The sequence below is a fragment of the Coffea arabica genome, chromosome 4e (genome assembly GCF_036785885.1).
Source record: "Coffea arabica cultivar ET-39 chromosome 4e, Coffea Arabica ET-39 HiFi, whole genome shotgun sequence".
NCBI lineage: Eukaryota > Viridiplantae > Streptophyta > Magnoliopsida > Gentianales > Rubiaceae > Coffea > Coffea arabica.
Genome location: NC_092317.1, coordinates 29,916,497 through 30,060,675, shown reverse-complemented (window position 1 = coordinate 30,060,675; position 144,179 = coordinate 29,916,497). Strand labels below are relative to the sequence as shown.

General features: G+C 37.4%; 6 protein-coding genes and 1 long non-coding RNA gene across 18 annotated transcripts; 4 read left to right on the top strand and 3 right to left on the bottom strand.

The window, feature by feature from the left end:
• Positions 1-72,899: 72,899 nt before the first annotated feature.
• LOC140004194 (uncharacterized) lies at positions 72,900-85,553 on the top strand. 7 transcript variants are annotated; one of them, XM_072047834.1, is made up of 17 exons: positions 72,901-73,073; positions 73,424-73,877; positions 73,986-74,071; positions 74,653-74,807; positions 75,154-75,218; positions 75,346-75,540; positions 75,722-75,773; positions 77,815-78,030; positions 78,134-78,261; positions 79,134-79,199; positions 79,826-80,015; positions 80,188-80,247; positions 80,329-80,583; positions 82,728-82,986; positions 83,064-83,269; positions 83,445-83,495; positions 84,686-85,553. In XM_072047834.1, exons 2-17 carry the CDS (start codon positions 73,627-73,629, stop codon positions 84,974-84,976), a joined length of 2,526 nt encoding a protein of 841 aa, XP_071903935.1. In that variant the 5' UTR covers positions 72,901-73,073; positions 73,424-73,626; the 3' UTR covers positions 84,977-85,553. The 7 variants fall into 7 exon arrangements, with proteins under 7 accessions (XP_071903937.1, XP_071903935.1, XP_071903934.1 ...); XM_072047833.1 differs by having other exon boundaries at positions 72,901-73,324; XM_072047835.1 differs by having other exon boundaries at positions 72,901-73,433; positions 73,545-73,877.
• Positions 85,554-86,124: 571 nt separating this feature from the next.
• On the top strand, positions 86,125-87,991 carry LOC113742947 (uncharacterized). The gene is made up of 3 exons (XR_003460924.2): positions 86,125-86,341; positions 87,170-87,560; positions 87,722-87,991. It is a non-coding gene; the product is annotated as an uncharacterized lncRNA (long non-coding RNA).
• A 905-nt stretch (positions 87,992-88,896) lies between these two features.
• On the top strand, positions 88,897-93,492 carry LOC113742284 (pentatricopeptide repeat-containing protein At1g74850, chloroplastic). The gene is made up of 4 exons (XM_027270088.2): positions 88,897-90,979; positions 91,836-92,150; positions 92,280-92,387; positions 92,619-93,492. Exons 1-4 carry the CDS (start codon positions 89,160-89,162, stop codon positions 92,956-92,958), a joined length of 2,583 nt encoding a protein of 860 aa, XP_027125889.1. The 5' UTR covers positions 88,897-89,159; the 3' UTR covers positions 92,959-93,492.
• Positions 93,493-105,798: 12,306 nt separating this feature from the next.
• Positions 105,799-107,829, bottom strand: LOC113741140 (uncharacterized). Its single transcript, XM_027268618.2, has one exon. The coding sequence runs from the start codon at positions 107,827-107,829 to the stop codon at positions 105,799-105,801; it is 2,031 nt and encodes a 676-aa protein (XP_027124419.1).
• A 3,016-nt stretch (positions 107,830-110,845) lies between these two features.
• LOC113742229 (transcription factor MYB1R1) lies at positions 110,846-113,109 on the top strand. Its single transcript, XM_027270009.2, has 3 exons — positions 110,846-111,308; positions 111,699-111,907; positions 112,397-113,109. Exons 1-3 carry the CDS (start codon positions 110,945-110,947, stop codon positions 112,826-112,828), a joined length of 1,005 nt encoding a protein of 334 aa, XP_027125810.1. The 5' UTR covers positions 110,846-110,944; the 3' UTR covers positions 112,829-113,109.
• A 764-nt stretch (positions 113,110-113,873) lies between these two features.
• LOC113742228 (serine/threonine-protein kinase AtPK1/AtPK6) lies at positions 113,874-118,882 on the bottom strand. 2 transcript variants are annotated; one of them, XM_027270008.2, is made up of 6 exons: positions 117,511-118,878; positions 116,314-116,396; positions 116,103-116,223; positions 115,806-115,979; positions 114,538-114,645; positions 113,874-114,450 (listed from the first exon to the last, which is right to left on the bottom strand). In XM_027270008.2, the coding sequence occupies exons 1-6, from the start codon at positions 118,216-118,218 to the stop codon at positions 114,166-114,168; spliced, it is 1,479 nt and encodes a 492-aa protein (XP_027125809.1). In that variant the 5' UTR covers positions 118,219-118,878; the 3' UTR covers positions 113,874-114,165. The 2 variants fall into 2 exon arrangements, with proteins under 2 accessions (XP_027125809.1, XP_071903932.1); XM_072047831.1 differs by lacking the exons at positions 116,103-116,223; positions 116,314-116,396 and having other exon boundaries at positions 117,511-118,882.
• A 488-nt stretch (positions 118,883-119,370) lies between these two features.
• On the bottom strand, positions 119,371-139,463 carry LOC140004192 (transportin MOS14-like). 5 transcript variants are annotated; one of them, XM_072047826.1, is made up of 26 exons: positions 138,950-139,462; positions 135,622-135,699; positions 135,222-135,284; positions 134,155-134,202; positions 133,924-134,070; positions 132,612-132,743; positions 132,309-132,349; positions 130,840-130,931; positions 129,341-129,468; positions 128,723-128,798; positions 128,406-128,526; positions 128,231-128,330; positions 127,695-127,776; positions 125,942-126,024; positions 124,807-124,926; positions 124,562-124,613; positions 124,168-124,323; positions 123,348-123,471; positions 123,187-123,268; positions 122,992-123,080; positions 122,837-122,911; positions 122,678-122,732; positions 122,206-122,325; positions 121,895-122,133; positions 120,103-120,280; positions 119,371-120,005 (listed from the first exon to the last, which is right to left on the bottom strand). In XM_072047826.1, the coding sequence occupies exons 1-26, from the start codon at positions 139,070-139,072 to the stop codon at positions 119,727-119,729; spliced, it is 2,883 nt and encodes a 960-aa protein (XP_071903927.1). In that variant the 5' UTR covers positions 139,073-139,462; the 3' UTR covers positions 119,371-119,726. The 5 variants fall into 5 exon arrangements, with proteins under 5 accessions (XP_071903927.1, XP_071903929.1, XP_071903928.1 ...); XM_072047828.1 differs by lacking the exon at positions 138,950-139,462 and adding an exon at positions 135,434-135,466; XM_072047827.1 differs by lacking the exon at positions 122,837-122,911 and having other exon boundaries at positions 138,950-139,463.
• Positions 139,464-144,179: the final 4,716 nt, after the last annotated feature.

Below are 144,179 nucleotides of genomic sequence, written 5' to 3'. Positions count from 1 at the left end.
TTGATTATTTTAGGGTTTCGTGGCTAAAAACTTTTGAAGTATCTAAACTGGAACCGGTGAGTGTACCACTCCCCTCATTTGTTGCTTAACTTGATTTCTGCACTTGCAATATGTGATCTGAATGACTGTACTATCTGTTTATTCTGTTTGAGACGAGGGTGTACTTTATCACACTCGTTCTCTTGTCTGTCTATATGCCTATTTACTGTCTGTCTGTATGCCTATTTACTGTGTATAATCTGTTATCTGTAGTGAGTCTGTTCGGACGTCGTTTGGAGATTGGTATCCAACGACCTTTCTGTGACCTTTGAGCTCAACACCTGTGGCTAGTTACTCGAGTCGGCCGGCAAGGGCCTGGTCGATTAGATAACGAACCACGGTAGTCTGTTCTGGGAATTTTTGGGTATTGAGGCTCTTGATTCCGATATACTCGAGTATTACCATTACTGTTCCTGTTCGGCGCTCAGTCCCGGTAGGGGTATGTTTGGTGGACGGGAAATTGGTGTAAAGTGGGATCTACGGACATGTTGGTTCTATTTACGTTGACGGAGAGTCAACAGGTTCGGATCAAGTACTGCAAATGGAAATCTGGCACCTGAGAGCCACTTGTATCCTTTCTCTTTGAATCACTGTGTCTAACTACTTTCCTTTATATCTGGTATATGTATCTGATTGGTTAAGCGTGAAAGGCCATGATTTTACCCCTATATGTTTGGTACCTCATTGAGCGCAAGCTCACCCCTTTCTGTTACCTTTGTTTTCCTTACAGGGGACAAACTTGAAAATCACGATTTTGGAATAAAAGGGTCAAGCTAGTATATATGTCATGTTGTTAAGCTCTTTTGAAAACGAAGCCCTAATTGTATTTTGTGTAGTATGAATACCTCGGATTGCACTGTATGTTAATTTGTTCAAGACTCCAATGTAAATATATGTAGTTTCCGATTGTTCATTTTCTTTGGATCCTATTGCGCGTAATATGTTGGGTTTGTGTGAATCGACTCCGTAGTCCTGGCGAGAGCTGGGCAGGCGGTCCGCCGAACCCTTTGGTTCGCCTTAGGGTGAGGTGGGGTTGTCACAGATGGTATCAGAGCTGCTTCGCGTGGTCTCTGCGCGGAGTGAGCTTTGGCCAAGTGGTGTTATGGTCCTACCTTGTGAATGTGTGCAAAGGATTATGTGTTTTCTTGGGTATAAGTTATGAACCGTGCATGTTATAAGTGTAAAAATCTCTATCATGGAACTTGAGAAAGATAGATATGTATATCGGGAAGGAATCTTTAATAGGGATGATTTACTCTTGGGACCGGCCGGCTCGAGTTATGAATTATCTTAGATGGGATTCTTGCGCCCGGATACGAAAGAGATGAGAGCCTAGGTTAGAAAGGACTTGGGCGAACTAGAAATGTGATTCTATGGAACTTCGTGTGGTTTGCTTGGGTGTTGTTAAGCGTGATCAACCTTGATTAGGACATAAATGGTGTTGTTCTCGTAGATTATGGATGGAGCCCTAGAGGGGAAAAAGTTTTTCGTTAGTTATTTTTGTACTTGTGACCTAGCCTGTCTATAGTACTTTTGGATGACCCCGCTACTTTCCTGGATCTCTCATATTTATATCTAATTGACTGCTACTATGTGACTGGTTCGGTACAGTTGTGTTATGCATATATGATTTTGATCTGTGTGTACCTCTTGTTACTTGCTTATGCCTATAATTATCTTTAATGTTACATTCACGCTTCGACCCTAGATTGATTAGACCAATGGAGGGTACTCGTAGTGGACGAGGTCATGGGCACGGACGTAAGCAATCCTCGAATGAAAGGGATAATCGGGAACCAATACCTGAACCAACTCTTGAACCTAGGGTCGATCCAAATACTCAAGTAGCCGCTGCTATCCAGCGCATGGCCGATCTACTAGCCTATGTAGTGGAACACCAGGGCCAAAACCCTAATCCTCAACCTGGAAATCCTGGTAACCATATAGAGGGCGAGGATAGAGCCCTTGAAAGATTTCAAAAGTTTTCTCCACCGAAATTCCTTGGAGGACCCGATCCAGATGTGGCTGAAAGGTGGTTGGAGATAATGATAGACATTTTTGCAGCTTTACACTATACCGAGGAGAGACAGGTCACGTTTCCTGTCTTCCAACTGGAGGGAACCGCCCGTTCTTGGTGGAACGTAATTCGAATGAAATGGGAAAGGGAACAAACACCGAGGACGTGGACAAACTTCATGAGGGAATTCTACGCAAAGTTTTTCCCTCCCTTAATCCAAGAAAAGAAGGAAGATGAATTCATTCGGCTTCGTCAGGGAACTCAGACCGTAGCCGAGTATGAGAGTCAATTTACTCGGTTATCAAAGTTTGCGCCCGAACTGATTGTAACTGAACAAAGACGGATAAGGCGTTTTGTCCAGGGCTTAAATGTTGAGATTCAAAAGGACCTGGCTGTAGCCCAACTTAGCGCCTTTAGTGATGCTGTGGAGAAAGCCCAGCGGGTTGAAAATGCGAGATTACAGGTGATAAACTTCCAAGCCAAGAAAATGGGCTTTCCTGGGAGTAGTTCCGAGCAAGAGGGTAAAAGTACACCCCCTAAGATTGGAAAGGGAAACGGGGGAGTGCGACAGTCAAGGGTGTCAAGTGGTGTCTCACCGGGAGGTTCGGTCTCCGCTACTCGTGGTCCCTATGGATATTGCGGAGGGCCAAATCATACGGAAGGGAATTGTTGGAAGAAAGAAGGAAAGTGTCTGCGATATGGAAGTGCTGATCATCGGATTGCTGACTGCCCAGTTCGATTGCGAAAAGGAAAAGGGACCCAACAACAAACTAAAACTAACCCCGGCCAATCGAAAGAGGAAGAGACTGGATCAAATGTACTGGCTCGGGTGTATTCCCTTGAGGAACACCAGGTCCCTGACTCGTCTGAGGATGTAGAAGGTACGATCCGCCGTTTAATTAAGACTTTAAGAGATCCTAGTGGTAAAGAAATTTCGAGGACGAAATTTCTTTAAGGGGGAGAGAGTGTGAGGACCCGTAAATTTCCCTTATTTTTATATTATTTTATTTTATTTTCTCATATGCATTTTCTTCATTATACCTTATTATATTGATTTTTCCAAACATTTTATAAGTGAATAGAGTTTTTAAAATATTTTTCTGATATAAGTTAGTTCATATTAAATTTGGAGTGCATAGTGGACGTGGGACCCGCTAGTGCGTTAAGTGAGAGAAATTCGGCCAATTAGGTTAAATTTTGTGTACAGGGATTAATTTACTAGGTGTTAAGAGATAATTAGAGGTTCCTTAGTTGGATTAATCTTGGAGAGACAAAAGGATATGTTTTAACTCAAAAGGTGCTAGGTGTCACGACGTGGTTGGTTCTTGAATTTTGACCACTATTCACTAACTTTACTAAAACCTAAAATTGGCCAACAATCATCTTCATTCTTTGAGCATCTTGGCCGAGCTTCACAAGAAAAAAAGAAAGAAAGAAAGCCTTCACTTATTCCTTCCATTCCTTGCTTTGATCTTGTAAACCAACCGTTAAAACTTTGATTTGCTCAATAAAAACCTTTCTCTTGATAGGATTAAGGAGAGTGGTGGAGTGGTTTGAGAAGAAAAGGTGTTAAGTTGCAATCTTTCTTGAGTTGTAAGGTGAGTTACTAAGAACTTCTTCCTTTGTCCTTAATAATGTTAAATTAGTGGCTTTAGTGGCTAAATATGTTGCTTTGTGGTATGTTTTATGGTTAAAGGTAGAGTTTTGATGGATTTTTGATTTGTTAGTAATTTTTTTGTTTTAATATAGTAATTATTGTTTAGTCATGGATTGATGGTTTGTTATAGTGTAAAATGGAGTTGTTATATGTTGGATATGATTGGTTGTGGAAAATTTCTGGTTTGGTGTGAAAATTCCAGATTAGGGTTTCAACTAACCCCTGTTCTGCCTGGTTCTGTTATGCTAGGTTAAAGGTCGAATTAGGCTTAGCATAAAACATAAAAGTTGTAGGAAATAATGTTTTGTAGCTTCCTACAAAAGTTCAACTCGATCGGAGCATCGTAGAATGTGAAATGACCGAAATACCCTTGACTGCCCATAAGCCCTATTTTCGCGGACAGTTTTCTATCTTCGTGGGGATTTCAATTTTTGACGCAGAAAATGCATGATTTAGCTTTGGAGGTCTTCGTAGGAAATGTATGTATATGTCTTGGCTTTGAAACACCATAAGATACACCTCAATTGGACTTCGGTAGCCAGAGTTATTGTCGTTTAATCATAGTACGGTTAACTAGTCTGATTGTGAGATGCTGGTTCTGTAATTTGACATTTTAAGCTAGATACACTTTGAACTGGACTATGTGGTCTTCATCAAAGTTGTAGGCCTTTATCTTAGCTTCAAAACGGTAGAAATTGTACCCAAATCCGATAAGCGTAGCTTCGGCTGTGTCTATTCCGCTAAGAGATATCAAACCTGCTATTTAGCTTTGTCCTTAAAATTTGATTTCTAGTTGCATTCCTAGACTTGCTTTGTATTTGGATGAATTTGAACCTAGTTGAGGGGCTATTGTATTGAGATTTCTTATGTGTTGAATTGGACTGACTTGAGGAAAAATAATGAAGCCATAAATGGCTGGAAAATAGTTAAATACAGAGGGCATGCTGCCCAAAATTTTAGGGCTACGCGATTCCTTCAAGTTGAGTTGATCTTGGTAAAAATGAAGGGGTTTTGGGAGTTGTTTGTAACCCTAGGACCAACTATTATTTTTTGCTCAAAAGTCATATTTCTATTCTTCTGTACTAGTACTTAACCTGGAAAGGCGTACGACGTGTAGTCGAGTCTCATTTATGCATTTCATTTACCGGGTTTGTGGATATGCGAACTATAATTGTTTTATCTTGATTATTTTAGGGTTTCGTGGCTAAAAACTTTTGAAGTATCTAAACTGGAACCGGTGAGTGTACCACTCCCCTCATTTGTTGCTTAACTTGATTTCTGTACTTGCAATCTGTGATCTGAATGACTGTACTATCTATTTATTCTGTTTGAGACGAGGGTGTACTTTATCACACTCGTTCTCTTGTCTGTCTGTATGCCTATTTACTGTCTGTCTGTATGCCTATTTACTGTGTATAATATGTTATCTGTATGTGAGTTTGTTCGGACGTCGTTTGGAGGTTGGTATCCAACGACCTTTCTGTGACCTTTGAACTCAACACCTGTGGCTAGTTACTCGAGTTGGGCCGACAAGGGCCTGGTCGATTAGATAACGAACCACAGTAGTCTGTTCTGGGAATTTTTGGGTATTGAGACTCTTAATTCCGGTATACTCGAGTATTACCATTACTGTTCCTGTTTGGCATTCGAGCCTGGTAGGGGTATGTTTGGTGGAGGGGAAATTGGTGTAAAGTGGGGTCTACGGACATGTTGGTTCTATTTCCATTTTCTGCAAATGGAAATCTGGCTCCTGAGAGCTATTTGTATCCTTTCTCTTTGAATCACTGTGTCTAACTGCTTTCCTTTATATCTGGTATATGTATCTGATTGGTTAAACATGAAAGGCCATGATTTTACCCCTATATGTTTGGTACCTCATTGAGCGCAAGCTCATCCCTTTCTGTTACCTTTGTTTTTCTTACAGGGGACAAACTTGGAAATCACGTTTTTGGAAGAAAAGGGTGTGACAACCCCACCTTCCCCTAAGGCGAACCAAAGGGTTCGGCAGACCGCCTGCCCAACTCTCGCAAGGACTACGGAGTCGAATAACACAAACCCTAGAGTACGCACGATTGAAACCCAAGAAAACAAACCATCGGAGACTATTACATTGAAAACATGATTTCTAAACCATAAGGTACAATGATACTTTGATTAAATACTATAACGAAAAGGAAAAAGGAAAACGAAAACAAAAAAATTGAACAGTAACCGCAACGCACAATCCGGCTGGTTTCTGGCTGGATTCTTGGCCGGATTGGAGGCAGTAGCTGATCCAAAATTTTTCAAAAACCCCTGCTAATCCGGCCAGATATCCGGCCAGAAACTGACCGGATACTCGACCGGATTCGATGAACAGTTCCCGCCAGAAAATTTTCTTTCTTCCCTCGTTGAAACGCCGCGCTCGTCCGATCTACCAACGGTTACATAGACGTTCACCAAAGCTATAAAAACATAACATCTCAAATGAATACAATTAAGAAACAAAGTTAAATACTTACTTACATATATTTACATTGGAGTCTTGAACAAATTAACTAAAGTACATGCCAAAGTATTCTTACTATTCAAAATACAATTAGGGTTTCGGTTGCGAAAGAGCTTAACAAAATCTCATATACATTAGCTCGACCCTTTTCTTCCAAAAACCATGAGTTCAAAGTTTGTTCCCTGTAAGGAGAACAAAGATAACGGGAAGGGAGTGAGCTTACGCTCAATGAGGTACCAAAAATAATAACAGTCAAGAACCAAGGAACTTCATGCTCAATTAAACACATAGGTGTACCAAATAAGGAGATGAGCAAACAACTTAGATAGAAAGGATACAATTGGCTCTCAGGAGCCAAATCCCCGTTGCAGTACTTGATCCGACTGCGTTGACCCTCCGTCAACTTTCAAATAAGGAAACTAGTCCAGTAGAACACCATTTTAACGCCAAATCCCGTTCACCAATCATACCCCCTTATCGGGCCCGAACGCCAAACAAGAACGAAAATGATAATACTCGAGTATACCGGAATCAAGAGTCTCAATACCCAAAGATTCCTAGAAATCATCCCCATGGCTTATCAATTTTCCTCGACCAAGCCCTTTGCTGGCTCAATTCAATTGACTACCAAGGAGGTTGAGCTCAGAGTTACCAGAAAGGTTGTTGGATACAACGTCCAAATGACATCAGATTAAGAATAGATAATAGAGTCAAATGTATACAGTGAATAGGCATATAGATAAGAGATCGAGTGTGATAAAGTACACCCTCGTCCCCAACAGAGTAAACAAAGAGTACATTTATTCAAATCACCAATTGCATGTACAGCTACCAAGTTAAGCAACAATAAAGGGAGTGGTACACTCACCAGTTCAAACAAACAACTTCAAACATTTCCTCCCGAAGTACTCGGATCACCGGCACATCCTAAACCACCAAGGTAAAATAATTGAGACTCGATTACGAGTCATATGCCCTACCAAGTAAATTACCAATACAACACAAGGGTATAGCTTTGGAGTGAAAAGGTAGTAGTTGGTCCTAAAAACATGAACGATCCAAAAACCCTTTGCTTCTAACCACAACCATACCTACAATGATGTACTAACTCCAAACTTAAGGTGCAAAATGAAAGTAAGAGTAATTCTAAGAAAACAGGATTTTCCAGTTTTGTACACCTCCATTTGAAAAATCATATCTCAAGATTCTTAAGTCCATAATTGGTAAACTTTATACCGTTAGAAAATAGACACAAAGGGGTACAATTTCTCAGAAGACATATTTGTAAGATCCAGACCACAAGTTAGTCAAATTCGAGCCTCAAGTGGCTGCTTCATCCAGTGAAAGACAGAACAGGGTGCAATTTTCAGTTAAATTTGAAAAATCACCATAAATTGTAAAAATAGAAACAGCGTCTGAAATTTTCACGGTTTTTAGTTCTATGAATGTAGTTTCAAACGCAACAAACGGAACTCAATTCCGACATTTCTACATCAAGATATAGCAGATTTCCCGAGACTGCACAGAAGTTCCTACGAAAATTTTGACAGCACCTCCCTTGTTTTTCTTTACTTTTCCAACCTAACAATAACACCCAATCTCATCTTATTTCAGCCACAACTTCACATACAAATCATAAACCATTAAATACCCTTCATATCTCACCAAGTGAGAGCTCCAAAACCAACCACAAACAAGACCAAAGTAGAAACCCTAAAGCTGGAATTTTTGTACCCAAGCTGGAAATTTCATTAGGTAACTAGAACTAGCATATAAAAGCTCAATAATACACATCACAAAGCTATCAATCCATGGTAAATACTTAGGCATCAAATAAGGGCAGAAATTTCACTAGAAAATCTGAAATTTACCATTACACCACTTCCTTTACCATCCTTTTCCATAAAACTACACAACTTACAACTCTAAACCACTACTTACCAAATAATTGAAGTAAAAAGAAAGTTTTTAGTGAAATACCTTGAAACCTCAAGAAGAGTGATAGGTTAGTGCTTCCCTTACAAAAACAACTCCACCAACCCACTTAATCCTTCCTAGCAAGAAGTTTCTATGGAGAAATTTGAAATTTTAATGGTAGAAACTCAAGATTGAGCAAGAAAATGGAGTTGAGGTTGAAAGTTTCTCTTGTTCTTTTCCTCTAAGAGGTTCGGCCATAGCATGAAGAAAATGAGATGAATTTTGGTCAATTTTTGTGATTTAGTAAAGGTAAAGAAACTTAGTCAAAGTCCATCTTCCAATAGTGTGGTGACACTTGGCTCCTTTTATGTTTTAAGCTTATCTTCTTTCTCCCAATGGTTAATCTATCTAGTTAACCTCTAATTTTCTCCTAGCATCTTGTAAAATAATATCACTTAATACAAAACTCCAACGAGTTGTCAAAAATATATTGCATTTACTGCACTAGCGGGTCCCACGTCCATAATACGCTTCAAACTTAATATGAACTAAATTAACCTAGAAAAATGATTTAAAAACTCTACTCACTTATAAAATCTTTGAAAAAATCAAAATAATAGGGTATAGTAAAGAAAAATACATGCGAGGAAATAAAATAAAATAATATTCACTAAGGGAAATTTACGGGTCCTCACAAAGGGTCAAGCTAGTATATATGTCAGGTTGTTAAGCTCTTTTGAAAACGAAGCCCTAATTGTATTTTGTGTAGTATGAATTTGTTCAAGACTCCAATGTAAATATATGTAGTTTCCGATTGTTCGTTTTCTTTGGATCCTATCGCGTGTACTATGTTGGGTTTGTGTGAATCGACTCCATAGTCCAGGCGAGAGCTGGGCAGGCGGTCCGTCGAACCCTTTGGTTCGCCTTAGGGTGAGGTGGGGTTGTCACAGTTTCCAAAACTAACTTGTTTTCCAAATCACTTTAGGAAACTAAGCAAAACACTTGGATACCCTCTTTGTTTTCACTTGGACACTCTCCTATATTCTCTCCTATATTTTAGAACACTCTCCTACATTCTCTACAAACTAGACACAAACACAAAAGGGATAACACATCAACAGATTTTGGGTTCAGATGAACAGTACGATGAACAGTGTCATTTTTTTTTTAAACAAGGCAGCGGACAAAACACAAAAATCCTACGACACAACTATGAAAAACAAGGATATAACGAAAGATACCTCCACATAAGCTGATACGAACAAGAGGAGCCACTGGAGCCATGATACCAACCCTTGTTCGTGTCATTCATTTCCATCCAGATTTGAGGACAAATCCTGCTCAAGTGGAGGGGACTGATGTGTGCACGGACCTTAGCCCAAGTAATGACCCAGTCCGAGTTCCATTGGGCCCAGTCACACGTGCACGAGCCAAGCTCTTCAAAGAATCCCTCCAAGCCCTTGTTCGAATTGTCCAAAACCAACATGGAATCCATAGAGATATTGAAGGCTTGAAGGATTTTAATTGAGTTATCTACACCATGACCCAAGCCCATGAAGAGTCAAGTGGGCCTCCAAATGAGTTGGCCGAATAGGGCCTTAGGCCTTAGTAGTTATTTAGCAATTGATTAGTGTTTAAGTAAGAGCATGGGCCGGCCCATCTTGTCCCAAGACCATGGGCCGACTTTTCCCTTTCCTAGTCCCTTTAGGGTTTCAGTCACTTTAGCCTATAAATAGGCTTGCTTTGTAAGGTTTTAGGGGAGACGTTTTATCAATAAAGTTTTGCATATTTTCGATTCTTCTTGAGAGAGAGATTCGACCCCTTTACTTGCTTTGGCAAGGGTTTTGAGCAGTCTTGCGTCCTGTCCTAGATTGTTCTACCGACCTATTCCCCTGGAGTATTCACCTTCATCGGAGTGTCGTCTACCGTCTTGAATCAAATCGTGTCGTCCGTTTGGTTCTAGATCCCGCAATTCCAAGCGTTGGACAACCTCGCTAGATCCTTGGGCAACGTGCTACGTGTCTCGAAACGTGTTGATCGAGGAACGTATCAGTTGGCTTCAGAGCTTTGGTAGAGGTATCTTCCGTTATATCCGTAGTTTGTCTTAGAGTTCTTTTATTTCCGCTGCCTTGTTTTTCAAAAAAAAAAAAAAAAAAAAAAACGTCACTGTTCATTGTTACTGTTCATAGTGTTCACCGCTACTGTTCACCCGACACTGTCCCAAGACTATGTTCATACGAACACAAACTCTGTTGGTGTGTTATCTCCTTTGTGTTGTGTCTAGTTTGTTGATAATTTCTGTCCACAACTTGTTTCTTGCGTTTGAGTCGTTTGTTGCATCAAAAAAATTCTGGTTGTTGGTGTTTCAACGTTGCTCCAAAATGTGTCTCGTTAGTTGGTTGTCGCTTGGGCAGCAAGAACAATAACGTGACGGCTGCTAGGGTTTCTTTATCTTGCTAGGGTTTCCTTCTCTTGCTAGGGTTATCCTTGCGGCTAGGGTTTTCTACTTGCGGCTAGGGTTTCTTTGTTTCACTTGAACACTCTCCTACATTCTCTCCTACATTTTAGGAACACTCTCCTAAATTCTCTCCTACATTTTAGGAATACTCTCTACATCCTCTCCTATATTTTAGGAATACTTTCATACATTCTCTCCTAAATTTTAGGAACACTCTCCTACATTTTCTCCTACATTCTCTCATACATTTTAGGTATACTCTCATACATTCTCTCCTGCATTTTAGGAACACTCTCCTACATTCTCTCCTACATTTTAGGAACACTCTCCTACATTCTCTCCTACATTCTAGGAACCCACTCCTACATTTTAGGAAGTTAGGGTTTCTTTCTTTTGTGTTCCCATTGGCGCACTTCCATTTCTGTCCGCCATTATTGGCCTTTCAAAATCGTCCATTTCCACTTCATTTTGCACCCATATTTGTGTCTTACCTTCTTGGTTACTCTTGTGGAAAAAGTTGGTGACAATTATTGGACTTGAGCGGCCTTTCTCAACTACCTAACCCAACAGGTAAAGGTATTTGGTAAGTCCATTAGAGTGACATCCATATACACGAGTGCGAGTGGATACACGTAAGGGAGCGTGAAAGGCAATATCTTCGGTTTCGTTGCTAACTTTTTGCAGGTTCCCTCATACATCATGGCGAGTACAAGACGCATAAAAGCTAGCCCACAACATTGTCTTCCTGATCCTAAGGGAGTCAAAGAAGTGGCATTACGTGGTGTAGATGAGCAATTGGACATCGTCAAATCTCAGTTGCTTGGTTGGTTTTATACTCGTTGTGGTGTCAAAGATAAAATCTGTAGCTTGGCCATTGATGGGAGTTGTGAAGTCAACCTTGCAAGTGCTATCATGGTTGAGAAATTAAATCTTCCAACCATTGATCATCTTCAACCATACAAGTTGACGAGCACTCATGGTAATGTTTGGGTTACTAAGTACACACTTGTACCTATTCAAATTGGCAAATATGTGGATGAGGTGTTGTGTGATGTAGTCCCAATTCAAGTGACACATGTGTTGTTGGGCAAAGCATGGATGTCGAGGCGAGAAATTAAATATGACGGACATACTAATAAGTATTCCTTCTTATTTAATAGTCGTCGTCTTGCACTTGTATCACTTACTTATGACCAACTTTGTATTGATCTAGCATGCATGAAAAGTGAGCTTGAGCGTTATAGAATGGAGAAAAAGCTAGATGAGGGAATTGTGCCTGAAGAGGTAAAACCCGAGGGAGTTGGAAGTAATGAGATGAAAGGGTCAGCTGTTGAACTAGAAAAAGAGATGGAAAAATCTAATGAGATGGGTGGTAAAAAGGAAGAAAGGAGAGAAAGTGGGCTGATCTTGAGCAACCCGGTGAAGGGCTATTATTTTCCTAACGAACTTACCTTCGCTTTGTTTAGTGTTTCTACTTTTATACAGATCAAGCAAAGGCAAGTTGAGTTGATCTTGGTGTGTTCCATTCCAAAATCAATTGTAGACTTTGCAAGCCTCCATGAAGTTGGCACTCCAAGAGTTAAACCCCGTTGGTATCCATTCATGGAACAATATCAACTCAAATCAGTCCACACCAAAGGGGAGTTGATTCGAGCTCGTCTTGAAGGGAACACTCCACATTTTGGGGATCGTTGTGTACCAAGGGTTCATTTAAAGAACAAGTACCTCAATGACCATTATGATTTTCGTCTTGCTCTTAGTCCACATGAAGCTCCAACATCACCAAATCCGCCTTGGTGCCTTGCAAGTGTGTTCGAGCCGGAGTTCGATTTCATGGGATACACTTCATACCACTTTGAGGACCCTTACCTCATGACCACAAACGATCAAGTTGAGCATACATTGAAGATGGTTTGTGAGATTCAAGATTCGACAAGGGTTATGTTCCAACTTAGCCCATGGGCTTTGCATTGGATGCCATCTGTAGCCATCATAACAAGATTGAGTCGAAGGCATGTAACTCGTCTTGTCACCATTCGTGCTTCAATTTGTGGGCAAATTGCTTTCAAGAGGGGGGGAATGATACGAACAAGAGGAGCCACTGGAGCCATGATACCAACCCTTGTTCGTGTCATTCATTTCCATCCAGATTTGAGGACAAATCCTGCTCAAGTGGAGGGGACTGATGTGTGCACGGACCTTAGCCCAAGTAATGACCCAGTCCGAGTTCCATTGGGCCCAGTCACACGTGCACGAGCCAAGCTCTTCAAAGAATCCCTCCAAGCCCTTGTTCGAATTGTCCAAAACCAACATGGAATCCATAGAGATATTGAAGGCTTGAAGGATTTTAATTGAGTTATCTACACCATGACCCAAGCCCATGAAGAGTCAAGTGGGCCTCCAAATGAGTTGGCCGAATAGGGCCTTAGGCCTTAGTAGTTATTTAGCAATTGATTAGTGTTTAAGTAAGAGCATGGGCTGGCCCATCTTGTCCCAAGACCATGGGCCGACTTTTCCCTTTCCTAGTCCCTTTAGGGTTTCAGTCACTTTAGCCTATAAATAGGCTTGCTTTGTAAGGTTTTAGGGGAGACGTTTTATCAATAAAGTTTTGCATATTTTCGATTCTTCTTGAGAGAGAGATTCGACCCCTTTACTTGCTTTGGCAAGGGTTTTGAGCAGTCTTGCGTCCTGTCCTAGATTGTTCTACCGACCTATTCCCCTGGAGTATTCACCTTCATCGGAGTGTCGTCTACCGTCTTGAATCAAATCGTGTCGTCCGTTTGGTTCTAGATCCCGCAATTCCAAGCGTTGGACAACCTCGCTAGATCCTTGGGCAACGTGCTACGTGTCTCGAAACGTGTTGATCGAGGAACGTATCATAAGCTCTAATACCAACTGATACGGTCCTCGATCAACACGTTTCGAGACACGTAGTACGATTGCCCAAGGATCTAGCGAGGTTGTCCAACGCTTGGATTGCGGAACCTAGAACCAACACGGACGACACGAATTGGTAGAAGGCGGTAGAACGACGACTCCAATCGAGGTGACTACTCAAGTAGATAGGTTGGTAGAACAATCAAGGATAACACGAGATTGCTCAAGAACCCTTTCCAAAAGCAAGTAAAGGAACGAAATTCTCACAAGATGAAAATCGAAAGAAAACAATTTTATTAATCAATCGAGTCTACCCTAAAACCTTACAAGGCAAGCCTTTTTATAGGCTAAGGGCTAATAAAACCTAAGGAAAACAGGAAAAGGAATTCGGCCATCTTGGGTCAAGATGGGCCGGCCCATGCTCTACTAAAACAAACTAATCTAACTCTAGATAACCGCACCCTAACACTAAGGCCTAAGGCCCTATTCGGCCAACTCACTTGGAGGCCCGTTTGACTCTTCATGGGCTTGGATCATGGTGTAGATAACTTGATTATCTCCTTCCAAGCCTTCAATATCTCTATGGACTCCATGTTGTTCTTGGACAATTCGAACAAGGGCTTGGAGGGTTTCTTTGAAGAGCTTGGCTCGTGCACGTGTGACTGGGCCCAATTGAACTCGAACTAGGTCATTACTTGGGCTAAGGTCCGTGCACACATCAGTCCCCTCCACTTGAGAAGGATTTGTCCTCAAATTTGGATGGAAATGGATGATACTACAAGAGTTGGTAGTATGAACCCCAAATCTAATGCCACCACATATTGGCCCTCTTAGACTGAATGATACTTGCATACGTCATGATTACTATGATTTGGTGCTCATGTCTCTTGGTTAGTTTAAAATGCTCACAACCAGCCAAGAAAAACTCATGGCTTTACTCCAATGGCTCCTCTTGTTCGTATCATTCCCCTCCTCTTGAAAGCAATTTGCCCGCAAATTGAAGAACGAATGGTGACAAGACGAGTTACATGCCTTCGACTCAATCTTGTTATGATGGCTACAGATGTCATCCAATGCAAAACCCACGTGCTAAGTTGGAAAATAACCCTTGTCGAACCTTGAATCTCACAAATCATCTTCAATGTATGCTCAACTTGATCGTTTGTGGTCATGAGGTAAGGGTCCTCAAAGTGGTGTGAAGTGTATCCCATGAAATCGAACTCCGGCTCGAACACACTTGCAAGGCACCAAGGCGGATTTGGTGATGTTGGAGCTTCATGTGGACTAAGAGCAAGACGAAAATCATAATGGTCATTGAGGTACTTGTTCTTTAAACGAACCCTTGGTACACAACGATTCCCAAAGTGTGGAGTGTTCCCTTCAAGACGAGCTCGAATCAACTCCCCTTTGGTGTGGACTGATTTGAGTTGACATTGTTCCATGAATGGATACCAACGGGGTTTAACTCTTGGAGTGCCAACTCCATGGAGGCTTGCAAAGTCTACAATTGATTTTGGAATGGAACACACCAAGATCAACTCAACTTGCCTTTGCTTGATCTGTATAAAAGTAGAAACACTAAACAAAGCGAAGGTAAGTTCGTTAGGAAAATAATAGGCCTTCACCGGGTTGCTCAAGATCAGCCCACTTTCTCTCTTTTCTTCCTTTTTACCACCCATCTCATTAGATTTTTCCATCTCTTTTTCTAGTTCAACAGCTGACCCTTTCATCTCATTACTTTCAACTCCCTCGGGTTTTACCTCTTCAAGCACAATTCCCTCATCTAGCTTTTTCTCCATTCTATAACGCTCAAGCTCACTTTTCATGCATGCTAGATCAATACAAAGTTGGTCATAAGTAAGTGATACAAGTGCAAGACGACGACTATTAAATAAGAAGGAATACTTATTAGTATGTCCGTCATATTTAATTTCTCGCCTCGACATCCATGCTTTGCCCAACAACACATGTGTCACTTGAATTGGGACTACATCACACAACACCTCATCCACATATTTGCCGATTTGAATAGGTACAAGTGTGTGCTTAGTGACCCAAACATCACCATGAGTGCTCGTCAACTTGTACGGTTGAAGATGATCAATGGTTGGAAGATTTAATTTCTCAACCATGATAGCACTTGCAAGATTGACTTTACAACTCCCATCAATGGCCAAGCTACAAATTTTATCTTTGACACCACAACGAGTATAAAACCAACCAAGCAACTGAGATTTGACGAGGTCCAATTGCTCATCTACACCACGTAATGCCACTTCTTTGACTCCATTAGGATCAGGAAGATAATGTTGTGGGCTAACTTTTATGCATCTTGTACTCGCCATGACGTATGAGGGAACCTGCAAAAAGTTAGCAATGAAACCGAAGATATTGCCTTTCACGCTCCCTTACGTGTATCCACTCGCACTCATGTATATGGATGTCACTCTAATGCTCTCACGACACTTCTCAAGTCACAGATTGTTCCCCTTGAAGAAATGAAATTCCTCAATGAGTTTTCAATCAACTTCTCTCCAAGTACTCCAAGATTGCAACGTTTAAGTGGCTGGAATTTGAAGGGAAGTTTTGGACAGATTTGATGGATGCGCTAGTGTGAATGGAATCTCAATGAAAACTTAGCTTCCTAAAATGTAGGAGTATGTTCCTAAAATGTAGGAGAGAATGTAGGAGAGTGTTCCTAAAATGTAGGAGTGTGTTCCTAAAATGTAGGAGAGAATGTAGGAGAGTATCCAAGTGAGAAAAGAGTTATCCAAGTGCTTTACTTAGTTTCCTAATTGACTTTGGAAAGCAAGTTAGTTTTGGAAAATTTAGTAAACAACTTGGATGAAGCAAGCAATACTTGGAAAGATTTGAAACAAAGAAACCCTGGCGCAAATGAAACCTTAGCCGCAAGTAGAAACCCTAGCCGCCGCCCCACTTGCTCAAGTGATGACTAACGACCAAGACAGATTTGGGAACACAATCTTACGGCAAATTTTGGACAGAAATTATCGACAAACTAGACACAAACACAAAAGGGATAACACACCAACAGATTTTGGGTTCGGATGAACAGTACCGTGAACAGTACGATGAACAGTAACGGTGAACAGTATCATTTTTTTTTTAAACAAGGCAGCGGACAAAACACAAAAACCCTACGACACAACTACGAAAAATAAGGATATAACGAAAGATACCTCCACCTAAGCTCTGAAGCCAACTGATACTGTGAGGACTCGTGAATTTTTCTTATTTTCTAGACTTCATTTTATTTAATTGCATGCATTTTCTATATTTTCATTATTAGGAAAATTTTCTAGATAATTTTTATGAGTAAATATAGTTCTAGAATTATTTTTCTAGTATTAATTAGTTTTTGAGAAATTAAGAGCGTATACCGGTTGTGCGACCCACTAGTGCGGTAAGTGATAAAATTCGGTCAATTAGGTTAAGTTTTGTATACCAGGATTAATTTACTAGGTGATAAGAGGTAATTAGAGGTTACTTAGTTGTATTATTGTTGGATTAGCATTGGAGGGAAAAATGATAAGCTTTAGGGCCAAAAGGTGACAAGTGTCACCAAGCCATTTATTCTTGGACTTTGACTAACTTTCCTACTTGACCATTTAATCAAAATTTGACCAAAAATTCATCACATTTTGCTCCCCTTTGGCCGAACCTCTTGGTCAAGAAAAGAAAAAAAAAATCCTCCAACTTCCTACTTTATAATCTTGCTCCAATCTTCAAATCAAACCGATAAAACTTCAAATCACTCCATAAAATCCCTTTGCTAAGTGGTCTTGAGGTAGTTGGTGAAGTGGTTTGAGAAACAAATGTGCTTAGTTGGCTATTCTCTTGAGTTGCAAGGTGAGTAGCTAAGGAGTTCATTCTTTGGTCTTGCTAATGTTAAATTGGTAGCTTGTGTTAGTCAAAGATGTGATTTGGTGGAAGATTTCATGACTTTTAGTTGAGATTGGTGAATTTTATATTTATGCTTGAATTTTTCTGTTTTTATATGTTTATTATTGTATGGCCATGGATGATGACTTGGGATAGTCTAGAATGAAGCTATTGTAGCTAATTGTAGCTAATTGCGGAAAAATTTCCACTTTATGCGGAAAATTTCGGATTAGGGTTTCATTTTTCCCCAATTCTGCCTGGTACTGTTACACATAGTTATAGGTCGAATTGGCCTTAGCACAAAACATGAAAGTTGTAGATAATGATGTTTTATAGTAGCCTACAAAATTTCAGCTCAATCGGAGTAACGTACCCTATGAAAAGATAGAAATACCCCTTCTGCCCGGTTTCTATCCAAAACTGATAATCAGCTTCTGTAATTGGTTATTTTGACTGGGAATACTACTGATTTGGTTGTTGATGTCTTCTTAAGAATTATAGTATTGTATCTTAACTTTTAAATGGCTTTGGAATCACTTGAATTGGAGTTGTATGTGCTGAGATATGACTGAATGAATCAGGACTGCCACAGTAAACTTCGAACTAGAAAATCTGGAGTTGTTTTGGTAAATTTGACCTAGTTAGGGTGAGAACTGGACTAAGTAGTCTTCATCAAAGTTATAGCCCTCTGTCTTAGTTTCAAAACAGTATAACTTGCACTTCAATCCAATAAGCATAGTTTCAGTTAGGTCCGATACGCTAAGTAGCGGTGAATCTGCCCTTTTGGTTTCATAGCTTGAAGTTTATTTCCGATCATTTTCCTAGTTAAATCTTGTACTTGAATGACTTTGAGCCTATTGAACGGCTGTTATGATGAATTTATATTGTGTATGACTTTGGGATTGATTGAGGAAAATAATGAAGCCATAAATGGCTGGAAAATAGATAAATACAAAGGGCGTGCTGCCCAAATTTACACTCGAGGATTAGGTAACGATTTGAGAGTGAGTACCATATGAACCATCTAGGATATTTGCGTTCTCTTTTCTCGAGGTATATAAGTTCGAATCTGGCGAAAACTTGTACACTTGAAAAAATGAAATTTACGACTAATAGAAATACGTTTTCTTCCTTTCTTCGACTCAAATGGATATTTCAAAGTTTTTCGAGCGAGCATAAGTTTTCCAAATATTTTACTCATGTCCTTCGGTTTAAATGTACTCTTTTCACTTCCAAAATCATATTTATATTTTGTACTAGTGGTAATTGAATTGTCTTCAATTCACCTGACTCTTGTTGGAGGAACTGTAATATTTTCTCTTGATTAACCTTAGGGTTCATCGGTGATTGAGAGTGTTACCCGGAAAGATATTCTGGACGTTATTTTGCCTTAATAGGTGAGTGTGCCACTCCCCTCATTTGTTGCTTAACTTGGTTTCTGCACCTGCAATCTATGATTTAAATGACTGTACTATCTGTTTGTTCTGTTTGAGACGAGGGTGTACTTTATCACACTCGTTCTCTTGTCTGTCCATTTGCCTATTTACTGTGTGTAATCTGTTATCTGTTTCTGAGTCTGTTCGGACGTCGTTTGGAGGCTGGTATCCAACGACCTTTCTGTGACCTCTAAGCTCAACACCTGTGGCAAGTTACTCGAGTCGAGCCGGCAAGGGCTTGGTCGATTAGATAACGACTAACAGTAGTCTGTTTCAGGAATCTTTGGGTATTGAGACCCTTAATTCCGGTATACTCGAATATTACCACTTCTGTTCTGTTCGGCGTTCGGGCCCGGTAGGGGTATGTTCGGTGGACGGAAAATTGGTGTAAAGTGGGGTCTATGGATATGTTGGTTCTATTTACGTTGACGGAGAGTCAACAGGTTCGGATCAAGTACTGCAGATGGAAATCTGGCTCCTGAGAGCCACATGTATCCTTCCCCTTGAATCATTGTGTCTAATCTACTTTCCTTTATATCTGGTATATGTATCTGATTGTTTAAACGTGAAAGGCCATGATTTCACCCCTATATGTTTGGTACCTCATTGAGCGAAAGCTCACCCCTTCCTATTACCTTTGTTTTCCTTACAGGGAACCACTTCTTGGAACTGTGACTCTGAAGCATGAGTTGAGCTAGTTTAGATATTTTGTATTGCTCCTCAATGGTTGGAAACCCTAATTGTATTTTACGTAGTACGAATACCTCGGATTGCACTGTATGTTAAATTGTTCAAGACTCCAATGTACATATATGTATAAGTGTTTAACCTTATCTATTAAATGTATTCCGTTGAGACTGTGATTTTATGGTTTGGTGAGCATGTTCTCACCTTAGTAGTTTCCGATTGTTCATTTTCTTTGGGTCCTATCGCGCGTACTATATTGGGTTTGTGTAAATCGACTCCGTAGTCCTGGCGAGAGCTGGGCAGGCGGTCCGCCGAACCCTTAGGTATGCCTTAGGGGGAGGTGGGGCTGTCACAGATACGGTTCTCGATCAACACGTTTCGAGACACGTAGCACGATTGCCCAAAGATCTAGCGAGGTTGTCCAACACTTGGATTGCGGAACCTAGAACCAACACGGACGACACGAATTGGTAGAAGACGGTAGAACGATGACTCCAATCGAGGTGACTACTCAAGTAGATAGGTCGGTAGAACAATCAAGGACAACACGAGATTGCTCAAGAACCCTTGCCAAAAGCAAGTAAAGGAACGAAATTCTCACAAGAAGAAAATCGAAAGAAAATTTTATTAATCAATCGAGTCTACCCAAAAACCTTACAAGGCAAGCCTTTTTATAGGCTAAGGGCTAATAAAACCTAAGGAAAACAGGAAAAGGAATTCGGCCATCTTGGGTCAAGATGGGCCGGCCCATGCTCTACTAAAACAAACTAATCTAACTCTAGATAACCGCACCTTAACACTAAGGCCTAGGGCCTAGTTGACCAACCCTTCATGGGCTCTCTTCGTGGGCTTGGATCATCATGTAGACAACTTGATTATCACCTTCCAAGCCTTCAATATCCCGATGGACTCCATGTTGGTCTTGGACAATTCGAACAAGGGCTTGGAGGGTTTCTTTGAAGAGCTTGGCTCGTGCACGTGTGACTGGGCCCAATTGAACTCGAACTGGGTCAATACTTGGGCTAAGGTCCGTGCACACATCAGTCCCCTCTACTTGAGAAGGATTTGTCCTCAAATTTGGATGGAAATGGATGATACTACAAGAGTTGGTAGTATGAACCCCAAATCTAATGCCACCACATATTGGCCCTCTTAGACTGAATGATACTTGCATACGTCATGATTACTATGATTCGGTGCTCATGTCTCTTGGTTAGTTTGAAAATGCTCACAACCAGCCAAAAAAAACTCGTGGCTTTACTCCAATGGCTCCTCTTGTTCGTATCATTGGAGCCATTGGAGTAAAGTCATGAGTTTTTCTTGGCTGGTCGTGAGCATTTTCAAACTAACCAAGAGACATGAGCACCGAATCATAGTAATCATAACGTATGCAAGTATTATTCAGTCTAAGAGGGCCAATATGTGGTGGCATTAGATTTGGGGTTCATACTACCAACTCTTGTAGTATCATCCATTTCTATCCAGATTTGAGGACAAATCCTTCTCAAGTGGAGGGGACTGATGTGTGCACAGACCTTAGCCCAAGTAATGATCCAGTTCGAGTTCCATTGGGTCCAGTCACACGAGCACGGGCCAAACACTTCAAGAAGTCACTTCAAGCTCTTGTGCGAAATGTTCAAGACCAACAAGGAGTCCATCGGGATATTGAAGGCTTGGAAGGTGATAATCAAGTTGTCTACATGATGATCCAGGCCCACGAAGAGAGCCCATGAAGGTTTGGTCAACTAGGCCCTAGGCCTTAGTGTTACGTTCAATTGTTTAGAATTCGATTAGATTAGTTTATTTGAGTCATGAGCCGGCCCACCTTGTCCAAGGAGTGGCCGACCTTCCTTATCTAGTTTCTTAGGGTTTCATTAGCCCCTTAGCCTATATAAAGGCTCACTTTGTACGGTTAAGGTAGACGTTTTATGAATAAAATTTGCTTAGATTTTCGACTTTCTTCCTTATGAGAATTTCGACCCTTTACTTGCTCTTGGCAAGAGTGTTTGAGCAATCTCGTGCTTATCCTTGGTTGTTATACTGACCAATCCACTCGAGTAATCACCATCGATTGGAGTCGTCGTTCTACCATCTTCTACCAATTCATGTTGTCCGTTTTGGTTTTAGGTTCCGCAACCCAAGCGTTGGACAACCTCTCTAGATCCTTGGGCAAACGTGCTACGTGTCTCGAAACGAGTTGATCGAGGACCGTATCACCTAAGAAAAATAGGAAAGGAGGTTCGGCCACTCCTTGGACAAGGTGGGCCGACCCATGACTCAATAAAACAATTTAATCTAACTCAAGGCCCAAGGCCTAGTTGGCTATCCCACTTGGAGGCCCACTTGATTCTTCATGGGCTTGGATCATCGTATAGACAACTTGATTATCCCCTTCCAAGCCTTCAATGTCCCTATGGACTCCTTGTTGGTCTTGGACATTTCGCACAAGGGCTTGGAGTGACTCCTTGAAGTGTGTGACCCGTGCACGTGTGACTGGGCCCAATGGAACTCGAACTGGGTCATTACTTGGGCTAAGGTCCATGCACACATCAGTCCCCTCCACTTGAGAAGAATTTGTCCTCAAATCTGGATCATCGTCCTTAAGGAACGGGCTCAAGTCCGCGACATTGAAGGTCGCGCTAACATTGTACTCCCCAGGTAGCTCCAACTTGTAGGCGTTGTCAGTGACTCGTTCGAGCACTTGAAACGGGAAACAGATTGCAGCCACTCTTCATTTGACTCAATAGTTTGGAGGATGATCTTCATCTTTGCATTATTGGATGTGGGCTGATTCGGATATTGATAGGTCCCCTTAATAAAATTTGATTATGTTGTTTGTTTTTCCGAAAGGCCATTTCCTCTGAAAGGCTAATGTACTGTTTTGAAAGGCCATTTGTGTTATGTTGTTTGCTTTTCCGAAAGGCCATTTCCTCTGAAAGGCCAATGTACTGTTTTGAAAGGCCGTTTGTACTCAAAGGCCAAGTTTGTTGTATAAATAGATGAGACCATCTGTGACAGCCCCGCCTCCCCCTAAGGCGAACCAAAGGGTTCGGCGGACCGTCTGCCCAACTCTCGCTAGGACTACGGAGTCGAAACTCACAAACCCTATAGTACGCGCGATAGGACCCAAAGAAAAACGAACAATCGGAGACTGCTAAGGTGAGAACATGCTTACCAAACCATAAGATCTTAATATCTCAAATGAATACGCTTAATAGACAAGATTAAACACTTATACATATATTTACATCGGAGTCTTTAACAAATTAACTAAACTAAGGTACAAACCAAAGTATTCATACAATTAAAAATACAATTCGGGTTTCAGTTACAAAAGAGCTTAACAAAATAATATTTACACTAGCTTGACCCTTTCTTCGAAAATCAGGGATTCAAAGTTTGCCCCTGAAAGGAAAACAAAGATAACGAGAATGGGGTGAGCTTATGCTAATGAGGTACCAAAATAATAGCAGTCAAGAGTCATGGAATTTCATGTCCAATTAGTCACGTGCATATCACATAGAGAAATGAACAGACACCTTAGATAGAAAGGATATAGGTGGCTCTCAGGAGCCAAAATTCCCATTGCCGTACTTGAACCAAACTCGTTGACTCTCCGTCAACGTATAAAGAACAACTATGTCCGTAGACCCCACTTTACACCACATTTCATCCACCGAACATACCCCTTACTGGGCCCGAACACCTCAACAGAAACAGAAGTGGTAATACTCGAGTATACTGGAATCAAGAGTCTCAATACTCAAAGATTCCCAGAAACGGACTATCGTGGTTCGTTATCTAATTGACTAGGCCCTTGCCGGCTCGACTCGAGTAACTAACCACATGTTTTGAGCTCAGAGATCACCGAAGAGTCATTGGATACAAGCCTCCAAATGACATCAGAACAGACTCAGATGCAGATAACAGAGTCAAGTATATACGGTAAGTAAGCATACAGACAACCAAGAGAACGAGTGTGATAAAGTACACTCTCGTCTCAAATAGAATAGCAGATAGTACAGTCATTCAAATCACAGATTTCATGTACAGAAACCAAGTTAAACAACAAATGAGAGGAGTGGTACACTCACCAGTTCCAGTACAGATACTTCAAAAGTTTTTACCCAAAGTGGCTTTAATCGCCAAGAAACCCTAAAATAACCAAGATAAAATAATTATAGTTGGCACATCCACAAACCCTGTAAATGGAATGCATAAATGAGGCTCGACTACAAGTCGTATGCTTTCCCAGATTAAGTACTAGTACAAAAGAATAACATATGAATTTTGAGCAAAAAGATAACAGTTGGTCCTAGGGTTACAAACAACCCCCAAAACCCTTCATTTTTACCAAGATCAATTCAACTTGAAGGAATCGCGTAGCCCTAAAATTTTGGGCAGCATGCCCTCTGTATTTTGCTATATTCCAGCCATTGTGGCTTAATTGTTTTCCTCAATCAGTCCCAAAGCCACACACAAAATAATCTGATTTCAATAGCCGTTCAATAGGCTCAAAGTCGTACAAGTACAAATTCAAGCTAGGAAAATGTCCGGAAATGAAGTTTAAGTCAGAAAACAAAAGACAGATTTGACGTCGCTTAGTGGAACGGACACAACTGAAGCTACGCTTATTGGATTGGGGTACAATTTATACCGTTTCGAAGCTAAGACAGAGGGCTACAACTTTCATAAAAGACCACTCAACCCAGTTCATAGTATATCTAGGTCAAATCACAAAGTACAGAACCAGACTTTCACCATCACGCTGGTTAACAGCACTGGGTTCGAATGACAATAACTCAGGTTACACAAGTCCGATTGAGGCGAATCTTATGGAGTTTCAAAGCCAAGACATATACCTACATTTCTTATGAAAGCCTCCAAAGCTAAATCATGCATTTTCAGAGTCAAAAATTGAAATCTCTACGAAGACAGAAAACTATCCGCGAAACAGGGCTTATGAGCAGTCAAGGGTATTTCGGTCATTTCACATGTTATAGTCCTCCGATTGAGTTGAAATTTTACCGGAAACTATAAAATATCATTTCCTACAACTTTCATGTTTTGTACTAAGCCTTATTCGGCCTCTAACATGGTCAAACAGAACCAGGCAGAACAGGGCAAATTGGAAACCCTAAAACTGAAATTCATGCACTCTAACTGAAATTCTTTGAAGGCAAGCAAAACTAGCATTTTCAAGCTCAAAATTACTCATGATAACTACCAAATCATGGCTAAACATCAATCATCATATGAGGACAGAAAATTTACTATAAAAACTGAAATTCACCTTACCCCTACTTCCAACCATAAACTTGTCCACAAAACTACATATTTAACCTTTCCAATCCACTAATTGACAATTATTAGAAACAAAGAGGGATTTTGCAAGCAAAGTACCTTGAATCCTCAAGAAAGATGGTGGCTTAGAGTTCTTCTTCCCAAATTAGCTCCACAAACACCTTGAAAACTACCTTAACTAGTACTTTTATGGAGTAGTTTGCGATTTAATCGGTTGGAACTCAAGATTTGGACAAGAAATTGAAGTGCAAGATGAAGAACTCTCTTGGTTTCTCGCTCACTAATTTCGGCCAAAGGAGACAAGAAAATGAATGAATTTTGGTCAAAAATCTGATTTTAGTAAAGTTACTAACCTTGGTCAAAAGTCCAACTTCTAATAGCATAGTGACACTTGGCTCCTTTTTAGGGTTTTAATCTTATCCTTTTGTCTACCAATGGTAATTTATCTAACTAACCTCTAATTGTCTCCTAACACCTTGTGCAGTAATTACTTTATACAAAACGTCAATTAATCGGCAAAAATTTATCGCACTTAGCGCACTAGCGAGCCCCACATCCTTAATACGCTTCAAACTTAATATGAACTAACTTAAACTAGAAAAATGATTTAAAAACTCTACTCACTTATAAAATGTCTGGAAAAATCAATATAAGAAGGTATAATGAAGAAAATGCATGCGGGAAAGTACAATAAAATAATATAAAAATAAGAAAAATTTACGGGTCCTCACACTCTCTCCCCTTTAAAGAAATTTCGCCCTCGAAATTTCCTTACCACTATGATCTCTCAAAGTCTTAGTTAAACCACAGATCGTACCTTCTACATCCTCAGACGAGTCAGGGACCTGATGTTGCTCTAGAGAATACACCCGAGCCTGTACTTTCGTTCCAGTCCCTTCCCCCTTTAATTGTCCAGGGTTGGTCTCAGTTGGTTGCTGGATCCCTTTTCCTTTTCGCAATCGAACTGGACAGTCGGAAATCCGATGATTGGCGCTTCCACAGCGCAGACATTTTCCCTCTTTCTTCCAACAATTTGCCTCCGTATGATTTGGCCCTCCGCAATATCCACAGGGACCACGAGTAGCAGAGACCGATCCTCCCTGTGAGACACCTCTTGACCTCCCTGGTAGTCGTACTCCCCCGTTTCCCTTTCCAATCTTAAGAGGTGTACTCTTATCCTCTCGGTCCGAGCTACTCCCAGGAAATCCCCTTTTCTTGGCTTGGAAGTTTCTAACTTGTAACCTCGAATTCTCAACTCGCTGGGCTTTCTCCACAGCATCACTAAAAGCACTAAGTTGGGCTACAGCCAGGTCCTTCTGAATCTCAACATTTAATCCCTGGACAAAACGCCTTATCCTTCTTTGTTCGGTTACAATCAGTTCGGGCACAAACTTAGATAACCGAGTAAATTGACTCTCATGCTCGGCTACGGTCTGAGTTCCTTGGCGAAGCCGAATGAATTCATCTTCCTTCTTTTCTTGGATTAGAGGAGGGAAAAACTTGGTGTTGAATTCCCTCATGAAATTCGCCCATGTTCTCGGGGTTTGTTCTCTTTCCCATTTCAGTCTAATGATATTCCACCAAGATTGAGTTGCTCCCTCCAGTTAGAAGACAGCGAATGTCACTTGTCTCTCCTCGGTATAATGTATCGCAGCAAAAATATCAATCATCTTCTCCAGCCACCTCTCAGCCACGTCAGGGTCTAGTCCTCCAAGGAATTTTGGTGGGGAGAACTTCTGAAATCTTTCAAGGGCTCTATCCTCGCCTTCTATATTGTTACCAGGGTTTCCAGGTTGAGGATTAGGGTTTTGGCCCAGGTGTTCCACTACATGGGCTAGCAGATCGATTATACGCTGGATAGCAGCGGCTACTTGAGCATTCGGGTCAACCCTAGGTTCAGGGTTTGGTTCAGGTATTGGTTCCCAGTTACTTCCTTCATTCAAAGGTTGCCTAACACCACGTCCACGGCCTCTTCCACTACGGGTACCCTCCATTGAATTTACCAATCTAGGGTCGAAGCGTGAATATACCATTAAAGATAATTATATGCATAAGCAAGTAACAAGAGGTACACACAGATCAAAAGCATATATACATAACACAACTTTATCAAACAAATCAAACGATAGCAGTCAGTCAGATACAAGCAAAAGAAAATTCCATGAAAGTATCAGAGCCATCAAAAGTACTATATACTAACCAGGCCGAAGGTACAAAAGCAACTAACGAAAAGCTTTCCCCCTCTAGGGTTCCGTCCATACTTCAGGAGAATACCACAATTTATATCTTAATCAAGATTAGTCATACTTAATAACAACCGAACAAATCACACGAAATTCCATAGAATCACATTTCTAGTTTACCCAAATCATTTCTAACCTAGGTTCTCATTTCTTTCGTATCCGGGTACAAGAATCCCAAAGAACATAATTCACAACTTGAGCCGGCTGGTCCTAAGCGTAAATCATCCATATTAAAGATTCCTACCCGACATACATACCTATCTTCCTCAAGTCCCATGATAAAGATCTTTACACTTATAACATGCACGACTCATAGTTTACGCCCAAGAAGAGCACAGAATCCTTTAAACATATTCACAAAATTAGGACTATAACAACACTTGGCCCAAGCTCACTCCGCGTAGAGACCACGTGAAGTGGCTCTGATACCACCTGTGACAGCCCCGCCTCCCCCTAAAGCGAACCAAAGGGTTCGACGGACCGCCTGCCCAACTCTCGCCAGGACTACGGAGTCGAAACTCACAAACCCTATAGTACGCGCGATAGGACCCAAAGAAAAATGAACAATCGGAGACAACTAAGGTGAGAACATGCTTACCAAACCATAAGATCTTAATATCTCAAATGAATACACTTAATAGACAAGATTAAACACTTATATATATATTTACATCAGAGCCTTTAACAAATTAACTAAACTAAGGTACAAACCAAAGTATTCATACAATTAAAAATACAATTCGAGTTTCGGTTACAAAAGAGCTTAACAAAATAATATTTATACTAGCTCGACCCTTTCTTCCAAAATCAGGGATTCAAAGTTTGCCCCTAAAAGGAAAACAAAGATAACAGGAAAGGGGTGAGCTTACGCTCAATGAGGTACCAAAATAATAGCAGTCAAGAGTCATAGAATTTCATGTTCAATTAGTCACACGTGCATATCACATAGAGAAATAAACAGACACCTTAGATAGAAAGGATACAGGTGGCTCTCAGGAGCCAAAATTCCCATTGCCGTACTTGAACCAAACTCGTTGACTCTCCGTCAACGTATAAAGAACAACTATGTCCGTAGACCCCACTTTACACCACATTTCGTCCACCGAACATACCCCTTACCGGGCCCGAACACCTCAACAGAAACAGAAGTGGTAATACTCGAGTATACCGGAATCAAGAGTCTCAATACTCAAAGATTCCCAGAAACGGACTACCGTGGTTCGTTATCTAATCGACCAGGCCCTTGCCGACTTGACTCGAGTAACTAACCATAGGTTTTGAGCTCAGAGATCACCGAAGGGTTGTTGGATACAAGCCTCCAAACGACATCCGAACAGACTCAGATGCAGATAACAGAGTCAAGTATATATAGTAAGTAAGCATACAGACAACCAAGAGAACGAGTGTGATAAAGTACACTCTCGTCTCAAACAGAATAGCAGATAGTACAGTCATTCAAATCACAGATTTCATGTACAGAAACCAAGTTAAACAACAAATAAGGGGAGTGGTACACTCACCAGTTCCAGTACAGATCCTTCAAAAGTTTTTACCCAAAGTGGCTTTAATCGCCAAGAAACCCTAAAATAACCTAGATAAAATAATTATAGTTGGCACATCCACAAACCCAGTAAATGGAATGCATAAATGGGGCTCGACTACAAGTCGTATGCCTTCCCAGGTTAAGTACTAGTACAAAAGAATAACATATGACTTTTGAGCAAAAAGATAACAGTTGGTTCTAGGGTTACAAACAACCCCCAAAACCCTTCATTTTTACCAAGATCAATTCAACTCCTAAAATTTTGGGCAGCATGCCCTGTGACAGCCCCACCTTCCCCTAAGGCATACCAAAGAGGTTAGCGGACTGCCTGCCCAACTCTCGCCAGGACTACTAAGACGGTTACACACAACTCAAAACGTGCCGGAATACAATAGCGCGCTTAAACAAAGCAAAAATCACGAAATCGAAACGGAAAGTGAATAGTGCCTGCCACGTCACAATCCGACCAGGACCCAATCGAATACAAGTAACTTCATATAATCTTTGAAATGGACATATACAAACCAAACATACCACATGAACATGAGTACACGCTTTTATAAATCACATTCGTATTTTTACAAATCAAAAGGGAACATCTGAATCCAAGTACAATTAGGGTTTCCAACCATTAAGGAGCTATACAAAATATCTAAACTAGCTCAACTCATACTTCAAAATCACAGTTCCAAAAGTGGTTCCCTGTAAGGAAAACAAGGATAATGGAACGGGGTGAGCTAGAAGCTCAATGAGGTACCAAAAGTATAATAGTGGAAATCATGAGAAAACACTTTTAGGGCACATATACACATCAAGTAAGAGAAATAAATGAACACCACATTTTAAAGGATACAGGTGGCCCTCAAGAGCCAAATCCCCGTTGCAATACTTGATCCAGCCTCGTTGACTCTCCGTCAACGTTTAATAACACACTCATGTCCGCAGACCCCTCTTACGCCAAAATCCTGTTCACCAAACATACCCCTTACCGGGCCGAACGCCGAACAGTAACAAAAATGGTAATACTCGAGTATACCAGAATCAAGAGTCTCAATACCCAAAGATTTCCCAGGAACAGGCACCCATGGATTGTCAATTACCTCGACGAAACCCTTGCTGGCTCGACTAAATTAACTCCCCATGAGGTTGAGCTCAAGTTAACAGGAAGATCGTTGGACACACTTCCAAACGATCTCATAACAGGCGCAAGTAACAAGTTCATATTCATAACAAGTACAGGTAAGAGATTCCAGTTCATTCAGTACAGGCAAGAGAACGAGTGTGATAAAGTACACCCTCGTCTCATTCAAAATAACAGAGTTCATAGTTATCCATGTCACACATTTCAAGTATAGATGAACCAATTAAACAACAATTCAGGGGAGTGGTACACTCACCTACTAAGGCGAAATAACGTCCAGAATATCTTTCCGGGTAACACTCTCAATCACCGATGAACCCTAAGGTTAATCAAGAGAAAATATTACAGTTCCTCCAGCAAAAGTTAGGTGAATCGAAGACAATTCAAATACTACTAGTACAAAGTATAAATATGATTTTGGAAATGAAAAGAGTACATTTAAACCAAAGGACATGAGTAAAATATTTGGAAAACTTATGCTTACTCGTAAAACTTTGAAATATCCATTTGAGTCGAAAAAATGATGAAAACGTATTTCTATTAGTTGTAAATTTCATTTTTCCAAGTGTACAAGTTTCGGCCAGATTCGACCTTATATACCTCGATAAAAGAGGACACAAATATCCTAGATGGTTCATATAGTATTCGCTCCCAAATCGTTACCAAATCCTCGAGTGGAAATTTGGGCAGCACGCCCTTTGTATTTAGCTATTTTCCAGCCATTTATGGCTTCATTATTTTTCTCAATCAATCCCAAAGTCATACACAATATAAATTCATCACAATAGCTGTTCAATAGGCTCAAAGTCATTCAAGTACAAGATTTAGCTAGGAAAATGACTGGAAATGAACTTTAAGCTAAGAAACCAAAAAGGCAGATTCACCACTACTTAGCGTATCGGACATAACCGAAACTACGCTTATTGGATTGAAGTGCAAGTTATACCGAAGCTAAGACAGAGGGCTATAACTTTGATGAAGATTACTTAGTCCAGTTCTCACCCTAACTAGGTAAAATTTACCAAAACAACCCCAGATTTTCCAGTTCGAAACTCACTGTAAAATTCAACTAGCAGTCCTGATTCATTCAATCATATCTCAGTATACACAACTCCGATTCAGGTAATTCCAAAGCCATTTGAAAGCTAAGATACAAGGCTATAATTCTTAAGAAGACACTGACAAACCAATTCGGTAATATTCCTGGTCAAACTAACCACCTACAGAGGCTGATTATCATTTTTGACAGAAACAGGGCAGCAGGGGCAATTTTGTCATTTCACAAGATACCCTGCTCCGATTGAGCTGAAATAAATTTTGTAGGCAACTAGTTAACATTATTTGCTACAACTTTCATGTTTTAACCTAAGCCTGATTTGGCCTCTAACATGCTCAAATAAAACCGGACAGAACAGGAAAAATTGGAACCCTAAAGCTGAAATTTATACATCAAAGCTGGAATTTCTTTAGGCAAAGTTAACTAGCACCAAGACACAAGCTTTTCCATATATCAAAGCTAATAAATCATGATCAACCCTTAAGCTTCACAAGTGAGCAGAATTTTTCAATATAAAACTGAAATTTACCATACCTCTACTTAAAACCATGAACTTAGCCACAAAACTACACATTTAACCTCTCCAAACCACTAATTGACAATTATCAAGAGTAGAAGGAAATTTCTAGGGAATTTACCTTGAAACTTGAAGAAAGATGATAGCTTAGGGTTTCTCCTACAAGAATCACTCCACTACAAGCTTTAATCTTTCTTAACAAACAACTTTTATGGAGTAGTTTGTGATTTGGTTGGTTGAATCCCCAAGATTGAGCAAGAAAATGGAGTTAGAGTTGAAGGCTTTCTTCTTGTTTTTCCTCCTCAAGAATTCAGCCAAGATGCTAGGAAAATGAAGATGATTTGGGTCAATTTTTGGTATTTAGTAAAGGTGATGAATAGTAGGTCAAAGTCCATCCTCCAATAGTTACTTGACACTTGTCCATTCCTATGCTTGATCTCATCCTTTTGTCTCTCCTTACAAATTAACCTAGCTAACCTCTAATTATCTCCTACCACATGGTAAATGAATCCCTTAATGCAAAACTTAACCTAATTGGCCGAATTAACCGCACTTAACGCACTAGCGGGTCCCACGTCCAATACACACTTCAAATATCGCATGAACTAACTTATACTAGAAAAATGATTTAAAAACTATTTTTACTTATAAAAATATCTATAAATAAAAATATCTATAAAATTAATATGATAATCAAAATATAGAAAACGTGTGCAAAGAAAGAAAATAATGCCTAGAAATTAAGAAATTTTTCGGGTTCTCACATGCCCTCTGTATTTTGCTATATTCCAGCCATTGTGGCTTCATTGTTTTCCTCAATCAGTCCCAAAGTCACACACAAAATAATCTCATTTCAATAGCCATTCAATAGGCTCAAAGTCGTACAAGTACAAATTCAAGCTAGGAAAATGTCCGGAAATGAAGTTTAAGTCAGAAAATAAAAGACAGATTTGATGTCGCTTAGCGGAACGGACACAACCGAAGCTACGCTTATCGGATTGGGGTACAATTTATACCGTTTCAAAGATAATACAGAGGGTTACAACTTTTATGAAGACCACTCAACCCAGTTCATAGTATATCTAGGTCAAATCACAAAGTACAGAACCAGACTTTCACCATCAGGCTGGTTAACAACACTAGGTTCAAATGACAATAACTCAGGCTACACAAGTCCGATTGAGGCGAATCTTATGGCGTTTCAAAGACAAGACATATACCTACATTTATTATGAAGGCCTAAAAAGTTAAATCATGCATTTTCAGAGTCAAAAATTGAAATCTCTACGAAGACAGAAAACTATCCGCGAAACAGGGCTTATGGGCAGTCAAGGGTATTCTGGTCATTTCACATGTTACAGTCCTCCGATTGAGCTGAAATTTTACATACAACTACAAAACATCATTTCCTACAACTTTCATGTTTTGAGCTAAGCTTAATTCGGCCTCTAAAATGGTCAAACAGAACCAGGCAGAACAGGGCAAATTGGAAACCCTAAAACTGAAATTCATGCACTCTAGCTGAAATTCTTTGAAGGCAAGCAAAACTAGCATTTTCAAGCTCAAAATTACTCATGACAACTACCAAATCATGGCTAAACATCAATCATCATATGAGGATAGAAAATTTACTATAAAAACTGAAATTCACCTTACCCCTACTTCCAACCATAAACTTGTCCACAAAACTACATATTTAACCTCTCCAATCCACTAATTGACAATTATTAGAAACAAAGAGGGATTTTGCAAGCAACGTACCTTGAATCCTCAAGAAAGATGGTGGCTTAGACTTCTTCTTCCCAAATTAGCTCCACAAACACCTTGAAAACTACCTTAACTAGTACTTTTATGGAGTAGTTTGCGATTTAATCGGTTGGAACTCAAGATTTGGACAAGAAATTGAAGTGGAAGATGAAGACCTCTCTTAGTTTCTCTCTCACTAATTTCAGCCAAAGGAGACAAGAAAATGAATGAATTTTGGTCAAAAATCTGATTTTAGTAAAGTTACTAACCTTGGTCAAAAGTCCAACTTCTAATAGCATAGTAACACTTGGCTCCTTTTTAGGGTTTTAATCTTATCCTTTTGTCTACCAATGGTAATTTATCTAACTAACCTCTAATTGTCTCCTAACACCTTGTACAGTAATTCCTTTATACAAAACTTCAATTAATCGGCAAAAATTTATCGCACTTAGCGCACTTGCGGGCCCCACATCCATAATACGCTTCAAACTTAATATGAACTAACTTAAACTAGAAAAATGATTTAAAAACTCTACTCACTTATAAAATGTCTGGAAAAATCAATATAAGAAGGTATAATGAAGAAAATGCATGCGGGAAAGTAAAATAAAATAATATAAAAATTAGGGAAATTTACGGGTCTAAGTGGAAGTAGAAGAGTTACCCAAGAGTTTTATTTAGTTTCCTATTTGATTTTGGCAAGCAAGTCAGTTTTGGAAACCCTTTAGACATCCCTTTCCTCCTTGGAAACAGATTTGGTAACTTCCAAATTCCTTCCCACGCCAATTCGGATCTTTCCTCCTTGAAAATAGCTTTGGTAACTTCCAAATTTCCTTCCCACGCCAATTCAGATCTTTCATCCTTGAAAACAGATTTGGTAACTTCCAAATTCTACTCCAAGAAGGATTAACAAACCAGAAATTTGTTCCTACTCAATTTGGTTCCAAGAAGGATTGTACAAATCTGATTAGTTTAGGAAACCTTTTGGGAAAAACCCTTTCCTTCTTGTAACAACTTTTAGAAGGTTCCAAATTCCACTCCAAGTAGCATTGCGCAAATCAGAATTTTCCTCCCACACAAGTCGGTTGCCCCCTCTTTGTTTTGCCAACCGATTTCTTCTTTTCTTTCTTTTGTTTTGTTTTTTTTTTTTTTTTGTATAACTCAAACGGATAACAAAGAGCACTTGGCCGTAAGAAATAATTTCCAGATTCGGTCAGCCCTCTATATTCCCACAAGCAACATTCAAGACAGGAAGTTCTTGCAAGGACTCTCCAAGAAACTTCAAGGTAGCAACCAAGTAATCCAAAAACCCTAGAATGTTGTAGGTTCGCTTCAAGATCTCACAAACTCCAACTAGTTTAGCCAAAATCAGATTAGAAAATTAAGAAAACAACGTGGGTGACTCAAGGACGAGCTTGGACAGATTTGGAAACAAGAAATCCTAGCGCAAGTGGAAACCCTAGCCGCCCTAATGGAACCCTAGCCACCGCCCCACTTGCTTCTTTGTTGCCCAAGTGATGTCCAACGGCCAAGACAGACTTGGATGCAACCAGAATTTTTGATTACACAAACGCACACCACGCGGACAGATTTGGGAAAAATAATTAGCGACTCAATACCAAAAACAAAATGCGGACAGATTTTGGTGAACATCAAACGACCCACAACAACAACAAGTCGTGGACAGATTTGATGAGCATCAAACCACGCACGTTGGAGACACAAACGTCCAGCACTTGATGTGACAACTACTACGGACAGAATGGATGCAACAAAAGAACTAAGGTACGGACAGATTTTGGAAACAAGGAGAAACCCTAGCCGCCGCCCCTTGAACTTGCTCTTGTTCACGGACAGGTTGGGCTACTATTACACGCACTACTTGGTCAGAATTTTGGTGCAACAAGCGATACAAAATATGGTTAGATTTGTCTAGGCAATAATCAAGCATGCATGGACAGATTTGACACAAAGTGATTCACACGACAAGGAAAGAAAAACGTGGACAGATTTGCTTGTTTGGTTTTTTTTTTTCCTTTTTTTTGACGGAAAAGAATACAAACGACACACGAACTGGTTAGCAACGACGCAACAAATGAATTTCGGACAGATTAGGGGCAAGGCTCAAATGACAAGAACAAACACGACACGGACAAAAATTTTTTTTGTAAGCAAAGGCAGCGGAACAAAGAAAACAAAGACAAAAACTACGGATATAATGGAAGATACCTCTACCAAAGCTCTGAAGCCAACTGATACATTCCTCGATCAACTTGTTTCGAGACACGTAGCACGTTTGCCCAAGGATCTAGCGAGGTTGTCCAACGCTTGGATTGCTGAACCTAGAATCAAACGGACGACACGATTTGATTAAAGGCAGTAGACGACACTCCGATGAAGGTGAATACTCCAGGGGAATAGGTCGGTAGAACAATCAAGGACAAGACGCTAGATTGCTCAACACCCTTGCCAAAGCAAGTAAAAGGCTTGAATTCTCTCTCAAGAAGAAGAATCGAAAATAACAAACTTTATTGATAAAACGTCTACCCTTAATGCTTACAAAGCAAGCCTTTATATAGGCAAACTAACGAAACCCTAATGCTAGTAGAAAGGAAATAAGGGTTCAGCCAGGCCTTGGACTAGGTGGGCCGATTTCAGCGAGGGACCTTGACGCCTCCGCCTTTGGTGCTTCATGGGCTTGGGCCCATGTGTAGCCAACTTGCTTGACCCCTTCAAGCCTTCAATGTCTCTATGAAAGCCTTGAGTCAAGGCCGCCATCCGTGCACACATCATTGATATAATTGCAACTAATAATAAACCTCTAGCCTCCGCTTCAACCATTCCTAACTCACTAAATTTTTTATAAAAAGCAAAATTTTCCTTTCTAGAATGATCACGAAGAAGGCCGCTACCTATTGAGGAATTCCTATCAATACTTGCATCAGTATTGACCTTAAAACACCCAATGGATGGCTTATTCCAGCAAACAACAAGAAAGCTCTTAATTGGATCAGCTTTCAACTGGAAAACTGAGATACAAACCTTGGAAGTGTGCTTCATTCCGCCCATATCAAAGAAACCACAAAACAATGGAAATGCATGCTCCTATGACTAAAATGAAGACATAAGTGAACTTATAAGTTACTTTATAGATAATATCTCAAATCTTTTTGACTTTTATTACTCAGGTAAAGCATTCAAAAATTTTCTAGCTCTTCTAAGGGAATTCTTTTCAAGTATCTCTAAATCTCTAATGATATTGTTGAGTTTACAACACATGCTATCATTATTTACATATGGTTCCATTTTGAAATTTTTCGTACGGAGTCACAAGGAGAGACATATTTTCTTCTCTATGCAACTCGTTCCCTCACAAATATAATATTATATTTGTTCAGTCATATTATTTCTTCAGTCATATCATATTATAATCTTTTGTTCTTCCATATTCTTTGCATTTAACCCATTGTACAAAGCATTTGCCAATTTTTTTAACCTTCTCATTTAAGGAATAATTTTAGAAACCTCTGCTGAGAATCCTACCTTGAAGTTGTAGAAATATCACAAGCCTCCTTTAGTTCATGCATTTTCAAAATGTATCAGTCCAAATCAGAAAAAGTGAGATTGAAATATTAGTTTTAGAAAAGAGAATAGATTTTAATCCCATAAATGTCTTTTAGACTTTTAGTATCATTATTTTTCTTCAAATTTTATTTTTGATTTGATTACAAAATATCCCTTTTCATTAGGGTTTGGTAGAAATCTATTTCATGTACTCAAGAAATATACACGTCTCATGATAGCTAACAGTTAAACATGTTGGTCAACTTTCGTAGGCTGTGAAAAGGCTAATTATGCCCTCAAGTAGATTATTCTTTTCCTACCCTTCTACTACTAAGTACTTGCAATTTCTCTCATATTTCTTCTTTCTTTCTTCTTTGTCCTAATAAAAAATTTCTTTTCATGATATATATTCTTATTTTCCTTTGAAAGGTCTTTAATCATCATCTATTCTCATAAGAAATCAAAACAAATTTAGTAAACATATTTAATGTAATTTTTATTTTTATTGACAACCCACTATTATGCATCAGTTCTTTCTTTTTAATTTTTATTCTCTTTTTTATTCATTTATCTTTTTTAGTCTCATTAATTCCTTTTTTTATGTAAATGCTGATTATGTTATGGAAAAATATGTGATCATTAGAAATTAACAAGTACATATTTTGAAAAAATAACTTGTACAGCTGTTGCCTCATTAGCAATGCCTAATTATTATCACAAATTAGTACATTTAAGAATCAATATTGTGAACAATAAGAAAAAATTACAACATGATTAGTAATTGGAATATCATGTAACTTCCATGTATTCAAAATAGATTACACATCAACCTACTTTTTTAGGGATGTCAAGTGTTTAGTCTAACTATAAAACTTCCATTGTTTTGTTTATCTACAGAACTTTTTTTTAATTGTTTTCTAATTTAGATGATGAAATGTAAAATCTGAATATATAGGTGTTGAAATTTGGATTTCTATCTTATTCAAAATTACCAATGACTATACTTTATTCAAAATTAATATATCACCCAAAATTTATTAATTACATATTAAACAAGAAAACGATAATAGGTGCATTAATTTTTAAAATATAGAAATTTGGTTGCATCAAAGAAGGAAGGAAACAAAAAAAAGATAGAGAGACAGAGAAGAAGAAAAAGAAAAAAGTGAAACTTGAAAAAGTAGATAATGTAGAAGACAAATTTAGCTACAAATTAATAGAGAGCACATTAGTCAATAAGCAGCAATTAGTATATGGATAATAGTTACCAACTCTTAATTACATGGGACTGATATATGATTAAGTCCACATTAGATGTATCAATTTAAGATTAGGTATAAGAGTGATTTTGCCATTGGTGATGTCAATAGGAGGTCCCATTTTGATAAGGGAAAGTATGTGATGTTACTAAAAGTTTTAGAGAGAGCAATGAAATTGTCAAAAATTTCAAGAGAGGTTTCTGGTATTATCCCTTAATTTAATTCATTCCATTTTATCTCTTATTTTATCACTATATTCATCTATAATTTTAGCTACACACGAACATTGAAAATAGTATACATAAAATAACATACCTAAATAACATATGTGACGGCCCCACCTCCTCCTAGGGCGTACCCCAGGTTTCGGCGCGTCGCCTGCCCAGCTCTCGCTAGGACTCACTCACTCAAAACGTAAAAAACTAACGTACATCCATAGAAAATAAACAACACAGCCACTTCAACTTAATATATACATTGATACTCAAAACCAGATACAAGACTTCTACACACCAAAATACTTCAAAGTTTTTACAATTCGAGTACAATCAACCCTAGTCGGGTACTAGCGTGAGTACAATATCAAAAGTCAAAATAACTAGATTACGCTAGCCGGTATACGTCTCACGCCTAGCTCGTACCCCTGTAAGGAAAACAAATGACGTGGAATGAGCTAAAAGCCCAGTGAGGTTCCAAATAGCAAGTTAACCCTTATTTAAAAATGCAAGTATCACGTAGTAAAGTAATGAGCATGAATAGTTCATAAAAGTGAGCAATAATACTTCAAGTAGCAAATCTCAAAGATAGCGAGTGTAAAAGTTTTTCAAAAGAAACAATAATCGAATAAATAATAATCACTCCAAAGTATAAGGATATGGATGGCTCTCAGGAGCCAAATTCCCATTGCAACACCAGAGCTTGATCAAGTAATAGTTGACAATCTGTCAACCTTCAAGTAAGTAACCAATCCAGTAGAGCACCACTTACACTACTCTCCGTCCACCATTCACACCCCCTACTGGGCCCAAAATCCTCAATAAATATTGGTGGTAATACTCGAGTATACCGATTAGTCGAGGAGATATCACTCCACTCGACACAACAAAAAACCCATGGTTCGTTACCTAATCGACCAAGCCCTTGCCGGCTCGACTAGATTAACTAGCCAATGGGGTTTGGGGTCCCCAAAAGTCGATGAGGTAACACTCCAATTGACTGAATTAAAATAAAAGTATGGAGACGGGAATGAGAGGTACCTTCCACTCGGATAGAGTGTGATACATACTGCCGCTCCACACTTACAAATCAAGTACAAGTATATCAAGTTAATTGCAACAATAAACAAGTAGATATCATATTAGGGCAGGTGCGATAAAGTACACCCTTCCCGATCAACAAATCTCGTATCATGTATTTTCATGGATCAAATATTAAAACAAGTGTCCAGTTCAACCAGATATTTGGAAGCACTCACCAAAAGATGCGGTGCCTTTACAAGTTACGTTCGGGTATTACTCCATGTGTGTGGAGTCCAAATATGCGATAAAACATTGTTTAAGAGCTTTTGAAAGTAACTAAGGTTCGAAACTTAAATGTTTCGTTTAACGAGAATCACATAATTGAAACTTATTTGTAGAATATTTGAAAACTCATGCTCGCTCTTAAAACTTTCAAACTTGGAAACAACTATACTTTGAAATACCATTTGGGTCGACGAAATGGCAAAAAAGTATTTCTATTAGTCATAAATTTCATTTTTCCAAGGGTACAAGGTCGGCCAAGTTCTAACTTATATACCTCGATAAAAGAAGGTGCAATATCTTAAATGGTTCAAGTGGTATTCACTCTCAAACCCTTACTCAAGTCGCAAGTATATTTCTCTAGTCCTCGAGCGTAAATTTGGGCAGCACGCCCTTTGTATTTACCTAATTTTCCAGCCATTACGGCTTCATTATTTTCCTCAATCAAACCCAAAGTTACACACAACACAAACTCATTTCAATAGCCATTCAATAGGCTCAAGGTAATACAAGTACAAAAATCAAGCTAACGACATGTGCGGAAATGAAGTTTAACAAAAGATAGATTTGACATATGTTTACGTAACGTACACAACCGAGGCTACGCTTATCGGATTGAGGTGCAACTTATACCGTTTCAAAGCTAAGGCAGAGAGCTACAACTTTGGTGAAGATCACCTAGTCTAATTTCCAGTGTAACCCAGTCAAATTCCCAATTCACAAAACCAAATTCCAACTAACCAGCCAGTTAACCGTACTACCTCCCAATGGCCATATCTCAAGTTACCAAAGTCCTTTTAAGGCGTTCTTAGAGGCGTTGAAAAGCTAAGACAAAGTACTAAAACTTTCATGTTTTGACTAAAAGCTAGTTCAGTACATATCAAGGTGAACAAATGCAACCAACTTAGTGTACTGTCAAAACTGTCCGCTGATTTTACTCCTAGGGCAGTCAGGGTATTTTCGTCTCTTCACAGGCTCCGTTGCTCCGATTGAGCTTAAATTTTGTAGGCAACCATAAAATGTCATTCTCTACAACTTTCATGTTTGTGCTAAGCCTAGTTGTGTGAGGACTTGTAAATTCCTTATATATTTCTTGAAAATTCCCTTTTATTTGAAAATTATTTGGCAATTATTATTCTACACTATCTGATACGAACAAGAGGAGCCACTGGAGCCATGATACCAACCCTTGTTCATGTCATTCATTTCCATCCAGATTTGAGGACAAATCCTGCTCAAGTGGAGGGGACTGATGTGTGCACGGACCTTAGCCCAAGTAATGACCCAGTCCGAGTTCCATTGGGCCCAGTCACACGTGCACGAGCCAAGCTCTTCAAAGAATCCCTCCAAGCCCTTGTTCGAATTGTCCAAAACCAACATGGAGTCCATAGAGATATTGAAGGCTTGAAGGATTTTAATCGAGTTATCTACACCATGGCCCAAGCCCATGAAGACTCAAGTGGGCCTCCAAATGAGTTGGCCGAATAGGGCCTTAGGCCTTAGTAGTTATTTAGCAATTGATTAGTGTTTAAGTAAGAGCATGGGCCGGCCCATCTTGTCCCAAGACCATGGGCCGACTTTTCCCTTTCCTAGTCCCTTTAGGGTTTCAGTCACTTTAGCCTATAAATAGGCTTGCTTTGTAAGGTTTTAGGGTAGGCGTTTTATCATAAAAATTCAGCATTGTTTTCTCTTACATTCGAGAGTTACAATTCCTTTACTTGCTTTGGCAAGGGTTTTGAGCAGTCTTGCGTTCTGTCCTAGATTGTTCTACCGACCTATTCCCCTGGAGTATTCACCTTCATCGGAGTGTCGTCTACCGTCTTGAATCATATCGTGTCGTCCGTTTGGTTCTAGACCCCGCAATTCCAAGCGTTGGACATCCTCGCTAGATCCTTGGGCAAACGTGCTACGTGTCTCGAAACGTGTTGATCGAGGAACGTATCAGTTGGCTTCAGAGCTTTGGTTGAGGTATCTTCCGTTATATCCGTAGTTGTCTTAGCTTTCCTTATTTCCGCTGCACTTGTCTCAAAAAAAAAATTCTGTTCGTGTGATTTCTTGTGTTGCAAATCTGTCCGCTGTTTAGTACGTCATTGTTGCGACCAATTCTTGGTCAAAGTTGTGCCTAATCTGTCCGTAGTTCTTGTTCTTGTTGTGCCTTTGTTAGTCACAAAATTCTGTTTGCGTCGCTTGTCAAAAAAAAAAAAAAAAAGAGATTTCTGTCCGTTAGTTCTTGTCTTTTGGTCGCGTCGATTTCTGGTCAGTTGTGTGTTATTGTTGCTAGTCCCAATCTGCCCAGATTTCATACTCTCGTGGCATCTATTCTGCCCAGCACTTAGCCATAGCCGAATCTGCACAAAAAAGGACACTGTTCACGTACTGTTCATCCGACACTGTTCACGTACTGTTCATCCGACACTGTTCACGTACTGTTCATCCGAACACAAAATCTGTTAGTGTGTTATCTCCTTTGTGTTGTGTCTAGTTTGTTGATAATTTCTGTCCACAACTTGTTTTTTGCGTTTGAGTCGTTTGTGCATAAAAAATTCTGGTTGTTGGTGTTTCAACGTTGCTCCCAAATCTGTCTCGTTAATTGGTTGTCGCTTGGGCAGCATGAACAATAACGTGACGGCTGCTAGGGTTTCCTTATCTTGCTAGGGTTTCCTTCTCTTGCTAGGGTTATCCTTGCGGCTAGGGTTTTCTACTTGCGGCTAGGATGTCTACTTGCGGCTAGGGTTTCTTTGTTTCACTTGGACACTCTCCTATATTCTCTCATATATTTTGGGGCACTCTCCTACATTCTCTCCTATATTTTAGGAATACTCTCCTACATCCTCTCCTATATTTTAGGAATACTTTCATACATTCTCTCCTAAATTTTAGGAACACTCTCCTACATTTTCTCCTACATTCTCTCCTACATTTTAGGTATACTCTCATACACTCTCTCCTACATTTTAGGAACACTCTCCTACATTCTCTCCTACATTTTAGGAACACTCTCCTACATTCTAGGAACCCACTCCTACATTTTAGGAAGCTAGGGTTTCTTTCTTTTGTGTCCCCATTGGCGCACTTCCATTTCTGTCCGCCATTATTGGCCTTTCAAAGTCGTCTATTTCCGCTTCATTTTGCACCCATATTTGTGTCTTACCTTCTTGGTTACTCTTGTGGAAAAAGTTGGCGAAAATTATTGGACTTGAGCGGCCTTTCTCAACTACCTAACCCAACAGGTAAAGGTATTTGGTAAGTCCATTAGAGTGACATCCATATACACGAGTGCGAGTGGATACACGTAAGGGAGCGTGAAAGGCAATATCTTCGGTTTCGTTGCTAACTTTTTGCAGGTTCCCTCATACGTCATGGCGAATACAAGACGCATAAAAGCTAGCCCACAACATTGTCTTCCTGATCCTAAGGGAGTCAAAGAAGTGGCATTACGTGGTGTAGATGAGCAATTGGACCTCGTCAAATCTCAGTTGCTTGGTTGGTTTTATACCCGTTGCGATGTCAAAGATAAAATTTGTAGCTTGGCCATTGATGGGAGTTGTGAAGTCAACCTTGCAAGCGCTATCATGGTTGAGAAATTAAATTTTCCAACCATTGATCATCTTCAACCGTACAAGTTGACGAGCACTCATGGTGATGTTTGGGTTACTAAGCACACACTTGTACCTATTCACATCGGCAAATATGTGGATGAGGTGTTGTGTGATGTAGTCCCAATTCAAGTGACACATGTGTTGTTGGGCAAAGCATGGATGTCGAGGCGAGAAATTAAATATGACGGACATACTAATAAGTATTCCTTCTTATTTAATAGTCGTCGTCTTGCACTTGTATCACTTACTTATGACCAACTTTGTATTGATCTAGCATGCATGAAAAGTGAGCTTGAGCGTTATAGAATGGAGAAAAAGCTAGATGAAGGAATTGTGCCTGAAGAGGTAAAACCCGAGGGAGTTGAAAGTAATGAGATGAAAGGGTCAGCTGTTGAACTAGAAAAAGAGATGGAAAAATCTAATGAGATGGGTGGTAAAAAGGAAGAAAAGAGAGAAAGTGGGCTGATCTTGAGCAACCCGGTGAAGGCCTATTATTTTCCTAACGAACTTACCTTCGCTTTGTTTAGTGTTTCTACTTTTATACAGATCAAGCAAAGGCAAGTTGAGTTGATCTTGGTGTGTTCCATTCCAAAATCAATTGTAGACTTTGCAAGCCTCCATGGAGTTGGCACTCCAAGAGTTAAACCCCGTTGGTATCCATTCATGGAACAATGTCAACTCAAATCAGTCCACACCAAAGGGGAGTTGATTCGAGCTCGTCTTGAAGGGAACACTCCACACTTTGGGAATCGTTGTGTACCAAGGGTTCGTTTAAAGAACAAGTACCTCAATGACCATTATGATTTTCGTCTTGCTCTTAGTCCACATGAAGCTCCAACATCACCAAATCCGCCTTGGTGCCTTGCAAGTGTGTTCGAGCCGGAGTTCGATTTCATGGGATACACTTCATACCACTTTGAGGACCCTTACCTCATGACCACAAACGATCAAGTTGAGCATACATTGAAGATGGTTTGTGAGATTCAAGGTTCGACAAGGGTTATGTTCCAACTTAGCCCATGGGCTTTGCATTGGATGCCATCTGTAGCCATCATAACAAGATTGAGTCGAAGGCATGTAACTCGTCTTGTCACCATTCGTGCTTCAATTTGTGGGCAAATTGCTTTCAAGAGGGGGGGAATGATACGAACAAGAGGAGCCACTGGAGCCATGATACCAACCCTTGTTCATGTCATTCATTTCCATCCAGATTTGAGGACAAATCCTGCTCAAGTGGAGGGGACTGATGTGTGCACGGACCTTAGCCCAAGTAATGACCCAATCCGAGTTCCATTGGGCCCAGTCACACGTGCACGAGCCAAGCCCTTCAAAGAATCCCTCCATGCCCTTGTTCGAATTGTCCAAAACCAACATGGAGTCCATAGAGATATTGAAGGCTTGAAGGATTTTAATCGAGTTATCTACACCATGACCCAAGCCCATGAAGACTCAATTGGGCCTCCAAATGAGTTGGCCGAATAGGGCCTTAGGCCTTAGTAGTTATTTAGCAATTGATTAGTGTTTAAGTAAGAGCATGGGCCGGCCCATCTTGTCCCAAGACCATGGGCCGACTTTTCCCTTTCCTAGTCCCTTTAGGGTTTCAGTCACTTTAGCCTATAAATAGGCTTGCTTTGTAAGGTTTTAGGGTAGGCGTTTTATCATAAAAATTCAGCATTGTTTTCTCTTACATTCGAGAGTTACAATTCCTTTACTGGCTTTGGCAAGGGTTTTGAGCAGTCTTGCGTTCTGTCCTAGATTGTTCTACCGACCTATTCCCCTGGAGTATTCACCTTCATCGGAGTGTCGTCTACCGTCTTGAATCATATCGTGTCGTCCGTTTGGTTCTAGACCCCGCAATTCCAAGCGTTGGACATCCTCGCTAGATCCTTGGGCAAACGTGCTACGTGTCTCGAAACGTGTTGATCGAGGAACGTGTCTATTCACTATGATCCGTACTGATTTAGCCATTTTCCAACACATGAAAGTTTTAGTACTCTGTCTTAGATTTTCAACGCCTCAAAGAACACCTTAAACGGACTTTGGTAGCCTGAGATATGGCAATTTAAATGTAGTACGGTTAACTAGCCGGTTAGTTGGAAGTTGGTTCTGTGAATTGGGAATTTGACTGGGTTACACTGGAAATTTGACTAAGTGATCTTCATGAAAGTTGTACGCCTTTGTCTTAGCTTCGAAAGGTATAATTTTCACACCAATCCGATAAGCGTAGCTTCGGTTGTGTCCGTTACGCAAAACTCTATCAAATCTGTCTCTTGTTAAACTTCATTTCCGCACTCGTTGTTAACTTGATTTTGTCCTTGTATTGTCTTGAGCCTATTGAATGGCTATTGAAATTAGATTGTTGTGTGTGTACCTTTGGGTTTGAATGAGGAAAATAATGAAGCCATAAATGGTTAGAAATAGGAAAATACAAAGGGCATGCTGCCCAAATTTAAGCTCGAGGACTAGAGAATTACACTTGCGACTTGGGTAAAGTTGATAAATGAATATCACTTGAACCATCTAGGACTTTTGCTACTTTGGTTATCGAGGGTTATACGTTAGAACCTAGCCGAACTTGTACCCTTAGGAAAAGTGGTAATAATCACTCTAAATCCGTTTTCCTTGCACTTTCGACTCAAAAGTTATTTCCAAGTATACATCTTACAAAATTGTTCAGTTTGAAAAGCGAGCAACCGTTTCACGACTATTCTCCAAGTGAATTTCAATTTCTTGATTCTTATTGAGTGAAACGTCTAAGTTTTGAACCTTAGTTGATTTTCAAAGTTCTTAAATCAAGTTTTATCGCAGATTTGGACTCCAAACCCGGAGTACCACCCCAACGCGAACACTAGAGGCACTACTTTTGGTGAGTGCTTCCAAATATCTGATTGAACTTGATATTTGTGATTTCTCTTTGACAAATGTGATTACATGATATATCAGTGATTTAACAGGGCAAGGGTGTACTTTATCACACTTGCCCTAATGAGACTTGTACTTGTTCATCGATTTCAATTGACTTGCTTTACATGTGTATGAATTATATCTTGCCTGGAATTCCAGAAACCCTGTGGCTAGTTAATCGAGTCGAGCCGGCAAGGGCCTGGTCGATTAGATAACAAACCCTGGATAACTAGTAATGTCGAGTGAAGTGTTATCTTCTCGGCTAATCGGTATACTCGAGTATTACCACCCGTGTTTCGTGTGGCGTGCGGGCCCGGATAAGGGGGTTGATCGGTGGACGGAGACTTGCGTGAAGTGGGGTTTTCTTTCTGGACTAGTTATTACTTGAAAGTTGACGGAGTGTCAACTACCAATCGATCAAGCTAGGATAGAGCCGAGACATGAGCCACTGTATCCTTACATGTGAATACGATCCATATATTCTTGATTACCTGAAGTATTATCTCTTTGATTGGACTTGTTTGCTCGCTATTTCACTATTACACTGTTATTACTTTGTTTGATGGCCAATTTGATATTTGGAACTTCACTGAGCTTTGGCTCACTCCGTTAGTTTTGTTTTCTTTACAGGGGTACGAGCAAGGCGTGAGACGTGTAAAGACTAGCGTAATCTAGTTGTTTTGACTTTTGACTTGTACTCGCGCTATTACTCGAATAGAATGTTTTGTATCTGGATTGTATACACTTTGAACCAGTTGGGGTATATTGAGGTTTTGTATCTTGATTGTGCATCAATGTAAATTATAAGCTTGAATTGCGATGTTATTTATGGTCCTCGGATGTATGCACGCGATACGAGTGAGTGAGTCCTGGCGAGAGTTGGGCAGGCAGTCCGCCGAACCCTTTGGTACGCCTTAGGAGAAGGTGGGGTCGTCACAAGTTCGGCTTCTAACATACTCAAACAGAAACGGGCAGAACTGAACCATAAGAAATCTTAATTCTGGAATTTTGTTATATGCAAGCTATAATTCATATTTTTACCTTAAAACTACCACTACTTTCTCCTTTACAAGATTATATACCACATATATGCATCATACAACTCCTAACCCACAAGAAACCCTAACTCAAAAGTCATCCATCTAGTCATCAAAATCACTTGAAACAAACATCACAAGCACAATACTACCATTAATACCTAACTTAATCATGATTAATGGAGAAAGAAAGGTTGATCAACCATTATACCTCAAGACAAGAGCTTGCTAGGATGATCCTTCACCTCTCCTTGAAATTTTTGGTTCCCTAGCTTCCCAAGCTTCCAAACCAGTGATTGATCGGTTTAATTTTTCTTGGTTGCACTCAAAAGGTTAGATTCAAGGTAGAAGATTGAAACTCTCTTCACTCTCTTGCTCCTTCTTGCTCTCGGCCAAAATAGAAAAAAAAAATGAGGAAGAATGAGCTCAAATGGAAGATAAGAAGGCAAGACAAGAGGTTGGTCAAGGAACCATAGATGGTTGACACTTGTCACCACCAAAGCCATCCAAGTTTTGCTTTCTTTTTCCTTGCATTTTGGCCACAATTTTCGGTTATATGGCTGAGGATGAGGGGGGATATTTTGCAAAAATATCAAGGGTATGTGGTGGTAAGGAAGTGGTGGGTTCAATCGGTAATGATCGATACCCGTCGGTTCGAGCCGTTTTTTCTTAAATCACGTATACTAGGGTTTTTACCTTCTAATCACTAACTTATTATTATCACTTCAAATCATATAATATTTCCTCATCCAAAAGTCACTCTTACCTACCAAATTTGATCCTCACTCCGTACCGAATAGTCACACTACGAAAAAACGTGAAAACCCTAATTCACGCTAACTTAAAAAATGAAAAGTGAAACCCTACTTTCTAGGTTCATTTGCACTTATTGTGGGGTGATTGAGTAGTAAAGCTATTAGAAAGGAATAAACGCCAAATAAAAGGACATTTAAGAAAAATATGAGGGATTTTACAATTCCCTTCATTCCAGTTAGGGTTTCGGGTAAAATATGAGAGATTTGAGAAAACCGAGTAGTCACAAGTAAAACTAGGGTTTTTTATTAGAATTTAAGGTTTCTAGTCTTTAAAACAAAACAATGTCTTAAAATAAAACTAAACTAAAGGAAGCGTAATTTTTTTTTTTTTTGAGACTAAACAACAATAGTATCCTAAAAGTTGGGGTATCACAATCTCCCCTCCTTAAAAGAATTTCGTCCTCGAAATTCATACATGTATTCGTAAATTCATATATTTATTCATATTTGTAAATAAGTATAAGCAAAATAAAATAGCTATAAGGTTCAATAAAAGCATTTTTAAATCATAAAATGAAAATTAATAAAACACATTGAAAATAACACACTTTCTTTGTATATATCATAGTAATTTTTTTTTTGAGACTAAACAACAATAGTATCCTAAAAGTTGGGGTATCACAATCTCCCCTCCTTAAAAGAATTTCGTCCTCGAAATTCATACATGTATTCGTAAATTCATATATTTATTCGTATTTGTAAATAAGTATAAGCAAAATAAAATAGCTATAAGGTTCAATAAAAGCATTTTTAAATCATAAAACGAAAATTAATAAAACACATTGAAAATAACACACTTTCTTTGTATATATCATAGTAATTCACACATCCTACGGGACAGTAACCCTAAGTATTGTTCAGGCACTATACTTAATCAAAACTTGACGAAGTACAACCAAGTACGTACGCGTGAATAATCAGGGTCCCCAAATCTCACTCATATCTTCAATATATCCCAAGTCAAGACTATTCGAATCCCCCTTGCCTTGGCTTTCACCATCCAAACTTATCCTCATATTACTCGGGATACCAACTTATCATAAAGGTATCACTCTTTGGTACTCGGGTACAGGAATCCGAAAATATGATCATTCCCCACCTGAGTTAGCTACGCTCAAGAGGAAATCAACCACTTTTGAGATTCCTACCCGACATACATATCTAAAGTCCCCAACAATAGACATTTATTTCACATTTAACAAGTCAAACCCCACAGTCCGAGAACCTTCTCCCGGCACGAGCTCGATAGGAGCTCTGATACCATCTGTGACGGCCCCATCTCCTCCTAGGGCGTACCCCAGGTTTCGGCGGGTCACCTGCCCAGCTCTCGCTAGGACTCACTCACTCAAAACGTAAGAAAATAACGTACATCCATAGAAAATAAACAACACAGCCACTTCAACTTAATATATACATTGATACTCAAAACCAGATACAAGACTACTACACACCAAAATACTTCAAAGTTTTTACAATTCGAGTACAATCAACCCTAGTCGGGTACTAGCGTGAGTACAATATCAAAAGTAAAAAATAACTAGATTACGCTAGCCGGTATACGTCTCACGCCTAGCTCGTACCCCTGTAAGGAAAACCAATGACGTGGAATGAGCTAAAAGCCCAGTGAGGTTCCAAATAGCAAGTTAACCCTTATTTAAAAATGCAAGTATCACGTAGCAAAGTAATGAGCATGAATAGTTCATAAAATGGAGCAATAATACTTCAAGTAGCAAATCTCAAAGATAGCGAGTGTAAAAGTTTTTCAAAAGAAACAATAATCCAATAAACAATAATCACTCCAAAGTATAAGGATACGGATGGCTCTCAGGAGCCAAATTCCCATTGCATCACCAGAGCTTGATCAAGTAATAGTTGACACTCCGTCAACCTTCAAGTAAGTAACCAATCCAGTAGAGAACCACTTACACTACTCTCCGTCCACATTCACACCCCCTACTGGGCCCAAAATTCTCAATAAATATTGGTGGTAATACTCGAGTATACTGATTAGTCGAGGAGATATCACTCCACTCGACACAACAAAAGACCCATGGTTCGTTACCTAATCGACTAAGCCCTTGCCGGCTCGACTAGATTAACTAGCCAATGGGGTTTGGGGTCCCCAAAAGTCAATGAGGTAACACTCCAATCGATTGAATTAAAATAAAAGTATGGAGACGGGAATGAGAGGCACCTCCCACTCGGATAGAGTGTGGTACATACTGCCGCTCCACACTTACAAATCAAGTACAAGTATATCAAGTTAATTGCAACAATAAACAAGTAGATATCATATTAGGGCAGGTGCGATAAAGTACACCCTTGCCCGATCAACAAATCTCGTATCATGTATTTTCATGGATCAAGTATTAAAACAAGTGTCCAGTTCAACCAGATATTTGGAAGCACTCACCAAAAGATGCGGTGCCTTTACAAGTTACGTTCGGGTGTTACTCCGTGTGTGTGGAATCTAAATCTGCGATAAAACATTGTTTAAGAGCTTTTGAAAGTAACTAAGGTTCGAAACTTAAACGTTTCGTTTAACGAGAATCACATAATTGAAACTTATTTGTAGAATATTTGTAAACACATGCTCGCTCTTAAAACTTTCAAGCTTGGAAACAACTATACTTTGAAATACCATTTGGGTCGACGAAATGGCAAAAAAGTATTTCTATTAGTCATAAATTTCATTTTTTAAGGGTACAAGGTCGGCCAAGTTCTAACTTATATACCTCGATAAAAGAAGGTGCAATATCCTAGATGGTTCAAGTGGTATTCACTCTCAAACCCTTACTCAAGTCGCAAGTATATTTCTCTAGTCCTCGAGCGTAAATTTGGGCAGCACGCCCTTTGTATTTACCTAATTTTCCAGCCATTACGGCTTCATTATTTTCCTCAATCAAACCCAAAGTTACACACAACACAAACTCATTTCAATAGCCATTCAATAGGCTCAAGGTAATACAAGTACAAAAATCAAGCTAACGACATGTGCGGAAATGAAGTTTAACAAAAGACAGATTTGATGTATTTTTGCGTAACGGACACAACCGAGTCTACGCTTATCGGATTGAGGTACAACTTATACCATTTCGAAGCTAAGGCAGAGAGATACAACTTTAGTGAAGATCACCTAGTCTAATTTCCAGTGTAACCCAGTCAAATTCCCAATTCACAGAACCAAATTCCAACTAATCGGCCAGTTAACCGTACTACCTCCCAATGGCCATATCTCAAGCTACCTAAGTCCGTTTAAGGCGTTCTTGGAGGCGTTGAAAAGCTAAGACAAAGTAATAAAACTTTCATGTTTTGACTAAAAGCTAGTTCAGTACATATCAAGGTGAACAAATGCAACCAACTTAGTGTACTGTCAAAACTGTCCGCTGATTTTACTCTTAGGGCAGTCAGGGTATTTTCGTCTCTTCACAGGCTACGTTGCTCCAATTGAGCTGAAATTTTGTAGGCAACCATAAAATGTCATTCTCTACAACTTTCATGTTTGTGCTAAGCCTAGTTCGGCTTCTAACATACTCAAACAGAAACGGGCAGAACTGAACCATAAGAAATCTTAATTCTGGAATTTTGTCATATGCAAGCTATAATTCATATTTTTACCTTAAAACTACCACTACTTTCTCCTTTACAAGATTATATACCACATATATGCATCATACAACTCCTAACCCACAAGAAACCCTAACTCAAAAGTCATCCATCTAGTCATCAAAATCACTTGAAACAAACATCACAAGCACAATACTACCATTAATACCTAACTTAATCATGATTAATGGAGAAAGAAAGGTTGATCAACCATTATACCTCAAGACAAGAGCTTGCTAGGATGATCCTTCACCTCTCCTTGAAATTTTTGGTTCCCTAGCTTCCCAAGCTTCCAAACCAGTGATTGATCGGTTTAATTTTTCTTGGTTGCACTCAAAAGGTTAGATTCAAGGTAGAAGATTGAAACTCTCTTCACTCTCTTGCTCCTTCTTGCTCTCGGCCAAAACAGAAAAAAAAATGAGGAAGAATGAGCTCAAATGGAAGATAAGAAGGCAAGACAAGAGGTTGGTCAAGGAACCATAGATGGTTGACACTTGTCACCACCAAAGCCATCCAAGTTTTGCTTTCTTTTTCCTTGCATTTTGGCCACAATTTTCGGTTATATGGCTGAGGATGAGGGGGGATATTTTGCAAAAATATCAAGGGTATGTGGTGGTAAGGAAGTGGTGGTCAAGTGGTGGGTTCAATCGGTAATGATCGATACCCGTCGGTTCGAGCCGTTTTTTCTTAAATCACGTATACTAGGGTTTTTACCTTCTAATCACTAACTTATTATTATCACTTCAAATCATATAATATTTCCTCATCCAAAAGTCACTCTTACCTACCAAATTTGATCCTCACTCCGTACCGAATAGTCACACTACGAAAAAACGTGAAAACCCTAATTCACGCTAACTTAAAAAATGAAAAGTGAAACCCTACTTTCTAGGTTCATTTGCACTTATTGTGGGGTGATTGAGTAGTAAAGCTATTAGAAAGGAATAAATGCCAAATAAAAGGACATTTAAGAAAAATATGAGGGATTTTACAATTCCCTTCATTCCAGTTAGGGTTTCGGGTAAAATATGAGAGATTTGAGAAAACCGAGTAGTCACAAGTAAAACTAGGGTTTTTTATTAGAATTTAAGGTTTCTAGTCTTTAAAACAAAACAATGTCTTAAAATAAAACTAAACTAAAGGAAGCGTAATATATTTTTTTTTTTAGACTAAACAACAATAGTATCCTAAAAGTTGGGGTATCACAATCTCCCCTCCTTAAAAGAATTTCGTCCTCGAAATTCATACATGTATTCATGAATTCATATATTTATTCGTATTTGTAAATAAGTATAAGAAAAATAAAATAGCTATAAGGTTCAATAAAAGCATTTTTAAATCATAAAACGAAAATTAATAAAACACATTGAAAATAACACACTTTCTTTGTATATATCATAGTAATTCACACATCCTACGGGACAGTAACCCTAAGTATTGTTCAGGCACTATACTTAATCAAAACTTGACAAAGTACAACCAAGTACGTACGCGTGAATAATCAGGGTCCCCAAGTCTCACTCATATCTTCAATATATCCCAAGTCAAGACTATTCGAATCCCCCTTGCCTCGGCTTTCGCCATCCAAACTTATCCTCATATCCTCAAGTGGTGGGTTCAATCGGTAATGATCGATACCCGTCGGTTCGAGCCGTTTTTTCTTAAATCACGTATACTAGGGTTTTTACCTTCTAATCACTAACTTATTATTATCACTTCAAATCATATAATATTTCCTCATCCAAAAGTCACTCTTACCTACCAAATTTGATCCTCACTCCGTACCGAATAGTCACACTACGAAAAAACGTGAAAACCCTAATTCACGCTAACTTAAAAAACGAAAAGTGAAACCCTACTTTCTAGGTTCATTTGCACTTATTGTGGGGTGATTGAGTAGTAAAGCTATTAGAAAAGAATAAACGCCAAATAAAAGGACACTTAAGAAAAATATGAGGGATTTTACAATTCCCTTCATTCCAGTTAGGGTTTCGGGTAAAATATGAGAGATTTGAGAAAACCGAGTAGTCACAAGTAAAACTAGGGTTTTTTATTAGAATTTAGGGTTTCTAGTCTTTAAAACAAAACAATGTCTTAAAATAAAACTAAACTAAAGGAAGCGTATTATTTTTTTTTTTTGAGACTAAACAACAATAGTATCCTAAAAGTTGGGGTATCACAACATACATTGAAAATAACATCAATAAAATGAAGAAAACTTTCAATATATCTTTCAAAAATTTATATGTTATTCCATTAACAAAGATAGCCTAGTTAGCCATTGACTGTCTAAGAAAGTGTATTGATTGCTCTGATCTTTATTGCCAACAATGTGAAATTTAATTTCAAAGTAGACTAAGATTCAATACCAAATGTTATCCTGAATGAAATCTAATTTGAGTTAGGTTCAAAATAAAAAAAAAATGAAACTTGAACCGGAGATTATAACTAGAAAATAAACTATTTAGTATGATGAAGCAAATAAAAAAAATGTAGTAAATTAGTAGGCGGAAAGAAAAACAAACTCGATTTATAGTGATTCAGCTACTGTCTTAGTGCTTTTGACCAGTGTCCAATCTCCTTGTTCATTAGATTTTCACAAGTATTGCATGTTTGTTTTCTTCCTCTAATGGCTCTTTAGTTGGGTGAGAGAAAGACCCTTGTACAATTGCTAACTCTTGCAATCTTATGAATAACTCTAGTCGAATTGAGTGAAGGCTTTCAATTCCCCTTAAAAACGTTGACACTAATTCGATGAGTTTCATTCTACAAACAACTCTTTAAAAGAGTAAATGAACAAATCAAACTCCCAAATACAATTGTTTTTTGTTTCTTCTCTCTTGTAAATTCTAGAAAACATAGCACATTTTTTTTGCTTAACTAGGTGGCTTTTGGATTTTATATCTTGAGAAGATGATCCTTTACTATTTAATAACTAGTTAGTAGGGTGTTTAGATACCTTGGACCTATGCCAGAAGTATATATTCAGATAGCTTTCCTTATGTTTTCATTTGGGTAAATTGAACCTATAACATGCATCCGAAAGGTAAGGATGAGCATATGAACTTATTTACTTCTTCATTATTTTATTTCTCATTTGTTTCTCTTTACATACAATCACACTTAGTAAACAAAATTTTATTCTTCCAATAAACTCTTTTGACATGAACGGCACCAACCTTGTGATGCAACCCGTATAGACAGGATAGGATCTAGAAGGCGAGAACTCACATTGATGACACACGAACGCAGCGGAGTCACCTAAACCCGTTGATCACGTGGTCAACGAACCTCGGTATTGGTAGGAGACGCCACAATCTAGCGCGGTCCTAGATTGATAAGTCAATTGAATACCTAAGAACGATTCTAAGATATTCAATGGTGCTTCAATGAAGTTTTGAGAGAACTCTCAAAATGTATTGTTGTATTAATCATCAAAAAAAACTGATTATGAAGGTCTCTTGCCTTGACTATATATAGCCATGCAACTTGAAAACCTAGAGTGACTTGAAAACCCTAACTCGGCTAGGCTAGGCCTTTGGCCCGATTCCAAAACTCAAATCCACTATCTAATGGTCAGCTTATAATCGATCCAATAAAGGTTTTAAACTGGCCCAACATAACCCAATAAAAGCTAATTAACCAACTTAAGTAATAGTGAGCCTAGACTCTATAAATCGGATCCAACTCAACATGAGGTCTTGGACCAAATTTATTCCTAGCAAATAAAATAGAAGTCTGGAAAATAAACTACTAACTATTACTAAAAGATCCAATCTCTTGCAGCCCAAAACATGGCCCATAAGCGGCCCATATTTCGTATCATTCCCCTCCTATTGAAAAAGATTTGTCCTCAAATCGTGTTTGGAAATGAATGGTACTACAAGAGTTGGCAGTATGAAACCTCAAATCTCCACATATTGGCTCTCTTAGAATGAATGATATTTGCATACATCATGATTATTGTAATTCGGTGCACATGTCTCTTGGTCAGCTTGAAAATGCTCACAATCCGCCATGGGAAACTCAAGGCTATACTCCAACCACTCCAAAGCTCTCTAATCAGCCTTGTGTCATGAATGGTCGAATTTGGACCAATGGATTTAGGCATAGAACATGCCAAGATCAACTCAATTTTTCCTTGCTTAACCTGCATAAAAGTAGAAACACTAAACAAAGTGGAGTTAAGATCGTTAGAAAAAACATATGATCTCACATCCTGTCTCACAATCAGCTTACTCTTAGAATTTTTAATCTCTTTCTCATGCTCAGTAGCTGACTTTTTCCCCTCATTATTCTCAACCTCTTTCTTCTTTTCAACTCCCTCGAATTTTACATCTTCAGTCACAATTCCCTCATCTAGCTCTTTCTTCATACTATAACGCTCATGCTCACTCTTCGTGTATGCTAGATCAATACAAAGTTGCTTAGAATTAAGCGACACAAGCCTGGTACGACGGCAATTAAATGTGAAGGAATACTTATTAGTATATCCATCATATTTGACTTCTCGATTAAACATCCACCATTGTCCCAACAGCACAAGCGTCACTTGAATGGGAACTACATCACACAACACCTCATCCATGTATTGGCCAATACGAAAAGGAACAAGTGTGTGCTTAGTAATCCAAATATCACCACTATCACTTTGCAACTTGTAAGGTCGAAGATGATCAATGGTTGGAAGATTCAATTTCTCAACCAAGACAGTACTTGCGAGGTTAACTTCACAACCCTTATCAATGGCTAAGCTGCAAACTTTATCCTTGATGTGGCAACGTGTATAAAACCAATCATTTTTTTTATCTTTGATGATTTCCAATTGCTCAGTTATCTCACGCAATGCCACAGTATTTACTCCTTTTGGCACAAGATGGTGAAGCTCAAGTTGAGCATTCGTTTGTCTCATACTTTTATTACCTGCACAACTCAACGAACATTAGTAGAATAGTCCTCACTCACTCCCTTACGTGTTTCGCTCACTCTCTCCCTTACGTGTTTCGCTCACTCTCATGTATCAATCAAGTGTTTAAAACACTCTAATGTTCTCACCACTCACTTCTCAAAAACCTCTTGATAGCTTACCTTGAAGAAATTAGAACTCCTCCCCGGCAAACAATCAACTTTCCAATTTGGATCACGAGAATGTGGCAATCCTCAATTGAATAGGAATGATTGACTCGAGAGACAACAAGATGGACAGACTAAAATTGAAAAGACAGGGATGACTGAGACACGGACAGCAATGAAGACAAAGACTCGACCAAAAAAAAGAGAAAAATACTCTCTCTTTTTTTTTGAGACGCAAGCTGCCTTTGCTTGTTAGTAGATCCGAATGGCCTTCTAAAGGAAGGAATGGGCGGCGGCTATCTAACTAAAATGTAGGAAAGGTGGCCGAAAAGAAAAGGAAAGAAAAGGCTAAGGAAACTCCCAAAATGTAGGAAAAGGTAAGGGCTAAAATGTAGGAAGGAAATCCCTAAAAGGTAGGGCAAGGTGGCGGCAGAAATGTTGCTAAAGTGTAGGAAGGCAATCCCTAAAAAGTAGGAAGAGTGATTCCTAAAACGTAGTGATGTGTCTTGATTGGAAATCAAACAACTTTGGCAACCAAACAAGATTAGGAAATCAATCAAAGGTAGCAATCTTAATCAAGAACTTTGGAAACCAATTGCAATTAGGAAAATACAATCAAGGATCACGGCTGGTTTAGGCTATTTAAACACAATTGGCGTGACACTTAACCCACAAGACAAGTTCAATTTCGGCTTCCTTAGGCGCAAAACACACAAGGCAGATTCGGTGTTGGCTCAAGAACAAGAACTCAGAGATGGACAATCAACAAGGTGGCACCAATAACCCTCCTCAAGCTCCCCCCCAATGGGTTACCCAAGATGTCCCCAAGAAATTCACTCCAAAATCAAGGAAACCCTTCACCACCGCAAGAGAGTACAAGAAATTTTTTACTAGGAGAATGAAACAAGTTCCCAAGACTCAAGAAGTAGTGGACCAAAACTTTTGATTTTGTTTTGTAGTTTCGAACACACTATGTAAGCTTTGACTAGTGGCAATAAAATTTTGGAAATTTCTGACTTGGCCGAATCAATGTTGCTCCCTATTTTTTTTTTTTTTTGAACAACGAAACACAAGGTGTGGCTGCTAGGGTTTTGACCTAGATTGGCTGCAACTGAATTTTTGGTATGGCCGAAAAGGAAAACAAATCAGATTACCTTACTTGCCAAACGTATTCACGATACACTTGGTTGTTTCAAGAATTCAAGATTTGTCAAGTTTCCACTCTAGTGCTTCAAGAAATTCAAGATTGATGCTAGAATCAATCAAGAACTTCAAGATTCACCAAGACTTGTGGTATACTTCCCAAACAACGGCTTACAACTCCAAAACAGTCCACACGGTCGCAAGGTAGCAAGGACAATTTTTTTTCGGACAGCCCACAATTTTCTCCCAAACAAGGATGGCAACCCTAATTCAGACAACAAGAGAATAGGTACGGCAGCCGCTTCTTCTTTTGTTTTTTTTTTTTTGACTCAAGAACCCTAGACAAAACCCTAATTTCTCATGGCTTCCACAGCAAAGTTGCGGCAGCCCAACACACGGCACACAACACGACACAAGATGATGAGACACGAACCACAAATCAGAATTTTCAACTCAAGAACAAGAGTAAACAGGTGCAGACTTACTTGGACAGATTGTAGACAACCACGGATAGAAATTTTGACACAAACAACAAGAAAACAGATTCGAACAAGGCTTGGACAGATTAGCGACACTTGGACAGAAATTTTTTTTTTTACTCCAACAAGAGCAGAAAACGACACCAAAAAAAAAGACAAAACGAAACAAAGGAAAGAAGGGATATACGTGATACCTTCAACTAACTCTGATGCCAGCTGATATGAATGGCACCAACCTTGTGATGCAACCCGTACAGACAGGATAGGATCTAGAAGGCGAGGACTCACGTTGATGACACACGAACGCAGCGGAATCACCTAAACCCGTTGATCACGTGGTCAACGAACCTCGGTATTGGTAGGAGACACCACAATCTAGCGCGATCCTAGATTGATAAGTCAATTGAATACCTAAGAACGATTCTAAGATATTCAATGGTGCTTCAATGAAGCTTTGAGAGAACTCTCATGTCCAAAAAAAACTGATTATGAAGGTCTCTTGCCTTGACTATATATAGCCATACAACTTGAAAACCTAAAGTGACTTGAAAACCCTAACTCGGCTAGGCTAGGCTTTTGGCCCGATTCCAATACTCAAATCCACTATCTAATGGTCAGCTTATAATCGATCCAACGAAGGCTTTAAGCTGGCCCAACATAACTCAATAAAAGCTAATTAACCAACTTAAGTAATAGTGAGCCTAGACTTTATAAATCAGATCCAACTCAACATGAGGTCTTGGACCAAATTTATTCCAAGCAAATAAAATAGAAGTCTGGAAAATAAACTACTAACTATTACTAAAAGATTCAATCTCTTGCAGCCCAAAACATGGCCCATAAGCGGCCCATATTTTGTATCAAAAGCGGCCCATATTTCGTATCATCTTTTTTATTAAACAATGTTCAACTTAACCACTAATCTTTTATCATTGTATGATTTTCATCAATACTTTGATAACAATATTAGTATTAGATTTTTTTTAATAATATATTTAGAATTGTAGATAATAATGAAAAAAGTGATATGAAGAAATTCTAAATAGTTCAAAATAGAAACACTTCAAAAATATGTAGAAATACATATGCCAAATTAAAGGTTGAGAAAATAAATTGATTGAGTATCATCAATCTGGTGATCTACATCAAAGAGAATAGAATAAATCTAGAATCTAGAAATGTATATCTAAACTACAAATGCCATTATTACATGAAAATCATCTTTTTGGATAAATTGCATACTTCAACGATGATAAAAATAAGAAGCGCTAAAAGTAAAAAAAAAAAAAAAACTGGGAGGAGGTAGAAGAATAAATTTGGGAAAGATAGGCTTCATAGATTATGAGTCTTTAATTAATAGAGAAATACACACCTACTAAAAATAACACAAGAGTTACCTTCTTCAAGAAACCTAAAAGAATTATAAAACAAAAAAAAAGGAGTAACTAGAAATTGATATATACTAATCTTCGAAGAAAATTGAAACAAGAGATTCTAAAAACTTTCAAATATGCAGTAACTGCAATCAATCAAATAGCTATTAGCTATTATTCATTTGATAGTATAGTAATTACCTATTTCTATAACATTGTTACTCCATTAAATTTAATGCTTTTGCATTAATAGCTAGACACTATGTTAAATTTTTCTTCCTTAACTATGCTAAAATTAATGTGGTGCTTATGCAACAAGCCAGTATACTTTATTTATTTATCAAACTCGCTTTCTTTTCTTATTATTTTAACAGTTATTTTTTTTGTTAAGTCTACTTTCTTTTTTAACATTTTGATTGCAATATAGCTCATTTATTCTTAATATACAAGATTAGTTCTTTTGACCTCAAATCATTCTTACAAAGGTTATAAGATATTATCACATGGACATCAAGTAACTAAACATTAGATATTTTAAGCCATGTAAAACATGGTTCCCTCTCACCTAGTTTATTAGTAGGTAGCAATTGAGTTACTGATATTTTTTAAATTCAATATTTGACATGATTTTCATAATCCTATTTCTTTTATTCAAAATTTTCATAATAATCTTATTAAATGTTAACTTGTTCACACTATACATATCAATAACCAATTTTTTATGTTGTCTGTGAAGATATGATTTCTGTTGTAGCTATTATTCAATAAACTCAAACTATAAATCAACTTGCAAATTCATTTAGGAAATGCTTGATGTTGTATATGATTTTCTATTACAAGTGTGACTTTTATATAGTTGCAGCCTTATTTAAATTGTTTAAGGATTATGAGGAATTATATGAGTATCCAACTTTCTATATTGTTATAATATTTTGAAAAGAAATCATGATGTATGTTGTTCTCAATTTAACTAAATTAACGATAGCATAGGATTGGATGCATGAGTTTTCAATAAATTTTTAGTTACCAATAGTCTAAGTTGATAGTACTAGACAATAATGCAATCCGCCGAATATTGTATGCAGTATTGTTTTGTGTCTATAAAAATGATAATAACAAACATATTTTTTACCAAAATATTATGATATGCATAAATGATTCCCTTAATTCCACATGGATTTTGTTGTCTAATTAGTTATCAAATCATGGTATTTGTTACCTAAGTTAACTTGTTTCCGTTGATTCCACTTCAAAATTTATATTACAAGTAAATATCTTAATTAATTTATAATTCTAAATCAACTTATTTGTCGCATTGCTTAAGCACCACTGAGAGTCTACATTAGGTATTTTTAGTGATACATTGTGAATAGGTTCTCTTTGAATTGTTGTAACATGATATAATCTTTGAATGAACATAATATTTTGTGCTCTTTCTCTTTTATAAGTATCCAGTTTACATGTTTTATTTCTAAATTTTATTCAAATTTTAAGAGCACTTAGTTCATATTTGAGTATAGTCCAACTCATAGAAAACTATTTATAATTTAATTTTTAAATAATTACAAAGTATTGTCTTATCGACATTATCTTTTTAGATATGAATTTAATTATGTGTTTTTTATATTCCTTATTTGCAAAATACAAAAATAGAATGCAAACTTGTCATTGAATAATGATTGTCAATTTTTCATTAGCCATCATTGCATTAATGCCATTGAATTAGTTTGAATACATGTGACAGCCCCACCTCACCCTAAGGCGAACAAAAGGGTTCGGCGGGCCACCTGCCCAACTCTCGTCGGGACTCAGTCGTTCACTACAGTCCTCAATTAAATTTCAGTTTTGTGCGGAAATTCTAGGTTTAGGGTTTACATTTGCCCTGTTCTGGTCGGATTTATTTGGGCATGTTAGAGGCCGAATCAGGCTTAGATTAAAACATGAAAGTTGTAGCAAATGGTGTTAACTAGTTTCCTACCAAATGTCAGCTCAATCCGAGCACTGTATCATGTGAAATGACCGATATACCCTTGACTGCCCATGAACCCTATTTCGCGCCCAGATTTTTGTTTTCGTGGAAACTTCCTTTTTTGACCCTGAAAATGCATGATTTGGCTTTGGAGGTCTTCATAAGAAATGTAGGGTTATGTCTTGGCTTCGAAACGCCATAAGATTCATTTCAATCCGATAAGTGTAGCTTCAGTTATGGATATTGTGCCGAAAGGTGTATTTGATAGTCTATGATGTGTATGTGGTTGATTTGAGATGAAATGGTGTTGCTTGTAGGATGGAAAAGTAAGGAAATTAAGGGGATATGCTGTCCGATCTTTGAAAGCATTTGATTGCTTTGAGTTTGAGTTGAAGGGTTTGGATCTGGGCAAGGCAATGATATATGATGGATGGTTCCTAAGCCGTGAAGGTGAGTGACCCCAAACTGTTTCCAAAGCTACTTATGAATTGTTTCTTGCATTATTTACTCGATTGCATATCATGTGTGCTTGCATGTGAGTTCATGACATGATTTGGCTTAAACGAGTTCTTGGGAAGTCTTGGGCTTAGAACCAACGTCTCCACCACGGTTTACTGTTTACCGGGAGCAAATGGCTCCATATTCCTGTTTCACTGTTTATTGTTAACTGATCAACTTGAGCGTTGGCCATCTAAGTACCATGATTTCACTGGCTCACGAGAGCAATAAACGTACATTTGATTACTGATTCATGACATCATTGAAATGAACTATTACGAAACTGATTTGATTACTGATTTGATTGGTTACTCGCTGAGCTTCTAGCTCACCCCAAAAATGTTTTATTCCCCTCCACAGGGCTCGAGGCAAAAAAAGTGCTTGTAGTACTTATTCACGTGGCTAGATGGATTATCTCCTGTATAGTTTGAGTTTTAGATTTCTCTTGAGTAATAGTTGGGTTTGTATGAATGTTTGGACTTGAATGGATGTACGTGTACATTCCACGCTTGGGAATTAGTTTTCGCTGCGTTTGTGATATGTAATTTTTGGAGAATTTGATGTAAGTTTGAGATATATCTTTCCTATTCCAAGCATACCCCAAGTCATGAAAATTAGTGCTTGTATTACTTGTCAAGATTTTGATTTAATACTCCAAATGTGAGTTGTGAACTTGGGAAGCTAAGGGAACCAAAAATTTCAAGAGGAGGTGAAGTATTACTCTTGCAAGCCCTTTTGTTGAGGTATAAGGTCTGACCCATGGCTTTGGTTCTTTTATTTTTTTTTAAGTTGTTATATAACTCATGTTTTGGTTAGATTAGTAGCTATACAAGTTGTTGTGATGATTTTGGGGTGATGTATGTAAGCTAGGGTTTGACTGATTTCCTTCTTATACTTGTTGTAGGAGTGGTATATGATTTATATAGGCTTGTATAAGAGGTTGTGGTAGTGATTGAATCAAGAAAATGAAGAGATTGCCCTTGAAATCCCAAAATTTCAGATTTCTGGAATTGTATGCTTCAGTTCTGTCCGGTTTCAGTGCCCTATGATAGAGGGTGAATTAGGCTTGGAACAAAACATGAAAGTTTTAGAGAATGATATTTTATATGTGCCTATAAAATTTCAGCTCAATCGGAGCAATGTAACCTATGAAAAGACCGAAATACCCCTGCTGCCCTGTTTCTGTCCGAAAATGGAAATCAGCCTCTGTAAGTGGTTAGTTTGACCAGGAATATTACCGAATTGGTTGATGATGTCTTCTTAAGAATTATAGCCTTGTATCTTAGCTTTCAAATGGCTTTAGAATTACCTGAATTCGAGTTGTGTGTGCTGAGATATGAGTGAATAAAGCAAGACTGCTAGTTGATTTCTGCAGTGAATTTCGAACTGGAAAATCTGGAGTTGTTTTGGTAAATTTGACCTAGTTAGGGTGAGAACTGGACTGAGTGGTTTTCATGAAAGTTGTATCCCTCTGTCTTAGCTTCGAAACGGTATAAATTACATCCCAATCCGATAAGCGTAACTTTGGATGTGTCCGTTACGTAAAACCCGTCAAATCTGTCTTTTGTTAAACTTCATTTCCGCACATGTTGTTTGCTTGATTTTTGTACTTATATGACTTTGAGCCTATGGAATGGCTATTGAAATGAGATGATATTGTGTGTGACTTTGGGATTGATTGAGGAAAACAATGAAGCCATAAATGGCTGGAAAAATAGGTAAATACAAAGGGCGTGCTGCCCAAATTTTCGCTCAAGGGCTAAATTTCTATTTGAATTTGTATATTTTCGTTTGGCAAATACTATGACCGTTTTCCATCTTAAAACATGATCCTTCTTCAATTGAAAACTCCAAATGTGTACTTACGCTTACCAAATAAAAAGGAGTGGTTTAGGGTTTTCTTGGGTATTTTGTCCTCCCTTTTACATGAATTTCATTAAGACATTTAGTCTATAATATCTACTTGAATATGAGATGATTTTGAACCATATAAACGATCCTGAAAACAATATTTCTTTGTCTATATAGTTGGATTCCGACATGTCTTTGGTTCAAGTGTTTTCCGTTGGAAATTTTATACCCCTTTTTGTTTGGTTTTGCGTTTAGTTTATGAAACCCTAGCTATTTCCGTCCACCGGTCCAAATGCCCTCGTTTCACTTTAAAATCATTTCTATACGTTTTATTCATCAATTGTTGGGTTTCTTCGATTTCACCTAATTGTTTGTGCTAGATAGACTGTAATATTCTTTCTCATTTACTCTTAGGTTTTCTCGATGACTGAGGTAATATCCGGAAGGATATTTGCACGTTGTTTTGAGTAATAGGTGAGTGTTCCTTATTTGCTATATTTTTCTTGACTTCATGATTTGTGTTCTTGTTTGATAATGTGTTAAGTGCTTTCAAGGATTTCCAAAACAAATTTTCTAGGCGAGCGTGTACTTTACCGCGCTCGACCTAAATGAAACGTGAAATTGTCAATGATTTAATGATTGCTACATTAGTTGCGCATGAGTCTTTGGGCTGAACTGGGCCCTGCCCTTCGTTACCGATTGACTCGAGCCAGAAGCGGACTCGGTCGGGCGATATGGTGACCCTGGGTGAATTTGGTATACTCGAGTATTACCTTGTAGTCTGGTGGAGCCTGGCCAATTTCCGGGAGGGGGTGAACGAAACGAAAGAACGAACGAGGGTTTTATTTACCAAAAATGCATTTTATTTAAATGACCGGAGGAATAAGGGGAATGACAGGAGAACGAACGAACGAACGAACGAATATATGGCTCCCTGTGAGCCCGTATCCTTTTAATGAACGTGTTTATCGCTTTATTTTGTATTTGTATCTTGAATTATTGGTTATATGTAATGAATGCATTGAACTTCTTGTTGCCTATGTGTTCGGAACCTCACTATGCTTTTAGCTCATTCCTTTAGTTTTGTTTTCCTTAACAGGGGACGGCGAGCAAGGACGAGAGCTCGGTAGAGTCTAGCCTAGACTGGTTTCTTTGGTTTTGTAATGGTTCTCGACCTAGTGCTCGGCACGGGCTGGATGTATGGTGAATTGAGAACCTTTGTATATTCGATGTTTGTACTCCCTTTTTAGATAGCAATGTATATAAGTTTTGCTTCAAGTTTTGGATCGTTGTTATGTTTAGTCTTGTGGGTTTATTCTGGTTTCGATTGAGGACTGAAGTGAACGACTGAGTCCCTGCGAAAGCTGGGCAGGCGGTCCGCCGAACCCTCTGGTTCGCCTTAGGGGGAAGTGGGGCTGTCACAGTTGTGATACCCCGAAAATTAGGAGGTTGTTTGTAAAGAAAATACTAAAGTGTATTTCTTTGGGTTTGATTTAAAACCTTATTTTGTTTTAAAAGACTAGAAACCCTAAAAATTTTAATCAAAAACCCTAATTTACTTGTGACTAACCAGTTTTCTTAAATCACTCATATTTTAATTGAAACCCTAAATTTAATCACTGGAATTGTAAAATTCCTTACGTTTTTCTTAAAAATGCCTTTCATTTGGAAATTATTCATTTATTATGGCCCTAATACCCAATCATTCCTCAATAGGTGCAAATGAACCTAGGAAGTAGGGTTTCACTTTTCATTTCCAAGTTAAGAGCGACTTAGGGTTTCACGTTTTCCCGTAGTATGATTATTCGGTACGGAGTGAGGATCAAATTTGATAGGTAAAAGTGACTTTTGGATGAGGGAATACTATATGACTAGAAGTGATAATAATAATTTAGTGATTATAAGCTAAAAATCCTAATATACGCGATTTAAGAGAAATCGTGTCAAACCGACGGGTATCGATCACTACCGATTGAACCCACCACTTGACCACCACTTTCTTACCACCACATACCCTTGATATTTTTGCAAAATATCCCCCCTCATACTCATCCATATGGCCAAAATTTGTGGCCAAAAATGCAAGGGAGAAAAAGAGAAATTTGCATGGCTTTGGTGGTGACACTTGTCACCACCCTATGGCTCTTTGAATAATTTGTTTTTCTTGTTCTTTTATCCTTCATTTCAGCTTATTTTCCTTCATTCTTTCTGTCTTTTGGCCGGGCAAGGGAGAGAGAGAGAGAGAGCAAGAGAGAAAAACCTTCAATCCATCTTGAATCCAACCATTTGAGTGCAACCAAGGAAAACTAAACCGATTAACTTGTGAGTTGTGAACTTGGGAAGCTAAGGGAACCAAAACTTTCAAGAGGAGGTGAAGTATTACTCTTGCAAGCCCTTTTGTTGAGGTATAAGGTCTGACCCATGGCTTTGGTTCTTTTATTTTTGTTTAAGTTGTTATATAACTCATGTTTTGGTTAGATTAGTAGCTATACAAGTTGTTGTGATGATTTTGGGGTGATGTATGTAAGCTAGGGTTTGACTGATTTCCTTCTTATACTTGTTGTAGGAGTGGTATATGATGTATATAGGCTTGTATAAGAGGTTGTGGTAGTGATTGAATCAAGAAAATGAAGAGATTGCCCTTGAAATCCCAAAATTTCAGATTTCTGGAATTGTATGCTTCAGTTCTGTCCGGTTTCAGTGCCCTATGTTAGAGGGAAAATTAGGCTTGGAACAAAACATGAAAGTTGTAGATAATAATATTTTATAGGGGCCTACAAAATTTCAGCTCAATCGGAGCAACGTAGCCTGTGAAAAGACCGAAATACCCCTGCTGCCCTGTTTCTGTCCGAAAATGAAAATCAGCCTCGGTAAGTGGTTAGTTTGACCAGGAATATTACCGAATTGGTTGATGATATCTTCTTAAGATTTATAGCCTTGTATCTTATCTTTCAAATGGCTTTGGAATTACCTGAATTGGAATTGTGTGTGCTGAGATATGAGTGAATAAAGCAGGACTGCTAGTTGATTTCTGCAGTGAATTTCGAACTGGAAAATCTGGAGTTGTTTTGGTAAATTTAACCTAGTTAGGGTGAGAACTGGACTGAGTGGTCTTCATGAAAGTTGTATCCCTCTGTCTTAGCTTCGAAATGGTATAAATTACATCCCAATCTGATAAGCATAGCTTCGGATGTGTCCGTTACGCAAAACCCGTCAAATCTGTCTTTTGTTAAACTTCATTTCCGCATATGTTGTTAGCTTGATTTTTGTACTTATATGACTTTAAGCCTATGGAATGGCTATTGAAATAAGATGATATTGTGTGTGACTTTGGGATTGATTGAGGAAAACAATGAAGCCATAAATGGCTGAAAAAATAGGTAAATACAAAGGACGTGCTGCCCAAATTTTCGCTCGAGGGCTAAGTTTCTATTTGAATTTGTATATTTTCGTTTGGCAAATACTATGACCGTTTTCCATCTTAAAACATGATCCTTCTTCAATTGGAAACTCCAAATGTTTACTTACGCTTACCAAATAAAAAGGGAGTGGTTTAGGGTTTTCTTGGGTATTTTGTCCTCCCTAACTGAAATTTTTCGCAAATAACCGCAATTAACGTACAAGAGAGCTATTTAACACCATTTAGAACCATCAATTCAAGGCTAACCATATCCATCATAGGAAAACAGAAAAATCCCAAAGAAAAAATAGAAATTTAACTAACTTCACTTTAATCCAAGAAATCTTCCATAAAATCACCTTTTAAGCCAACACAAGTCACTAATAAACCATTGTTAAGAACAAAGAATGGATTGCTAGACATGATACCTTGAAATCTCAAGAAAGGTGATGGCTTAGAGTTCTTCTTCCCAAATTAGCTCCACAAACACCTTGGAATCTCCTTAGTAAACAACTTTTATGGAGTAATTTGCAATTCTATCGGTTAGAACTCAAGATTGGAGTAAGAAATTGGAGTGAAAGATGAAGATTTTTCTCTCTCTCTTGCTCTCAAAGTTTCTGCCATAAGAAAGAGAAAATGGCTTGATTTTTGGTCAAATTTTGGTTTTAGTAAAGTTGAGGTAAGATGGTCAAAAGTCCAACTTGAATCACAAAGTGACACTTGTCACCTCTTTAATGCATAGCTATCCTTTTGTCTCTCCAACACCCATCCATATGGGTAATCTCTAATTATCTCTTAACACCTAGTATATTAATCCCGGTATACAAAATATAACCTAATTGGTCGAATTTATCGAACTTAACGCCACTAGCGGGTCCCACGTCCAATATACACTCTTTATTTCTCATGAACTAATTTATACTAGAAAAATGATTGGAAAACTATATTCATTTATAAAAGTCTCTGGAAAATTTTGATAATAAAATAAAGTAAGAAAAATGCACGCGGAAAAATAAATCAATAAATAAAGAAAATTTTCCTTTTCTTTTCCTTCGGGTGTCACAATACATATACAAATTCATATATATATTTTTTAACAAAGTTAAACCATCTTGTTATGGTAATAATGTAAATGTATGTGCCTCGAATTTGTCAAGTATGAAAGCACATATGAACTCAATTCTTAACTTGTATCTATTAATTATAAAAAAAAGTTAGAGGAAAGAGAAAGCCATAATGACTTATTGTTAAATTGTAGACATACAAAAAGCCAATTTAGTTTTCAAATATTTCATAGCTCAGTTAGCAAACACGTGTATTAGCATTCTCTAAAAGTAGACCCAAATTTCAATGCAATAACATATGGTAATCATTATTCTTAGCCAAATTCATGAACTGCCAAATCATTGCATTTTAATAATATCTATAATTTGTAAAAATATTTTCTCTTTACCTTCTAATCATCTAAATAGTTAAGTTAATAAAACTCTTAATAATGGTGTATACAAGACCCAAATACATTTTATAATAGGTATTTCTTTCCTAAATCAACTTATTGCTATATAACTTTCCCTCATCTCCACTTCTCATTGTGTTTTTCATCTATGTTCTTTATCTTCTCTTCTTATTAGGCTAGTTCTTACAGGACGTTGAACAACAGAAGTCTACTTATTAAGAGGTATGTTAAAAAATCATGTAAAACCCTTTTTATACCTGTTATTGATTCTTGAAAGCAAACACTAAGTTTTTTCCATCAATAAAACTGAGAATCTCAATTGGTATGTATGTTAGACAAGATAAACAAAACTTCCTGACATTAGATATCTAAAACATTTGGCGCATTTTGCACTTACTTTACTCATGGTTTTAAAATATTCATGGAGATCTCTTGGCATATGTATGGCTGCTTATATACACGAGACAAACACATCCCCACACCCACAAACATATATGTACATCCCTTTGGGCACATGCACCAGCTTATTTATTCAATTATTTTTTCTATTTTGCAATCTTTAACTAGATCTACATTCCGTAATATTTAAAAAAAAATTATATGAATTTAATATTTTGAATTCAATTGATTATCAACAAGTACAAATGTTTATTACTCTTAATATAAACTCTAACAGATATACTTCTCTTGTTGTAGTAATAATGGCAGAAAAGGAACAACAAAAAATGAAAAAATCCATTGTCTCATCAGAAGATGAAGAAGATGCAGAGAAAGATATATCCACATCAGTGACTCAAATACCTACATATGCCTCTAGCTCAAACACAAAAGGAAAGGGACTCATAACAGATGATCCTGCACAAGAAAATCCACTAAAGAGAATTAAAGTTCATAGGGATGATTTTATACTAGAGATGATTATAGAAATGTTGTTGAGAAAGATGCCTATGTTAACTACCACTGGAAGCAAGCCCAATGGCAAAGAGACAAAAGGATTTTTATACAAGTATCATGGAAATGAAGGAGCAGTTATTGTTTGTGTATGCCATGGACACCTTTTCACTCCAAAAGAGTTTGTCAAGCATGCTGGTGGTGGTGAGGTTGAAAATCCAACAAGGTTTATTGAATTTAATATTTATCCACATTAGTTGAATAAGTTAGACTATTAATTCTTGAAGAATTAAATAGAGAAATGATGGTTCTTATCCTTTGAATAGGTAGAACCCAGAAACTAGTCCAATGGCACTAAATATTATTTATTATCAATTTATGGATTTCAATTAATTATTTATTTGTACCATTCATCTAACCATGAACTATCTTTTTTTTTCTTTTTTCTTTGCAAACTTTACACATGCGAGATGGATGCTAGATCTATATTTTATTAAAAACTTTAAAATACAAAGAGAAGAACATTAATCTTACCTCTAAAAGTACACAAGGTAATTGAAAACCTGTGACGCCCCCACTTCTCCCAAGGGCGAGCCCAAAGGTATTGGCGGGACGCCTACCCAACTCTCGCCGGGACTCACTACAATCTATAATCCAAAAGCTCGAAATACTTCAAATATTTTCTCTATATAATTCAAGTACTCCAAAATATTTCATACTTACAATTAGTTAGCTTTCAAGCTTAATACAACCCAAAAGAATATGTACTACAGCCATATGCTATAATACAACTTAAAGTTTCCAAAAGGAAACAACTTAATACTATTCACGGGCACTCTCGGTTTTGAACCCTGTTAAGGAAAACAAAAACGTGGAATGAGCTACATAGTCCAGTGAGGTTCCAAGACACTCTAGCAGTTCTAATAAATCATGTAAGTTAAGCATGATACATATACGGTTCAAGATTTCACATTGGCACATTTACAATAAGACAGTTATCATGATACAGAAATAAACACATATTGAAGGATACGGTGTTCCAGTGGAACCATTTCGGTCAACTTCACCTTACAACTTCAGATCCCCTCGGTTTGTCTGGCCATCACCTTATCCCTCCAGTGGTAATACTCGAGTATACCGAAACGGTATCCCAGGGTTCCAACCTACCCGACAGAGCCCAGTCCTGGCTCAAGTAGATTAGTAACCAAGGGCAGGTCCCAGTTCAGCTTAGAGCTTACAACATGCACAAGTAATCAAGTAAATCGGTAAACGGTAAACAGTAAACGGTAATAGTTCTTGGTTAACGATAAAAATCTGTCATTTTAGTAGGTCGAGTGAGATAAAGTACACACTCGCCTTAAAACGGTGGGCAATTTCATATGAGCAATTATCAATAACACTTAATTAAACACGTAAGCAATATACGGTAATTTCATATGAACATGTAATTTACGATAATCAAGTAAGCAGGTAATCAAGTAAGTCGGTAAACGGTAAGTAATCACGGTTAACGGCAAACGGTAGTAGTTCACGGTTAATCGGTAGACATTTATCATTTTAGTAGGTTGAGTGCGATAAAGTACACACTCGCCTTAAAATGGTGGAAAAGTTCATAGGAGCAATTATCGGTAGCATTTAACAGTTAAACACATAATGACCATGGAGTAAACATGTCATAAAACAATTCAAGTCACGTACTCCTATATAGAACACTCACCAATCAAAATAAGTGAGTAAAGAAAGTCGTCAATGATCCACTTCGGGATTCTCTTCGAGACCTTCTTGATCGCCTAAAGAAAAGTGACCAATAATGACCCTCACAATTTCACAAATACCTTATCAAACAAGAAAGAATGCATACTTGCTTTAGAATTCAAGTCAATGTCTTTATAATGGTTTCATTTTATCGAAAGTTAAGATTCAAAAGTGTAGATTTTAAAGTTACTGATTAAACTCATATCCTCCATGAAATCGGGTTCAAAACGATAGATTAATAGCAAGATAAGAATTCAAGTTTCCAAAATTTCATTTTCTAAGAAATTGGCAAATTTCAGCTTTGTGCGTCAAGCCTAGAAAAATCATATCTTGCACTCAATATGTCCAAAATTAGAAAACTTTTTACTGTTGGAAACTAGTTCCAAAGTACTAAAAGTTCCTAGAAGACACTTTCCTAAGATTCCAAATGGAAGATACTCAAATTTCGGCTTAAAGTGGCTGACTTGGACTCCCAAGACAGTTTCAGCCTTAGTTTTTGGTAAACTTTGGAAATTCGGAAAAATTCACAGAAAGTGAACTAGCCTCTAAAATTCACAGAACTATTAGAGTTCCAATCAAAGTTTAAAACTCAACAAGCAGAACTAAAATTGGAGTTTCGAACATCAAGATATAGTAGCTCAAAGTTAAAAATAAGGACAGATTGAACATTTTCCAGATTTGAAAGGCTATCTTTGAAATATCGTTTGACCATCGATTTGGCATTGGAACTACACCAAACTTGGTACGCTAAATCTTCCATGTATGAACAACATTTCTACCAAGTTTCATGTAAAAACTCCCACAGAAAGGCAGTCATTAAAACAACTAAAGTTCAAGAAATATTCCAAGGCTAGACTGCCTTCTCACGTCTCCTTCCTTTTTAAAAGCTTTGTTCCACACAATCAACCTCAATTAATTCAAATATTGAAACCAATGTTCCATAAACATCCACTAAGAAATTTAGAAGTAATTGACATCAAGGTTTTCGAAATATAACTTCCCAAATCAGATTTGACCATTCGGCCAAGAGAAAAGGAAAAGTTTTCCAAATTCGAAGAGCAACTTTGGGACATCATTTGTATATCGAAATGGTCTTAGATTGACACCAAAATTGGTACAACTCAACTTCCATATGAGGATTACTCCTCTACCAAATTTCATTTGAAAATTCACAAGGGGAGGTAGTGAACCAAACTACCAAAGTTCAAGAAAATCCCAAGACCAATCTGTCTTTTGCTTTCTTCTTCCGTTTCAAACATTTTTCCCAATGAAAATGACTCAAATCTGGCTCATTTATGGAACAAAAGTCTAAAAAACATCCAATACACATTTGGTAGGTGATTGATGTCAAAATTTGCAAAACAACAAGTCCCAAGTCAAGTTAGGCCATTCGGCTAGCCAAAACTAGGGTTTTCTATCATTGGTGCAGTTCGGTAATTTGACCACAACTCACTCAATTCAACTTAAAATTGAACATGGTTGGTGGATTGAAAACTACATTCAACAGGCTACAATTCATCGGAAGCAATCATTTTAAAATTCAGTTCATAACTAGCTCAAATTTAAGTAACAAGTCTCAGCTCATCAGTGACCCTCTAGCAAAGCAATAAAACAGAACAGGTAATTTTGGTGAACTAGTACGGCTCACTCACTTCGAATCCAGGAGATACCTAGATGAGTAGTGCTATAAAGGCGTGGCTTGGATGTGACAGATATGCGTTTTCTATGTCTTAGGGGTCCCATTTGTTGATAGCATGCAAGTTAAAAAAGACTTTTCATCATTTTCTCAGGTTTTGATATGGAAAGCTTTCCCAGGGAAAGGATGGAATTCGCACGAGCTCCTCTTTCTTAGTAGGCCTTTAAGTCTTTAACTGCATTACGAATGTGCTTCGAGGAACATAATTTTAGTTATGATTTCATGTTCTTGACACTTCTTGGATGAAAAGTAATGTTGTTGATGGTCTAAGATAGGAGGCATATGCTCCAATGGGAGCAGTGATACCATTGCTTCTTTTTTAATTTTTATTTTGACAAAAGAGACAGAGTGGGTGAGAACTTCATTTTCATATGTCCAATTAACAAATAAACTGCAAGTCTATCTGGTAAAGTCAATTAATTCATTTGTATACTCTATACATCTATCCGAGCTTAATTTGTTTGTTTCTACGAAGTGCTTGACCAGTGGACCTTTGGTGATGCAGAGATCTCTTGGTGAAACTCTCTTCCTCTTTGGCTATATCTATTTCATTCAAACCAGAATTTTACAAATCGATCAGATTTACTACAGAATCTGAGGGTGTAATCTCATTTACCCATTACCAGCAGCTAATGATAATACAATCTTGATTGGGGAAAGAGGAGTTGGCGGGATGCTAGTTTCTGGAATTGGAATAAACTATTGTAAATGTCAGCTATATTACGACGTCTCAGATGGGTCATAACTGGTCTGAACAAATCAGCGCCTAAGAAACTACATATTACTGATGTGAGACCCTTGCCTCTGTTAACCCCGTCTCAACAGAAACAGACACAATTGCTTGACCCCAGCTCCCTGGACCCTAAAGCTAAAGAATCTGAACAACCAATGCTGGAGGCTGTCCATGAGATTGCCATTTACATTCACCGGTTTCACAACCTTGATTTATTCCAGCAAGGGTACTATAATATCTTGACTGGAGCTTCTTTCCTGTGATGTATGAACCAAATTTTATAATTCGATTTTAAACTTTTAACTCATTCATCTTTTTCTGGCACTATACATAGGTGGTATCAGATCAAAATAACAATGAGGTGGGAGGATGATGAGTACAGCTCATTGGGAACTCCATCAAGAGTTGTTCAATATGAAGGTTTTTTTTTTTCCCAATGAGCAGATTTATTGACTAAAGCTGATTCATTTTTGTGTTTAGGTCAATGATGAGGATTTTCTAAATCGCTACTTGTGGTATTGCATGATCAGTGTATCTAGCTTGTTGAGTCTGCTAATTTAATAAGATTTGCTAAATTGCTAATTTGGTTGAAGGCCGGTGTAGAATTTGTCTTCACAGCGATATTTTGGTTAGTAATGTGGAATTCCACGAAAGATGTTATCTAAAATTTCTTTCATTATGTTTAGAAATTTTATGAAACTCATTTGCGTTCACTTTTGTTCCATTGAAAGCTCAAATTATCCTTTCGCAAATTTTATCCTCGTATATTATAAGAGGGTAGAGTCTTGAGCTATAGTTTTTGTCCTTCTCTCTCTATACTCCAACACACTATTCAATGCATGACCAGTTACCCTTGAAATTGTCCAATTATGTACTTGAAAGATCCCTAGCTATGTGCAAATGGAGAAGTTGATATTGGCCTTCTTGTTCTGTACACATGACTTTGGTTTAACATATGTCAACAAAGGAGTATTAGTAGTTTGTATCTTTGTTGAATGCAGCTCCTGATATGGGTTGTGATGACATATGTGGAATATGGAGAATCAATGACACAGACCATAGCTTTTCAACTCAGCCTTTTCGAATTAGATATGCCAGGCAGGATGTTTTTTTGTCAATGATGGTTGCTTTCACGTTACCTCTCAGTAAACATGAGGTAGAAGTCTCTCTGTCCGCTGCCGTCTTGTCTGTTATGTCTATTTCTAGTAGCTGTACAAAAGCTTATAAATTTTGGAAAGAAGTGATCACTACTTTCAATGTAAATGAATGAGCAATGAGGTGTTGCCTTGACTCACGGCAAACATAATCAATTATGTATGGCTGGGTCATATCAGACCAAGGAGGCAACTTTTAGAATTTTTGAAGAGAGATGAACTCCCACCTGGTTAGGAAGATAAGTCTTAGCACATTCTGATTCGAAGTAGTACCTGCAGAGAATTTGAGTGTCCTATTTTTATCTGTTCTCAAACATTCGCAACTTACTGTTACTTTGCCATTACTAGGGTGTATCCACATCAGCTGTTTTATTGAAGTTTGAGCTCATGTATGCTCCAGTGTTGGAGGGCAGGTTAGTTAAAAGATATGTTCTTTGAGTTATGTATTGCATAAGGACAGTTGTAATTATACTTTGCATTCTTCTGTGAGTAAAAACTAGACATCTCTTTAAGCCACTGATGCTTAGGTACTATTTGCAGCTCTAATTTGCTAGCTTCATTGGATGCATGCCCTGCTGCTGTTCATGAATTTCGTCTTCCTCCCAAATCTCTTCTGGGGCTACACACATATTGCCCTGTTCACTTTGATGCCTTTCATTCAGTTCTAGTTGATATCACCGTACACATCAGCCTTCTAAAAGGTGGCCTTTTGCCCTCCTCACTGCAGGTACCCAGGTTTGTTGCTTATTCCTTTTTCTTGAACCTGATAAGTAGTGACAACCTACAATTTTGACAATCTAGCCAAAACTTAACTTTTTTTTAGAGGTACTTCGGTGCATTTGGCTTTGTATTCCCACAAATTGCTATATGTTAGAGATTAATTTAGATAAGTAAACATGATTGTTTCCTTTTTCAGTGGTTCTCTAGGTCGTGAAGTTGCTGGCGAAAAGAATGATACCTCAAAGCAAGTATGTGTTGTTCCTGGAACTTCAGATTTCATTTGATTTTTATTCTCGTCTGTCTTTTGGCTTCAATTGTTCTTGGCTACTGCTTAGACTCATATATTTGTATCTGGTCTTAATCCTATCAACCAGCTCTGTCTTTTGCATTCAAGACATAGATTTAAGAGGACTACCTGGCATACCTTGAAAGTTTCCTTTTAAAACTTATGGTTCAGCTTTTTCTGCATGGATACTTGAGTTAGATCACTGAGGCAAGGGAGTTATGCATGTTTCTGTACCTGGTTTCTATAGCTACTTAACAAGCCTATTGCGCTAGTATTAGGCCTCTAATAAGTAACATCTGAGTTGTGCCTATAGTGAGAATCGTACCTATTACAGTTGTCAATATCGGGAAAAATTGCCCCTCCAACCCAGTAAGGCAAATTTCATGATACATGCAACAGAAGATTGGTAGACAGAGTGTTATGTTGCATATCCAATGGGCGACATGTGTTTAATGGGCTTAAAAATCTAGGTTTCTCTGCTAGCTGCTAGGTCTAAGGTTTTAAGTTACCAATGGCACACTGTGATACTATGGTTGCTTAAGTATCATCTTTATGGGGGGTTTGCATTGAAACTACAACCTAGGTGTATGCAACTAGTGGAATAAGTACAGGTTCTCATTTATCTGGAAATGTTTGTTTAACGACGAAGTGTATTCGGGATTGAAGAATTCAGTAATTGGTGTAGCACCCTCAAGGTTTGAGCACTTGTTATATCAAGGTGCTAGTTATTAACTCTGATTTGGTATGAAAACAGATTTCTGAAGCATGGAGACTAAACCTGTTTGGATCAAGAATTCGCGTGAGTTTGCTGCACGTGGCAAAATAATACTTTGAGTCACTAGTATATCTGTAAAGGAAACTAGAAATGGGATATTATAACTTAGAAAGTACTTTTAAAACATGATTAATGATGCATGCTGGTGTGGAATGATAAATTAAAGCTTTGGTCGATGGCCACAGAATAGTTTTTAGGAAAAACTGTGAAAAACCTTGAATAAAGGCTGTTTACACAGAAAGAACTCAGAAAAAGGAAAATTTGGCGATATGTGGAGAACTGAATTAAAGATGACCTCATAAAAAGGAAAATTCATTGATATGAAAACTGAACTGAAGATATTTGAACTCAATATAGAAGACGATGACCTCATAAAAAGGAAAATTCATTGATATGAAAACTGAACTGAAGATATTTGAACTCAATATAGAAGACTCATTGGAAATTTTAAATCGAATAAAATAAAAAAAATTGGATTTGACTGTTAATTTGCTTAGAAAACTTGCTAAAAACATCTGTCAGGGTCAAGTGGATATCTACTTTTTGAGGGTAAACTGCAACTAAGGTGATAGTTCAGAAGGCTTTGTGAATGTAACTTAGTATGTGAAAAAATTGTGGGAGGCAAATAGAAAGGAAACTTATTGTTGGCATTGTTCATAGTGGTAAATAGCTATAATAAGCCAGTTGAGGGGGTATTGTTCAGTTTTTTATTTATCTTGAAAAGTATTTCTAGTAAATAAGTTGAATAAGATCGATATTAAGAACCTACCAACCTCATGCCATATTTTGATTCTAAGGAGTTCCTTTGCTTCGTGGAATAAGCTGGCTTCAAAAAGGTATCCCAACCTAAATAAATTACCACCTGAAAAGCATTGAAATACTCAATGCTGTTTTGGTTGTTTGGAAAAGCAAGTCAAAATGCTTCTGCATCATCAGTATTAGTACCACCATATTGAGATGTCAAAGCTAATAATTCCCATTCTACAAGCTCTGCATATATAGGCGGATAAGAAATATCCTAGTGATAATTTCTGAGAGTTTCAAATTCCTGTAACACACGTTTCTTTAATTGTGCTTTGAAATAGATTGTTTCTCCTTGGATGTGTAGTTAATAGAAAAAATCTTTTGGTCAAGTGGTTTTCCTAATTGAAGTTTACTTGAAATTGCCTTCAGCTTGTACTGGTTCTGACCTAGAATCTTTCTATTGCTGTCCATGTTCTTGAAACAGGTATTGCTTATTAAGGCATTTGTAACTGCTCGTGATCTGCTCATTGAAGAATTACAAAATCTCAGCAAGGCTATTAATCAAACAGTTGATATTCCTGATTTTACTTCTAAGCTTGATGATAATGAGTTTTTGGGATGCTTTGCAAGCAGGGATGAGGAAAATACTGATCTTGTTGTTTCAGGAAAAGAGTCGAGCGAATACAATAATGGCTTTCAGGTCCATTCTCAATTTGTTCCTTTGAAGTACTCGTCGATTTGTTGTTCACTTTGATAGTTTAATTTGATGATTCAATGCTTTTTTTTTTTCTTGTGTCTTTCAGAAAGGAAACATTGACACTCAAAGTTTTAGAACTCTGGATTCGTTATCTAATGATGAATTACTCTGCTCATTTCACTTACTTGGGAATCAAACATTTCACTTGTGGAGTACGTTTTCGAAGTTTCACAGGTTTGTCATTTGTGTTATATTCTTAAATCAATCACATGTTTCTGCAATTCTCTAGGCTGTAAAGATAAAGCTTCTTTTCTACAACTATGTAAGGTTCATTTTACTGAAACTTTGGGAAAGACAATCTTATAGACTATCTACCTGTTTGGTAATGATATTTTCAGCGCAAGTAAGAGCAGAGACATGTTTATTATGCATTTTTTGGAAAAAAAGGAAAGTGGATAATGCATTGGGATGTTGATGCAGGATCTTTAAGTTTGAGCCCAGAAATAGGCTGTGGCACAAAGTTGCAAGGCTGAAAAGTTTATGGAATTTCAAGGGGCTGAAGCTGTTGAGCTTGGTTCAGTTAACTTGTTTTTAAGTTTGGCTAATTGGGGAACTTTAAGTACTGCAGTCAAAACTACATGTTACTATGTCCAAGTCTTTTTGATGGCCATGCTTTTTATCCTCAGCTTCCGTGGTTTTTAAAAACTCAAAATTTTGTCTGTGTATCAACTCAAGCTCACCAACATAAGCTGCTTCCTAGGCAACTATATTACTGGTTGTCTGTGGCATAACAATTGATGCAAGCCGAAGGGTGGATCTAGCACATATTGAGGGGTCTTTGCTAAGTTAATAGTCAAATAAAAACACTAAACAAGTAGAACAGCCATACTTATAAATGCCTAATATTGTTTTCTACAATTACTAGGATTCTTGTGCTCCCAGGTAATTAAAATAAAATATAAGTAAGAAATCTTAACCAAGTGAAAATAGAGGTATCAACAAAGTTCTGTAGACTGAAGTATTATACTGCTTCATTTACCAGAAAATTATGCTTGTTTCTAAAGAGAGGAATGTTTATGCTTGATATTGTGCATCCTATTGTACAGGAAGGCACAGACATGGTTAATTCATGGGGAGGAGTTCAACGGAATAGAACCAATTGGGAACTTCTGGTAGAGTGGGGTTTTAGTCAGTGTCTTTGAGTTGATTTACTGATGCTTTTAAATGCTGGTTAATGGATAAGAATTCTTATATTACTGGGTTAATCCTCAAGAATCTGGCCAAAATTCTGCTTATATTAATAAAATTTGATTATACGCCTCCAAAAAAAAAAAGAAGAAAGAACGTCAGGTTTTTTAGTCCCTTTCCCTTCAGCCATCTTAGTGTGATCTTTGTTAGACCACTTTCTGTATGCGGCCATTTTGAAGTTTGTGTTCTGAGACTCAGGGATATATTTTTATCTCTGATGATGTATCAGAAGTTAAACCATCATCCTATCAGACAAGTATGCTATACAAGTCCTATTAGAATATACAGAATCAAGACCTAAAAACAGAAAAAGGGATCCCTAACTCAACACAAAGCTGAGTATTCTGTTGATTTCTGCATTTATTGGTGGAATGACGTTAACTGGATGAAAAATGAACGACAAACCATTTGTACTAGAGAGTTTATGTGTCTTTTGCTTTTTCATTGTGAGTAGCTTTTTGTGTTTTACATTTATGAAATGCACTGACTATTTTTCTGTGCTTGCTGCTGCATACATTAACTTCTAAGACTTTCTTTTGCTTCTGACCAGGGCTAACAAAATAAAGATTCTTGAACATTTACAAGATCAATGGGCTATTGATCGGAGAGCGGAATGGTCAATATGGATGGTTCACTCTAAGGTTGAGATGCCTCATCAATATATAAGTAGTGCTGTTGATGACTCGTCCTACCATGGTTTTCATGGGAGAGCACCTGTTTTGCGGAAAATTTCTGAGGATGTAATTTTCTCAACACTTGTGTCTTCTACTGTTTTATTCTAGTACTTGTATAGTTCTCCTTAACTGGGGACTGCAGTTAGTGTTCTACATAATATTGTTGTGTTTTTTTCTTCGTTTATTGTGACAAAGCATTGGCAGGGTCCAGTGAAAATTTTCATTGTGCTTTCTGCAGCCAGCCCAAACTGCAGCTATGCGAGCTGAGCTTCATAGACGAAGTATTGCCCAAATGAGAGTGGGTCACTCTATAATATTTCTGGTTTGCTGGTCTATGTTCATTTGCATGGACATCTGAACTTGCATTGCTTCTTTGTAGATCAATAGTAGATCCATTCAAGACCTGCATATATTTGGAGATCCATCACGGATTCCAATCATGCTTGTAGAGCGCACTGTAAATGCACCATTACGTTCAACCAGTGGAAATTCATACTTCAGCCGTGCGGATCAGAAGAACAAAGTTAGCCCACTTTCAGAAGTTGGATCCAAAGCGATGGACAAATTATCTGGTGTGAGCTCCCGGCAAAGTGGTCGTGTTTTGAAAATAGTTGTCTTTGTCCATGGGTTTCAGGTATTATCCTTCTCTTTGAGCTGTAGACCTTCAAAAGTTTCAGCAGACATTTTTAATATTTTCTTCCTACATGACAATGCTACTGTAGCTACTTGAGCTCTCTTGCTTTGCTACTATTTCTTAATTGAGAATAATTTTAGTTTTATTGTGCTTTTACCTCATTTCCATGTGATGCACAGCTGTTGCATCCATGGTCTTACATATATGTGTAACTACATTGTATTAAGACAAAACTGAGAACCTGTGTGCTTTATATGGTTGCACGATTTAAGAAAAAGAGAGACTAAAATCAACATACCTTGAATAAGATTGCCTTAATATTGGGGAGATTGATGATGGATGAGAACAGATCTGCCTGCAGTGTTATTTCAAATCTTTTATTGACTTCTGTGGTTGCTCTGATCTAAAGTGGTTCGGACACGGAAGAAATAGTTTGAGAAAGATTTTAAGCACATATTTTGTAAAGGGTTAATTTTTGCTACACCTTCATTTTAAAATTTCTTCGCACTGGCAGTCTGGGTACATGACAGATAACCTCCATTCAAACTTTAAATTCTCTTTTAGCACATTTGGCATGCATCCAAGCCACATTTAAAACCAACTGTGTAGGACATGTTAATCCATATTTACAACGTTTACCCTGATTAATAAAAGGGATAATTTCAGAAACCTCCCTTGAGGTTTCTGACAATTTTGCCTAGTACCCTTGAGGTTTTCAATATTACACTTACCTCCCTTGGCCCTATAAAATGACCATAATAACCTTAATATATTAATATTTTCATGCAATTAAACAACTCCTAAGCTTGTGCATAGGAATGCACCACACAATTAAACATTTAATGGAAAAAAAGATTCACTCATGGAATAACTAATTATGTCCTAAACACAACTCTAACATATTACAAATTAATTTTAACTTTGCTTGGAGGATATGAAGATGAATAGAAGATGTAAGCTGGAGGTTTAAAAAGGACAGAACATGTGTTGGTACTCCAACGTTTGAGGGATAGGATGTTATATTAATACAGTTGGCGAAATTTTTTGAGTTTAACAGTGCTGATTTTTTTTTTTTTTTTTTCAATTTGTAACTTAGATTGAGGTTTTAGAATTTAGGGGCTGATGGCGGTGGTGGTCATGCTGATAATGGTACGAATTTGAAATGTATGAATAAGAAAGGTTTAAAATTGTATAGATGAGCATTGAAAGTGGGTTTGAGATTTTGTGCATATTCCATAATTTTTTAAAGAATTTTATAAGAAGGTAAAATGAATTTGACAATTTCATGAGGGCGTTTTGGGTTATTCATCAAAATTTTGACCATTGACTAGTTTTTGTTACCAAAATGGTAAACTCAAGCGAGTTATGTCTAAGTTTTAAAATCTCAAGGGAACTAGGTGAAATTGTCAAAAACTTCAAGGGAGGTTTCTGAAATTATCCCTTAATAAAATCATCTTCTTCAAATAATGCCCAACCCCAAATGTTCTTATACAACAATATTCATCACGTTTTTGTTCTAAAAGTTAAAAGGTTTCCATGTGCTTTTCTGGGTATCTTAATGAGATTTTAACAAACCCCTAATATTGGTTTACTGAATATACGCCATTTTCTTTTCTCCTTTTGTGCATATTCCAGTACATTAGATTAGGGAGAACAATTGTTTGTCTGATTTTTATTTTTTGGCTAAAATAACAGAATATGATCTTTTATTCTTGTTACCTGCAATTAGTCTGCTTTTGAATCCTTTCTCATTTTAACTTAAGTGAAAGTTGTAGCCAGAAAGATCCAATTTGGTGACTTTCATCATATCAACTTGTGAAGCCTTTGATAACCTTTCGCCAAAGTTCTTGAGCATTATTTCTGTGCATTGCGCTCGCAAACGTGTGTCTTGGCTGGTGTGCTCACTGAAAATTTTATAAATCGCAAATACGAAATAGTGGTCTATTAGCTTCCTGAATAAATTCCTTTTCTGTTGGATTATGAGTATGATATCCATATTATTTTGTACAGCTAAATCAACTACCAAATTGTGTAACAAAATATGCCGGGAAGAAAGGAATGGGACTGTCTTATAAATGTTATCTATTAGGTTTTCTTCCAAATTTAGAGCTGACCTTTTAGCATGTGGGCTAAAAAATGTGCAGGGGCATCACCTGGACTTGCGACTAGTTCGTAATCAATGGCTTTTGATTGATCCTAAGGTAGAATTTTTAATGTCAGAGGTTAATGAAGAGAAAACATCTGGAGATTTTAGAGAAATGGGACAGAGACTAGCTCAAGAAGTAGTCTCTTTCATAAAGAAGAAGATGGATAAGGTCTCTAGATCTGGAGGCTTACGAAGTATAAAGCTAAGCTTCGTTGGACATTCAATTGGGAACATCATTTTGAGAACTGCATTAACAGGTTCGAATGCTGTGGCAAAAAATGCAATTCTAAGATCAACTTGGAAGGATGCTGATTTTGTGCTTTACTTTTTGCAGAGAGTGTTATGGAACCATACCTCAGATTCCTTTATACCTATGTATCTGTTTCTGGTCCACATCTAGGATATTTGTACAGCTCAAATTCTTTATTCAATTCTGGATTGTGGCTCTTGAAGAAGCTCAAGGGCACACAATGCATTCATCAGCTTACTTTCACGGATGATCCAGATCTCCAAAATACTTTTCTGTACGGACTTTGTAAGGTAATGATTTTGATTGACAGCATGCTCTGAAGTTTTCTTTGCCTCTGGACTCTTTTTTCCTTTAGCCTTTTCCAGTGAAAATTTTCTTCATATTTTCCTTTTCTGATGGGTTGGAAAAAACCTTTGTTTGTTGTCACTGAATATATATCTTCTATGTTTATTTCTCTTCTCTCAGCAAAAGACCTTGGAGAACTTCAGGAACATTATTCTCTTATCTTCACCGCAGGTATTATTTAATCCTCAAACATTTATCACGTGTAGCGAGTTCTGGTTTTCTTCTGCTAGTTGTTTATAACAACTTCATCTTCTTTATTTTCTATAACCTTATAGACATAACACTGCAAAACACTGACAGATCTGCAAAACTTCCATATGATTTTAATTATTGAGTTTGACACCGTGTATCAGACGTGTAGAAAGTTAAATCTCTGGTGATATGATGTTCTTCCACCACTTGTGGGAACAATGACTGTTGTGATGGAAAGGTTTTTTGTTTACTGAGATGGTGAAGAATATTTGGATGCCTTTTGTTAGCCTTCTCAGGTGCTGTACGGTTGCATTGTAGGTTATCGTTAAACATCTATTTTTGTTGGTTAGTTCCAACTTATAGAATACCATAATATGTTAGGATGAAACTTCTTATGGATTCTTTAGAGAATATGCCAACACGCATCTTTTTTTGAGTTGCTCCTCTTGTAAGCCGCTGACTTGTGCCATAGTTAATAGTATTGAGTACCAAGCAAATGTAAATATCCCTTACTCTTTGAATGGCACTGAATGTGTTAGAACCAATAAATGATAGCTGCACGTGTGTTCATAGGTGCAGATGTTAAACTCTTGTATTTCGCCAACTTTATGGCTGCAATCGCCTCCATCAACCTCTCCATCTCTTTCCTCCATCTCATGAGTTTTTTTTTATATATATTTTTTATTTTTTGTACTTTTCAGAACTAACATGTTGCCGCTAGCTTTTCAGGTTTACATGTTATGCTTATCTGCATTACAGTTAACCCTCATATCCACAACTTTTGCCTTTGCCATGTGTCATATTCATCCATCATACCAAACTAGTTTACACCATATCCAATTTTAGATACTATTGGAGTAAAAATTATATATTATTTTAACTCGTATTTATCAAAAAACAAGTTTTAGTTCTGAAGTCGAATTCTTTAACTGTAGCACCGCATGATAAGGGATAGCTGGGGTTGAGGTTAATTTACTCTGCGGAGAACTGTTTGTCGTGGATGAATTTTTTGATGCATTAGATGGTTTTTGAGCTCCAGTTTTGTGTATGATCCCCTTAATAGACCCAATAAGGAAAGTGAGAAACAGTTTGCTAGATGCTCGTCTATCCAATTTTGTGATCGGTTATGTAAACTACTGATGGCAGTGGCGAATTGCTTCTTGTCTCAGGATGGTTACGTGCCATATCATTCTGCAAGAATTGAAATGTGTCAAGCATCTTCAGGGGACAACTCGAAGAAGGGTAAAGTTTTTCTGGAGATGCTTAATGATTGCTTGGACCAGATACGTGCGCCCTTGTCTGAACCCAGAGTATTCATGCGGTGCGATGTTAATTTTGATATCTCCTTGCATGGGAGGAGCTTGAATACTATCATTGGACGAGCAGCTCATATAGAATTCTTGGAGTCAGACATATTTGCCAGATTCCTTATGTGGTCATTCCCAGAACTCTTCCGGTGATTCAAGGAATTTTTTTTTCTCCCATTTTTGTGGTATAGGTGATTTTAACCAAAGACAAAGAACCAGAGCTTTTGATGGCTGTGTGACCTCCAATTTTTGAAGTGAGGAGGGAGGCCAGCCAACTTATGGTTTCTGGATTTGGCATTGCCCCTGGGAGTGGAGCTTAAATCTGAATGTTAAAGGATGCAGCTGAGTGAAGGTGTGTGGATGGATGATGTTTTGCTGTAACAAATGGGCAGTTCACTGAGAAAGCAATTCCGCTTTTGGCTGAAAGCCCTTTTTTTTTTTTTTGCATTTTTTCCCACCCCCACCCCTTTAAGGTGTACCTATGTATTTAGAGTAGTATTTAGTTAGGTAGATTGTGTACTTTTTTAGTTAATTATTACTGTATACATGTTTTATAATAGCAGATTTAGGTGATAAATTTCATAGGGGTGTGTTTGTACATTGGTTGAGGAAGTTTATGGGGTGTCGGGGAAGTTGATGATGAGGATATTGTTGTATCTTTTGTGCAGCGAGAGAAATCATGCACATGTGTAATGAATCCTCAAAAAAGAAGAAGGTTTCTTAATGCTAATATGATGGTTTAGTAGGTAAGTTCCTCAAACAATGAAAAGCTGTTTGATATATCCGCAACAATCAAGAAGCTCCTGGTGTATCCTACTCATTCTTCTTCTCCTCTCAGTTCCAAGTTCTAAGCTCCAAGTTCGGGCTCGAGTTTGATGTTAACAGAGCTTGAGTCGAGTTCGGATTCGAACTGCTCAAGAGTGGCTCGATTCATTTGTAACTCTAATCAAGTTTGAGTTCAATTAAAACTCGTGTTCGAACTCGTATTGACTGAGTTCGAGTTTGAACAATAAAAATTTGAATTCGAACTTGTGTTGATTGAGTTCAAATTTGAATAAATTAAAGGGATAATTTCAGAAACCTCAGGGGAGGTTTCTGACAGTTTCACTCCCCTCCCCTGTGGTTTCTGAAATTCCATAAACCTCCTTTGTCAGATGGTGAGGTCCCATTTCTTACATCATTGGTGCCAAAAAGACTTAAAGACCCTTACAATTTTGCTAATATTTCGTGATTATCTGAAAGCTATTAGTTAAGTTAGTTATAAACACAATTAATGTAATTAACCATAAATTAGAGTCCTAACAACCAAAATAGAAAAGGGAGTGTAGTGAAATGGAGCCAAACTTAGGCGCCATGATCTTGATCTGATTGACATAACAGCTTGAAAAAAATCTGTGCATATAGAAGCAAGAAACTTACTGGACTCCCGCCATTGTTGAGATAGAGCAACTGAGCTTAATGGTTGGCAAACAAACTTGTTGATTCTAAGCTTTGCTGAAGAGTCTCTTAGCTCGACCAGTAAGTGTTTAAGATTTCGGAGACTGTTTCAACATTCCTTGGCAGCTTATGATGATTTGTGCGTTGTTTGTATAAGCTTGATATATGTTTGCTTATGATTTTCTGGTTTGTCATGTGACTTGGTTTGCTAAGCCTCTACCAGATTATGCTTGCTTGATTCTATATTTCTCGTCGTACTTGGGTTGTTTGATATAGTTAGATGCCAAACCTCAGTACTTTGAGAGCTCATTCTTTCTCTGTGTAACTTCAGCAACCAATGTTGCAAGATGGTTAATATTGTAACTAATATTTTCTGTAACTTCAATAACTAATTTGTAACTTCAGTAGGCTATGATTGTCTATTGTAGGATGGTTAACACTGATGTTCATGATATTGTGCTCCATTTTATGGGAAGAAAAGTAAGAGTGGCTAAGGTAGATCCCTAAAATACATTAGACATCCTTTATTAGAGAATGCAGCAGCAAGTTTGCTTATTGCAGAAGATGGGCTATAAATCAAATACAAACGATGAAAATAGGTCATAGCATCATAATGTATCATCCTGCCTGAAATCTGACACTTTTACCATTGAGTTATGCTTTAGTTGAAAGTAAAGAATATACAGAGGAGCCTGCAACAAAAGTAAAGTTCCGAACGTCATTAATCATTCTAGGCTGCTCCACCTCAATGTCATTAACTGGAACTGGTCAGTTTCTCAAACATCCTTTTAGTGCAAATTAAGGAGCTTGCTGCTTGAACTTTGAAATGATTCCATTCAATTTGGGATTGTAGCTGCTGATTGAAAAAATTATCTTCTGCAAATATTAAATTTATTGCAATAATGTCAGGATACAGGGAGAGAGTTTTTGCAATCATTGGTGTCAAGGTGTATGCTGCTGGGCTATATGTGAATCAGTCAATTTCACTAGGATAAAACTGTTTGCATTTATCAAATCTGATTGAACAAGGAAAGAGAGGAGAGGGAAAAGTAAATTAAGAAGCTAATATTGATTGGAAACTGCAGCTCCTTTGGAAAAATCTCTGCAAATTGTTCTGGTGAGAGATGTGGATGGTAAAACGTTTTGGGATGCCTTAGATGAAGCCATCTCTCCAAGAATTAAATCGCCTGCTCCAGTTGATACCGCTGCTCTTTCTACATTTAGTACTCTGTTTCAAGGAAGGCCTCTTAATAAGGGTACCATTATCTTCTTGACTTGGCCGGACTCTACCAAAATGCTTGTAAGTTGCATGTAGTAAAATTCAATTTTCCTGCATTTCTTTATATGCTGATGGCTTTTTGCTAAAGATGTGTTTCCTCTTTTCTTCTTAGTCTTGAGCTTCTACTGTGCTATTTTCTTTCTTGTAAACATATCAGCTTGACTCTCTTAAAAAATCTGTAGGTTTCTGTATCGAGTGATGGGTTGCCTTCTGGTGTTGATGCAACTACTGAGTCAACAAATGTGATATTAGCTCTTTTTGATGTATTTCTGGGAAGTGATTCAGTTTCTCCTACTCTTAAGGCTTCAGTGACCAGTGGATTGACAGCATTGCTGAATGGCTGAAGTAAAGAAAACAAGAGAGATTTTCTGCTCAGTTGTTTTAATTCCTGACACTCAATGTTCATCATAGCTTTCTACATGAATGAAATGCTCTAAATCTTGTTTTGTACACTATGAACACTTTGGAAAGAGCATTGCTCCACTAATCTAATAACCAGAAGTAAGAACCCTCCACTAAAACCTCCCCTGACGTTGTGTGCTTGTCTGTTGATTGGTCTCACTTACACCCCCCAAGTTTCATTCTTCTTAAATTCCCTCCCAATTCTTCACATCAGATTAGCTCTCTAACCCAAGATAATGAGGGCATTTGTGGTATACACTTGTTTCTCTCTCCAGATACTAATTTTTTATTGTTTGTATTTTTAAATTGGGTCTATTTTGGCATTGCCTATCAAGTTTTAGAGGAGGTTTGTGGAATTTCAGAAACCACAGGGGAGGGGAGTGAAACTGTCAGAAACCTCAGGGGAGGTTTCTGAAATTATCCCTAAATTAAATTACTTGATAAGTCGAGATCAGGTTTGATATATGAAACTCTGAATTGAAAACCTGTCAACTCTGACTTAAACTCTGACTTGAGAAAGAAGAAGGTTTCTCCCTGTGGGGTTAAGTTCCCACATCGCTTGGGGGGGTTTGGGGGGTTTAGTAGTTAAGTGCTGCGGAGCACTTCAAAAGTTACCGGCTTTTGAAGTGTCTTCGCAGAGTCCATTTATCGAAACACTCATACAAAAAACTGTGAGTTATGAAAGGGAAAAACCTGTCTCGGGGAGTCTGGGGGGTCTTTACTTCTTAGCAGCAGGGCACCCTGTGGGGTTAAGTTCCCACATCGCTTGGGGGGGTTTGGGGGGTTTAGTAGTTAAGTGCTGCGGAGCACTTCAAAAGTTACCGGCTTTTGAAGTGTCTTCGCAGAGTCCATTTATCGAAACACTCATACAAAAAACTGTGAGTTATGAAAGGGAGAAAGAAGAAGGTTTCTTAATGATAATATGATGGTTTAGTAGATAAGTGGGAGAAAGAAGAAGGTTTCTTAATGATAATATGATGGTTTAGTAGATAAGTTCCTCAAACACAATGAAGCTCTAAGTGTATCTTATACTAAATATTCTTCTTCTCCTCTCAAGAAGAACGGAAGGCTCAATTCCACTGCAAAGCTAAGCCTTTTTTGAGGGCAAGACAAAAAACGAAAGGAGCAGTCAACATCTTCATTCTGTGTCATCTTCTTCTTGGAGATGAGAGCTGAGAGCCCCCCATACACCGATGTCACAGTGAGCGAGTGACGAAAATGTCCCTCGCCTTGTACCCCCGCTTCCACAGCCCTTCCCCTTGTACGCATTCTTCCTCCTACTCCTTCCCCTCTTCCCCCAAACTCCATTTCCTCACCACCTTCCCGCGACCTTCCACCACCGCCGTCTCCGTCCGCGCCAAGCCCAAAGAACTCATCCTCGGCAACCCTTCTGTTCTCGTCGAAAAGGGCAAGTACAGCTACGACGTCGAGACCCTCATCAACAAGCTCTCCAGTCTTCCTCCCCGCGGCAGCATCGCCCGATGCCTCGACGCTTTCAAGAACAAGCTCTCCCTCTCCGACTTCTCCCTCGTCTTCAAGGAGTTCGCCTCCCGCGCCGACTGGCAGCGCTCCCTCCGCCTCTTCAAGTACATGCAGCGCCAGCTCTGGTGCAAGCCCAACGAGCACATTTACGCTCTCCTCATCGGCATTCTCGGCCGCGAAGGCCTTCTCGAGAAAGCCTCTGAGGTATTCGACGAAATGCCCCAGCACAACGTCGTCAGGACCGTTCTCTCCTACACCGCCATCATTAATGCCTATGGCCGAAACGGTCAGTACCAAACCTCTTTAAGTCTGCTGGACCAGATGAAAAAGAGAGACCGAATTCTTCCTAGCATCCTCACTTACAATACCGTTATCAATGCCTGCGCTCGCGGCGGCTACGAGTGGGAGGGGCTTCTGGGCTTGTTCGCCGAAATGCGGCACGAAGGGATTCAGCCGGATTTAGTCACTTACAATACTCTCCTGAGCGCCTGCGCCAGTAGGAAGCTGGGGGACGAGGCGGAGATGGTGTTTAAGACCATGAACGAAGGTGGGGTTTTACCCGATATAAATACCTATAGGTATCTGGTCGAGACGTTTGGGAAGTTGGGGAGGCTAGACAAGGTTGGGGTGTTGTTGAGGGAAATGGAGGAAGAGGGGAATTTACCCGAGGTTACGAGTTATAACGTGCTGTTGGAGGCTTATGCGGATTCAGGGTCCATCAAAGAGGCCGTTGGGGTGTTTAGGCAAATGCAGGCTGCAGGGTGCGTGCCCAATGCCTCCACCTACAGCATCTTGCTCAACTTGTACGGGGGTCAAGGGAGATACGATGAGGTTAGAGACCTATTTCTTGAGATGAAGGTGAGTAACATACATCCCGATGCGGCCACATATAACATACTTATACAGGTTTTCGGGGAAGGAGGGTATTTCAAGGAGGTTGTGACGTTGTTTCATGATATGGCTGAGGAAAATGTGGAGCCGAATATGGAGACCTGCGAGGGCTTGATGTATGCATGTGGAAAGGGTGGGCTGCACGAGGATGCAAAGAGAATTCTTCTTCACATGAAAGAGAAGGGGATTGTGCCGAGTTCTAAGGCATACACTGCAGTAATTGAAGCTTATGGTCAGGCTGCGTTGTATGAGGAGGCTCTCGTTGCGTTCAACACGATGAATGAGGTGGGAAGCAAGCCAATTGTTGAGACGTATAATTCATTGATTCATGCATTTGCTAAAGGAGGGCTGTACAAGGAGTTTGAAGCGATTATTATGAGAATGGGTGAGCTGGGTGTTCCGAGGAACAGGGATTCGTTTAATGGTGTTATTGAAGGATACAGGCAGGGAGGGCAGTTTGAAGATGCTATGAAGGCTTATGTGGAAATGGAAAAGGCAAGATGTGATCCTGATGAGTGTACTCTTGAGGCAATTTTGAGTGTTTACTGCTTTGCTGGTCTTGCAGACGAGAGTGAGCAGCAGTTTGAAGAAATTAAGGAGTTGGGCATACTGCCTAGTGTCATGTGCTACTGTATGATGTTGGCAGTTCATGGAAAAAATGACAGGTCAGATTTCTATTGCCTATGAAGTAAATTTAAAAAAAAAAAAAATTTTTTTTGGGGGCCCTCTGTGCAGTTGTATTATGACTGGCATTGCTGCATTAATGGGCGGCCAAGGTTTCGAGTCATACATTGCTACAATGCCATAATCTACAGTTGAATTTCACATTTTTTCTTGTGCCTGCTCGAGTTAACACATTTATATTATGTGTAGATGTATTTTACCTAATACAAAATGATGTTTTGCGTATCACAATCTAATCGAGTTGTTGAACGATAATGTAAAGAAAGATACACACACACACACATATATATATATATTGACCATAGGTATGATTTTGGCTTTAGCAGTTAGCTAACTATAAAATTCTAAGATGCGCTGACTTTTTCTTCATCCTTATTGACGAGTTACTGAATTTTCATGTTACTTTTTATTTATTTAATGTGCTATTTTTTTTTCAGTCTATTGGAATTTGTAGTTGTGATTTGATTCTCTCTCTTTCCCGTAATTGAAGTACATGTAGCTTGGACTGTGTGATATTACTGCAAAGAATGTATAGTTGCGTTTTATATGTAATCCTGTGATTTCTTTTGTGCTTTGTTGGCTATTGCAGAAGACTTGAAGTTTTATATTACATGAGGTAGTAGTATGCATAGGGAATTTCTGACTTTCTCCAAACCTGTAGTGGGCTTTGGAGCTTTTAAGGCTTCGGATGTTGACTTTGGATATCAAATGTTTAGCTTTGGCTGTTTCAGATCTCTGAGAGTATATTGAAGTTATGATGCCGTGTTTTGAATGAATACTTTTGCAGTTTCTCTGTATTCATATTTTCAACAAATTTTACATTTTCTTCTTTTTCAGGTTGGACAGAGCCTATGACTTGCTGGATGAGATGTTGTCCACTAAAGCATCCAATATCCACCAGGTCATGGGGCAGATGATCAGAGGTGATTTTGATGATGAAATTAACTGGCAGATGGTAGAGTATGTGCTTGACAAACTTAACTCTGAAGGTTGTGGTCTAGGAATGAGATTCTACAATACGCTTCTAGAAGCACTTTGGTGGCTTGGCCAGAAGGAAAGGGCTGCAAAAGTGCTAAATGAAGCAACAAAGAGGGGACTCTTTCCTGAACTGTTTCGTATTAAAAAATTTGTCTGGTCCGTGGATGTGCACAGGTATTGAGCTGCTTCCGCCCGTTGAGTTTCTATTTCCTCTGAAGCAAATCTAGTATGACAAAGATGAAAGATTTGCAAGCTGTGGTTGCTTATGTACTACTTGTCCTTTCGTTGTTTTGACCCTTTTAGGATGTGGCCTGGTGGTGCATGCACAGCAATTTCTGTCTGGCTGAAGAATATGCAAGGTCGGGTAGATGATGGGGAGGATCTTCCTCAACTGGCATCCGTCGTTGTGGTGTAGGTCTTTTTATTCTATGTTTAATTATATAATAACCTTGTGTACTAGGTTTTTGCTCTTACATGCTATTCCAGCTCCAGTAACCCCTACCAAAGAAAACAAAAGGTATTACGTGGAAATGGGCAAAATATAAAAAGTGAAACAGAGTATACAGGAAAGAAATTCCTGTCCTTTTCTGTTGATATTATTCTTTTGGGTGATTGACGCTCGTGCTCTTTCCTGTTTTGCAGACGGGGACATATGGAGAGGAGTTCCATAACACGAGATTTCCCTGTTGCAAAGGCTGCATATTCTTTGCTGAAAGATAGTGTTTCATCATCTTTTTGTTTCCCGGGATGGAACAAGGGACGAATAGTTTGCCAAAAATCTCAGCTAAAGCGGATTCTCTCTAGCACTGAATCATCCTCCAAAGAACCTAACAGTGATGCTGTGATTAATATAAGTAACTCTCCTTTGCCCTTTGTGGAAACGGGAACTTCCAGGAGTGACGTCAAGAGAAGGCGACGCGAGAGTGGTGACATTGAGACAGGCTTTAGAACAAGAATTGAACTCACTACTAGCACAGCTTGAAGAGAGAATTGCTTTCAGCTGCTTTATTTGGGCAAGTGTTAGCCAGTGGAAGAGTTAAATGGATGAGGGCTCTGGACCAAGCTGCGCGCTTAAAACATTGCATCATGTTGGAGACCAAGTTTCGATCTTAGCTAGCATAGACACACATGCTGGAGCAGATGTGACCTGATTTTTGACTTTGGTGGTGCTAGCCTGCTTGGTTAGTTGAACCCTCAGCAGATGACATTGGAGCCAAAATTTTTGTCCGTGGCTTCAAGTGGAGAGCAGGGCGGAACACACTTTGATGTGTTGTGGGTGAAAGATCTTATTCCTGTAATCAATGACACTGACACCGATTCAAAATGCTCAAGTGACTTCCATTTTGGATTTTTAGCAGTCATCAGCGCTTTTGTTACGTAATGGTTGCTGATTGTAGGTAAAAATGGCCATCCATTAACTGAAGAATGAATGTACAATATGTTGTCTCCAATTTTGTTGTGATGAATTACTGACACAAATATAATTGAGTAGTTAATGCTGTTGAAACTTTGCCAAGTTCTGATTTGGCTTAACCCTCAAAAAGTTTTTTGGCAGGGCAGGTTTTAATGTTGTTGGTCTCATATTTGGCTGACTAGTCATGGCGGACTGCAATATGAAATCTTGTGTTAATTCTATCAATGCCTTCTTCCCCTTTTGGCCCTTCTTCCCTCTCCTATTGCTGCTTCGGCATAGCAGTTTTGACAGGTTCTTTTACCTACCAACTCTGCATTAAGAGTTAATATGCGGCCATGTTGGCTCACTCTAGTGGTTTGCTTGTCCTCCTCTCTATCCAATATTTGATATCCACCCTAAAACAGTTTTTTTTTTTTACAAAAATATATTTTAGGTTTTAGAATTTGAAAAGTAGTTTCCCCATTTAAGAAAAAACGAGTGTGTTTTTTCAACCTGTAGTTGGAAATGTTTTTGTAACCTATACCATACCATTATTCCCTCTCAGGTGAGGTTTAACTTAAGGGACTTGATCAAGAAAATTTTTTCCTAACATGAGGTCTTCTTATTATTCTACAAGAAACCGTCTACGCACGACCAGCTTAATATATATATAGTTTCCCAAGCATCTTACCATGCTTCGTATGGAGATGGTAGTTAAGGGATCGTTGCAGGGTAAGACAACTCTAAAGGTTAAGGTTGTGGTGCTAAATATGCACTGATGGGTTTTAAGGGGAAAAGGATTAGTCTCAAGCAAAGAGGGAAGGGATTGATCTCAAAGAAAGAGGGTCTGTTATTTCTTCTTCTGGCAGCAAATGGAGCTCAAAAGGAGAATATTTAAGTTTCGTTTCAGATAATGCTAGTAGCTTAATGATGATTATGGCGGACAAAACTTGATGCAACAGACTTGGGATATGGTAAAGAAAAGAAAGATATGATAAAGAAATCAGGGATGCATCTTGAAGATAAAGAGCAGCATCCCATCCGGATTGCTAATAATTGAGGGGTGGGGTGGGGGGGGACTTGTTCAGCAACTTTACAGAGTTTTTGGTCCTACTACTTTTACATATTGGATGGACCAGAAAGAAAGGCCAGAGAATGGGAAAGCGTCCAATGGATGAGCCCAATCCCAATGGTGTCAAATATACTATAGAGACATATTACTTTCACGTCAGATAAAAAAAAGAATGTTGACCAGGACTGGGGGAGTGGGATTGGATCAGATTTTATGCGTCTATTAAATTAAATTAAATGTGGATTACCTTTAGGTGTATGACCCTAAATCCAAGGAGAAAGGCCCGAATATGTCAACATTGATCATTAGGACACACAAATTACAGTTACTGGTACTTGTTGTAATAGCTGGAGAAATGCGACCTTTTAACTCACGACTGTCCATCGTCCATGTTAACACAATGTATCCAAGACTCTCTCTCTCTTTCTCTCTTACTTAGGACTGCAAACGAACCGATCCGACTCGCGAGTAGTTCGAGTCAAAACTCAAATCGAATTCGAGTTCAAAATATTAAATTCGTCAGCTCATAAGACGACTCGCGAATTTGAGTATATATATATATATATTAATAGTAAAATTACATATATATTCTAATATTTTATTATTTATTAAGAAAAAATAATTATTTATTATTTTTATTAGATTAATTTCCAGAAACTCGAGCACACGATTGAGCTACAGCTTGCGAGCCTTGTCGACTCGAGCTCAAGCCTGACTTTTTCTTGGTCGAGTCCAACTCGAGCTCGATTTTCTTGACTCGTTGAGTTCGAGTTCGAACTCGAACCTACCTGTTATTAAGCCGAGCTCGGCTCGATAAGTTTAAAATTCGATTCAACTCGACTCGCTTGCAGCTCTTGCCTTACAACTATAGTAGTATAATAGTAGCAATTTGGCATGCGCTTCGGCTGGCCAGCACCCTTTACCACTAGTTGCCAAACTTAGAAGTCGTCCCTCCCGTCCGTGGATGATTGGCTTTGTAGCAGTAGCAGAACAGGATATATTCGGTTACATTTCGGACAAGGTCACACTATCAAGTTGCCGAATTCTTGGGTTTCGTCCAGAAAATGTTAGAAAAAGGTCACACTATCAAGTGGTAGTAATTGACGCATCTTTTTAGTTTCTCTGCTTGACAACCAACAAAGGCAGAAGGAGAAGACACCACTGCCAAAGTAAAGTGCTTACCATAGTTTCTCTAAATTCTTTCATAAATTGAGTACTAAGATGCTTCATGCACTCACTTTCCTTTTTCACTCTTTTTTTTTTTTTTTGACGTTGATAAATAGTTTACCTAGTGAAACATGAATTGTCATCATAAAGGATGATAAGATTTTAATCTCTTTCTCTCTTATTCTTTATTGTAGAAAAAAAAAAAAAAAAAAAAAAGAAGAGGGAGGGACGGCAAAATCTGGAACTATACATTCACATGCAACAAAAAAGTTATGTATGGATTATTGCATTGGAATTGTGGGGAAAGATCTTTTTTTTTTTTTTTTTTTTTGACTCCAATTAATTAAACTACTTCCAAAATCTGGAACATTAAGCATACGTACGTAGTGCCAAATTTAAATTTAATTTAATTTAGATACATACAACTCTCTTCCGATCATTCCTAAGTGAACGAATGAAGACAAGATAAAATTAATTTTCCATGTCAAAATATCGCAGCACTTAATTATTCACTAATGGGATGATGGGAGGAATTTAAAGAACCATCAATAATGTCAACAGCAAACCCAAAAAAAAAAAAAAAAAAGTCGCTTTCAGAAAATCCATGGCAAAATTAATTTTTTTTTATAAAAAAAAAAAAAAACCAAAATGGTTAAGCCAGAAGATTCTAAAAAAATTAATGATTTTTTTTTTTTTTGTCCTGAGTCCAGACAGCAATAATGCGACTTTAGATGATAAACAGTACACAGCCATTCTTTTTTTTTATTTATTTATTTAAGGAGTACATAAAAGTTGACTAGGTGAATGCATCGAGATCCCAAAGGTTCCAATTGTTCTTTGGACAATATAAAAGTATAAAACTTTTTTTTTTTTGGACAATATAAAAGTATAAAACTCGATGACCTATGTCAAATCACATTACTCCACAGGATTCATGCATCCAGAGATTACGTTTAGTCATTAATAAAAATGTGGATTTGCATCACATCTTTTGTTTCTTAGTAATTAATTTAGAATGGGAGTTTGGACCCCTTTCAAAAGTCCTCCTTCTTCCATCCCAATTATATGGACCGGAAAGGGTTCTCAAAAAAATCATGTGGACCGATTTTTGTTCAAACGCATAAGATATAACTTCGTTGATTCAAGATGTTTAATAACTTGTAAATATATGAAAAAAATTTATGGGACCTATATATAGTTATGTTATAATTGATGTACACACACACACACAAACAGTTGTCGAATCCGCACTGTAAAACTACGTACGCATCGTTACCGATGGTTTTAATTGGTTCTTTGCTTTTGCGGATGGTGATACTTATGGGGCCAGAATTCTTTCGACTTGGGATTTATTCATGCAGAGATCAATATTCCTGGTGTGCGTTGGTACATGGATTACGAGAATACAAATCTTTTCTCTCTCTCTCTCTCTCTCTCTCTGACCAGTAAACTTTGTTGTCATCTTCTGAAAGGGATGGAGTCATAGTAGTAGTTTGGCAAGTGGATTTTAATTGTAGTCTTAGCCATAGGTATTAAATCCGATTCGATTCGAAAGTTAAATCGGTCAAATCGATGGACCCGTAAATGGAACCGGACCGATTTAGCAATTGGATAGAAGTTGTAGATGACTCGCTTTGAACTGTTTGATCCGAACGGTTGAATCGATGCCCCACTAAACTCGACGGTATTTTATGAAAAATCCAGTAGGTATTGAAAATGTTTTTGAAATTACTTTCTTACCCAATTTTTAAATTTGACCAACCACACCAATATGGGCATTGTCATCCTTTTGACAATTAGATGCGAATAATTGAAAAAGAATTTGAAAATTAGTTTTGTTTCTTTCTTTCTTTGGCACTTGGATTTATTATTTATGTTTGTGTATAGTATCAATATGAATTCATAAACTAAGGAATACATATGGGTATGCTTTGTGTATATGAATTATGATATATGAATGGCTTATGACTTGTTAATATTTAAAAATTTCTGTACAAATAATTATATTTTATATATTTTTTATTATATAGTGTGATCCATCGATTGAACCACTGACCTGTCAATTCGGTCCTCTTGTCGGATCGATGCCGAGTTGGTTTTAATAACTATAGCGTAAGCTAAGGAAATGATAACAAAGAACAGTAAAAAACAAGCATGAACGAAACATGAAAAGCACGAAAAGAGATCCCCTAACAGATGTAAAGGACACGTTGTCCTTCTCACTTTTGAAGAAGCTTAAAATGTAGCACCAATGTTCATAGCTTAATATTGTGCAACCCAAGGGTCCATTGAGCCTACTTGGGACAGGGGAGAGGTAATATAGGAAAGGATTATAAGTGCAACCAAAGGGTCTATTAAGCCTACTTGGTGCAGGGGAGCGTTGGGTTGTATAGTAAGTGCAACCAAAGGGAGCGTTGGGTTGTATGATAAAATAGGAAGGATTATAAATAAAAGATCCTGCATTTAAAAAATATGTATTTAGCACGAAGAGGGGTGGATTGGGTTTGATGGTAAGATAAAAGGGATTATAAGTATGAGATCTAGAATACTTATAAGAAAAAAACAAAAAAAAGAAGAAGTCTATTTGGCATACCTATTTTATGAGTTTTTAAAAACACAAAAGCACACACAAATTTAAAATATGTATATATACACTAAAAAAAATACATTAAATAAGATATCTGTGGCAGAGATAGACAGCGGTAGTAATGGCGAGGGTTATATCGATGATGGGTGACGGGAGGTGAAGGTGGTGTTTAAAAAAAAAATAGAGTGTTCTAGGCAAATAAATTTCAATAAAGTTTTAAACGAGCTCACAAAAGCATCCCACTCAAACGAACCCAAAAATATATGAAAGCTTGTGACTTTTCATAATTGGTCAACAAGTGTTCTAGTTCTTGCACCTTTGATTCGGACAAGGGCTAATAGACCCGGTGCACATTCTTCTTCGTTTACTTTTTTTTTTTAACCCCTACACTATTTATGACTTTTTCGTATTTTTAAATATTAATTTTTAAAATTTGTGAGGCCTCACCTGCGCAGACACAAAATGCCTTACCTAACTAACGCCATTGCCAATATAGAGTCATTTACTAAAAAAATCTCAGCAAAATATTGGGTATTTGATTGAAGGAGTGTAAAACTCAATTTAGCAAGTGATCCATCAAATCTTATACCACTCTCGTTGAATTTTCACTATAATAAGTAATAAAATATAGCATATTCCAATGCAAAGAGCCTATTGCAATCTATTCCACATATTAATGAACTATTTAAGGAGTCATATTGGTTGAGGCAAGGGAAAATGCACTTTTAATTCATCCCCATTGTTTGGTCTACATTATTTCAGTCCAAACAATGAAGATTAGGGGGAATGGAACCGCGTTGGAATCGTAGCATGTAATATCATCCAATAGTATTATGAATAGAACTATAAAACACGAACACGCCCCAGTCAAAGAGTTTCAGAGGATTTTAGGAATGAGTAAAATATTAATTGTACCCTAAATAAAAATATGTATTTGCAGACAAGATTGTGGGGTTGTGAATCGCCCAACCAGCAGCCTATTCATTTTCAAGTGGGTAAGCAACTGTTTGATTGTTATCTTATTTTTTTGTCTTTATAGTAACATATTGTAGGATCATTACAGCTTTGGTTACTGTGAATGAGGAGGTGGAGCCCCGTCATCTTATTCCACAATCCCATGGTAAAGAAAGAATAATAATAGGAGTTGAAGTCAAATTTATACCGTGGCGACGTGGCGTGTACTGTGTAGTAATAATATTCTCTCGCTTGGACGCTTAACGACGACTTGGACGCCTGCCATTACCTATTCATATCGAACTCATTCATCACACGGTTCAAGGCTTCACACCAAGCAAAGAAAACAAAATTTAGTCACAATACATAATACACGTAAAACCCAAAAAAAATGTTATCTTGAAAATCGTGATAAGTTTATTATCTTGAAAATCATGGTAGTTCTATCATTTCGAAAGTCATGATAACTACATCACTTCAAAAATCGTGATAGATTTGTTATAATTTAGGGGATGAAATAAATGTGATAAACATGCATAATTATTTATTACATCATAACACTCTCCCTTAGATGTCTTCATTTAGGGGATAAGATAGATGTGATAGGCGTGCATAATTATTTATTATTTCACAACACTCTCCGTGAGATGGGATTATTAATCCTAGATTGAGTTAACCTAGGATTAATAATCCAAGTTATCCAGTATTTAGTTGACTCTAGATTGGATAGAATATATTGGAAAATAATCCTATCTTGTGTTTGATTGGATATTGGATGTGATAAAATTACTATTTAAATGACCAAAGTACCCCTTAATTTGTAGGATCATTTTAGCAAAATAACTTAATAATTTATAACTTTTATTAAAATAAACTTATTTGAAACTTTAGAATTATAAAATAAATCAAGAATTTTGATATATAAAAATTTGCATTCACTTAAACTAAGCCTATTCGGGACCTTAACAATAGGTTTTAACCTAGTTTTTGAATCTAAATTTGAAATTCAATTGAATAATGAACCAAGTTTTCGATAAGTTAGGGTTACACTGAATAAAATCAATAAAAAATTTTTCTTTGGGCCAAACTTAAGCTTATTGAAGCCCTCATTTGCAAAATCCAATTAATAAAGTTATATATTTATATAGAATTTGGGTGAGCAAATAAGGTTTGTAAGGACAATTTAGTCCAAGAGTAATATAGTTCTTTTATTATGAAGTAGGGGCCAATTAGTCAAGAAATCTAAATTAATTAGTGGAGTAAATTTGTCAAAAATTTAAAATAATGAATAGGGGCAAATTAGTCTACTTATTAGCATATTATTATTTCCAATTAGTCAAAAAATCTAAATTAATTAATGGGTAAATTTGTCAAAAATTTAAAATAATGAATAGGGGCAAATTAGTCTACTTATTATCATATTATTATGTGAGAGTATGGTTATATGATATTCACTATGAATTTGTATCATTTGCAAGGGCAAATTAGTCAAAATATTATTATGTTGGTAGTAGTGCCAAATTAGTCAAAAAATCATAAATTAATTAGTAGGGGTAAATTAGTCTATTCACGTCATAATATCGTGTGAGAGTAAGGTCATATAATTTTGAGAGTATAAATTAATATTATTTATAAAGATAAATTAGTCTAAATTTTCATCATCCTATCTCTTAGTCATTTCGAAATGACTAATATCACATTTTTCATGGGATTATTTTATCCCATGTACAGGGAATTAATTCGGTTGGTTAGGATGTGTTATCCCACGTATAAAATGCAACCAAACATAAGATGACACAGAATGATTAATTCAATCTTGTGTCTTCCTATAAACCAAACGGACCCAAAGAATATGTGTCACTAAAACCATATTAGGAAAAATTTCAGTGGAAAAAATGGTCTAGTAAAGGAAAAAGAGTACAATATTTTTGTGTTTTAATTTCTCCCCCTAATCCAAACATCAGTTGAGATTTTTTAACCGATGCATTCTAATATTCTTCACTAATTTCTCAAATGTCATAGTTGGCAATACCTTGGTAAATAATTTTGCCAGATTATTGCTATATTGAATTTGTTGCACATCAATTTGAGTAAAGAAGAATTTTGGTGAAATATGTTTCGTCCTGTCTCCTTTAATTTATTCTCATTTCAATTGAGTTATACGAGCCGCATTATCTTCATATAATGTAATCGGAGGATTTTCTCGTTTAGAGGATAACCCGCTATTTTTTTTCGAAATAATGGGTCATTGATATTAATCAAATATATTTTTGATTAATCTTATGAATTGCTATTATTTCAGCACGATTTCGAAATAATGGCAGCCATTGGTTGCTTTATAATCGACATGAAATAGCCACACCACTACATGTAAATAGATATCCAGTTTGAGATCTTACTTTATGTGGGTTAGATAAATACCCAACATTAGTATAACCAAGCAATTCATGCCGAAATTTATTCAAATAAAAAGGGCTAAGATCAATTGTTCTTTAGAGATACCGAAAAGAATGTTTAATACTATTCAAATATTGTCTTGTAGGAAAGGAGATAAATCTTGCTAATAGATTTACAACAAATGATATATCCGATTTTGTACAATTAGTAGGATACATTAGTGCACCAATTGCACTAAAATATGGTACTTTAGGGTCAATAATATTTTCACCTTCCTCTTTTGATCAAAAAGGATCCTTAATCGGATCAAAAGGGATCCTTAATCGGATCAAAATACGAAACGACCATCAGGGCACTCAATGAATGTGTTTTATCTATATAAAATCACTTTAATACCTTCTAAATATAATTAGTTTGGTGGACAAAATTTTATCTTTCAATTGCTCATTTTGTAAACCAAGGCAAAATTTAGTCTTTCCAAAATTCTTGACCACAAATTCTTTCTTCAAATATTCAATAGCCTTTCGGAGCTCTTAAGGAGTTTTAATCAAGTTAAAATCATCAACATATGCTGCAATAATTACAAAATTTGATATACTTTTCTTTATAAAAACACATTGGGCATATTGGGTCATAGGTATAATTTTCTTTAATTAAGCATTCACTGAAACGGTTATACCACATACATCCAAATTGCTGAAGTGCAATTTAATAGAACAAATACCTTTAGAATTTGATTTAGCCAAAAATTATGCACGAATTTGTTTAGCTAGAGGACAAGAAACATTGTTGGCACTAATTATTGCTTTTAACCACTAAATTATTTATTGTTTTAAACTGCCTTCTCAATGATGAAAAATGATATGCTAATGACAATTTCTTCTGATTTGCAGTTATATCTTTGCATTTCAGTTAGTTTTAAAGGTTATTTATGTCAATTCAAGAAAACTTTAATATATGAGTTATATATGTTTGTTCTTTTTCTTTTTCCTTCTTCTGTTTTTATCCAACTGTTTGCTCTCCTTAAGTAATTTATATAATCAAAGCTCTTCAAATCTATTAGATCTAGTGATTATTTAGATATATTATATTTGTGACATGTTCGATATATTTTATACCATTAAGTGATATTACACCTTTTTATAGGAAAAAATTACTTGTGAATTAATACGAATAATCCTGAAACTAAAAAAAAAAATCTAACAATGATGGGTTAGCCATTAAGTTAAGTGGCATGTTTTAAACCAAAATATATACAAATTTATATAGTTCAATCGCTATTTATGTTTACTCATCTGGTTAGACGAATTTGCCCTTGAGTTATGGCATGTGCGATGGATGTATATGTTAAGCTCTGAAGCAATAATCATACAATTTGAGTTGAATCTGATGGGGGAAAGGGATATCCAGGAAGAAGTAAGAAAGAAGAAAAGAGAGAGAAAAGAGAGAGAGAAAAGATCAGAGAGGGAAGCAACTAATTCAGTTATTTTCTTGTTTCATTGGACACAAGTGGGACCCACTTTAATACATTCAGCCGACTAAGCAAATTAGCCGCCCTACCCAATCCAATTCCTATTAATTGGAACGACATCGTTTCATGCCCTCCATTTCTGACCCGATTACCCAATTTCTAACCCAATTACCCATTCCTAACAATTCCTCCCCCACAAGAACAGACTTGTCCTCAAGTCTGAAACTCAGGGAACTGGTGTTCAATGAATGACTTATCTTCCCACGAAGCTTCATCATAGCCCAAGTGATTCCACTTGATCAAAAATTGGATGACAGTCCTTCCTTCACGCATGATAGCCCTTCGCTTAAGTATAGTCTCTGGTTTCAATGGACATTGATCACAGTCGTCCAATTCTGGTAACTTAGAGGAGCTAGATTGCAGCGGTCCCAGCTTCTTTTTAAGAAGAGAAACATGGAACACAGGGTGAATTTTCGCATCAGCTGGTAGTTTAAGCTTGTAGGCTACTGCTCCAACCTTCTCCTCCACCTGGAATGGTCCGTAATACTTGGCAGCCAATTTAAGACATTTCCTTACTGCTACAGTTTGCTGCCTATAGGGTTGTAGCTTCAAGAACACCCAATCTCCTGCCAGGAAACTCCTCTCAGTCCTGTGCTGGTCTGCATAGTGCTTCATACGCTGTTGAGCTTTCGCAAGATGTTCCTTGATGCAGCTTGAAATTCTGCTTCTCTCTTGGACCATATCAGTCACTGTAGGTACCACTGAGTCCAGATATGGACCTAGTGGCAATGGTGTAGGTCTGTATCCAAACAAGGCTTCAAAAGGGGTCATATTCAAGCTAGAATGGAAAGTGGAATTGTACCACCATTCTGCTAGAGGTAGCCACTTACTCCATTGGGAAGGTAGCTCACCAGTCATGCATCTTAGGTAACTTTCTACACACTGATTTAACCTTTCACTCTGGCCGTCAGTCTGAGGGTGATAAGCTGATGAATAATGAAGATTCACTCCAACCAGTTTGAAAAGCTCCTTCCAGAACACACTGGTGAACACTTTGTCTCTATCTGTGATGATAGACTCTGGTAGTCCATGTATCTTGTAAATATGGTCTAGGAACATCTGAGCGACAGTCTTAGCTGTGAAAGGATGAGTAAGTCTAATGAAGTGTCCAAACTTGGTGAATCTGTCTATCACTACCAGGACAGTGTCATACCCTTGTGACTTAGGCAATCTCTCAATAAAGTCCATAGTAATGTGGAGCCATGCTTGTTGAGGAATAGGAATTGGTTGTAGCAATCCGGGATAAGGAACATGCTCAGCTTTGTTCTTCTGGCAAGTATCACAGTTCTGCACATATGCAATCACTGCCTGCTTCATTCCAGGCCAATAAAACAAGGATTTGAGCTTCTGCCAGCAGTTTCTCTGGCCTGAGTGTCCCCCCAAAGCAGAGTCATGCAAGGTCTGAATCAGTTGTCTCCTAATGTTGTTGGCTCCCCCTACATAAATCTTCCCCTGATACTTCAGAATTCCATCCAGCAGGCTATACTCAGTGTGTGCATTGGGATCTAAAACTAGTTGGCTCATGATATCTTGGCATTGCAAATCCCCTTCATAACTCCTCTGCAACTCCATCATCCAACCAGGTTTAACAGATGTGATGGCTAAACAGGACCCCAGCTCTTTTGTTTGTGCAGGTTCATGCCTCCTGGATAAGGCATCTGCTACCAAATTTTCAGCTCCCTTCTTATATTCTATTTTATAGTCCAACCCCAAGAGTTTAGTCATCCACTTGTGTTGGAGAGCAGTGTTAAGTTTCTGATCCAAGAGATACTTCAGTGACTGATGATCAGTCTTTATAATGAAATGGTTTCCCACTAGATAATGCCTCCATTTTGTGACAGCCATCACCAGAGCTAAAAGCTCTTTTTCATAAACTGAGAGTCCCAAGTTTTTGATTGAAAGAGCCTTACTCAGGAAGGCAATGGGATGTCCTTCCTGCATTAAGACAGCTCCAATTCCTCCCCCACTCGCATCTGTCTCCACCACAAAAGGTTTTGAAAAATCTGGTAACTGCAGAACTGGAGCTGAGCACATCAATTTTTTTAAGTGTTCGAATGCAACCTGAGCTTGACTGTTCCATTTGAAGTTATCCTTTCTTAGTAACTCAGTGAGTGGTTTACACACCAGACCATAGTGTTGAATAAACCTCCTATAGTACCCTGTAAGGCCTAGAAAACCCCTCAACTCCTTAACTGACTGAGGCACAGGCCACTTCAGAATACTGCTAACTTTTGAACAGTCCATGCTAACACCCTGATCTGTGATAGTATGCCCTAAGTAGTCAACCTTCTTCTGAGCAAAAGCACACTTAGACCTCTTCACATAAAGTTGATGTTCACTTAGAATCTCGAATACAGCCCTCAAGTGTTGAACATGAGCATCCATGGTAGGGCTATACACCAGAATATCATCAAAAAAAACCAACACAAACCTTCTCAGATAGGGTTGAAATATCTGATTCATTAATGATTGAAAAGTAGCTGGTGCATTAGTAAGCCCAAAGGGCATGACCAAGAATTCAAAGTGCCCACAATGAGTCTGGAAAGCTGTCTTGAAGGTGTCATGAGGCTTAACCCTGATCTGATGGTACCCTGAGGTGAGATCCAATTTTGTTTTGTAAACAGACCCAACTAACTCATCCAGTAGTTCATCCACGTTGGGAATTGGAAACCTGTCCTTGATGGTCATTTCATTCAATTTTCTATAATCCACACAAAAACGTCAAGTCCCTTCTTTCTTCTTAACCAGCAGCACAGGGGAAGCAAAAGGGCTGTTGCTGTACTTAACTATCCCTTTTTGAAGCATTTCTTCCACCTGTTTCTCCATTTCCTCCTTGTGACAGTGGGGGTACCTGTAGGGCTTTAATTTGAAAGGTTGTGCCTCCTTCTTGAGAAGGATCTCGTGGTCCACACTTCTAGGAGGGGGCAAGGATTTTGGAGTCTGGAACACATCATCATAATCCTGAAGCACTTCCATAATTTCCTGGGGAATAACAGCTACCTCTTCTCCTATCTCCTTCCTACAGTTCAAAGCCAAGCACATCTGTCTTTTATACTCTATGAAGGTTCTCATATCCCTTCCCCTGATTAAATCCATATCACTATCCTCTGCTTGTCCATGTAAGTGAATTTCATTTCCTTCACTATGTAAGGATATCCTGAGCTGTTGGAAGTCAAACGTGATAGGACTAAAGTGTGTCATCCAATCTACCCCCAAAATTATGTCCCATCCTTCTAACTCCATCACCTTCAAATCAAATCTGAAGCTATGTTGGTTAATATTCCAGTGCACATTAGGACAGATAGCATTGCTAGTCACAGTAGTTCCATTTCCCATTATGACAGAAAATGGCTGCTTAACCATTCTGTAGGCAATATCCATTCCAATTACCATTTCACTGTTGATATAACTGTCTGAACTACCCGTGTCTACCAAAATAAAAACTTTCTCCCCATCCAGGTTGCCTGTCAATGTAATTGTTTTCCTTCTCAGGGATTCAGACAATGCATGTAGGGACAGCTCCATAGTTTGTCCTGGATTCCCTGTCTGTTCATCCTGCTCCCCCACAGCATCTTCAAAGACTGCCTCCTCTTCATCCTCCAATATCATACAGTTAACATACCCTTGCTTACACTGATGGCCTACGCCATATTTTTCCCCACACTTGAAGCACAGTCCCCTACTTCTCCTAAACTGCAACTCCTGAGGTGAGATCCTCTTCACTTCTTTAGCATCCTCCTGTACCTTATTACTGTACCTAGGGCCCTTAAGAGCATTACTGACAGGGACCTTGTAAGTGTTGCTGTCTACCACTGACGTATTACCCCTTGAAAATCCAAACCTACCCTCTCCCGTCTGTTTAGAGTTCTTATTCTGCACCTTGAGTGAGTACTCCTGCCACTGAGACAGCTCAAAAGCTTCAGTCAAAGTAGCAGGCTTCAGCATCCGTAGCATAGGTTTGATCTCCTCCTTCAAGCCACTAATGAAGCTAGAAATGAAGTAGTTCTCATCTAAGTTCCTGTTCTTGATTAACATTAGAGGTTTCAATTCTTCGAACTGCTCCTGATATTCCCTCACACTACCTCCTTGTTGCAGCTTATTAAATTCCTCTACTATATCCTTGCAAATACTGTCTGTGAATCGTTTGCATAACAGATCTCCAAATTCTGTCCAACTCAATCCAGGCCTCTCCAGTTTAATACCTTGGAACCACTTATCCGCCCTTCCATCTAAGTACATTTCTATGATTTCAACCTTCTGATTTTCCAGAATTTGATAATTCATAAAGTATTTATCACACTTGCGCAACCATTCCCTAGGATTTTCTCCACTAAACAGATGCAAATCTATCTTAGGAGGATTAGGAAGTTGGTACTTACTCCAATCTCTTTTGCAGGAATTCTGCTGATCTCCTTCTGGTTGCAATCTCTGATGAGGCGGCGGTGTAGGAAGAATTGGTCCCTGATCCATCATGATTCTTTCTCCCCTGTCCGCGACCTTGTCCTGCGCAGTAGTCATCCTGGATAGCAGTGCATTGAATTTCTGATCCAGAGACTTGCTGAAATTCTGTTCCATTCCTGACAACAAATTCTCCATCCGTTTGTTGTTTTCTTCCAATTCCATTGTTAAGTTGTTCTTAAGCTGTAGCTGTTCTGATTGATGTGAAAGTACAGATTCCATCAGTTCTTGGAGCTTGATTTCCTGCCTCTTGACTTGTTCCTCCAATGTCCTGAATCTCGTACCTTCTGCCATGGATTTGATCTTGCTCCAAGGATCTAAGGCTCTGATTACCAATTGTTAAGCTCTGAAGCAATAATCATACAATTTGAGTTGAATCTGATGGGGGAAAGGGATATCCAGGAAGAAGTAAGAAAGAAGAAAAGAGAGAGAAAAGAGAGAGAGAAAAGATCAGAGAGGGAAGCAACTAATTCAGTTATTTTCTTGTTTCATTGGACACAAGTGGGACCCACTTTAATACATTCAGCCGACTAAGCAAATTAGCCGCCCTACCCAATCCAATTCCTATTAATTGGAACGACATCGTTTCATGCCCTCCATTTCTGACCCGATTACCCAATTTCTAACCCAATTACCCGTTCCTAACAGTATAATTCTTTCAATAGAATTACAATGCAATTTAAGAGAATGACCAGTAGCATGCCAATTTTATAAGTTCAGTGCTAAGTTTTAAAACAAAATATAGTTTAGCGATCATAATTCATACAACTCAAAATTGAATGGCTGCTGGGGTTTTTTGCCCTAAAAAATAACTAAAAGTATAACAAATTGCTCCCAAGACGTAATACAAGTATGGGTTAAAAACAAAAAAGCCCTCTGTGGTATATCTAATACACAGAAAAGTTTCTCGTGATTTCAAAATATATAAAACGACACCTCATATTTTGAATTAAATTGTAAACTAACAAAATTCGTTAAACTTAATGTAATCCGGTAAATTTAACGGAAAACTTAACGGAATCCGGTAAACTTAACGGTAAATTTTACGGAATCCGGTAAGTTTAACAGTCGAGACCGTTATTTTCGTTAAGTTTAACGAATTCTGTTAGTTTACAATTTAGTTCAAAATATGAGATGTCGTTTTGTATGTTTTGAAATCACATGGGACTTTTCTATGTATTAGGTATACCACATGGGGCTTTTTTGTTTTTAACCCTACAAGTATTAGCGATTTTACTAACCAAAAGTTCTAGCATGGATTGGTCTAGAGCTTCCTCAACCCCAAAAAAAAAAAAAAAAAAATAAAACAAAAAAGGTCAAAAAGTATAACAAATTGAAAATTTGGGCTCATAAATGTGGATAGATTTACACCAATAACTATGTAGACAAAATAAAATATGCAATTCAAAACTCACATATAGGATGATGCGTGATAAGGACTTTTGCGTGAACATCCAGTAGGGGTTCCTATAACATCTTGGCATACAAGTAATTAAAGAGTGAAGCCCTTCGTGCCTTTTTTTTTGCCCCCTTTTCTGAGTGTACAGAAATTAAATATCCATAGTAATTCGAGATGTACATGAAGAAATTAAGGGTGGGAATGGAAGTAACAATAATTGAATATAGGATGATTGCATGTAGTAAGATTGAAAAATATGTATTAGGCAACAACAACTTAAGAAGTGAAGATTATCGAAGTATATTGATTAAATACCTCATTCATCCTTATGTAGAATTAAATGCAGTTGATATATACCAAATCTTAGAGAAGCATTTATGGATGCCAAACATCTAATTCATTATTTAGCAAACCCTACCAAGTTTGGGAAGGAAAAAGTGCTTATGCAAACAAACAAGAAAAAAAATATGGAATTGAGACTGTTCTTTTTCTAATTTACAGTGACTCTATTCAGTTTTTTACTTACAATACCTCCAGGCTATAAGTAAGGCCGAGTTAGCCTGAGCTTAGCAAGAAAAATTAGGTCTACCTGGGACAGTCAATCGGGCTGAGCCAGATCGAGCTCGACCTACTCGATTCGAACAAATTTCACTGAGTCTAAGATTTAATTGAGCCGAGCTGAGTTTGGACTTAAATATTAGGCTCGAACTAAATGTGAGTTGAGCTTAAATCATACTAGCCTCAAGTTTGATTAAAACACCGCCAATATATGGGTATAATTATATATGCAAAATATATATAATAATATCTATAATTTATAATTATACATATTACGACATAAAATGTCAATAATTATATATAAATTTGTATTACATAGTTATAAAATATATATTATATATCATTATGTATTTAAATTATAAGTTTGGACCAAGCTAGATTTGAACTTGAAACACACATAATAGCGTGAGTTGAGATTGAACCTTTTAATGTGATTCCGAAATCCAAAAGCTCGAACCCCAAAAATTCATATAATTTGTGAGCGGAGTTTGTAATTGCTAAAGTCAGTTCAAAAAAACCTAATTGACACCCCTAGATCTACCCTCTCGTGTATTATTAGATTGGATTGAGGTTGGGTCTCAAAATTAGGCCCAATTTAATTGTGAGCCGCGTTTGAATTTTATGAGACTAAACCTGAATATGTGTCATCTAATAATTATATGTATTATAGGATGCATAATTTATAATTTATATATATTGGTAAAAGAATTTATATCATGTTATATACAAGAACGAATTTACTGTGAGGTTCTCAAAATTTTTATATTTTTGTGAATCAAATATATATGAGTTTTATAAATATTATTACCCCTAGCCTTACATGTATTGTCCAAATCTCAAAAGCTATATTTAGTTTGTGAGCTAAATTTAAAATTGTCAAAATCTGGACTTGCCAACAGCCTAAATTTGTTTTGCTGGCCAAATTTGGAATTTACCAAAACCCGACTCAGCTACAAGACTCAATAGCCCTACATACTTCCGCCTCATACGACTACGACAAGCAGAAGAGGGGAAGAAAGTACTAAGGTCCCGTTTGGATTGCATTTTCCGTCATTTTTCATGGAAAAATTACTGTAGCGATTTGATGTATGTGAGGAAAAAAGGTAATGGGGAAATGTGTTCACGGAAAATGACGAAATTTTTCTACGGAAAATAGCAATCCAAGCAAAGCCTAAGGCCTTGCTTGGATTGAAGGTTTTCGTCGGAAAATATTATCGTTTTCCGTGATCACATTTCCCTATCACCTTTTTCCCTCACATATATCAAATCGCTACAGTAATTTTTCCATGAAAAATGACGGAAAATGCAATCCAAACACAACCTAAGTCTTCCGTGTGTTTTTTAATTTCCTTACCCATCTATCCGTATATTATCCCTCTCCTATTCTATATATCTTATCCCTCTCCAATCCTAATTCTCGGAAAAGAAGAAGAAAAAGCAAGAAGGCGAAAGATGTCACGCTGCTGCTCGCAGTGTGGTAGCAACGGCCACAACTCTCGCACCTGTGGAGGAGGGTCGTCGTCGGCGTCGGCCGCGGACGGTGGTGGTGGTTCCGATTCCGGTTCCGGGCCTATCAGTGAGTTCATGCTGTTCGGGGTGAGAGTTAAAGTGGATCCCATGAGGAAAAGTGTGAGTATGAATAATCTGTCCGACTACGAGCACCACCCCTCTAACGCTTCTACTATTCAAAAAAATTCTGTTCACGTTGATGCGTCTGCGCCCAAGGCTGCCGATGACGTCGCCGCCGGTTATGCCTCCGCTGACGACGCCCTCCCCACCCATCACTCTTCCACCGCCGCTAGGGAGCGTAAGCGAGGTTTGTTCGAGATCACTCCATCTCTTTTGTTAGTTATCTATTTATTTATTTATTTTTATGTTATGTTAAGAAAAAAAAATCTGTTTTCTAGTCTATCTGTTTATGTATTGGAGTAATTTTCTTTCGGCATCATGGATGAGATAAGAAAGGGGAAAAATAAAAAAAGAACTTTCTTTTGGCATCTCAGAGCTTTTGTTACAAATATGATCCTTGGTGTTGGCGTTTGATTGTTTGAGAATTTATCGGTAGGAAGAATTCAATGTAAAGATGGTGTAAATTCTGTCGATCCAATGAGATAAATTGTTTTTTTTTTTGGGGGGGGGGGGTGGAGGGTATTACAAGTTTTGATTTTTATATTAAAATTTACTTGATTTGATTTGATATGATCAGGGGTTCCTTGGACTGAAGAGGAGCACAAGTTGTTTCTGTTAGGATTGCAGAAGGTGGGAAAAGGGGATTGGAGGGGTATTTCCAGGAATTTCGTCAAGACTCGCACCCCTACCCAAGTTGCCAGCCACGCCCAGAAGTACTTCCTCCGCAAAAGCAACCTCAATCGCCGTCGCCGCCGATCCAGCCTCTTTGACCTCACCCCTGACTCGGTAATTTTTTTTTGATTAATTATTATCACCTGATTCACCATATATAGGGGTAATGTATCCTGATTGCTTGACTTGTCCACAGAAAAAGTGACCAAGTTCGTCTTTTTTGGCTTGCTCTTGCAGCTGTAAATCGTTGTACCTTTTTTTCTTTTCTTTTTGCCCACCAATTATTTGTATGGATGTTGCCTATGAGTTGCTTTTAGTCCTGAAAGAAAGGGTTGCTAGGAATTTGGATTTGCAGATTGAGGACGGTCAAACAATTAACATTCTTTTGGGATGTGATTGAATATAATGAACAGTAGTCACCAATAACAACTCAGATATATATTGGTATTCATGTGGAGATATTGGCTGAAACAAGAGCATTCCTTCAATGTGATTATGATGGGATTCGTTTAAAGTTCTTTTTTCTTAATCATCCTGCTTTTACCGCACAGATGTTATCATCAGAGTCATTTATGCATCTTTTGTGATGATTATTTTATTCAGGTCACTGGTGTGCCAATGGAAGAGGGAGACGGTCATCTAGATGAAACAGCGAATCCAGCCCTCCCTGCAACATCAATGCCTCCCAACGAAAACTCCAGCGTCAATGGATTTGCAGGAGCACCATTCCCAGTCACAGTTGGTCCCATTTTGGTACCAGTGCAGGTTCGGAATCCTTTGTCAAGCATGACCGTCTGCCAGGCTGATGCTTTCGGTAATGGATCAGCTCTCGTCGTGCGGCCCGTCCCAGTTCCGGTGCCTAATTATGCCACATCAACCGTCTTTAACTTGAACCAGCGAGTGGCAGCTGAATCAGTATCTCTGAGGCTGTCGCTGTCATCATCTGATCATCAGAGGCAGTCGTCTACAAGGCACCCAGCCTTCCAGAGGATGCCAAGCTTCAAGAATGGAGATAGCATTATTACTGTTGCTTGAGGGACTGGGGCTAAAGTAAGTTCTTGAAAGGAGAACTTCGGAAGAGATTAATTTAAAAAAAAAAGAAAAGAAAAAGAAAATTGAGTTTTTTTTTTAATTATTTTTTGGGGTTTTTTTTTTTTTTTTGGGGAAGGGGATTGTTGTTTTTAGGACGTAGATTAGGTAAATTACATGATGAGGTAGAGTTGGACCTTTTTGTTTTGTACAGACCATAAATGTGGCATCCCTTGATTAAGACTTGAGGTCTTTATGCTAGCTAATACTGCTACTGTTTTAGATTCTGGATTATTTGCCTGCTGCTTTTGTTTGTTGTTGCTTGCTGGGGATGGTGCTGCTTTCAAGTAAGCTGAGCGAGTGGTTTTGGCTTTCTTCATGGAGAAGAAGAGAAAACATCACAAAGTTTTCTTGGGTGTTGTTGCATAAATCAATCTTCTCTTCTTTCCGGATGCGATTGGGATAAGAGGAGAGATTTCCGGGTGAATGATATCTTGAATGAATCAAATCATGAATGAAAGTGGATGATTGATGGGGCGGTGGATGAGTCATCATCGTTAACTTTGTACTGACAACAACAGTGGTTGGTAGGGCCGGTCGGTGGTGCTATCGGATAATCTATTCTGCGTTATCCCATCCGGGACGGGACTACCATTTGCAGAAAGGGTCCACTATATCTGGCTTATAATTTATAGTATATCTTTAAGAAAAGTAGAAAACTTGACAACTTAGAGCAAGTTAAAGTTGATTTATGGAGTTGGTCCCAATGTGCCAAAGCAAAGCATTTGGAGGAGCAGCAGACTTGCTTTGATTTTTGTATCAATCATCGATCATCTTCAAGCATGAAATGCAAGAAGCAAAGTTTCAGAAGGACGAAAATGATTGTACTTTTGAGGCTTGGGTACCTGCATCATCTGCATGCCTCTCTTTTTCTGTAATACCGTTTAAAAGAATTTTCTCATGCCAATAATGGACTTTTAAACTTTCAAAAAAAAAAATCTTTATAAAAAAAAATATATGTTACACTGATTATTCCAAATAATAGTTCAAATAACACTATCCAAACACTACTAGTACTATTATTACTAAGAGTTACCCCAAAAAACATGTACTTTTCCGCCTGATGTACCTTTTTTTGTTGTTGTCCTTTTGGTTCTTTCCTTAAAAAAAAAAGTAGGTTTTGTGCACAAGAATTTTCATGGCACCAATATTGCAGGGTCCAACAAGATACAGCTAACAAGATAGATAGACAGACCAGTCATCTTTATGTCGCATTGCATCGAAAGAGAAATAAGGTGAGACAGTTTCCAAGGCTTTCTTCGAATTCTTTAGTAAGCTTTGGTTCATTGAGAAGACAGCCACGGGTTGGGTGCTACATAAGTGTACCCTTGAAAGAGCTCGCCTGATGTAGGGGTGGCAGCTGGTGAATCATCTGGAGGCATTGTCGTCCAACATCTATCAAAATTTGCAGTGCAATCCTTGCCACTCACATCTGGCTTGAACTTAGGCTGAAGTTCTCTGCCTTCCAATTTCTTCCAGTTGATTGACCGAAACCATTTATGAGACTTGATTTCATCTCCTCCCCTGAGCCCGCTGCCCAATCTTTTGGATGGGTCTTTCTGTAGCAACTGATGAGATACAATTGTTTTAAATTACTCTCTGTTATGTAACAAAATGGATAGGGTGAAACAGGAACAGAAAATAGTGAACCATACTCCTTTGAGCAAAGAATGAGCTTCGCTACTCAAGCGAGGTGGAAGCTTCAACTTTTCATTGATGATTCTCTCCTGAAGCTTCTTTCTGCTCGAATGGACATATGGTGGCTGGAAAACATGTATCAGCATAAGTGCAGTTTTTTTTGCTTTGAAATTTCAACTGAAAATAGTTAAAATTTGGTCATCTAAAACATCCTATTGGTGCATGCAGGCAGCCCAGATAAAAACTTAAAGAGAGGACCAGACCTATGAAAGCAATTAGCACTGTGAGCATAAGACCAGGCTATTATAACAGATTGTATAAATGATTATATTGGTTTTTCATATTCCTATATGCAAAAGGAACAGGCTTTCACAGGTAAGGGTCAGTAGATGGAACCTAAAAAGTTAATTCAAAACTAACCAACACAGAGTGTATCTTGACAAAATGTCTTCACAATGAACAAGTCAAAGCTGAGCAAAAGAAAAGAACCACACAGGAAGAACAAAAGTACTGATTGTTTTGGTTGGCATCTTCTAAAGGATAGTCTCTAATTGGAATTTGACTCCAAGTTTATTCTCCCTCTTTAAGAATACTTCTTTGCATATTACTCGATTTTCCAAGATAAGGATTTCTCATGGCCCTTTAATTTTATAGTACTTAGCCTCATTTTATCAAGTCATTAGCATGGGCTAAGGAACGGTTTCAGAACAAGATGTTTTAGTAGTTTCTTCTCGCAAATATTTCCCATTTCATGTTTGACAAATACTTAGGCAAAGTATAGCAAACATGTCATATGGCTCGTAAGAGCTTCTCATAGCAAACCTATCAGTGGATGATAATTTGTACAAGGATGAGAAAAGAAAATGACTGGCTTAAAACAAAAGTACCCCTAATAGCACACACAAACTTATTATCATGATTTGAAAAAGGTGAAATTATTTTCATGATTTAAATGAGGTGAATCATACCCTCACAAAGACACTTAAAACCATGCTTAGATTATCACTCCTATGAGCATGACAAGTTTAACTAGATAACCTTCCTTCAAACCTCATAGATATCATAATAAAAGACTCAATACTTTTGAGTGGCAAAAGATGCCCTCCTCACAAATTCCTCTATCACCAAATTGCTTCAGAGAGAGAGTTAGGGGTAGAAAATTTCAGTTTAGTAAGAGTTAAGTTTGATTAAGTTGGGTTAAAAAGCCCAACATTGGAATTAAAAACTGAGACATTAAACTGCCATGCATCAGAGATAAACTAAATATTCCATTTTTACCACTTACCTTTCCAGTGAGCATTTCATACAAAAGTATCCCCACGCTCCACCAATCTGCAGCTTTATTATGGCCTTTGGCCAGTAAGATTTCTGGAGCCATGTATTCTGTTGTCCCACACATGGAATTGGATCGACTTGATTCATCAATCTCCTTGGCAAGTCCAAAATCAGTGAGCATCACCTGGACCAGAAACCAATCAAGATCAGAATCGTCAGAAACCAATCAAAATTAGTATTCTGCTCATGAATGACAAATTCTATGAATGACTGCTTGCAGCTATACTGAGAGCCTCATAGCCATTACATGCCCATCAGCATTCATCAGAATGTTTTCAGGTTTAAGGTCTCGATGAACAATTCCACTCTGGTGAAGGTGTGAAACGGCAGATACTATCTCAGCTGTATAAACCCTTGCCTGGTCCTCACTACCCAAGACATACCCAAGAAGTAGTATTCAGATCAATTGTAGATACCATGGTTTAGACTCATACAATCATGGTAATTGAAAGTGGTACCTGAAGATCCCCTGTCTGTAGAGATGATAGAAAAGATGTCCTCCATTTATAAAATCCAAGATTAGGTAAAGCTTAGATTTTGTCTGTTGTGATATGGAGAGGTGAATATGTTAGATAAGCACAAAAGAATGCAAAGGCTGGAATGTGAAACATCATATTGAAATCATGCCAAGAAAATATGGAAAAAAAAAACTAGAACAACTAGAACAAGATGCTACTTTGAAAGCATATGGTTGAAACCTGCTGAATTAGAAGAAAACAAAAGTTCTTGCAGCAAAAGATCATTTAAAATCTTTAGACGTCAAGGAAAAAATATTCAAATGAAAAGAAAAACTAAGATCAAGGCAAGAGATTTCAGGTATCTCCCATAGTCAAAAGGCCTACTTTTGTTAAACTTGCATAATAAACTACTTTCCGTGAACCTTAAAGAATGGGAGCAAAAGGTTTTCATTGCATAGTTACCACTGTCAGTGCCTTGGAAGATGGTTTGTAACATAGCACATACCATAGATACCTCGTCTTGACAAATTTAAAAAAAAAATAAAATAAAAAAGAAAGAACCATAGTTACCTTAAATCACCAAAATCTAAGATCTGTCAAGCCCTACAGTATTTGAACCAAATAAGCACATATCAGGGAGACATCAATTCTAGGCCAACAATAAAATCTCCCAATTATGATTGACTTGAAATCTTTCATGAACCAATGAAGGTCGGTATCATGAAGAAACTAACACTAAAACCAATTTCTTTGGTCAAGAAAGTTCTCTAACAGCTTTGAGATTTCAGTTTTTCAAAACTAATGCTCCCTTCCACAGGCGAGTCACAATGGGAACTAACTTAAATAACCAATTAAGTCAAAAAATACTCAGAGAAGTTCTGACAGATTTCACCTTAATGCTTAAAGAGCATGCTTTCCCTCTGACATTTTTCTTTCTCCCATGATGAACTCATAAGAAAAGATCCAAAAATTTCCAGTTTGCAAGAATTACAGCTGCCCAGCAAAAGTGAGTTACAGGAGCTTGGAATTATGCAATTGGCTAAATAATGACAGTCGGACAGATACATGATAATTACTAAAATTGGAAACAGTCGGGAAGTGCAGAATAAACTAGATACAAAACAACAAAATTTCTAGCATAAAAGAAAGAAAATCAGGCTTTAATAGAGTAAGATATCCAGAGTAATATAGGAGCACCTGAAAAGAGTATCTAAGCTGAACAATGAAAGGATGCACAACTTTGGTGAGAATATCCCTCTCAGCCCTCATGTAATCCACGTGATTATTCTTGATAATAGTTTCCTTCCTCATGACTTTCATTGCGAAAATCCCATCACCGTTGATAACTACACCCCTGTTCATTCTAACCTGAAAAACCTTCCCAAATGCACCCTTTCCAATGACCCTCAATATTTCGAAGTCCCCCGGCCCAATCTTCTTCATCACTTGTTTTTTCTCCTCCTCCTCCTCCTCCTGAGTAGCAGCAGCAGCAGTAGTATTGTTACTAGTATTGAGATGATCCTCTTGAGGCCCTGGTCCACCGCTGACCTCTTCAATTTTTCCACTTTCATCGTCCTCGTCATCAGAGTCATCGAGCTGAAATTCCTGTTGGAGAAAAGGTAGGGACTTTGAGGAGGTGAATCTTGGAGAAGGGCCCACGAAGGAATGGGAGCGGTTACGAATGACTTGCGGCTCGCCCAGTAAGATAGGGGCAGCGGAGGGGGAGGAGGAGGAAGTGGGAAGCATCACAGGGCCAAAGAGTTCGGAGAAATCGAGGTCCGGATCAGCAGCAGCAGGAGTAGATGATGGGATATTGAGGCGGGTAAGCCTGGTGGCTAGCATGGAGCGAAGGGGCATTTTCTGCTGATCACCAGAGGAGGAGGAGGTAGAAGAAGAAGGCAACATCCTCCTGTTATCTTCTTTCTTGTTTTCCGGCGGCGACTGTAGTATGCGTCTAGGCTTTGGGAATTGGGATAATCAAATCAAAAGAAGCCAGGAGACAATCAAGTCTGAACTGTCGGGGCAGGTTAAACAGAAGCAAGGATCACATTGTGCTACTACTTTCTCCAATATCAGAGAAAGCTCAAAAGAAAGATGAGATTTTGCGGCAGCCACAAATGAACGCTGCTGCTGATGCATATGAATTACTGTTACTATTAAGGGAGTGCAATACAACCAACCATGTTAGTTCCCGACACACAAAAGAAGGAAGAAAGAATAGATCCGGAACTGAATGGAACGGAACACTTGGTAGTCTCCGCTGTCGTCTTCAGACACAGAAATACAGGGTGGATTTAATCCTGTTCCCACCACTTACCCAAAGATTTTACTAGAATGGAAGGCAGAAAAAAAGAGTCTTTTTAAGTTTGAGCACTCTATGAAAAGCTTGGCCCAAAAGTAGAAAAATTGTGTAAGGTTCTAAAGTGTGAAATCAAACATCATCCGGTCACCCTCTTTCGTCTCAAGGGTAAACATCATCCGGTCACCCTTTTGATCATGTTATCATGAGAGTTCAAAACTCATGAAAATGAAAAGGACAACGATACAAGAAATTTTAAAACGAATGTGAATACCTCTGATTTATACAACAAAAAAAAAACTCTTCTTAATCCTTCTTGAACTTCACCATTACATATACTCTTTAAGAAACTTAGGAGAGAGAGAAAAAAAAAAGATTGAACCTGTTTAAGAGTGCCAAATGGGTAGTCACTAAGAGAAAATGACAGGAAGCAAATGAGCGTTTACTCTTGCAAGTTGTTTGGAAATGCCGATTTGGAGAGAAAAGACCCCATTTAGTAACAGACACACAAAGAATGAAATTTACAGCATCGTCAGCATATCACTCATTTAACACTGTTCGTTAGTCGATTAGTAACTTTCCAAGGCAAAACTCAATTCTGCATTGGCACAAAAAAGGTTGTCAGAATAAGAGAAGAGAGCATAATTGAAATCTTTTGATAAATAACGCCACCGTTTAAAATCTAGGATGACTTCCCAGGATATTTGGCAACAAGAATTCTGGTAAACAAAATTCATCTGCAGACTGCAATAGAATACTTTTCACCAACTTATACTTTACATTGTACAACTGAGAAAAATCAATGGAGTCATGATCCAAAACATTCCAGTATTACAACACAAAAACTTCAGCCACGACTGAAATTCTGTACCCACTCAAATCCCCTATCATCCCCTAAAGGATCAAAAAGAAGAGGAAAGAAAAAAAGAAGCAGAGAGAAGAAATCAAAAAACACCAAACAAATTTCACCCTTCAACCCGCATGGACCATATAACTGGCAAAAAGACGATCAATCGCACATGGTCAAAATGGGTGCGTATATAAATCATGTAAACTACTTTTGGCTACCGATAAAGGGCAGAAAAAAAAATTGGCCCTTGTATGTTGCTCTCCACTATGATACAGTAACTATGTGCAATTCAAGCGGCCTTAAAGCTCCTTGAACAATCTCTTGAACTGTCCGGTTACGCCGGCAAACCTCTGACAGCTCTTCAATTGGAAGCTTAAGATCATTAATATCCTTTCCAAGTTGTGCATTTGACAAAGCTTGTAAAAACTTTGATCTTTCCAATTCCGTAACAGCTGTAGATGGAATTAAAGAAACAGTCTCCTTGGCCCATTCAAGAGTTTTAACTCCATAAGCTCGAGAAAGTGCTAGCAGCGCATACGTCACCTGTGGCAACCAGGGCTCAAGTAAGTTCAAGACCAGAGGAGCATACAGACCAAACATATTAATAGACTAAAGTAAAAGCAGAAAGTTAAAAGGTTACCGTTTCAACTTGTGAATTTGGAAGAGCTCCAGTTAGGCATGCTACCAAAATTCTGGTAATGCTAGGCCCACGAGGAACTATAACATTATCCCTTATAGGTAAATAAATTTCTCCTTGACTAGATTTGCTGATATCAAATATATCAGACAAGAAGTTCAATATAGAATTTGAAGCCTCCCTGCAACAAGAAACAGCTGAGGTTAATATAGAAAGCAAAAAACCTACAGCAAGTCCTTCGAAAGGCCAATTAAAAAAAAAAAAAAGCTAACAGCAATGATCATGAAATAATGACGGGAGTGTCACACCATTGCTTCAGTTACCAGAGCACGTGCTTTCTGAATTAGCTTTTAGCAGAAAATGCATTTATGCCCTAAAAGATGGAAGATTAAAAAAAAAAAAAAAAAGGACGCAGACCCAGAACAAAAATATAGCAAAGGAAGTCAAATAATCACACTGTCCAATTCAGTCAGGCAGACATAAACAAATGAGTTCTTCACAGAAAACATTAACATGCAATTTGAAAACGTCAACGCTAATCTTACATATGGCCCTAAATCAGCCACTTCCCTTACACACATTCTTGAATTTGAATCTATCACGAAGTAAAGCTGCATCGTGGATTAATCTTTACACTGAAACTGCTACTTCCACAATTAGATCAAACTTGAGGCTGAATAAAGAATTCCTATAAGATTTTATTAATTTAATGAACTTCGGCTTCTAACTCAAAACCAATTGACAGTGAGCAAACCGGTGCAAGATCTTTGTTAGTTAATCTGGAAGGATCTTCGTTAGTTAATTTAGAAGGTCTTGGCCAACTGATGTGGGGTCATTATACTTAACAACCCCTCTCAGATGTGGCTTAGGCTGAACAAACCAAGTGAACTGGACTGACAAGGTGAAGACCAACGCACCGAGAACAAACCAAGTAAATCAGAGCATCAGCAATCGGCATGGCAGAAACCAAAGGAGACAAGCCCAATGCAAAACGAGCCAGAGTCATTAGCGGATGTGCAATGACCCAGGACTAGCTCTAATATCATATTAAAGAATCTTGGCTTTACTCAAAAAACAACTGGCAACAAGTAGAATGGCCTTGTGAAAATAAAATGACCTTGACATGTAAAAAATGAATCCTGAGTGGACACGTATGGCAACCCATATTAAGAACAGTAATAATACATTGCTTAGGACCATTACATATTATTGAACAGAAAATTATACATGACAATGCACAGTGAATTGAGTGGATCATGATTTAGTGTGAACTTGCGGTTGATCTTGTCAATGGCAAAGTTCAACTTTGGTAAGCAAAATTGCAAAGTGAAAAAAAGATGCTCAAGAAAATGAAGGTGTGAGTCGACAAGAAGTAAGAAACTATTTAATATTTTAACTTGTGAATTATTCCCGAGGAAATCTAGGCGTCCTTAAACTTCTTCCTTCTCCTTTACTTCTCCCTCTTCCCTCAATGCCGTTATCTCATAAATTCCTACTCCTGCCCTCTATTATGTTCAGATTCGTCAATTTTCTACAAGTGCCAGTTTTAAAAGCAATTACATACACAATCATTACTTGGGGCTATATCAAGTTGCACTTCAATGTACTGTGTGAAACAGCCAACATCAGACTCTTGTCGGGTGCCGCATATAATTCTAAGTAGCATTCAGAATGTCAATTAAGCAATTGTAAACGAAGAAGACAAGAAAATTATCCTAAAGAAAGAATGAAGACAATTAGCATTTATATTGGGGTGTGTGTGTGTGTGTGAGAGAGAGAGAGAGAGAGAGATCACCTATGCTGTATAGTCATGCCAACCATGGAACAATCTACTAATGGTGGAAATATTGGTGATGGGAAAAATAGCTGAGGACAGTAACGTATACACCTCGACGCCAACAAAAAACAGTCATCAGCTATGTCTGGCCGGGAGGTAAATTCCTGAATACGCGTTAGCAGGCATGTTGTTTGGCTAAAGAGAGACTCGATCAATATTTTTAAGTAGTTTGCACAAGTAGGATCAGATCCAAATATCTGCAAAAGTTCAATTTACTTAAACTTAAGCAATAAAAGTGAGCAGAAAAAAACCAGGAAATTAAGACGCACCTTAATAACCTCACTGGAGAGATAAAGGAAACATGGTTGGTGGTGTTGTTTGTACAGTCCTTGTATCTCCTCTAGAATTGCTCCAACTGTCACTCCCATAAACCTTTTAGAAGTTCTCACCTGAAGAAACAGATTTTTTGGGGATGACTAGTAAGAAAACTTTGCTATAAGTATCAGCTAAATGACCAAAAATTATTCCCCTTCACTACAAGTGGTTGCCACACAATAGGTAGGTTCCAACATAAAAGAGAACTGATAACAAGATATACCAGTACTGTTAAGACTACAATACTGAAATGTGATGTTCCCAACAAAGTAAAGGTAGCAGTTGCTTCCTCCACCACAAAAATTGGCTTACTTGACAAAGTTGTTTACATCATCAAACATGAGTAACAAGAAGAATTATATCTCTACGAAGAGATGAATTTCTTAATTTCCTGTAGCAGCAAAAAACCAAACTGAGTTGACTTACAGCATTTTTGCAAGCCCGACAAAGAGATTCCATTGTCCGCATGTCCCATGCACGACTGCAGCAAAGAAACTAGAGTTTCAGATTGCAGGGCACAAGATAACTGAGAATGCAATAATATGAAAGTAAATATTGCTAACAACAGTACATTACAGGCCTTACAGATCAAAGATGGCTTTGAAAAGTGGCCAAAGCCTATGAATTGTGTCTGCCACAGCTTCTGGATGATTTACATGTCTAACATTTTACTACCACAGTCAGGAGACCACAATTATCTAACAGAAGATAACGTGAAACAGATAAAAGAACCAGTCTACCTAAAAATATTTGCAAGTCGATCAACATGTACAGTAAGCTCACGAGCAGTTTTTTGCCCCAATACCAAGGGTCCTTGACTAATAATCTCCTGCTAATTGACCAGATATGTTAAGAGTTCTTCCAAAAAAAGATTGCAAATTTTACAGAAGGGAGACCACATATGTTATCACATATATTTCATAAAGGAAACCTGCCTGTAAAGGAGCAACAGCTGGCAAGCACAATGCTTCCAGGGCTTTCTTAGCATGCTCTGAAGGAAGTTCCGTGATTACCTTGCTGCAATAGTAAATTAACAAATAGTGAAACAAATGACTGATTTCACAGTATGAACAAAGATATAATAAATCACCAATACCTTAAAGCTTCAACAAGATGTAATGAATCTTCAGCTGAAACCTTGAAAGTACTTTCTCCAATCACTGCCCTTTGGTATATTTGAAACAAACCATCTAAGGACCCACACAGTTTTTTGCAACAATCTGCACAGGAAATATTCATTACTGCCAAAACTTGAAACACTCAAATAATCATGAAATCAAATTTGACCACTGTAATGTACAGAAAAATGTCACCAGAAAATAACAATTATGTCCCAGAACAAACCAAAAGAAAATGGCGACATTCCTATATCATGGAATTTAAGTAGAAGATAAGAAATTCGTGTGTGAGTTCATAACTTTATACTTAAAATAGCTTCGTGTGTCTCTATATGTGTGTGTGTGTGGGCGCCTCTAGTGCAAAGCGTCTAAAAATCACTTTTCGCATGAAAGTGCCAAAATATATATTCTTGAACTAAGAGACTTTTTGCACAAAAATTTCGTCATCCTTGGGGGAAAAGAAGTTGATAAGGCAAAAGAAAAGAAAAGGAAAGGAAAAAGTGTTCGCTCAGAATTTGGTGATTGTGATGCTTCAGTGTTATCACAATGCAAAACAACCACGTAACATCCTTCAAAAGCTTTCTAGTTATACGTATCACCAATGAAACTAATTGTCATACTCGACAGAACCAAGAGAAAATGGATTTTCCTCATGAAAGTCATGAACAAAAAGGAAAAAAACAACATACTGATTTGATTGGTAATGAAGATAAAGAAACATGGTTCAGATCTCCCCTTGACACCAAAATCACAACAAAAAAGTAATGCGCACAAGGAACTCTGGAAAAGAGACGTTACCATCACATATGTGTCTAAATGCCAAAGAAGCCGCCGCTGCTGTATCTTCAGATATACTCATACCACTAACAAGAATATCTATGACAGATGGAAGGAATGAAAGCCCACTTGACGAAGCATCAAGCCATTTTGAATAAGCTCCAATTGTTAAACATACTGATAAAACATTAAATCAGAAAGGAAAGGATATCAGAGACAGCAGATTCACCAGTTTATTTATGCATTAATATGTATCACCAGCAGCAGAGGCGCTTCAAAAAGTCAAATCACTCAAGGAAGTTTAACAATCATATTTCAAAACCATGTGATTGCATGTGCATGAGGAGGAGAGGCAGAGAGAAAGAAATAAGAAATATCTGATTTTTGTAGTCAGTAAGCAGAGCCTGAATGTTACCTGTCTGCAGTAATTGAGGTTGATGAGGAAGTTTCGGGAACAAGGACATAATCTGCATCGAACAATAACAACAAAGGATCTGTGTTATCAGAGAGAGAGAGGGGGGGGGGGAAGGGAAATAATGACCCAAAGAAACAAACACAGATGGCTCCACAAGACAAAGCTAGAAGGGAATCATAACCACATGGACATACACTCTGAAGCAAAATTAAAAATTAGTGAAGGAGATCATAGGACTTCTGAACCTGCGGCATAATTTCAGATTCCACGACTGAAACAAAATCTGATATAGCGCGTATACAATACAGAGCAGCTTCAGCAGGACGCCAATCTGTACTGCTATCCTTCCCACAGCAACTTAAAGCCTGTGAAAATTATATTACAAAACAAGATATAAGAAAACTTTTCATGATACCACAGTTGTGCAACCACCATGGGAGATATTTGTTTCCTAAAAAATAAAGAAATGATAAGAAAATACAGCAAAGTCATCATGTTAAGTTCAAGCAATCTATTCTCCTTTACTTTTTCTTGATTACCACAATGTTATTTGCTATAAAATCCATCTTGAAGTCAGGGAAAAACAGGAGCAAGCAGTAATATCAGAAGTTTCCCCCTTGCAGTCGCACAGAGGTAAGAAGTTCACAAAAGCTAGAAAGCTTTTGATACTTTCTAGCCATTTGGAGATTCAAGGACAATTAAAGCCAGTTAATGGACTCTAGCATCCTATCTATATCACATTGAGAATACTACAAAAGCAACAAGAGCAAAGCAGAAGAAGGATGGTTCCTTCTTCAATCTTTTCACTAATAACAAGCTGGGAAGGCTGATTAATTTCATCCAACAGCAACAAAAAGAATGTTCTGAATCTTTCTAGCTCAAAAAATTCCAAATCTTCAATAAAACTCAGAAAGAGAAAAGCAATACTTCTTTTGAATCAAGATTCTGTTTAAAAGGACATCTTAGTTGTTGAAATTGAAAAGTAAAATATAATGCTAACTTGTAACCCAAAAGACATATCCAGGAAACGACCAGAAAATGCACCAGAGAATAGTCTGTAGTTAAATTGCCAGGACACTGGTTAGCCAACCTGCATTCTTAACTCAAACTTAATGACAATCCCAATTTCACATAGTGAGACTGTGGCCATTAACTGGGTCAACCACAAAGTGCCCGGGTTTATGAAGTGGTTTAATGATATCGCTCTTTGACATTCCCTTCTACCTTTCTAGTGAATGCAAATGGTAGTAAACTTCTAGGATACAAAAATGCCCTAGAGTCTAAGCCCCATCTCTCAAAGGAGGTCTCCTGTTACTTCACAAGAGAAGAGGTTACTCCTTAGCATCTTATGAAGACAAGAATTTAATAGGCAGTACAAACCTCAACAAGCTTCATATACAGAATTTTCAGCGTTGCTTCACCACCTAAAACTAGTGCTCCATCAATTAAGACATCAGCAACAGCTGAAAACATCAAAGACTTAATAAGCATTTTTGGGCATATTTAACATTCATTCTTTCAAATAATGACGAAGTATCCATATATAAAAGTAACATCTTCCCAACCAGACACAATAACTTTAGCAATAAAAAATACAAAGTATCATACAACAAAATTGAGAAAAAGGAGAATAGACCCAATTCAGATACAATGCACATCATGAAAAAACAAAAACCTTGACAAATGTCTAAGAAATAATTTAAATATTTGAGTTCTCCATCCAAAACAAACAAAAAGATCAACTAAAACAGCACAGAGGAAATTGTTAAGTGACATGAGAAGTATCAGCCACTCAACCAAGAATTGAGGCTCTACGAAATCAAGATACCATGAAAGGGGCACATGTGACTTCTATAAGCAAAGATGTTAACTCCAAAAAATTCTCAATGACATCTTTGACAAGCTTTGAAAACATCCTTCCACTCCGCCTTTTCGGTTCTTGATTCTCATGTGAAAACAACACATAGCACCACCATTCTTGCTTTCTAACTAAGGTATACTGCAAGTAAATCAAGCTAAAGGACATTTCCTGACCTCACATTTTTCTATAATAACATTAACATCTTAATTAACACAATTATTTTCACTCTCCTTTCATATTTTGTTTAAGAAGTTTGTGAATACTAACAGCACCAAACTTACAGCATGTTTACTCCAATCACAATCTTCAAAATACAAAGTTATAATGTTTGCCCACCCTAGACAATGGTCTTGGCTACGTTGCTGGACATTGAAATTCATGATTGCCATTTTCTAGTTGGCTCAATGGTGTTAAATTGTCTCTAGAAGCAGTTAACTCCACAATTTACAAATGTCTCCCTCAGATAAAACTTGGCAGCTTGCTGTTCAAGCATTCATGACCATGATTGTTGCCAACTCAAATCCCCAGCAAAAATCTGTTAAAGATCAACTTTGATATATCTCCCCAATTTATTCTATCAACAAATGGGAGATAGAAACCAGTTCACCAAAAGAAACACGGCCAGCTGGCATATAAGTTCAGAAACCAAGGGGTGATATGGCCAGCTAGCATAGACATTCAGAAACCATACGTGCGATCTATAAAAGTAAAGGAAGAGAAGATCTTTAGTAAAGACCAGTCACTTCAAATCCACCTGAAATTGCAGCATTTACAGAACAGGCAGGTTACTTTTCCTTTGATAACTTTTTTCTTCACAGAAATATGACATAGAAGGTCCCGACCTAAATTTTATGGGCTTAGTCCAGAACCTTTCTTGACCTACGTACATCAGTGAGACAGTAGGGTAAGAAGGGGTCTGGAGACAGAAAAGGAAAAGGTGAAACTTCTCTGTGAAGATAAAATATTATCCCAGAATACAGCACTGATCCTATCCAGAGCCAATATAGATCCAAGGCCATTATTTCTCCATTTATTTCAATTATTTATTTTTTATCCTTTTCAGCAGCGAAAACACAAAAAAGTATGGTATTACTGAGCTACAAAGATTGAAGTAACCAGTCCATGAGAGAAAACTTGAATACACTTCACGCATCCTGACAGAACAATATTCTGTACACAATCAAATGTGCCTATGTATATTTCTTAAGAAACAAAATGAAATTGTTCACTGCTAGGTCAACATATAAAGTTCAAACAAGAAGCAATTGGTACCATATCTAGTTTGCTTAAAATCCTTTTGATCCTCCCTTGACAACTCTGCATAATCCGCAGGATATTGAACTTTAAATATAACCTGTCAATCAACAGCAACCAGGAAAACACTAATATATCTTTGAACCAAGTAACTCATCAGAGAAAAGGAGTATGCAAATAAAAAATAATAAAAAAAAAAAATTTCCAAATAAATATCCTGTTTATTTATATTAAGAATTGTTGATTCTCAATCAACATGCATGCACCAACTTAAGTTCCAAATCTCTGCGTGGAAATAATTCCCTAAACATTTTCGTAAGCAGTCAAAATGATCATTTTTTTTAATCAGAGAGAGCATAGAAACATTAGAATTTCATAATTTTCAGGGACAACAGCTCTGACACAAATAATTTTTTTTCATACATTATGAAAAGCCTATAAATATTTTCTCCAAAATCAATTCCAGGAAACTACAAATTTTATTACTACAAAGTATGACATCTATTCTGGATTAATGACTACAGTAACTCAATTGATGAGTCCAGATAACTAACCAAGGCAACAAGTGACTCGTATGATGGATGGAAAATCTGCAGCCTGCGACTTCTTTCAGCTTCAATGGAAGCTTCATTACCAGAAGATATGAAAAAATCCCTGAGAAATTGGAAAGTCATAGTGAGAAATTTTTCACTAACAGACTGAGATGCATAAAAACCTCTAAAAATTTACCTATCAGTCAATATCATCTGCAGGTTATGCCAGAAGTTAAAAGTCATTGACGCAATGTCAAACTCTGGATGTGAAGCAACTTCAAGTAATGCATGCACAATCAGCATTGATTCATCAGATCCTGGAAACAAGTAACAATTACTCAGACACAACAAACAAATTGCAGAAAGTTGGCAGATGCTAAACGTGCTTGCAAAAGATATTAGTAATAAAGACCAAAAGTATCAAATAATGAGAGCAAGAAAGCTAACAGCAAAACAGGAAAGAAGAACAAAATGCAGCCAAAATAAAAGAAAGGCAGGAAAGAAGATCCATACCAGTCGCAATCAATTCAACATATGAATCGCCCATGTCAGCAAATAGACGTGCAATGGCCTTTACATCTTCCTCATCCTAAGAGCACATTAAGCAAATAATAAACAAGAATAACCATTGAAAAGAAAGAAACTAAACAGCAAATTTAAGGAACTAATGGAAGAACATGAAGAAGTAACTTCTAACGGCAAAATAAATGTATTTGCGGCACAGAACAACAAATGCAAGTCTTTTTCAGCCTATAAAGTAAGCCACAACTGTAGACTGATATTTGAGTAGCTCATTTAATGAAAAACTAATTTTTTTAGTGGGCCAACTGCAAACCTAGTTAGCTGACTTAGCATATACCACCAAAACATCATTTCTATCTCCCACTTTCTAAAGGACTAAGAAACACTGCTGAACCTTGTTCTCTGTATAAATTTCCAGAAGCAATTAAGGTTGCATGAATTTTTTTTTTGATGATGATAGCAACTGCATAACAAGGAAAAGTCTACTCAGCTTATTCATCTTTTTCACATAAGACAGATAAAGAAACAGTCACGTTAAGCAATAAAACATCACCAAGAATCAACAAACACATAAACCAAACACAAGGATGAACCCTCGTGAAGTGATACCTTGGATGGATCTCTAAGTTGTGGCTTTAGATTCATAACTTGTGGGACAATTACTTGAATTAAGGGTAATTGTGAAGAAACTCCATCAGAGTATCTAGCTGCTGTGTAGTGTATCAATTCAGAAATAACTGCAACAAAGAAAAAGTAAGGAAAAAGGCAATAAAATCAAATTAAGTATATCAAAGCGAGAACATTTTAAATAGGAAAATGACATGCATAAGGCTCTTCTTTTTTCACCCCATTCACTCTAGCACTTCAACCACCATGCTATACCACCCAGCACCTTTCCCAGAATCCTATAATTGCTGCATGGATTAAATTCTCTCTTAATAAACATTAGCAGCTATCGACAAGCATAACAGGAAACGGGGGTCCTGTGACTCCTGTAAAGTTACAAAATTTGAATGACAGGACCAGAGATCTAGCCTACGCTTGAACTTTGGATGAACTGGCTAAAACCTAGAGAGAGAGTAGAGAGAGAGAGAGAGAGAGAGAGAGAAAGAGGGAGAGAGAGAGAAAGGGTGGGGAAAGAGAGATTGCATTGCCAAAAGGTTTCATCAGATGATGCCCTGACGGATATGAGAATTTACCTAATTATTACGTTAAAAATTGATGCCATCACTAAAGCAACTCAGAGTAGGAAAATATCCAGATGAGGGGCCCATTACTGTGATATCTGTCTTTCTTTTCAGGATTCTTTTCTTTATTTATGAATAGGATGTAGGATGACAAGTTTTACAAGCCAAAATTTCTTCTGAAGCTTTATATTCGCCTTTCATTTTAATCTAGAATATACACAGTTGTTTCTGAAAAGCACTATTATAGATCAACATTTTCAAAACAGCTATTATTTTTAAGACAAAATTCTAGCTCAATTTACCAAGAAAAGCAAGTTACGAGAAATAAGATTTTGAATAAATCTAGAAAATTGACACTAAGCAACAGTGGGAACTTAGTCTTCATTTAAGTTTTCAGATTCACCTCCGACAAATTCTGTTTGTTTTACCATAAAGAAGATTAATAAACAGACAGTACATATGGACTAAATGTCTTTAGTAAGTTTTCCAATATACAAGGGTCTAACCAAACACAGTTTAACCTCTGCCTATTTGATCCCGACTTATCAAGGTCTAGTTCAATTCAAAAACAAGTGTGTGTCTATTAACTCATTTTTCATGGTAATTGGAAAATGAATTTATACATTGAAAAAATGCCTACAGGGTTTTCAAGGGCAATCAAAGTCAAAAGACTATGCACCCCTTGAAGTTTTCATCAACATAATCTCGAGAACCTGACTACTTCTGTATAAAACCCAAATTCTCCCATCCATACTACAACTCCGAGCATAATAAGTTTGTGCTTTTGTAGAGATAAGACAAGCCTTATCATATCCCAAGACACACTCATAAATGACATTCCAAATTAGAATACCACAAGTTCACCTTTTCTTCATCAACCATGAAAAATTAAATGGTGTTACCATCAACAAGTACTTGTACCATTAACTGAGGCTTCTGAAAGCACATCGGAGGTCAGACTTGAGAGAGCTGTAAGCACTAGCGGATTTGAAGCAAGCATAGATGCAGGGATCCTGAAAAAATGACATATACTAAGGTTGAAGAGTCATACTCCACAGTATTGCTTGTGACACAAAATGGTAAAAGTCAACAATCAGAATAAGGTATTTTATATAAATGCTTTGCATTCAAGAGAACAGAAGCAAGCTCATGAATTAAAGGAAAAAAAAAGATTGGACAATTTAGATCTTTCTAAGCATTAAGCAACAAAAAAATTAATCTCCTTATTGAATAAGCAAAACATACAATGAAGGTACTACAGTATGCATGAATAGCTAGTGATTTCGACACTCGTCCTAAAATGTAGAAATTAACCACAGGCATAAATAAGAATGCAGGTAATTTGCCATGCAAAATACACAGAGAGTAAAAGCTTCTTATGAGCTTCAGAAACTCCAAGAAAATGTGAAAAACATGAAAGACTTGAAAGTCTATAATGCAAGCATATCCCTTTTTGGCCAGCAAGACTAGTAAAGAATTCTTTGATCACCTTCCATGCTACTGAGTGGCATTTCAACCAACCATCGGATAAACTCATTTTCCCCACTTTGCAATTTAAACATGGAAACAGCGTTAGTTCAGCATTTGCATCAACTTGATTCAGTTGGCAATTTGAGTATGCTTGACCAGCCCATTGGACAAATAAGTACCAAAAGTGACTGAAATAAGGAGCTGACTACCACAACTTGCATTAAGAAGCACTAATACTCAAGATAACCTCCACTTACGAAGTTAGCAAAAGAAAGAGAGATGGGAAAAGGAACCAAATTGATTTTGGCACACTTTGGGGAAAAGCGCACCTAATATTTTCAGTTTACACAAAAAAGTGCCACCAAAAATCATGACCACCTAGATTAACCAGCATCAAAACTTTTTGAATGCTTAAGCAAAATAGTTAGTATAACCCAAAACCAAAGTCTCATAAACCGCTTAAATGATCTCCAGATATCCATTGTGGGACATGCTGCTTTGGGATTTTACAATCTTCACCCTAATAGACCAGATGTAATAAAGCTGGCTTAAAACCCAATGTTTCATGCTTTCCCCAAATAGAGCTGGCTTAAAATTGAAGGACGCTAGCCTCTTTAAAAAAAATACACAACTCAGTAGGACTGTCATTAAATGCCTTCTTCTTAACGTATCAATTCTGCTTGTATACTGAAAAATTAAAGTAGAAAGGTTAGACAAATGACTCTTGAAATCAAATTGGAATAATATCCGATTTCAGCTCCCAGAGTTAACTATTGCAAAACCCATCATAATCAAAGTCTAAAGGAGACATCAAACAGTAATTTCTAGATTAAGATAATTAAAATAGATATCGATTAGAAGCATTTAACATGGTGCAAGTCAGGTAACTTGGAAAGTAAACAAATGAAGAAAAGTGGTACCTATGCCTTAGCCGTAGCCAAGAAGCAAAAGCCTCAAGGATCTGCCAAGCAAAAAGTGAAGAGCATAAAATTCACCAATATCGATAAATCCATCAATTAGAAATATTAAACAACTAACTTTAATCCATTTTTGACTCTCCAAGGTTACAACTTCCATCAAACTGTTTTAATTCTATTGAAAACAACCAAGTAAGCACATGATCAATAAATTTTGTCAGAAAATTTTATGTGAAAAATAAGAAAATTAGTATTTGAAATATATGAACAGCAATAAACAGCCAAGAGAAAAAAGAAAGGCCCAACCTGCTCCTTGAATTCATTGAAATTCAAACAAGCAGTCAAGATGCTAAGGGCAACCTCCATGGCAGAAGCAAGTTCTTTTTCAAATTGACGGCGTCTATCGGGCCGAGCTGATATCTTGTAGTTGAATGCTTCCTGATAATAGCATAGAAGCACTTAATTCTCAAAATGCAACTAAAGGAAGAAAAGAAGGCACATCAAACTCGAAATATTCAACTATCAGGACTTTGAAACAAACAACACAGAGAAACTAGACATTCAACTTAGAACTCCTCATCTCTAAAAGGTGAATATAGGTCATCGTGAAGCACAAGTCCCTCTGCCCATCCACTTTTTAGTAACAGCAGAGTCCATTTGAATTTTTGATCCTCAAGATCCAATATTGCCTGCATTCTAAACTAATCCAAATTTGAAACATTTGTCATTTTTTGTGGGCCCCTGACCTGCACCCTTCTTTGGAAACTACAAAAAGGAAGTAGGATACAGAGACATGCTCCACTACCTCCATGTAAAACTAGCTTTCCGTTCAAGTTTATCTTAGTGCATAAAACTTTATATTCAAGAATATGACAAACAAATGGGCCACACTTATATGGTAAAAAAGAAGGGTGGGAGATGGAAATTTATAGAAAAATTCTTTACCAATTTTGGTTATATCACAAACTTTGCAAAGCCGAGAGAAAAGAAAAATTAATTACAGATTGTCCCAGTTTTTATACAAGTAAAAAATGATTCTTCCGCTTCAAGTCTATCACAGGCGACCATATATACTTCCATCGCAAACTGCAAGAAGGGACCTGGCATAGCAGGACTGCAATCCATTGGATAGAAGACATGGTCTTCATACTTATCCAGTACTATCAAATGTCAGTCTATAAAGAGTTCTGCCAACTGCTTGTAATTGCTCATTTACTATAAAGTTGAAATCTTGTGTCCAAGGACAGATGAGTCATGTAGGGTGTTCAAGTCAGCTGGACAACAAGTGCAATCCACAGAAATTTCGTTAGGATCCCATAACATCATAGTTCAAACCAGTTTATTTAAGCATGAACAAAGCTTTTCGCTAATGTTCATTAAACCCAATATATGGTCACAACAACACCTAATGTGTCTGTCAATCAGAGTCCAAAACCATTGTGAAATCTCTTTTTGTGCTAAAAGCCAAGAAATCATCCACAAAATATAAATAAAATTATGTAAATAAGTGTCTCTTCAAGTGAAATCCCTTTTGGTGCTAAAAGCCAAGAAATCATCCACAAAATATAAATAAAATTATGTAAATAAGTGTCTCTTCAAGATGGTATTCTTAATATACCTCGGGCAAGACTCTAAGAAGCTCCAGAAAACTTGGAAGATATTCAGGATGAGAGTTTATCTCATCCATTATCCAATTAACGATACCACCATCTCCCCAATCATCTGCAGGTACATGAACAGCCAACGCAGCAACTGCAAGGCTAATCTATAAATGAAGATACTTTAGCAAAATGTCCATTTAATATATTAAACAAAGCAGGATGCATTAGACAAGAACTTTGAAAGCTACCTGTGTTCTAACTTTGGGGGGACCTTTGTGAAATGTCTTCAGTAGCATCTGCACTTGAAAAGTCATTGGATTACAAAAACCAAGGTAATAAATTAAATAAACTTGAAACTTGCATCTTTGTGCACATTTAACACATCCAATCATTCCCGATCGCATACAGCACGGTTATAACAACAACAACAACAACAATAATAATAAAACCTAGCCAAAGAAAGTCAGCAAAGATCAGCAAAAATCATTGACATTCAAGAACAGATAAAGTAAAACCAGTTCTCAACATAAGACTCCCCCTAAATTATGTTATGCCACCCTGAGTGGACAGATGGTTTTGTGGGAGATAACCCAAATAAAGTTGTACAAAAGTTATAAGAGGTACAACCAGTTTATACTCAAATCCATGATATTATACACCTGAAAATCAAGTTAAAGTCTTATGCAAATATTTGTAAGCATCATCATTTTTTTATGTCTTTTCAGGAGAAAGGTAGCCTAGGCAACTAAACTAATTAACTTTCAACACTCATTTCATGCTGTAAGTTCAAACTATAAGAAACATGGTCATATTCCCTGTGCATCAATTTGGTAAGTCCCCCTGTCCCAGTACTTGAATTAAAAAATAGATTTCCTAAACAACAACAAATATATCTTAAAAAGCTATCCAGATTCCAACATCCCAAAAAGCAGTTGAGGCAACAGAAAACATTTTGCATTTAACTACACAATTGAATGGCCGCATTTGTAATTGGAAATAGGGAAGAAATGGGCGTAACACCTCCATCCAAAGAGAAAAGCCTGAAGACAAAACATATGCTTCTTGCTCCAACTTGTTTGGTGAAGCATTATACCATTAGGATTTCAGACCAGTTTAGCTGCTGATCATAACCTAGAAGGTACTTCAGCAATTGTGTGCTGTTTACCCAAATTATGGCAATACATGGACAAACTAGCAGTTTATAGGTTCACAACACAACTTTCTTGTCCAAAATTTTTACCACTTCAAAAAACATTCCAAATGTTATGCAATGGAACATAAAATGATTGCAAATACTTAGTATATTCTCACATACATTTAAAGAATCTCGTAAAGGACGAAAAGCTTCAGAAGGCAATTCTTCAAAATCCCGTTGTACCTGTCGGACCAGAAACAAAAAGTAAAATAAACTGGTAATGAGGGTTTAAAAACCAAACTCTGCATTCTTGCAAGCTCTGTATAACTAGGAAAACATGATTCCAGACACGGAAACAGACTCCTTGTGTTTGCAACAGCAAGGTCACATACACTTGGTCATTCCACAACCTTGAAGCTAGGAGTCTGTTTCATAGTGATTGACATTCATTAAGCACAAGGCAGTAGTAGAACATATTACACAGCACTCGGCTACAGCTAGAAATTAAAATGAGTAATATACAAAAAAAAAAAATTCAAGGCTACCCGAACCTGAAGTGATAACACAAAAATTATATTACCTTGCTTCTAAGCGTTTGTGAACAGAAGATCAGAGTTTCTTGATTACTAGCAGTATCATGAAGCAGATTATCAGCCACCTAAACAAGCATAAAAGCATCAAAAGATGTTAAGGAAAAATAATTTGAAAAAGGAAACAAAAACTAAATGTACAATGCACCAGACAGTGATATGTGAAAATAACAATAATAAAAGAGAAGGGAGGAAGAATTCTAGTTGTAAAACTGTGACATTCTAAAGCACAAGAAAGGCAAAGAAGTATATATTGAACTACAGAGACAGCCAAACAAGAAATCCATTAAAGAGAACAGATACATATAATTCAGGAGACTGCTGTACAGTTCATTATTTCCAAGCACAATTACATGATAGAGTGCCTCCAGCTTTCCTTTTGTACATGCACTAATTTGCTAAAGGTTGACCTCCATTTTTAAGTTATGTAGTTATCTAACCTCTGAATGCACCAACATAGATTCCACAAGAAGTTGGATATTTGCATTACCAATTTCTCAGATGCAAGAGGTATAAAAGCATTCAAAAAAAAGTATTTTTTTTCATTTTTGGGTTTTCCAAATGGGCAACAATCAAAGATCTTTCTTCTTTTTTTTTTTTTTGAACATGTCTTAATTTTTTTCATTCCTTCTTTGTTTTGGAGCAGGGAGCTTGTATTTGAAAAGGGTAACAAGAAAGGCATAATAGCACTCTTTTCCAGATATCACAACCAAATAAAATAAGTGGTAACAGGAGAATGATATTCATACAGATATACAATGACTGTGCCCAACTTTATGATACATGCAACAGTAAGTACAAAGGCACATACAGATGTACATACTTTACAAGAGAGAAAGAGAGGGCATGGGAAAGACAAAATAACCAACAGATCTATGCCAGCTTCAGAAAGAAAAATGGACACTTTGTTTGGTTTGTTCTTTCACAGAAGATTCAGTTAACACATTTTCAAACCAACTTTTCTTATCACAAATACACTCTTCCAGAAGTACAGTACTATTTTTCTAAAAATTATTCTAAAGATGGCAATCTCAAAAGAGTGTTGATTTCTTTCAATCAGCTCAAAGAACTGTTTTGGGTCAATCTCTTAAAGTATCTTTTAAACTCCCGATCAATAACATCTCCAAGCTGCATAACCAACACCAAATCAGTGGTCACTATGTTGTACAGCATACTCTCCCTTGATTTACCAGCCACCCACCCTTTACAAACAGACAAGCACGAGGAAGAGGAGAATAAAAAACTTATTTGAGCAAAGTTTTCTGGTATCCATTACGGAAGATGTTTAACACAATTGGCATCCTTCACTTCCTAAAAGATCTAAAAGATCCATCTAGATAAGAATTTAACATCCTTATCTTGGAAGAAACACAAAATGGTGCATAGTCAGTTGACTTCATTAAAATTCCTTCTTCCCCTTAAGTAGATAATGTTGAAGAAAATCTAAGGTACCTGAAAATATAGGCTGAAAGACCCAGTCCAAAGACATTGATACTAGGTTTTGAAACAATTAATTCATTAGTTATCATTGTCAAGCATTTCTTTTGGCCTTTCATTTTGTCCTCTTTAAGGCTCCATCAAGTGAAAAGATACAAAAAGCAGAGGATATTTAACTACAGATAGAGCTTCTGGTAGCCTAAGAATATCTTTTAACAGCTATTTAAAAAAATGATGGAATCATGAAATAAAATGTTCCCAAAATCATCAGTTTTAAACCCTAACAATAAAACGTCCATTCTGACCTAGACAAGTGAGCTAACAACATTATGCTTGCATAATTACCCTAAAATTATCACTAGTAAACATGACGTGTAACACAGGATGGAGGGAGTGATTATCGTCCATCTGGATTGCTCGGGTGACTAGAACTCCTACTAAGCTAAACCAAGCTTAGTAGACGGAAGATCAACTTCTTTTTTGTCTACTACCACATGATGTTATGTTTTTAGGGTTGACTATTAAGGCAACAGTTCATCTCCAGGAATGCCCTCTTGTAGAGATTTCAAGAATTCCCTCCAATAAGCAGAAAGGACCAATCCATTCAGGGCTTCACAAAAAGGAACCAGAGACATCTTCTTTCCAAACTTGTCATACCCACCAATTTGTCAACGCAATCTCTCTGAACTACCTTCTCAAACCTCCTCAGACTTCATTCTTTAACACTTGAGAATGCTCAAGTTTATTTACTAGCAAAAAATTCACAGAGAATCTCTAAGATATTTCAAAAATTCGAAGCTAAAGAGGCAATGAATCCAAAAATTAAAAGCTTTCGAAGCTTTAACATTCCTTGATAAGCAGCTTAACAAAAAGACAAGCCATGATATGGTTGAGGATGAACCTAATTCAATGCATCTATGATCTGCATTCGCAGAATGAACCATTCACATTGAAAGAATATCTTGTTCCATCAAGACAAATAAAACCTCCATAAGTGCTAAAAGTTCCAGGTTTTCTTACTTGATGCTGGCAGATAAAGAGCCTGCCTTGACTTCAATGGCTAAAGATTACCTCAGACCCACTTGGCCAAGAGCAAACATATTGAGATGACTTCTAATAGGTTGAACCATCATAGATCAACACTAGCTAATAAGCTACAACCCTCAGATGCGCAAAAATGTAAAACGCTGCAGTTCAAGACTCTGGTTCGGTAACCAGTGCTGACAAAGTAACCAAAAGCACTGAGTTGAAGATCAGAAAAAGAACAACCCTCTGCCGGCAACCTCAAGCAATCATGCCAAATGCAGAAAAAGTGGTAATTCAGTATGGGGAAAAAAGGTGTGGCAACTAGACACTATAATCCGTGCCAAGAATGAATGCTTGAAATGGAATTGCGTGTGATGAAGCTCAGACACAAGAAACCCAGTGCTTGGGTCCAAATGGAGCATCTGAATCGTAACGAGGCACCAAATTAAGCCTATGAAACAAAATGAGAAAAGAAACTTAAACCTCAATAACAGCCAAAATGAAGCTTCCAAAAAACGCCAATCCCTTTCTAGAGCAATTCCCTCAGCAAATAAGCTCTTCTTTTGGAACCCCTAATATAAAGTCTTAATTTTTCTCACAGAAAAAGGGCCACCAACACTGACCCTAATTAGACGGAAAATGAGTTCAAAATCTTCTTATAGCGAAAAGAAAATAGAAACTTACACAGGAGCTAATCAATCTAATCTTCCAGCTAACTAACGATGGAAAGCGGATCGTTTACGCACCCAATTAAAATAAAATAAGAAATGAAGATCGAACTGGTAAGCAATTAAAATATATGTATATATAAAAGAAGAAGGAAGGAAAAAAAAAAAAAAAGAAGAATGAATGAACCTGCCAAGCATCGATTGTTCGCTGAAAATTTTGAAGCCATCGATCAGCTTGCATGCGAACGGCGTCATCCGGGTGGTGGTAAAGTGCGTTTAGGGCTTCTGTGACTGTGTTTTGCAGCTCCATCAATATATGTCTCGTCTCGTCTCGTCTCCCCCCACCCAAAAAACAAAATCCCCAAACTTCTCCTCCAATTACAACTACCACAGCTATAGCATATACTATATCAATAACAGACAGCTCCTATTCTGAGTAGCCTCTCCGTCTCTGGTTAATGTATTGCTCCCGAGGAGAGGACGACAAGAGGAGAAATCTGTGTATGCTTTTGCTGTAAAATATTTTTGGACTTTTTTGGCGCTTCAGTTAGAGAAGGGGCTTATTGGTGTTTTTCCATCCGTCATCCGTCCGGCCGACTGCGCACAACTATGAACTCCAGCCGTCCGATTTATTTCACTCTCAGATATGGTCGGTTCTCATTATTTTGTTTTCCAGTTCCTCAAACTCATTAGAGGAAAAAAAATTTTAAACGATTATTTTTTTAAAAAAAAAAATCGTCAAAGAATTGCAACATTAGTAGCGAAAGAAGTCATCGTTCAAGCTGTTTTTTTTTTTTTTTTTTATCTCTCTTTCTTTTCTTGTCTTCGAATTTAAGTTAAGAAAATATTAACCCAGTGCTACAAAAAGCAGTGAGTTAGCATCTAGATAATATATTATAAATATTGAAACAGTTAAACCAAGAATCTATCTATTTGATAAAAGAAGTAGCCAATATCACGCCAATGCAAAAATTTACTAAATCGAAAAAAAATTAAAGTATAAGTTATGAATTACCATTATTGGCTCTCGAGAAAGCAACAAAATTGTTGATTTTGATTCATAAGTATATTTAATGCTTTTGGTTATTGCTTATGTTCTAAATCTTTTGACATAATTTTATATATTAAATATTCCTTATATATATTAATATATTTTGACATATAAGTATAAAGTATTAGTACTATATATTTAGATATGTAATTATATATACCAAAATATGAATCTATTATATATGATTATGTATATACATATATATATATACATACAAATTAAAAAGCTGAGCCTATATTGGATTTAAATCTAATAAAACTCAAATTTGACTCACATTTAATTTGAGTCTAATATGTAAATTCAAACTCAATTGACTCGATAAAAAATTAAAGTCCATCGGGCATTTTTTTTCTAACCAAACTCAGGCTAACTCGACTCCACTGGCAATCCTAAATACCGATATGCAACTTAATCAACAGATCGGTGAATACAACATGGTAAATAAATGGGTAAATCCAAGCACATGTAAATTTATATACATGTGCTCATATGTACGTATACAACTCCTCATAGGTGCACATAAAGATACTTTCCCAAGGGCCAATTTGGCGCTCAAGTTTTTAGGGTGGGTTTTTTCCTACAAGTTTTTTTAAATAACTTTAATTACAAAAATCTCAAACAAATTCTCAAAATTTTTAAAATACACACACCAAAATACCAAAAATATATTAAATTTATTTTTCTTCTTTTCTTTCTTCTTCTTTTTCCTCCCCCCCACCTCAACCCACTTCCACTTTTACCACTAGCCAAACGCTAGCACTAGTGTCTCCTTTTTTAGCTCTCCTCCTTCCTCTCTCCCTTCCTCCGGTCTATGTCAAGTTGCTCGCGAACTCGAGTATATATATATATATATATATATTTTTTTTTTAAGTATATATATATATTTTTTTATTTTAATAGTAAAATTACATATATATCCTTAATATTTTATTATTTATTAAAAAATATTATTTTATTTATTTTTTAAAAAAATAAAATTTATTTTTTTTTTCGAATCTAGTGGTTGAAAAATATGAATGTCCTTGCTTTCCGAACAACTATTTTATCTAGGAAACCACCATAGGCATACAAGTAAAGATTCCATGAAGTTGCAATACATTTTTGAATTTTTAAAACAGAAAACAGATCATGGTTCACAAGAGCCCTGTTAAGTTTACATGAAATTCTACGAGCACTCACTTGTTTGTTATTCCAATAGTGCTTGATGTATTGCCAATTGAGATCCAAATGTCGAGCTATAGACACAATTTAAGAAACCAACAAGATGAGAATGATAGATTTGGTTACCTTCATCTTTTGATTCTTTTCTTCAAGGGTAAAAAATAAAAAAATAAAACCCCTGTGGTAAGTTTAAAACACAGAAAAGCCCCATATGATTTCAAAATATACAACACAACACTTCATGCTTTGAACTAAATTGTAAATGTGACGGAATCCGTTAAATTTAATGGAAATGACTTATTGGAACCTAAAAAAAAATTTTATACCTAATTTTTATCATATATATCTATTCTACCCCTTAACCCTCAATTCTCTTTATTTAGAAAATAAAACAAATGGTTTTTTTGAGCTGACTTTTGCTTAATTATATCAGGGCATTTTGGTCATTTCGTCCATTTTCGTTAAGTTTAACGGATTCCGTCACCTTTACAATTTAGTTCAAAGCATGAGGTGTCGTGTTGTATATTTTGAAACTATGAAGGAGGCTTTTTTGTGTATTAGATTTATCATAGGGAATTTTTTTGTTTTTTTACCTTTTCTTCAATAAAAAGGATAGAGTTGAAAGTTCCAAGAGTTATCCAGAAGCTGGTCACGGTTAGAGGTGCAAACGAGTCGAGCCGAGTCGAGCTTTGGCCTTATCGAGTCGAGCCTTAACTTAATTTCATCGAACTCGAACTCGAGCTCGAGCTCGACGAGCTGGTAATTTTCAAGCTCGAGCTCGAGCTCGACTCGGTTCGAGCCGAGCTCGAAAAAAATAAAAAATAATTATTTTATTTTTAAAAAAATTAATAAAATAATATTTTTTCTTAATAAATAATAAAATATTAAGGATATTTATGTAATTTTACTATTAAAAATAAAAATAAAAAAAATATATATATATATACTCGAGCTCGCGAGCCTAACGAGCTTAATGTTTTGAGCTCGAGCTCGATATTGATCGAGCTCGAATCGAGCCGCTCGCGAGCGGCTCGATTCGTTTGCACCCCTAGTCACGGTAGAGCATATAGATGTGTTGGTTCTCTTTAAATACTAAGACTTTATTGGAGAATTCAATTTAGCATTTAAATTTTAATGGTAATTAATTAAGCTGTTCTGAATTATTTAGAAGAATTTACTTAGTGATATGATTTATTTTTTTTTTTAGTATTAAGTGGGAGGTTTCGAATCTTAAATCTCTCACTTATACTCCATTTCCTAGTACTATCCAACCCATCCATTTCCCAAAGTGATAAGCTGTTTACTTACCATTTAATGCAAAATGTGTTCTTTTTAATATATTTTAATAGAAGAGATAAGGGATTAAAGAATGAAAGAGGTGAAAGGGGGATCAGAATTTAGGAGTTTTTGGCTAAAATAATCTACTTTTCAAAAAAAGAATCCCAAAGTAATGCTTATTTAGTTTTTATTCCCTTATTAATCTAGTTATTGCTATGTAGACTCCCCATAATTAGTGTTTTAAAATTGTTGATCGCCCTCCAAATTGCAATGATTTTGCCGAAGAAATTTTTTTTTTTGCTGCCATTATTCCTCCCTAGCTTTATTCTTGATTATTTTATCACAAGTTCCTTTCTTTTTTTCTTGTTACTTGCAATTTTATATATGGTAGTCTCCTAACTCTGTAAATTTTAAGAAGTTTGCAAAAACTCAAATTGTTTGAAGTACGAGTAAACATTTCAAAACACACAATAATCATAGTTTACGTGAAATATAAAAATTCCCTATATAGGGAAAGAAAATTCAAAAAAAAAATCTCTTGCATTTTTTGACTTATCAAAAGAGAATACATTCCAAAAAAATATGAGAGAAAAAATATAACTAGATTAGTATTAGTATCAAAATTAACACGCTATATGAGCCAATCTAATGTGAGAAATACTAATTAACTCAATAATAAATAGAGAAATATTTTTATTTATCTTTAAGATTGTACATAAGTAGCAAAATTTGAACTACTGAAAAGTTATTAAGAATCTATTGATGTGGATTGTGCCTCTTAATATAAGATGGAAATGTGAATACTTTCCATACTCAAAGTCCACGTGGCAACAAGTAGGTTAACAAGGGAATATATTTTGAAAGTGCATTAGTTTGGGAATAGTTTTAAAGAATGAGGTTATTATGGAAATAAACTCCGGAATTTAGAACTTCTAAGTTCTAAAGTCTTAATTTTAGTTACTAGATTAAAACCTTTTCAGCAATGCAAAATATATTCAAATGTTAAGATTTCAATACATAACAATCCAATAACTTAGTAAATTTAGATTTTAGATTTCAATTTTTATTAAACACACCCTAAGTCTCTAAGACTCTAGATTTCTCCCATAAACAAAAGTAGTGAAGAAACAATTTTTGAGAAGACTTGAGAGTTATAAAGAGGTCAATGTGTTTGTCAAATTTCTCCAATCTTTAAGTTTTCGATTCATTCTCATGTTCCATTCTGCATTTCATTTGAAATCTTATTGCATCTTAAAATGTTTTAACTATCCTATTTAATTCCAAACGTTAATGCTATTGGAAGATCGAAATACATGAGCATCAAATTTAACTCTAACAATTATTTTCTATTAAAATAGAAATCTACTTTTACTAATCAAATATAATTGCTCATTGGAGAGACAATGCCTATATATGTTCAACAAATCTAGTTCATTTTGTATTCCAATTAACCAATAAATTTTTAGCCAATGGCATCTTATTTTTGGGTTTAAAAAATCTTGTACCCTTGAACTATGCCCCAATTCTAATTTTGGTCCTTGAACTATATTTCCTGAAAGTCTTAAACACTCCTTCTACGTTAGTCCAATTGTTAACAAAATACAAAACTAATGAAATAATTGCTACTCTATGTTGATGAAATATTATAGTTTTAGTAATAAAGTGACCAAAAGTAACAAAAATTTTGCTAACATTTGTGCATTCCATTAATGATTGGGCTAACATGGGTGGTTTTAAGACTCTATGTAGCATAGTATCCAAAACTAAAGTTTAAGGATTTAATGAAAATTAGAGTATGGTTTAAGGGTACAAAGTGGGGTTGTTTTCATTTTTTTCACAAAAAAAATTATTCTCACATTATCATTTTCCGTATATTAGAATGCATGGTAAACTTAAGTCTCCAACAATATCAACTGGTCTGGGAGAA

What these genes read in the sequence shown, in the direction of transcription:
- LOC113742228 (XM_027270008.2), bottom strand. Translation starts at nt 118,218, where the DNA reads ATGTTGCCTTCTTCTTCTACCTCCTCCTCCTCTGGTGATCAGCAGAAA. An exon ending in AGCTTAGATACTCTTTTCAG is followed by an intron (nt 116,397 to 117,510) that starts GTGCTCCTATAT and finishes ATATCACAACAG; the next exon opens with ACAAAATCTAAGCTTTACCT. An exon ending in TACAGACAGGGGATCTTCAG is followed by an intron (nt 116,224 to 116,313) that starts GTACCACTTTCA and finishes TGTCTTGGGTAG; the next exon opens with TGAGGACCAGGCAAGGGTTT.
- LOC113741140 (XM_027268618.2), bottom strand. Translation starts at nt 107,829, where the DNA reads ATGGCAGAAGGTACGAGATTCAGGACATTGGAGGAACAAGTCAAGAGG.
- LOC113742229 (XM_027270009.2), top strand. Translation starts at nt 110,945, where the DNA reads ATGTCACGCTGCTGCTCGCAGTGTGGTAGCAACGGCCACAACTCTCGC. An exon ending in CGCTAGGGAGCGTAAGCGAG is followed by an intron (nt 111,309 to 111,698) that starts GTTTGTTCGAGA and finishes TGATATGATCAG; the next exon opens with GGGTTCCTTGGACTGAAGAG. An exon ending in TTGACCTCACCCCTGACTCG is followed by an intron (nt 111,908 to 112,396) that starts GTAATTTTTTTT and finishes TATTTTATTCAG; the next exon opens with GTCACTGGTGTGCCAATGGA.
- LOC140004192 (XM_072047826.1), bottom strand. Translation starts at nt 139,072, where the DNA reads ATGGAGCTGCAAAACACAGTCACAGAAGCCCTAAACGCACTTTACCAC. An exon ending in TGTTGAATTGATTGCGACTG is followed by an intron (nt 128,527 to 128,722) that starts GTATGGATCTTC and finishes ACTTGTTTCCAG; the next exon opens with GATCTGATGAATCAATGCTG. An exon ending in TTCAAAGCCATCTTTGATCT is followed by an intron (nt 122,733 to 122,836) that starts GTAAGGCCTGTA and finishes TCTTTGCTGCAG; the next exon opens with TCGTGCATGGGACATGCGGA.
- LOC113742284 (XM_027270088.2), top strand. Translation starts at nt 89,160, where the DNA reads ATGTCCCTCGCCTTGTACCCCCGCTTCCACAGCCCTTCCCCTTGTACG. An exon ending in GTTCATGGAAAAAATGACAG is followed by an intron (nt 90,980 to 91,835) that starts GTCAGATTTCTA and finishes CTTCTTTTTCAG; the next exon opens with GTTGGACAGAGCCTATGACT. An exon ending in TGGTCCGTGGATGTGCACAG is followed by an intron (nt 92,151 to 92,279) that starts GTATTGAGCTGC and finishes TGACCCTTTTAG; the next exon opens with GATGTGGCCTGGTGGTGCAT.
- LOC140004194 (XM_072047834.1), top strand. Translation starts at nt 73,627, where the DNA reads ATGTCAGCTATATTACGACGTCTCAGATGGGTCATAACTGGTCTGAAC. An exon ending in AATACAATAATGGCTTTCAG is followed by an intron (nt 78,031 to 78,133) that starts GTCCATTCTCAA and finishes TGTGTCTTTCAG; the next exon opens with AAAGGAAACATTGACACTCA. An exon ending in TTTGAGAACTGCATTAACAG is followed by an intron (nt 82,987 to 83,063) that starts GTTCGAATGCTG and finishes TACTTTTTGCAG; the next exon opens with AGAGTGTTATGGAACCATAC.